Source organism: Colletes latitarsis, unplaced genomic scaffold (assembly GCF_051014445.1).
Source record: "Colletes latitarsis isolate SP2378_abdomen unplaced genomic scaffold, iyColLati1 scaffold0007, whole genome shotgun sequence".
Classification (NCBI taxonomy): Eukaryota; Metazoa; Arthropoda; class Insecta; order Hymenoptera; family Colletidae; genus Colletes; species Colletes latitarsis.
Window position 1 is genome coordinate 18,560,085 of NW_027488367.1, and position 144,179 is coordinate 18,704,263.

Sequence of the window (144,179 nt, forward strand, 5' to 3'; positions counted from 1 at the left end):
ATCAATATTTTAAAGAATAATTCATGTTAGGTCTGAGATAGGCCTGGGATTCGCCCTCATCAGGCTCATACTATCGCGTTTTCCACATACTTGTTGAACTGATCCTGGGTTTTTTCTGGTTTGGATCACGTAGTAATGTGGTACCACACTGAAACAGTCTATTAAACCTGGTTTCGATCAATATTTTAGAGGATAACGCAAGTTAGGTCTGGGATAGGTCTGGGATTTGCCCTCATCAGGCTCATACTTTCGCGTTTTTCACATACTTGTTGAACAGATCCTGGGTTTTTTTCTGGTTTGGATCACGTAGTAGTGTGGTACCACACTGAAACAGTCCATTAAACCTGGTTTCGATCAATATTTTAGAGGATAACGCATGTTAGGTCTGGGTTAGGTCTAGGCTTTGCCCTCATCAGGCTCATACTTCCGCATATTTCTTATACTTCATGGATAGATCCTGGGCTACTTCTGGATTGGATCACGTAGTAATGTGGTACCACACTGAAACAGTCAATTAAACCTGGTTTCGATCAATATTTTAGAGGATAACGCATGTTAGGTCTAGGTTAGGTCTGGGATTTTCACTCATCAGACTCATACTTTCGCATTCTTCACATACTTGTTGAACGGATCCTGGGTTTTTTCTGGTTTGGATCACGTAGTAATGTGGGACCACACTGAAACAATCAATTAAACCTGGTCTTGATAAATATTTTAGAGGATAGCGCATGTTAGGTCTGGGTAAGGTCTAGGATTTGCCCTCGTCAGGCTCATACTTTCGCATATTTCTCATACTTCATGGCTAGATCATGGGCTGTTTCTGGATTGGATCACGTAGTAATGTGGTACCACACCGAAACACTCAATTAAACCTGGTTTCGATCAATATTTTAGTGGATAACGCAAGTTAGGTCTGGGATAGGTCTGGGATTTGCCCTCATCAGGCTCATACTTTCGCGTTTTTCACATACTTGTTGAACAGATCCTGGGTTTTTTTCTGGTTTGGATCACGTAGTAGTGTGGTACCACACTGAAGCAGTCCATTAAACCTGGTTTCGATCAATATTTTAGAGGATAACGCATGTTAGGTCTGGGTTAGGTCTAGGATTTGCCCTCATCAGGCTCATACTTTCGCATATTTCTCATACTTCATGGCTGGATCCTGGGCTATTTCTGGATTGGATCACGTAGTAATGTGGTACCACACTGAAACAGTCAATTAAACCTGGTTCTGATCAATATTTTAAAGAATAATTCATGTTAGGTCTAGGTTAGGTCTGGGATTTGCTCTCATCAGGCTCATTCTTTCGCATATTTCTCATACTTGATGGCTAGATCCTGGGCTTTTTCTGGATTGCATCACGTAGTAATGAAGTACAACACTGAAACGGTCAATTAAACCTGGTTTCCATCAATATTTTAGAGAATAATTCATGTTAGGTCTAGGTTAGGTCTGGGATTTGCTCTCATCAGGCTCATTCTTTCGCATGTTTCTCATACTTGATGGCTAGATCCTGGGCTTTTTCTGGATTGCATCACGTAGTAATGAAGTACAACACCGAAACAGCCAATTAAACCTGGTTTCCATCCATATCTTAGAGGACAACGCAAGTTAGGTCTGGGATAGGTCTGGGATTTGCCCACATCAGGCTCATACTTTCGCGTTTTTCACATACTTGTTGAACAGATGGTGGGTTTTTTCTGGTATGGATCACGTAGTAGTGTGGTACCACACTGAAACAGCCCATTAAACCTGGTTTGGATCAACATTTTACAGGATAACGCATGTTAGGTCTACGTTAGGTCTAGGATTTGCCCTCATCAGGCTCATACTTACGCATATTTCTCATACTTCATGGCTGGATCCTGGGCTCTTTCTGGATTGGATCACGTATTAATGTGGTACCACACTGAAACAGTCAATTAAACCTGGTTTTGATCAATATTTTAGAGAATAATTCATGTTAGGTCCAGGTTAGGTCTGGGATTTGCCCTCATCAGGCTCATACTTTCGCATATTTCTCATACTTCATGGCTGGATCCTGGGCTATTTCTGGATTGGATCACGTAGTAATGTGGTACCACACTGAAACAGTCAATTAAACCTGGTTTTGATCAATATTTTAGAGAATAATTCATGTTAGGTCTTGGTTAGGTCTGGGATTTGCTCCCATCAGGCTCATTCTTTCGTATATTTCTCGTACTTCATGGCTGGATCCTGGGCTATTTCTGGATTGGATCACGTAGTAATGTGGTACCACACTGAAACAGTCAATTAAACCTGGTTTTGATCAATATTTTAGAGAATAATTCATGTTAGGTCTAACATAGGTCTGGGATTTGCTCTCATCAGGCTCATTCTTTCGCATATTTCTCATACTTAACGGCTAGATCCTGGGCTTTTTCTGGATTGCATCACGTAGTAATGAAGTACAACACCGAAACCGTCAATTAAACCTGGTTTCGGTCAATATTATTGAGGATAACGCACGTTAGGTCTAGGTTAGGCCTGGGATTTTCACTCATCAGACTCATACTTTCGCATTCTTCACATACTTGTTGAACAGATCCTGGGTTTTTTCTGGTTTGGATCGCGCAGTAATGTGGTACCACACTGAAACAGCCCACTAAACCTGGTTTCGATCAATATTTTAGAGGATAACGAAAGTTATGTCTAGGTTAGGCCTGGGATTTGCCCTCACCAGGCTCATACTTTCGCGTTTTTCACATACTTGTTGAACAGATCCTGGGTTTTTTCTGGTTTGGATCACGTAGTAATGTGGTACCACACTGAAACAGTCAATGAAACCTGGTTTCCATCAATATTTTAGAGGACAACGCTAGTTAGGTCTGGGATAGATCTGGGATTTGCCCTCATCAGTGTCATACTTTTTTTTTTTTTTTTTTTTTTTTTTTTTTTTTGTCGTGGGGAAAATCTTCGAAAGACTCCCTCCCACCTCCTTGGGGAGAGGTGGGAGGCGTGTGTGGGATTCCCCGCGCCCGTACAACGACAGGCGCGGGACCTACCCACTAAAAACCCTTCGGCACGCTTTGGGAGGATACCGGGAATCGCTCGAAGCATTCTTCCGGTATCCTCCCCGTGCCCGCGCTTTCGCGCCCATCCCCCGGGGGGACAATCGGTCCCCCCAGTAGACACACTGCCTCATAGCGGCGGGACGGGGCCATTCCATCCCGCCGCTATCCGTCCCGGGGCCGCGTTTAGTGGCGGCTGCGAGCCCCAACTCGCAACCGCCAGCGTCCCCGTTTCCATCCCTCGGCGGCCGGGCGTTCATGGCCGCACCAGACCGCCGAGGGTGCCTCCCCTTGCGTCGGAGCGGTAGGGGAAGGCACTCCTACCCCCAACTGGTCCGACCCGGCGCCGCCTGGCGGGAGGAGGGTCCCCTCAGGACCCCCCTCCCAGCCTAGGTCATCCGCCACGCCGAGGCGGCCGCCCGCGACGCCTCGCGACCGGGCGACGACCTCGGGCCACCGCACGAGCGCGCGCTTCAGCACGCCGCTGAAGCTCGCGCTCCCTCCCCGCGGCCTCCTTCTGCAACATTACGTTCTCGCAGAAGGAGGCCACGGCCCTCCACTTCTCCTCGCTGCCGAGCATGGCGCGCACCACGCCCGGCAGCGAGACATCCCGCCCGACGACGCCGACCAGGACACGGCGCTCCCCCTCCCACGCGGGGCATACCTCCAGGGTATGATCCGCCGTGTCCTGCTCAGCGTCGCAGTGGCAGCAACGCGCCGTCGGCTCCTTCCCTATCCGGCACAGGTATCTTCCGAAGCTGCCATGCCCGGAAAATACCTGTGCCAGCCGGTAGGTGAGGCTGCCATGGCCTCTGTCCAGCCACTCCTTCAGGAGTGGCCGAACAGCCCCGACAGTCCGGTGCCCCGCGGTTGGCAGAGCCAGCCGCTCCTGCCACGCGAGCAACACGGACTGCCGGGCCTGGCGCTTCAAATCGCCCCAAGCAGGTTCCTGCCCGCCCGGGACCGCCCCCACCCCCGCGCGACGGTCGACGCGGTGCCGGTACATCACCGCGTGCGACCGCGCGAGCAGGTCCATGGGCGGCATCCCCGCTAGAACCGTCGCCGCCTCATGTGACATGGTCCGATACCCGCGGACGACCCTGAGCGCCATGCGCCTCTGCACCCGACGCAGCATAGTCATGCTGCGCCGGGAGGCAGCCAGGTCGTCCGCCCAGACGGGGGCCCCGTATAGGGCCACCGACTGGACCATTGCCACATAGAGGCGACGAACTCGGCCCGCCGGGCCCCCCAGGTTGGGCAGGATCCGGCCCAGAGCCGCAACCATCCTTTCCAACCGGGGGACCAGGCAGCGGAAATGCTTCTCGAAACGCCAGTGGCTATCGAGGATCAGCCCTAGATACCTGATCTGGGGCTTCACCGCGATGTCAGCCCCACCCACCCGAATCAGAGGGGGTGGCGGAACCTGCCGAGGTGAATGAAACGCAATCACCTCGGTCTTATGGACCGCCACCGTCATCCCCATCCCCCTGATCCGGTCGACGACGCGTTGCGACCCCTCCTCCGCGCGACGCATGGCCCTCCCCCAGTGCGCCCCGACGGCCAGCACCAGTGTGTCATCCGCATAACACACCGTGCTGACGCCGTCGGGGAGGCCGGCCCGCAACACCGAGTCGTACGCGATGTTCCACAGGAGTGGCCCGAGGACCGACCCCTGCAGAACACCGCAGTACACCCCCCTCCGCATATCACCATCCCGGCCCGGATACTCGATCCACCTGCCGCGGAGATAATCCCCGACGACCGCCCTGAGACAAGGGGGGACTCGATGATATTCGAGTCCCCTCCTTATCTCTTCCCAGGGGAGGGTGTTAAAGGCATTGGCAATATCCAAGGATATTGCCAATGCCACCCCTCCCCGGGAGACGGCCGCCTCCGAGAGGGCCCTCACACGACCTATCGCGTCGATAGGCGATCGGCCCCCCCGGAAACCGAACTGGCAGTCGGCCAGACCGGGATCACCCCGCGACAGGTGCTCGACGAGGCGGGCAGCAATCACACGCTCGAAGAGCTTGCCCACCTCGTCGAGGAGACAAATGGGCCGGTATGCGGAGGGAGACTCCGCGGGCCGACCCTCCTTCCGGAGGAGGACCATCCTCGCCACCTTCCAACTGGGGGGGAATCGCCCGTCCCTCAGGCAGCGGTCGAACAACCGCCTGAGGTCGGCCCCAAGGAATCAGTGTCATACTTTCGCATTTTTCACATACTTGTTGAACGGATCCTGGATTTTTTCTGGTTTGGATCACGTAGTAATGTGGTACCACACTGAAACATTGAATTAAACCTGGTCTTGATAAATATTTTAGAGGATAACGCATGTTAGGTCTGGGTTAGGTCAAGGATTTGCCCTCATCAGGCTCATACTCTCGCAGATTTCTCATACTTCATGGCTGGATCCTGGGTTATTTCTGGATTGGATTACGTAGTAAAGTGGTACCACACTGAAACATTCATTAAAACCTGGTCTGGATAAATATTTTAGAGGATAACGCATCTTAGGTCTGGGTTAGGTCTAAGATTTGCCCTCATCAGGCTCACAGTTTCGCGTTTTTCACATTCTTGTTGAACAGATCCTGGGTTTGTTCTGGTTTGGCTCACGAAGTAGTGTGGTACCACACTGAAACAGTCCACGAAACCTGGTTTCGCTCAATATTTTAGAAGATAACGCATGTTAGGTCTAGGTTAGGCCTGGGATTTGCCCTCATCAGACTCATAATTTCGCACACTTCACACACTCTTTGAACAGATCCTGGGTTTTTTTCTGGTTTGGATCACGTAGTAAAGTGGTACCACACTGAAACAGTCGATTAAACCTGGTTTCGATCAATATAATTGAGGATAACGCATGTTAGGTCTTGGTTAGGCCTGGGATTTTCACTCATCAGACTCATACTTTCGCATACTTCACATTCTTGTTGAACGGATCTTGGGATTTTTCTGGTGTGGATCACGTAGTAATGTGGTACCACACTGAAACAATCAATTAAACCTGATCTTGATGAATATTTTAGAGGATAACGCATGTTAGGTCTGGGTTAGGTCTAGGATTTGCCCTCATCAGGCTCATACTTTCGCATATTTCTCATACTTCATGGCTGGATCCTGGTCTATTTCTGGATTGGATCACATAGTAATGTGGTACCACACTGAAACAGTCAATTAAACCAGGTTTCGATCAATATTTTAGAGAATAATTCATGTTAGGTCTGGGTTAGGTCTGGGACTTGTCCTCATCAGGGTCATTCTTTCGCATATTTCTCATACTTGATGGCTAGATCCTGGGCTTTTTCTGGATTGCATCACGTAGTAATGAAGTACAACACTGAAACAGTCAATTAAACCTGGTTTCCATCAATATTTTAGAGGACAACGCATGTTAAGTCTAGGTTAGGTCTGGGACTTGTCCTCATCAGGGTCATACTTTCGCAGTTTTAACATACATGTTGACCTGATCGAGGGTTTTTTCTGCTTTGGATCACGTAGTAATGTGGTACCACACTGAAACAGTTGTTACGAGCCAGGGCCGTGCAGCGCGCGTGGCCTGCGAGTGCGAGAAAGAATATGGAATATGGTATCAATTTGTTAGTTAGGTACACGGACGAACCCGATGCGAAATCGGGGAGCCGCTAGGATAGTTGATAACGAGGACGAACCTGATGCGAAATCAGGGAGCCTCTGGGATGGAGTCACGTACGGACGAACCTGGTGCGAAACCAGGGAGCCGTAGAAGGGTGAAACGTCGTGAACGAACCCGATGCGAAATCGGGGAGTCACTAGGATTGTTGATAACGACGCAGACGAACCCAATGCGAAATTGGGGAGCTGCTAGGAGGTTGGAAGAAACGCAGACGAACTCAATGCGAAATCGAGGAGCTGCTGGGAGGTTGGATAAATCACAGACGAACCTGATGCGAAATCAGGGAGCTGTAGGATGCGGACGAACCTGATGCGAAATCAGGGAGCCGCTAGGATGGTAATAGATTGCGTGGACGAACTCGATGCGTAATCGAGGAGCCACTAGGTTGTAAGAGGTTGTATTTGGATTTGGGGATGTGTTAATTGACCTCGTAACTGTGAATTATTAAATATAATATAACCCGAGCGGTAAGGTTATATTATTATGGGAACGTTTAACTAATAATAATCGCTTTATATAATTGTGGGTTAAAGAAGTTGGGTAACTCTGATTTGATAATAAAAGTAGATATATTCTTATATCAACAAATAAAATACAATTGTTTCGTGTATCTTGTGTCGCGATCAAAGAATGAGTATATTTACCTAAAAAGATCTTGCACGGTGTTGACGCACTGGCGATGCGGGGGTATGTCAGTTGGAAATAAAGGCCGCAATAGAATTTATGCCGGTTCACGGATTCTATATGGTTTGATACTAAAGGGTACGGTAGCCCGATCTCGCAAGATACAACTGACTATCAAATCGTATACGCGTGACAAGAGACGTGACGTTGACTCTAACGTGACGGTACGATTATGATCCCCTGAGTAATGAAATCACAGGGTTTATATACCAAAAAATCTGTGTGGGGCGGATTCAAAAGTACGTTAGAAATCACTGTGTGCACTATTCTCCGAATTGTATTAATTAACGGGCTGCTCTATTCTCCGAATTGTATTAATTAACGGGCTGCTGCATCGCGACGGAAGTGACCCCCATTTCAAAGGTTAGATAAGTAGCAGGGCGATTTCATAATGCACGCAAGTGGCAAGAAAAATTTGAGGAACGAAACGTTCGACATACGTAACATCTCCCCCCCCCAAGATGAAACATCGCGTTATGCGTGATGCTTTCATATTAGACGGAAAGCGCCCTGTTACTTATTTACAAAAGAAAATAATAAAAGTCGCGAAAAGTAGAATAATTGAAAGCTAAATGTGTCGGGGTGTGTAGTATCATGTTGTGTTCTGTGTTTAAACCTTGGGCACTCCAACTTCCCTGCGTGTAGGTGGAGGGGAGCCGCTAAGGGTGCAGGCGTCTCTAGAAAATTGTTGCGCTCGGCCTTTCGATTTTTTTATCTGTTTCCAGGGTATTAGGTATATTTATTGTAATTTTATTCGGTTCCTCTGGAGGATTTGTATTTTTGGATAGTTTGTTGACCCAGATTTTTCCAATTATTATTATGCCTGCCACAGTTAATGTTATGATTACGGTTCCGATGAACGTGAAATTAATGATATTCTGGTTGCGAAAACTGGTTCGATGATTTGCTAGTTCTCTTGCTCGTTGTTCTATTTCGGTAAGTGACACTGCTGCAGGTAGCTTATCCCAGGTAGAAGTAGTATGGTTTGCGTCAAAGGTGTCTCTCTCCAAAACTTCTAGGTGATGCGTTGCGGGTTCTGGTAATATTATTGACAAATTATACACGTTTGAAGGGTAGTAAATGATGTTCTCAGTTGTTTTCATTGTTTCTACGGCTTCGAATTGTATGGAATTAATCGTTGCACGGCATCCAGGTTTGAGTTCAAAAATTCCTGTGTTTGACATATTTTTGATTACTCCTTTGTCTCCCTGGCAGTAGATCCGCGCCTTTTGTTGTTCGGGCATGAAGTACAACCATGTAGACGGTCTGTTTAGAGTTTGCCAATATGGTTTTATAGAAGAGGTTATTCTTATGTCGCAGGTCGACCATTTTATTGCAGAAGGGTTCAGTAACGCCGTAGATTCGCAGATAGCGTGGCGGTCCGTTTGGTATATTGGTAGTGTTGATGGTCCCACAAATTGTCCGCGATGGAAATGACAGTGGTTCAGGTAGTCCTCAGTTGGAATAATATATTGTTGTTCGTCTGATGATACAGCAAGGAATTGAATTTTTGATTTGATGTATGAAACTACAGATTTTTTCCCAATTTTATGTATGGATGGGCAAGGATATATCTTATATAAACTGTAGGCTCTTGTTTCAAGTAAGGGTATCGAGAGTTCAAAAAGTATTCTTCCCCTTTTAAAAATGACGTTTAACTTCGTAATTCTTTCAATTTGCTCCGTAAGTAGTTCTTCCGGCGTCAGAGGAAATTCATGCTTCGATGTTTGTTTGATTCTCTGGGCAGATCGTAATAACTGCTGCAGTGAAAAAATTGCCGGATGCAGAATTCCCTGTTTTGCCAAAAGTATGGAATCTATTAATAATAACAGATTGGCATTGTAGTCATCCAGTCCTTTTTCAATCTCAAATACCGCGTCCCTTGCTGCTGCTTCGAAACGTAATTTGCTTATGTTGGATTCTGTTTCACGGAACATTAATGAGTGTTCAGCCATAGTTTTCATTAATTGAGTAGTGAATTTTGTTAGGTTAACAATTCTGTCATGAGTGGAAGAAAATTCGGCTCTAATTATATGGGTTTGTTTTTCTATGATCTCTGTTATTTCATGTTGGTCATTATAAATTTTATTTAACTCTTGATTATAATATTCCGCATCTTCTTGTGTCAAGGTTCCAAATAATGTTTTGCTTAGGCTGCCGATGAATCCAAAAGGTACACTGCGACGCGATGATTTAGTAATTGGAATATCACCCATTGCAGTTTTTATTAACTTGATGTACTGGAACGTGTTTTCTTCTTTCTTGATTAATCGGGGTCCCCATTCTTTGCTGATGCAATGAAGAGAATCGTGACGGTCACAGAGTTGATTGATAGCTTTAATAAATTCCTTTACAGGTGGAGCATGATTGAGGTATCGGTTAACGTCTAATGATGTGACTAAGCGCCATTGTCTGCGGAAAATCCTAATTTCTGGCAGTCTCTCGTAGAACAATCCGGCATCGTTCACCAGCGGCGTTATTGTTGAACCGTTCTTAGTTATTTCCTGGCCAGTGGTCAGTGGTATCAGAAGCATCCAGATGAACATCATGATCCACTGAGTGATTTGATTCCACTGAAGATGGGAAATAAGCAGGTTTTAATTTGTCTTGGTGCTTTGTAATTATTTTACTGTCGGTTTGAATGACAACGTTGTTTCGGTCTGTTACGTCTAGAATTTTGTATGGTCCAATGTAGTGTGGGTCGAATTTATTTATACGAGGTTCGAGAAGTACGTAAACAAAATCGCCTACGTTGAAATTTACTGGGTTTGACCGTCTATCGTAATAATCTTTTGAACGAATTTTCGCTTTATTTAAATTCTCTGAAGTAATGTTACGGATTTTAGTTATGTGTGAAATCAAGTCCTGTAAATAATCTCCATATGATTTTAATTTCTCTTTATCTGGGAAGGAACTGGGTTCTCGAGCTACTTTTCCAAAAATTAACTCGTATGGTGTGAAATTTGTTGCTTCGTGAACGGATGTGTTATATGAGAACATTGCAAAAGGAATTAATAAATCCCAATCTTCGTAATTATCCATGTAATGTTTGAGGTATTCAGTGAGCACGATGTGACTTCTTTCCAATGATCCATTAGTTTGTGGTCTGTATCCGGAAGTTGTTATTTGTTTGATTTTAAATATTTCTGCCAAATTCGTCATTAAATTTCCAATGAAACTAGTTCCTTTATCTGTTAATATTGCGCGAGGTGTACCGTAGATTGCGATAAAGTGTCGTGCGAAGGCATCTGCAATGGTCGCGGCTCGGATATTAGGTATTGCAACTGCCACGCAGTATTTCGTCAGATTGTCCTGTATGGTAAGAATATGTCTATTTCCATTAGGCGTGATTGGAAGAGGTCCCACGGTGTCCAGTGATATTTTGTCAAATGCATCCAGCGGTGTGTCGGTGATCAACATGGGTTGGCGAGTCTTTGCTAGAACTAATTTTTGTTCTTGGCAACTTTGGCATGTCCTGATGTACTCTTGAATTTCGTTGCGCATTTTTGGCCAATGGAATTTTGATCGAATGCGTTTGTACGTTTTTGTTATCCCTTTATGCCCTCCAATTAAACTATCATGGGCTTCGCGAATTATATCCAATCTATCCGATTCAGACGGTGTGGTGATAGCACAGCTGCATAGAGTAATTTGTTGATCTGTTTCGGTAAAAACTTCTTCTAATATTTTGTAAAATTTGTTAGCTGGTAATTTGTGTAAATCTCCTGTTACAGAGATTCGAAAGGAATTTATTTGATTTTGGTCCAGGGTATGTCTGAGAGTCTTTAACCCATGGGATACATCTTTTGCCGTAATATTGTCGTAAAAATTGTCAGAAATTACTATACTGAAGGTTTTAAACAATCCATTGTCTGAAGTCAATACGTGTCCCTTTTTCGGTTGCGCTGCCAAAAGATCCGGTTTATTAATTATTTCGGTGTCCAGTAATACTTTTCCTACGGTGGATATTAGGTTGCAATCTGCTGATATGAAGTGCGCGTAATGTCCGTTTTCCGCAGCGAGGGTGTTCGAAGAAACAGTTATTTTATAAGATTGTTTTGACGCAGTGTATCGGTGCTCGTTTTCGTCGGTTAAAACATCTGTGTCGGACGCGTATGGTAGGTAAGGGTCAGGCGTGCGGTCAAAGGCGTCAGGTAGCCGTTCTGCACTTGCTTCGGTTGCAACCCTTGCAGGTGGATAAATTATGGCTGGTTGTAAAATTTCGTCTGTAACATGCGGTGTTACCTGTGGAGTACTGAATACATTTTTACGAGGATTTTCCATAATTGTATTTTCATTATTGGTAATTTCAAGTGGTTCTTCAAAGGACATTAGGTCATCGGGTAAATTGTTATCTTCCTCCGGTAGTGTGTTCCTTGTGGAGTTTACTGCTGGCAGTAAGTTGTTTATGATTTCCTGAGATTCGTCTGGCAATGTTACTTCGTGCGATAAGCTGGGTAGAGTTCGGTGTCTAGCTATTATCGGCGAGTGTTGAATTTTTCCATAAGAGGGGCCTTGTTCTTCGTCCGAGCTACTACTAGCCTCCCGGTATTTGGGTCGGTTTTCCCTATCTCGACGTAACTGTTGTATACGGTGACCTATGAATTGCTTATCGGTAGTCGGTGGTACTTGAGCCCGGAAGTCGGGATCGTCCTTTGACTCCCGCGGAATGAGCGGTAGACAGACTGATGGAGGGTTGCGCGATAACGCGTCCGCGTTCATGTTCGTTTTTCCACACTTGTGGATAACCTGATACTCGTATTCCGAAAGTCGTAATTTCCATTTTATTAGCCTGGAGGTCGGGTCCTTAACTGAATGTAGCCAGACTAAGGGACGGTGATCTGTGACAAGGGTGAATTTTGTTCCATAAATATAGGGTCGGAAATACTTTACTGCGTAAACCATTGCGAGACATTCCTTCTCTGTTGCCGAATAATTCTTTTCAGGTTTATTAAGGCTTCGAGATGCATATGCTATCGGTAAATCCTTTCCTATTTCCCCCTGGCTAAGTACAGCTCCTATGGCGTATTCGGATGCGTCTGTAGTCACGATGAAGGGTTTGGTGAAATCCGGATACTGCAATATAGGTTGTTGACAAAGTTCTTTACGTAGTTGATTAAAACTTTGATCTTGTTCTTCTGTCCATTTAAATTTAATGCCCTTTCCTAGTAAATTGATCAATGGTTTTGACTTCACGGTGAAATCTGGTATAAATCTTCTGTAATATCCTGCTAAGCCCAAAAATTGTTGAATATTCTTCTGCGTTTTCGGTGTGGGAAAGTCTTGCACAGCTTTTAATTTTCTTGGATCCGGTCTTACCCCCTTTTCGGAAATTATATGTCCTAAATATGCAACTTCTTTGCGTAGAAATTCGCATTTGTCAGTTTGAAGGGTTAAGCCCTGTTCCCGAAGGCGGTTCAATAATTTTTTAACTTTGATATTATGTTCTTGCAATGATGAAGCGTAAACGACAATGTCGTCCAGGTAAACGAAGAGGTCTGTTCCTTGTAATCCGGTGAGAACTTGATCCATGAGGCGTTGAAATGTAGGTGGAGCGTTCTTTAAGCCAAAAGGCATTCTTGAAAATTCGTAATGTCCATGCGGTGTGGTGAATGCTGTTTTTTGCTTATCCCTTGGATTCATTTCTATCTGGTGAAATCCACTGGCGAGATCAAAAACGGAAAAATATTTTGCTCCTCCTAATCGGTCCAAAATTTCTGTGATTTGTGGTAATGGATATTTGTCGGAGATTGTCTTTTCGTTTAATGCGCGAAAGTCTATTACCATGCGCCAACGTTTGTTTCCCTGTGAGTCAGCTTTCTTCGGTACGATCCATAAAGGTGAGTTGTAGGGTGATTTTGACGGAGTAATTATGCCTTGTGATAATAATGCGCTAACCTGTTTTTGTATTTCGTCCTGATGCACAGGCGGATATCGATATTGTCTTGTGTTTACTGGTATTTCGTCTATGGTGTGAATCGAATGATTAAAATCGGCTGCTTTTCCTAATTTGTCTCCAAGCAGAAAAAATCGGTCTGGAAATTCTTTTATTAAATCAGTGACGGATGCTCGTTCTTCCCTGTTTAAATGATTGGTATTTAGTGTATTTACGAGTTTTTCTATCCTATCTTCGGTGGTCCTGAATTTTGTTGGCTGTTCTGCATATGAGCAAAGGTCTTCGTCCGATGTGCTTAGAAAATCGTACGGTTCTATTATCTGTGGTTCTATCTCTACGTCGAGGTCTTCGCTGCTGGTGTTCGTTGCTAAGACGTGACATTTTCCGTTGTTATTTGTTACAGCTGCTTCCCCTACGTACAGTTGATCGTGAGTTTTAATACGTGGTAAATATCCTTCCTTTACTGTCGGGTTTGCTATTTTTACCGCGATTTGTTGTATCGTACGAGCTTCGAGCCTGTGTTTAGTCGGAGTTTGTGAGTTTAAAGATGAAAACAAATCATTGCGGTTTGAAAAACGTAATGGTCTAATAGGTTTGTCCCTTAATACCATGGTCCCATGATAATAAGAAATTTCGGCACCCTCTTGCATTAAAAATGGGCTTCCGATGAGTCCATCAGCGTCTATTGCAAGAGTTCTTACTATATAGAAAAATGCGGGTGTATCGTGAATATGGAGAATTGTGGTTCCTAACGTGTAAATTGGAGTTGTGGTTAATCCTGTTATTTCTATTTCTTCGCGAGAATTTATTATTGCTTTTGTTCCTAAAACATCGAGACGTACTAAGTTGATGGCTGCACCGCAATCGATTAAAAATGTTCCCTTTCCTAATTCCAGTTCTGGGACTTTGGTTTCGAGACGTGGGGCAGGTGTTTCTTTGATAAGGAGTCGTTTTCGAAGTGTACTGTTCTTTGACGACGGGTTTCGTTGCCGCTCATCGTGTCGCCGGTACGGTGAGCGCGATTGAAGTTTAAAGACCCGTTCGATTCGGCTGACGAGTCCCGCGAGTCGCGTCGGTTTTTTGGATTACGCGGATTTTTCCTACAGGATTTCCCGTCGTGTCCCGTAGTTTCACAATACCAACAATATAATTTCGGTTCGCGATATCTTTCGGAATTTTTTAATATGGAATAATGATTTCCTTCATCCTTAGGAAAATCGTAAGAACGCCTCGAAGGGGAAATCGAGGGGCTCCTTTGTCGCACGGGCCATGCCGACGCATGTGGTTGTTCCTCTCGATCCTCTTGACCTTCGTATGTTCTAGCATGCCGCCCTCGGTCATAACGACTCGGCGAGCCAGGGTACGACACTTGATTGTCGCGGTGGCGATAATCTTCGGTTCCACGATCCTTTCGTGACCACCGTGCAGATGATTCGTTCCGGGGCATTTGTCTTCGATTCCTTAGTTTCCTGTCTATATGCAGCACGGCGTCGTAAGCATCTTCAAGAGTCCGTATGTCTCTAAATTGTGCCGACACCTTCCAAGAAATACGATCCGGTAAGCCTTCGATGAAATTTTCCAAAACATCTCGTTCCATCTCCTTGATGAAATCTTCGGCGTTGTCCCGGTATCTTTCTCGAATGGCTCCGCGCGCGCAATAAACAAGGTGACTAGTCCTGTCGACGTACTGTCGCAAACTTTCACCCTCGCGAATACGTAAACTCGCGATGTCTACTTGGAAATACGACAAACTTTTTCCCGGCGCGAATCTCTTTTTTAAATGTTTAATCAATTCGCTAACACTCACGAATTTATGCTCTAAGGTGCACCTTCGTGCGGGACCTATGAGTTTAGTCTGAACAATCGCCAGATAATCGGCTTCCGAACCCTCAGGTATCAATGTTAACCCATCCTCCACACTTTGTGCAAAACGCGATAAAGATGGAGTTTCTCCGTCGAAAGTCGGTATCGTCGATGTAACGTTTTGTATGCATGTCTTTTGTGTCAAAAGTGACATTGAATTTGCAAGCGATAATGTCAAGTTCATAATATCGTTCGACGAAATATTTGCTTGTGAACTTGTCATTTTTAATAATTTATTTTAATTCAACTAGAGAAAACTAGTATATTTAAATCCAATTAACAATGTGTATTAACTAGCGAAAACTAGTATATTCTTAACAAGAGTTAACTGGTTGACTTAACTAGCGAAAACTAGTATATCGTCTAAATTCAAGAAGAGAAATTTCAACTTCTCAAGAAACCCAAAAATTACGTAGCGATTCTAAAATAGTTAAATCCCATCGCTGTCACCAGTTTCTGTTACGAGCCAGGGCCGTGCAGCGCGCGTGGCCTGCGAGTGCGAGAAAGAATATGGAATATGGTATCAATTTGTTAGTTAGGTACACGGACGAACCCGATGCGAAATCGGGGAGCCGCTAGGATAGTTGATAACGAGGACGAACCTGATGCGAAATCAGGGAGCCTCTGGGATGGAGTCACGTACGGACGAACCTGGTGCGAAACCAGGGAGCCGTAGGAGGGTGAAACGTCGTGAACGAACCCGATGCGAAATCGGGGAGTCACTAGGATTGTTGATAACGACGCAGACGAACCCAATGCGAAATTGGGGAGCTGCTAGGAGGTTGGAAGAAACGCAGACGAACTCAATGCGAAATCGAGGAGCTGCTGGGAGGTTGGATAAATCACAGACGAACCTGATGCGAAATCAGGGAGCTGTAGGATGCGGACGAACCTGATGCGAAATCAGGGAGCCGCTAGGATGGTAATAGATTGCGTGGACGAACTCGATGCGTAATCGAGGAACCACTAGGTTGTAAGAGGTTGTATTTGGATTTGGGGATGTGTTAATTGACCTCGTAACTGTGAATTATTAAATATAATATAACCCGAGCGGTAAGGTTATATTATTATGGGAACGTTTAACTAATAATAATCGCTTTATATAATTGTGGGTTAAAGAAGTTGGGTAACTCTGATTTGATAATAAAAGTAGATATATTCTTATATCAACAAATAAAATACAATTCTTTCGTGTATCTTGTGTCGCGATCAAAGAATGAGTATATTTACCTAAAAAGATCTTGCACGGTGTTGACGCACTGGCGATGCGGGGGTATGTCAGTTGGAAATAAAGGCCGCAATAGAATTTATGCCGGTTCACGGATTCTATATGGTTTGATACTAAAGGGTACGGTAGCCCGATCTCGCAAGATACAACTGACTATCAAATCGTATACGCGTGACAAGAGACGTGACGTTGACTCTAACGTGACGGTACGATTATGATCCCCTGAGTAATGAAATCACAGGGTTTATATACCAAAAAATCTGTGTGGGGCGGATTCAAAAGTACGTTAGAAATCACCGTGTGCACTATTCTCCGAATTGTATTAATTAACGGGCTGCTCTATTCTCCGAATTGTATTAATTAACGGGCTGCTGCATCGCGACGGAAGTGACCCCCATTTCAAAGGTTAGATAAGTAGCAGGGCGATTTCATAATGCACGCAAGTGGCAAGAAAAATTTGAGGAACGAAACGTTCGACATACGTAACACAGTCGATTAAACCTGGTTTCGATCAATATTTTAGAGGATAACGCAAGTTAGGTCTGGGATAGGTCTGGGTTCGCCATCACCAGGCTCATACTTTCGCGTTTTTCACATACTTGTTGAACTGATCCTGGGTTTTTTCTGGTTTGGATCACGTAGTAATGTGGTACCACACTGAAACAGTCGATTAAACCTGGTTTCGATCAATATTTTAGAGGATAACGCAAGTTAGGTCTGGGATAGGTCTAGGATTTGACCTCATCAGACTCATACTTTCGCACACTTCACATACTCGTTGAACAGATCCTGGGTTATTTTCTGGTTTGGATCACATAGTAATGTGGTACCACACTGAAACAGTCGATTAAACCAGGCTTCGATCAATATTTTAGAGGATAACGCATGATAGGTCTAGGTTAGGCCTGGGATTTTCACTCATCAGACTCATACTTTCGCATTCTTCACATACTTGTTGAACGGATCCTGTGTTTTTTCTGGTTTGGATCACGTAGTAATGTGGGACCACACTGAAACAGTCAATTAATCCTGGTTTCGATCAATATATTAGAGAATAATTCATGTTAGGTCTAGGTTAGGTCTGGGATATGCTCTCATCTGGCTCATTCTTTCGCATATTTCTCATACATGATGGCTAGATCCTGTGCTTTTGCTGGATTGCTTCACGTAGTAATGAAGTACAACACTGAAACAGTCAATTAAACCTGGTTTCCATCAATATCTTAGAGGACAACACAAGTTAGGTCTGGGATAGGTCTGGGATTTGCCCACATCAGGCTCATACTTTCGCGTTTTTCACATACTTGTTGAACAGATCCTGGGTTTTTTCTGGTTTGCATCACGCAGTAGTGTGGTACCACACTGAAACAGTCCATTAAACCTGGTTTGGATCAACATTTTAGAGGTTAACGCATGTTAGGCCTAGGTTAGGTCTGGGATTTTCACTCATCAGACTCATACATTCGCATTCTTCACATACTTGTTGAACGGATCCTGGGTTTTTTCTGGTTTGGATCACGTAGTAATGTGGGACCACACAGAAACAATCAATTAAACCTGGTTTGGATCAATATTTTAGAGGATAACGCATGTTAGGTCTAGGTTAGCCCTGGGATTTTCACTCATCAGACTCATACTTTCGCATTCTTCACATTCTTGTTGGACAGATCCTTGGTTTTTTCTGGTTTGGATCAGGTGGTACTGTGGTACCACACTGAAACAGTCGATTAAACCTGGTTTCGATCTATATTTTAGAGGATAACGCATGTTAGGTCTGGGATAGGTCTGGGATTTGCCCTCATCAGACTCATTCTTTCGCATATTTCTCATACTTGATGGCTAGATCCTGGGCTGTTTCTGGAGTGTATCACGTAGTAATGTGGTACCACGCTGAAACAGTCAATTAAACCTCGTTTCGATCAATATTTTACAGAATAATTCATGTTAGGTCTAGGTTAGGTCAGGGATTTGCTCTCATCAGGCCCATTCTTTCGCAGTTTTAACATACATGTTGACCTGATCGAGGGTTTTTTCTGCTTTGGATCACGTAGTAAAGTGGTACCACACTGAAACAGTCCATTAAACCTGGTTTGGATCAATATTATTGAGGATAACGCATGTTAGGTCTAGGTTAGGCCGGGGATTTTCACTCATCACGCTCCTACTTTCGCATATTTCTCATACTTCATGGCTGGATCCTGGGCTATTTCTGGATTGGATCACATAGTAATGTGGTACCACACTGAAAAAGTCAATTAAACCTGGTTTTGATCAATATTTTAGAGAATAATTCATGTTAGGTCTAGGCTAGGTCAGGGATTTGCTCTCATCAGGCTCATTCTTTCGCATATTTCTCATACTTGATTGCTAGATCCTGGGCTTTTTCTGGATTGCATCACGTAGTAATGAAGTACAACACTGAAACAGTCAATTAAACCTGGTTTCCATCAATATTTTAGAGGACAACGCATGTCAGGTCTAGGTTAGGTCTGGGATTTTCACTCATCAGGCTCATACTTTCGCGTTTTTCACATACTTGTTGAACAGATCCTGGGTTTTTTCTGGTTTGGGTCACGTAGTAGTGTGGTACCACACTGAAACAGTCGATTAAACCTGGTTTCGATCAATATTTTTGAGGATACGCATGTTAGGTCTGGGTTAGGTCTAGGATTTGCCCTCATCAGGCTCCTACTTTCGCATATTTCTCATACTTCATGGCTGGATCCTGGGCTATTTCTGGATTGGATCACATAGTAATGTGGTACCACACTGACACATTCGATTAAACCTGGTTTCCATCAATATTTTAGAGGACAACGCATGTTAGGTCTAGGTTAGGTCAGGGATTTGCTCTCATCAGGCTCATTCTTTCGCATATTTCTCATACTAGATGGCTAGTTCCTGGGCTTTTTCTGGATTGCATCACGTAGTAATGAAGTACAACACTGAAACACTCAATTAAACCTGGTTTCGATCAATATTATTGAGGATAACGCATGTTAGGTCTAGGTTAGCCCTGGGATTTTCACTCATCAGACTCATACTTTCGCATTCTTCACATTCTTGTTGGACAGATCCTTGGTTTTTTCTGGTTTGGATCAGGTGGTACTGTGGTACCACACCGAAACAGTCGATTATACCTGGTTTTGATGTATATTTTAGAGAATAATTCAAGTTAGGTCTAGGTTAGGTCAGGGATTTGCTCTCATCAGGCTCATTCTTTCGCATATTTCTCATACTAGATGGCTAGATCCTGGGCTTTTTCTGGATTGCATCACGTAGTAATGAAGTACCACACTGAAACAGTCAATTAAACCTGGTTTTGATCAATATTTTAGAGAATAATTCATGTTAGGTCTAGGTTAGGTCTGGGATTTGCTCTCATCAGGCTCATTCTTTCGCTTATTTCTCATACTTGACGGCTAGATCCTGGGCTTTTTCTGGATTGCATCACGCAGTAATGAAGTACAACACTGAAACACTCAATTAAACCTGGTTTCGATCAATATTATTGAGGATAACGCATGTTAGGTCTAGGTTAGGCCTGGGATTTTCACTCATCAGACTCATACTTTCGCATTCTTCACATACCTGTTGAACGGATCTTGGGTTTTTTCTGGTGTGAATCACGTAGTAATGTGGTACCACACTGAAAACATCAATTAAACCTGATCTTGATAAATATTTTAGAGGATAACGCATGTTAGGTCTGGGTTAGTTCTAGGATTTGCCATCATCAGGCTCATACTATCGCATATTTCTCATACTTCATGGCTGGATCCTGGGCTATTTCTGGATTGGATCACGTAGTAATGTGGTACCACACTGAAACAGTCAATTAAACCTGGTTTCGATCAATATTTTGGAGAATAATTCATGTTAGGTCTAGGTTAGGTCTGGGATTTGCACTCATCAGGCTCATTCTTTAGCATATTTCTCATACTTGATGGCTAGATCCTGGGCTGTTTCTGGATTGTATCACGTAGTAATGTGGTACCACGCTGAAACAGTCAATTAAACCTCGTTTCGATCAATATCTTAGAGGATAACGCATGTTAGGTCTAGGTTAGGCCGGGTATTTTCACTCTCATCAGGGTCAAACTTTCGCAGTTTTAACATACATGTTGACCTGATCGAGGGTTTTTTCTGGTTTGGTTCACGTAGTAATGTGGTAGCACACTGAAACATTCAATTAAACCTGGTCTTGATAAATATTTTAGAGGATAACGCATGTTAGGTCTAGGTTAGGTCTGGAATTTGCACTCATCAGGCTCATTCTTTCGCATATTTCTCATACTTGATGGCTAGATCCTGGGCTGTTTCTGGATTGTATCACATAGTAATGTGGTACCACGCTGCAACAGTCGATTAAACCTGGTTTCGATCAATATTTTAAAGGATAACGCAAGTTAAGTCTGGGATAGGTCTGGTATTTGACCTCATCAGACTCATACTTTCGCGTTTTTCACATACTTGTTGAACAAATCCTGGGTTTTTTCTGGTTTGGATCACGTGGTAGTGTGGTACCACACTGAAACAGTCAATTAAACCTGGTTTTGATCAATATTTTAGAGAATAATTCATGTTAGGTCTAGGTTAGGTGTGGGATTTGCTCTCATCAGGCTCATTCTTTCGCATATTTCTCATACTTGATGGCTAGATCCTGGGCTTTTTCTGGATTGCATCACGTAGTAATGAAGTACAACACTGAAACACTCAATTAAACCTGGTTTCGATCAATATTATTGAGGATAACGCATGTTGGGTCTAGGTTAGGCCTGGGATTTTCACTCATCAGACTCATACTTTCGCATTCTTCACATACTTGTTGAACGGATCCTGGGTTTTTTCTGGTTTGGTTCACGTAGGAATGTGGTACCACGCTGAAACATTCGATTAAACCTGATCTTTATAAATATTTTAGAGGATAACGCATGTTAGGTTTGGGTTAAGTCTAAGATTTGCCCTCGTCAGGCTCATAATTTCGCACACTTCACATACTCGTTTGACAGATCCTGTGTTATTTTCTGGTTTGGATCGCATAGTAATGTGGTACCACACTGAAACAGTCGATTAAACCAGGTTTCGATCAATATTTTTGAGGATAACGCATGTTAGGTCTAGGTTAGGCCTGGGATTTTCACTCATCAGACTCATACTTTCGCATTCTTCACATACTTGTTGAACGGATCCTGGGTTTTTTCTGGTTTGGATCACGTAGTAATGTGGGACCACACTGAAACAGTCAATTAAACCTGGTTTCGATCAATATATTAGAGAATAATTCATGTTAGGTCTAGGTTAGGTCTGGGATTTGCTCTCATCAGGCTCATTCTTTCGCATATTTCTCATACTTGATGGCTAGATCCTGGGCTTTTTCTGGATTGCATCACGTAGTAATGAAGTACAACGCTGAAACAGTCAATTAAACCTGGTTTCCATCAATACCTTAGAGGACAACGCAAGCTAGGTCTGGGATAGGTCTGGGATTTGCCCTCATCGGACTCATACTTTCGCACACTTCACATACTCGTAAAACAGATGCTGGGTTATTTTCTGGTTTGGATCGCATAGTAATGTGCTACCACACTGAAACAGTCGATTAAACCAGGCTTCGAACGATACTTTTGAGGATAACGCATGTTTGGTCTGGGTTAGGTCTAGGATTTGCCCTCATCAGGCTCATACTTACGCATATTTCTCATACTTCATGGCTGGATCCTGGGCTATTTCTGGATTGGATCACGTATTAATGTGGTACCACACTGAAACAGTCAATTAAACCTGGTTTTGATCAATATTTTAGAGAATAATTCATGTTAGGTCCAGGTTAGGTCTGGGATTTGCCCTCATCAGGCTCATACTTTCGCATATTTCTCATACCTCATGGCTGGATCCTGGGCTATTTCTGGATTGGATCACGTAGTAATGTGGTACCACACCGAAACAGTCAATTAAACCTGGTTTTGATCAATATTTTAGAGAATAATTCATGTTAGGTCTTGGTTAGGTCTGGGATTTGCTCCCATCAGGCTCATTCTTTCGTATATTTCTCGTACTTCATGGCTGGATCCTGGGCTATTTCTGGATTGGATCACGTAGTAATGTGGTACCAGACTGAAACAGTCAATTAAACCTGGTTTTGATCAATATTTTAGAGAATAATTCATGTTGGGTCTAACTTAGGTCTGGGATTTGCTCTCATCAGGCTCATTCTTTCGCATATTTCTCATACTTAACGGCTAGATCCTGGGCTTTTTCTGGATTGCATCACGTAGTAATTAAGTACAACACCGAAACCGTCAATTAAACCTGGTTTCGATCAATATTATTGAGGATAACGCACGTTAGGTCTAGGTTAGGCCTGGGATTTTCACTCATCAGACTCATACTTTCGCATTCTTCACATACTTGTTGACCGGATCCTGGGTTTTTTCTGGTTTGGATCACGTAGTAATGTGGGACCACACTGAAACAGTCAATTAAACCTGGTTACGATCAATATTTTAGAGAATAATTCATGTTAGGTCTAGGTTAGGTCTGGGATTTGCTCTCATCAGGCTCATTCTTTCGCATATTTCTCATACTTGATGGCTAGATCCTGGGCTTTTTCTGGATTGCATCACGTAGTAATGAAGTGCAACACTGAAACAGTCAATTAAACCTGGTTTCCATCAATATCTTAGAGGACAACGCAAGTTAGGTCTGGGATAGGTCTGGGACTTGCCCTCACCAGGCTCATACTTTCGCATATTTCTCATACTTGATGGCTAGATGCTGGGCTGTTTCTGGATTGTATCACATAGTAATGTGGTACCACGCTGAAACAGTCGATTAAACCTGGTTTCGATCAATATTTTAGAGGATAACGCATGTTAGGTCTGGGATAGGTCTGGGATTTGACCTCATCAGACTCATACTTTCGCGTTTTTCACATACTTGTTGAACAGATCCTGGGTTTTTGCTGGTTTGGATCACGAAGTAGTGTGGTACCACACTGAAACAGTCCATTAAACCTGGTTTCGCTCAATATTTTAGAGGATAACGCATGTTAGGTCTAGGTTAGCTCTGGGATTTGCTCTCATCAGGCTCATTCTTTCGCATATTTCTCATACTTGACGGCTAGATCCTGGGCTTTTTCTGGATTGCATCGCGTAGTAATGTAGTACCACACTGAAACAGTCAATGAAACCTGGTTTCCATCAATATTTTAGAGGACAACGCAAGTTAGGTCTAGGTATGGCCTGAGATTTTCACTGATCAGACTCATACTTTCGCATCCTTCACATACTTGTTGAAAGGATCCTGGGTTTTTTCTGGTTTGGATCACGTAGTAATGTGGTACCACTCTGAAACGGTCTATAAAACCTGGTTTCGATCAATATTTTGGAGGATAACGCAAGTTAGGTCTGTGATAGGTCTGGGATTTGCCGTCATCAGGCTCATACCTTCGCGTTTTTCACATACTTGTTGAACAGATCCTGCGTTTTTTTCTGGTTTGGATCACGTCGTAGTAGTGTGGTACCACACTGAAACTGTCCATTAAACCTGGTTCGATCACTATTTTTGAGGATAACGCATGTTAGGTCTAGGTTAGGCCGCGGATTTTCTCTCATCAGACTCATACTTTCGCATTCTTCACATACTTGTTGAACTGATCCTGGGTTTTTTCTGGTTTGGATCACGTAGTAATGTGGGACCACACTGAAACAGTCAATTAAACCTGGTTTCGATCAATATTTTAGAGAATAATTCATGTTAGGTCTAGGTTAGGTCTGGGATTTGCTCTCATCAGGCTCATTCTTTCGCATATTTCTCATACTTGATGGCTAGATCCTGGGCTTTTTCTGGATTGCATCACGTAGTAATGAAGTGCAACACTGAAACAGTCAATTAAACCTGGTTTCCATCAATATCTTAGAGGACAACGCAAGTTAGGTCTGGGATAGGTCTGGGACTTGCCCTCACCAGGCTCATACTTTCGCGTTTTTCACATACTTGTTGAACAGATCCTGGGGTTTTTCTGGTTTGGATCACGAAGTAGTGTGGTACCACACTGAAACAGTCCATTAAACCTGGTTTGGATCAATATTTTAGAGGATAACGCATGTTAGGTCTAGGTTAGGTCGGGGATTTTCACTCATCAGACTCATACTTTCGCATTCTTCACATACTTGTTGAACGGATCCTGGGTTTTTTGTGGTTTGGATCACGTAGTAATGTGGTACCACACTGAAACAGTCGATTAAACCTGGTTTCGATCAGTATTTTAGAGGATAACGCAACATAAGTCTGGGATAGGTCTGGGATTTGACCTCATCAGACTCATACTTTCGCGTTTTTCACATACTTGTTGAACAGATCCTGGGTTTTTGCTGGTTTGGATCACGAAGTAGTGTGGTACCACACTGAAACAGTCCATTAAACCTGGTTTCGCTCAATATTTTAGAGGATAACGCATGTTAGGTCTAGGTTAGCTCTGGGATTTGCTCTCATCAGGCTCATTCTTTCGCATATTTCTCATACTTGACGGCTAGATCCTGGGCTTTTTCTGGATTGCATCGCGTAGTAATGTAGTACCACACTGAAACAGTCAATGAAACCTGGTTTCCATCAATATTTTAGGGGACAACGCAAGTTAGGTCTAGGTAAGGCCTGAGATTTTCACTGATCAGACTCATACTTTCGCATCCTTCACATACTTGTTGAAAGGATCCTGGGTTTTTTCTGGTTTGGATCACGTAGTAATGTTGTACCACTCTGAAACGGTCTATAAAACCTGGTTTCGATCAATATTTTGGAGGATAACGCAAGTTAGGTCTGTGATAGGTCTGGGATTTGCCGTCATCAGGCTCATACCTTCGCGTTTTTCACATACTTGTTGAACAGATCCTGCGTTTTTTTCTGGTTTGGATCACGTCGTAGTAGTGTGGTACCACACTGAAACTGTCCATTAAACCTGGTTCGATCACTATTTTTGAGGATAACGCATGTTAGGTCTAGGTTAGGCCGCGGATTTTCTCTCATCAGACTCATACTTTCGCATTCTTCACATACTTGTTGAACTGATCCTGGGTTTTTTCTGGTTTGGATCACGTAGTAATGTGGGACCACACAGAAACAATCAATTAAACCTGGTCTTGATAAATATTTTAGAGGATAACGCATGTTAGGTCTGGGTTAGGTCTAGGATTTGCCCTCGTCAGGCTCATACATTCGCATATTTCTCATACTTCATGGATAGATCCTGGGCTATTTCTGGACTGTATCACGTACTAATGTGGTACCACACAGAAACAGTCAATTAAACCTGGTTTCGATCAATATTTTAGAGGATAACGCAAGTTAGGTCTGGGATAGGTCTGGGATTTGCCCTCATCAGGCTCATACTTTCGCGTTTTTCACATACTTGTTGAACAGATCCTGGGTTTTTTCTGGATTGCGTCACGTAGTAGTGTGGTACCACACTGAAACAGTCCATTAAACCTGGTTTGGATCAATATTTTAGAGGATAACGCATGTTAGGTCTAGGTTATCCCTGGGATTTCCGCTCATCAGACTCATACTTTTTTTTTTTTTTTTTTTTTTTTTTTTTTTGTCGTGGGGAAAATCTTCGAAAGACTCCCTCCCACCTCCTTGGGGAGAGGTGGGAGGGGTGTGTGGGATTCCCCGCGCCCGTACAACGACAGGCGCGGGACCTACCCACTAAAAACCCCACGGTGACCCTTCGGCACGCTTTGGGAGGATACCGGGAATCGCTCGAAGCATTCTTCCGGTATCCTCCCCGTGCCCGCGCTTTCGCGCCCATCCCCCGGGGGGACAATCGGTCCCCCCAGTAGACACACTGCCTCATAGCGGCGGGTCGGGGCCACTCCATCCGGCCGCTATCCGTCCCGGGGCCGCGTTTAGTGGCGGCTGCAAGCCCCAACTCGCAACCGCCCGCGACCCCGTTTCCACCCCTCGGCGGCCGGGCGTTCATGGCCGCACCAGACCGCCGAGGGTGCCTCCCCTTGCGTCGGACCGGTAGGGGGAGGCACTCCTACCCCCAACCGATCCGACCCGGCGCCGCCTGGCGGGAGGAGGGTCCCCTCAGGACCCCCCTCCCAGCCTAGGTCATCCGCCACGCCGAGGCGGCCGCCCGCGACGCCTGGCGACCGGGCGACGACCTCGGGCCACCGCACGAGCGCGCGCTTCAGCACGCCGCTGAAGCTCGCGCTCCCTCCCCGCGGCCTCCTTCTGCAACATTACGTTCTCGCAGAAGGAGGCCACGGCCCTCCACTTCTCCTCGCTGCCGAGCATGGCGCGCACCACGCCCGGCAGCGAGACATCCCGCCCGACGACGCCGACCAGGACACGGCGCTCCCCCTCCCACGCGGGGCATACCTCCAGGGTATGATCCGCCGTGTCCTGCTCAGCGTCGCAGTGGCAGCAACGCGCCGTCGGCTCCTTCCCTATCCGGCACAGGTATCTTCCGAAGCTGCCATGCCCGGAAAATACCTGTGCCAGCCGGTAGGTGAGGCTGCCATGGCCTCTGTCCAGCCACTCCTTCAGGAGTGGCCGAACAGCCCCGACAGTCCGGTGCCCCGCGGTTGGCAGAGCCAGCCGCTCCTGCCACGCGAGCAACACGGACTGCCGGGCCTGGCGCTTCAAATCGCCCCAAGCAGGTTCCTGCCCGCCCGGGACCGCCCCCACCCCCGCGCGTCGGTCGACGCGGTGCCATCAGACTCATACTTTCGCATTCTTCACATACTTGTTGAACGGATCGTGGGTATTTTCTGGTTTGGATCACGTAGTAATGTGGTACCACACTGAAACAGTCGATTAAACCTGGTTTCTATCAGTATTTTAGAGGATAACGCAACATAAGTCTGGGATAGGTCTGGGATTTGACCTCATCAGACTCATACTTTCGCGTTTTTCACATACCTGTTGAACAGATCCTGGGTTTTTTCTGGTTTGGATCACGTAGTAGTGTGGTACCACACTGAAACAGTCAATTAAACCAGCTTGCGATCAATATTTTAGAGGATAACGCATGTTAGGACTGGGTTAGGTCTAGGATTTGCCCTCATCAGGCTCATTCTTTCGCATATTTCTCAAACTTGATGGCTAGATCCTGGGCTTTTTCTGGATTGCATCACGTAGTAATGTGGGTCCACTCTGAAACAATCAATTAAACCTGGTCTTGATAAATATTTTAGAGGATAACGCATGTTAGGTCTGGGATAGGTCTGGGATTTGCCCTCATCAGACCCATACTTTCGCACGCTTCACATATTCGTTGAACTGATCCTGGGTTTTTTCTGGTTTGGATCACGTAGTAATGTGGTACCACACTGAAACAGTCAACTAAACCTGGTTTCGATCAATATTTTAGAGAATAATTCATGTTAGGTCTAGGTTAGGTCTGGGATTTGCTCTAATCAGGCTTATTCTTTCGCATATTTCTCATACTTGATGGCTAGATCCTGGGCTTTTTCTGGATTGCATCACGTAGTAATGAAGTACAACACTGAAACAGTCAATTAAACCTGGTATCCATCAATATCTTAGAGGACAACGCATGTTAGGTCTAGGTTAGGCCTGGGATTTGCTCTCATCAGGGTCATACTTTCGCAGTTTTAACATACATGTTGACCTGATCGAGTGTTTTTTCTGCTTTGGATCACGTAGTAAAGTGGTACCACGCTGAAACAGTCAATTAAACCTGGTTTCGATCAATATTTTAGAGGATAACGCATGTTAGGTCTGTGTTAGGTCTAGGATTTGCCCTCATCAGGCTCATACTTTTGCATATTTCTCATACTTCATGGCTGGATCCTGAGCTATTTCTGGAATGGATCACGTAGTAATGTGGTACCACACTGAAACAGTCAATTAAACCTGGTTTTGATCAATATTTTAGAGAATAATTCATGTTAGGTCTAGGTTAGGTCTGGGATTTGCTCTCATGAGGCTCATTCTTTCGCATATTTCTCATACCTGATGGCTAGATCCTGGGCTTTTTCTGGATTGCATCACGTAGTAATGAAGTACAACACTGAAACAGTCAATTAAACCTGGTTTCCATCAATATCTTAGAGGACAACGCAAGTTAGGTCTGGGATAGGTCTGGGATTTGCCCACATCAGGCTCATACTTTCGCGTTTTTCACATACTTGTTGAACAGTTCCTCGGTTTTTTCTGGTTTGGGTCACGTAGTAGTGTGGAACCACACTGAAAGAGTCCATTAAAACTGGTTGCGATCAATATTTTAGAGGATAACGCATGTTAGGTCTGGGTTAGGTCTAGGATTTGCCCACATCAGGCTCATACTTTCGCATATTTCTCATACTTGATGGCTAGATCCTGGGCTTTTTCTGGATTGCATCACGTAGTAATGAAGTACAACACTGAAACGGTCAATTAAACCTGGTTTCCATCAATATTTTAGAGGACAACGCATGTTAGGTCTAGGTTAGGCCTGGGATTTGCCCTCATCAGGGTCATACTTTCGCAGTGTTAACATACATGTTGACCTGATCGAGGGTTTTTTCTGCTTTGGATGACGTAGTAAAGTGGTACCACACTGAATCCGTCCATTAAACCTGGTTTGGATCAATATTTTAGAGAATAATTCATGTTAGGTCTAGGTTAGGTCTGGGATTTGCTCTCATGAGGCTCATTCTTTCGCATATTTCTCATACTTGATGGCTAGATCCTGGGCTGTTTCTGGATTGTATCACATAGTAATGTGGTACCACGCTGAAACAGTCGATTAAACCTGGTTTCGATCAATATTTTAGAGGATAACGCAAGTTAGGTCTGGGATAGGTCTGGGACTTGCCCTCATCAGGCTCATACTTTCGCGTTTTTCACATACTTGTTGAACAGATCCTGGGTTTTTTCTGGTTTGGATCACGTAGTAGTGTGGTACCACACTGAAACAGTCGATTAAACCTGGTTTCGATCAGTATTTTAGAGGATAACGCAACATAAGTCTGGGATAGGTCTGGGATTTGACCTCATCAGACTCATACTTTCGCGTTTTTCACATACCTGTTGAACAGATCCTGGGTTTTTTCTGGTTTGGATCACGTAGTAGTGTGGTACCACACTGAAACAGTCCATTAAACCAGCTTGCGATCAATATTTTAGAGGATAACGCATGTTAGGACTGGGTTAGGTCTAGGATTTGCCCTTATCAGGCTCATTCTTTCGCATATTTCTCAAACTTGATGGCTAGATCCTGGGCTTTTTCTGGATTGCATCACGTAGTAATGTGGGTCCACACTGAAACAATCAATTAAACCTGGTCTTGATAAATATTTTAGAGGATAACGCATGTTAGGTCTGGGATAGGTCTGGGATTTGCCCTCATCAGACCCATACTTTCGCACACTTCACATACTCGTTGAACTGATCCTGGGTTTTTTCTGGTTTGGATCGCATAGTAATGTGGTACCACACTGGATCAGTCGATTAAACCAGGTTTCGATCAATATTTTTGAGGATAACGCATGTTAGGTCTAGGTTAGGCCTGGGATTTTCACTCATCAGGCTCATACTTTCGCATTCTTCACATACTTGTTGAACGGATCCTGGGTTTTTTCTGGTTTGGATCACGTAGTAACGTGGGACCACACTGAAACAGTCAATTAAACCTGGTTTCCATCAATATCCTAGAGGACAACGCAAGTTAGGTCTAGGTTAGCCCTGGGATTTTCACTCATGAGACTCATACTTTCGCATTCTTCACATACTTGTTGAACTGATCCTGGGCTTTTTCTGGATTGCATCACGTAGTAATGTGGGTCCACACTGAAACAATCAATTAAACCTGGTCTTGATAAATATTTTAGAGGATAACGCATGTTAGGTCTGGGATAGGTCTGGGATTTGCCCTCATCAGACCCATACTTTCGCACACTTCACATACTCGTTGAACTGATCCTGGGTTTTTTCTGGTTTGGATCACGTAGTAATGTGGTACCACACTGAAACTGTCGCTTACACCTGGTTTCGATCAATATTTTAGAGGATAACGCATGTTAGGTCTAGGTTAGCCCTGGGATTTTCACTCATGAGACTCATACTTTCGCATTCTTCACATACTTGTTGAACTGATCCTGGGTTTTTTCTGGTTCGGATCACGTAGTAATGTGGTACCACACTGAAACAGTCAATTAAAACTGGTTTCGATCAATATTTTAGAAAATAATTCATGTTAGGTCTAGGTTAGGTCTGGGGTTTGCTCTCATCAGGCTCATACTTTCGCACACTTCACATACTCGTTGGACAGATCCTGGGTTATTTTCTGGTTTGGATCGCATAGTAATGTGGTACCACACTGGATCAGTCGATTAAACCAGGTTTCGATCAATATTTTTGAGGATAACGCATGTTAGGTCTAGGTTAGGCCTGGGATTTTCACTCATCAGGCTCATACTTTCGCATTCTTCACATACTTGTTGAACGGATCCTGGGTTTTTTCTGGTTTGGATCACGTAGTAATGTGGGACCACACTGAAACAGTCAATTAAACCTGGTTTCGATCAATATTTTAGAGAATAATTCATGTTAGGTCTAGGTTAGGTCTGGGATTTGCTCTCATCAGGCTCATTCTTTCGCATATTTCTCATACTTGATGGCTAGATCCTGGGCTCTTTCTGGATTGTATCACGTAGTAATGAAGTACAACACTGAAACAGTCAATTAAACCTGGTATCCATCAATATCTTAGAGGACAACGCAAGTTTGGTCTGGGATAGGTCTGGGATTTGCCCTCATCAGGCTCATACTTTCGCACACTTCACATACTCGTTGAACAGATCCTGGGTTTTTTCTGGTTTGGATCACGTAGTAGTGTGGGACCACACTGAAACAATCAATTAAACCTGGTCTTGATAAATATTTTAGAGGATAGCGCATGTTAGGTCTGGGATAGGTCTGGGATTTACCCTCATCAGACTCATACTTTCGCACACTTCACATACTCGTTGAACAGATCCTGGGTTATTTTCTGGTTTGGATCACATAGTAATGTGGTACCACACCGAAACAGTCGATTAAACCAGGTTTCGATCAATATTTTTGAGGATAACGCATGTTAGGTCTTGGTTAGGTCTGGGATTTTCACTCATCAGACTCATACTTTCGCATTCTTCAGATACTTGTTGAACGGATCATGGGTTTTTTCTGGTTTGGATCACGTAGTAACGTGGGACCACACTAGAACAATCAATTAAACCTGGTCTTGATAAATATTTTAGAGGATAACGCATGCTAGGTCTGGGATAGGTCTGGTATTTGCCCTCATCAGACTCATACTTTCGCACACTTCACATACTCGTTGAACACATCCTGGGTTTTTTCTGGTTTGGATCACGTAGTAATGTGGGACCACACTGAAACAGTCATTAAACCTGGTTTCGATCAATATTTTAGAGAATAATTCATGTTAGGTCTAGGTTAGGTCTGGGATTTGCTCTCATCAGGCTCATTCTTTCGCATATTTCTCATACTTCATGGCTAGATCCTGGGCTGTTTCTGGTTTGTATCACGTAGTAGTGTGGCACCACACTGAAACAGTCCATTAAACCTGGTTTGGATCAATATTTTAGAGGATAACGCATGTTAGGTCTGGGTTAGGTCTAGGATTTGCCCTTGTCAGGCCCCATACTTTCGCATATTTCTCATACTTGATGGCTAGATCCTGGGCTTTTCCTGGATTGCATCACGTAGTAATGAAGTACAACACTGAAACAGTCAATTAAATCTGGTTTCCATCAATTTTTTAGAGGACAACGCATGTTAGGTCTAGGTTAGGTCTGGGATTTTCACTCATCAGACTCATACTTTCGCATTCTTCACATACTTGTTGAACAGATCCTGGGTTTATTCTGGTTTGGGTCAGGTAGTAATGTGGTACCACACTGAAACAGTCGATTAAACCTGGTTTCCATCAATATCCTAGAGGACAACGCAAGTTAGGTCTGGGATAGGTCTGGGATTCGCCCTTTTCAGGCTCATATTTTCGCATTCTTCACATACTTGTTGAACAGATCCTGGGTTTTTTCTGATTTGGGTCAGGTAGTAATGTGGTACCACACTGAAACAGTCGATTAAACCCGGTTTCGATCAATATTTTAGAAGATGACGCATGTTAGGTCTAGGTTAGGCCTGGGATTTGCCCTCATCAGGGCCATACTTTTGCAGTTTTAACATGCATGTTGACCTGATCGAGGGTTCTTTCTGCTTTGGATCACGTAGTAAAGTGGTACCACAACTAAAACAGTCAATTAAACCTGGTTTCGATCACTATTTTAGAGGATAACGCAAGTTAGGTCTGGGATAGGTCTCGGATTATCCCTCATCAGACTCATACTTTCGCACACTTCACGTACTCCTTGACAAGATCCTGGGTTTTTTTCTGGTTTGGATCACGTAGTAATGTGGTACCACACTGAAACAGTCGATTAAACCTGGTTTCGATTAATATTTTTGAGGATAACGCATGTTAGGTCTGGGATAGGTCTGGGATTTTCACTCATCAAGCTCATTCTTTCGCATATTTCTGATACTTGATGGCTAGATCCTGGGCTTTTCCTGGATTGCATCACGTGGTAATGAAGTACAACACTGAAACAGTCAATTAAATCTGGTTTCCATCAATATATTAGAGGACAACGCATGTAAGGTCTAGGTTAGGCCAGGGATTTGCCCTCATTAGGGTCATACTTTCGCGTTTTTCACATACTTGTTGAACTGATCCTGGGTTTTTTCTGGTTTGGATCACGTAGCAATTAGGTACCACACTGAAACAGTCGATTAAACCTGGTTTCGATCAATATTTTAGAGGATAACGCCAGTTTGGTCTGGGTTAGGTCTGGGATTTTCACTCATCAGACTCATACTTTCGCATTCTTCACATACTTGTTGAACAGATCCTGGGTTTATTCTGGTTTGGGTCAGGTAGTAATGTGGTACCACACTGAAACAGTCGATTAAACCCGGTTTCGATCAATATTTTTGAGGATAACGCATGTTAGGTCTAGGTTAGGCCTGGGATTTGCCCTCATCAGGGTCATACTTTCGCAGTTTTAACATACATGTTGGCCTGATCGAGGGTTTTTACTGCTTTGGATCACGCAGTAAAGTGGTACCACACTGAAGCAGTCAATTAAACCTGGTTTCGATCAATATTTTAGAGAGTAATTCATGTTAGGTCTAGGTTAGGTCTGGGATTTGCTCTCATCAGGCTCATTCTTTCGCATATTTCTCGTACTTGATGGCTAGATCCTGGGCTTTTTCTGGATTGCATCACGTAGTAATGAAGTACAACACTGAAACAGTCAATTAAACCTGGTTTCCATCAATATCTTAGAGGACAACGCAAGTTAGGTCTGGGATAGGTCTGGGATTCGGCCTCATCAGGCTCATACTTTCGCGTTTTTCACATACTTGTTGAACTGATCCTGGGTTTTTTCTGGTTTGGATCACGTAGCAATGTGGTACCACACAGAAACAGTCGATTAAACTTGGTTTCGATCAATAATTTTGAGGATAACGCATGTTAGGTCTAGGTTAGGCCTGGGATTTTCACTCATCAGACTCATACTTTCGCATTCTTCACATACTTGATGAACGGATCCTGGGTTTTTTCTGGTTTGGATCACGTAGTAATGTGGTGCCACACTGAAACAGTCAATTAAACCTGGTTTCGATCAATAATTTAGAGAAGAATTCATGTTAGGTCTAGGTTAGGTCTAGGCTTTGCCCTCGTCAGGCTCATACTTTCGCATGTTTCTCATACTTCATGGCTAGATCCTGGGCTATTTCTGGATTGGATCACGTAGTAATGTGGTACCACACTGAAACAGTCAATTAAACCTGGTTTCGATCAATATTTTAGAGGATAACGCAAGTTAGGTCTGGGATAGGTCTAGGATTTGCCCTCATCAGGCTCATACTTTCGCGTTTTTCACATACTTGTCGAACAGATCCTGGGTTTTTTCAGGTTTGGGTCACGTAGTAATGTGGTACCACACTGAAACAGTCGATTAAACCAGGTTTCGATCAATATTTTACCGGATAACGCATGTTAGGTCTAGGTTAGGCCTGGGATTTTCACTCATCAGACACATACTTTCGTATTCTTCACATACTTGTTGAACGGATCCTGGGTTTTTTCTGGTTTGGATCACGTAGTAATGTGGGACCACTCTGAAACAGTCAATTAAACCTGGTTTCGACCAATATTTAAGAGAATAACTCATGTTAGGTCTAGGTTAGGTCTGGGATTTGCTCTCATCAAGCTCATTCTTTCGCATATTTCTCATACTCGATGGCTAGATCCTGGGCTTTTCCTGGATTGCATCACGTAGTAATGAAGTACAACACTGAAACAGTCAGTTAAATCTGGTTTCCATCAATATTTTAGAGGACAACGCATGTTAGGTCTAGGTTAGGCCAGGGACTTGCCCTCATCAGGGTCATACATTCGCAGTTTTAACATACATGTTGGCCTGATCGAGGGTTTGTTCTGCTTTGGATCACGTAGTAAAGTGGTACCACACTGAAGCAGTCCATTAAACCTGGTTTGGATCAATATTTTAGAGGATAACGCATGTTAGGTTTGGGTTAGGTCTAGGATTTGCCCTCATCAGGCTCATACTTTCGCATATTTCTCATACTTCATGGCTAGATCCTGGGCTGTTTCTGGATTGTATCACGTAGTAATGTGGTACCACGCTGAAACAGTCAATTAAACCTGGTTTCGATCAATATTTTAGAGGATAACGCAAGTTAGGTCTGGGATAGGTCTGTGATTCGCCCTCATCAGGCTCATACTTTCGCGTTTTTCACATACTTGTTGAACTGATCCTGGGTTTTTTCTGGTTTGGATCACGCAGCAATGTGGTACCACACTGAAACAGTCGATTAAACCTGGTTTCGATCAATATTTTAGAGGATAACGCAAGTTTGGTCTGGGATAGGTCTGGGATTTGCCCTCATCAGGCTCATACTTTCGCACACTTCACATACTCGTTGAACAGATCCTGGGTTTTTTCTGGTTTGGATCACGTAGTAATGTGGGACCACACTGAAACAGTCATTAAACCTGGTTTCGATCAATATTTTAGAGAATAATTCATGTTAGGTCTAGGTTATGTCTGGGATTTGCTCTCATCAGGCTCATTCTTTCGCATATTTCTCATACTTGATGGCTAGATCCTGGGCTTTTTCTGGATTGCATCACGTAGTAATGAAGTACAACACTGAAACAGTCAATTAAACCTGGTTTCCATCAATATCTTAGAGGACAACGCAAGTTGGGTCTGGGATAGGTCTTGGACTTGCCCTCATCAGGCTCACACTTTCGCGTTTTTCACATACTTGTTGAACAGATCCTGGGTTTTTTCTGGTTTGGATCACGAAGCAGTGTGGTACCACACTGAAACAGTCTATTAAACCTGGTTTCGCTCAATATTTTAGAGGATAACGCATGTTAGGTCTGGGTTAGGTCTGGGATTTGCTCTCATCAGGCTCATTCTTTCGCATACTTCTCATACTTGATGGCTAGATCCTGGGCTTTTTCTGGATTGCATCACGTAGTAATGAAGTACAACACTGAAACAGTCATTTAAACCTGGTTTCCATCAATATCTTAGAGGACAACGCAAGTTAGGTCTAGGTTAGCCCTGGGATTTTCACTCATCAGACTCATACTTTCGCATTCTTCACATACTTGTTGAACTGATCCTGGGTTTTTTCTGGTTTGGATCACGTAGTAATGTGGTACCACACTGAAACAGTCGATTAAACCTGGTTTCGATCAATATTTTAGAGGATAACGCAAGTTAGGTCTGGGATAGGTCTGGGATTTGCCCTCATCAGGCTCATACTTTCGCGTTTTTCACATACTTGTTGAACAGATCCTGGGTTTTTTCTGGTTTGGATCACGAAGTAGTGTAGTACCACACTGAAACAGTCTATTAAACCTGGTTTCGCTCAATATTTTAGAGGATAACGCATGTTAGGTCTGGGTTAGGTCTAGGATTTGCCCTCATCAGGCTCATACTTTCGCATATTTCTCATACTTCATGGCTAGATCCTGGGCTGTTTCTGGTTTGTATCACGTAGTAGTGTGGCACCACACTGAAACAGTCCATTAAACCTGGTTTGGATCAATATTTTAGAGGATAACGCATGTTAGGTCTAGGTTAGCCCTGAGATTTTCACTCATCAGACTCATACTTTCGCATTCTTCACATACTTGTTGAACTGATCCTGGGTTTTTTCTGCTTTGGATCACGTAGCAGTGTGGTACCACACTGAAACAGTCCATTAAACCTGGTTTCGATCAATATTTTAGAGAGTAATTCATGTTAGGTCTAGGTTAGGTCTGGGATTTGCTCTCATCAGGCTCATTCTTTCGCATATTTCTCATACTTGATGGTTAGATCCTGGGCTTTTTCTGGATTGCATCACGTAGTAATGAAGTACAACACTGAAACAGACAATTAAACCTGGTTTCCATCAATATCTTAGAGGACAACGCAAGTTAGGTCTGAGATAGGTCTGGGATTTGCCTTCATCAGGCTCATACTTTCGCGTTTTTCACATACTTGTTGAACAGATCCTGGGTTTTTTCTGGTTTGGATCACGTATCAGTGTGGTACCACACTGAAACAGTCCATTAAACCCGGTTTGGATCAATATTTTAGAGGATAACGTATGTTATGTCTAGGTGAGTTCTGGGATTTTCACTCATCGGACTCATACTTTCGTATTCTTCACATACTTGTTGAACGGATCCTGGGTTTTTTCTGGTTTGGATCACGTAGTAATGGGGGACCACACTGCAACAGTCAATTAAACCTGGTTTCGACCAATATTTAAGAGAATAATTCATGTTAGGTCTAGGTTAGGTCTGGGATTTGCTCTCATCAAGCTCATTCTTTCGCATATTTCTCATACTTGATGGCTAGATCCTGGGCTTTTCCTGGATTGCATCACGTAGTAATGAAGTACAACACTGAAACAGTCAATTAAATCTGGTTTCCATCAATATTTTAGAGGACAACGCATGTTAGGTCTAGGTTAGGCCAGGGATTTGCCCTCATCAGGGTCATACTTTCGCGTTTTTCACATACTTGTTGAACTGATCCTGGGTTTTTTCTGGTTTGGATCACGTAGCAATGTGGTACCACACTGAAACAATCAATTAAACCTGGTCTTGATAAATATTTTAGAGGATAACGCATGTTAGGTCTGGGTTAGGTCTAGGATTTGCCCTTGTCAGGCGCCATACTTTTGCATATTTCTCATACTTCATGGCTAGATCCTGGGCTATTTCTGGATTGGATCACGTAGTAATGTAGTACCACACTGAAACAGTCCATTAAACCTGGTTTGGATCAATATTTTTGAGGATAACGCATGTTAGGTCTGGGTTAGGCCGGGGATTTTCACTCATCAGGCTCATACTTTCGCATATTTCTCATACTTCATGGCTAGATCCTGGGTTTTTTCTGGTGTGGGTCAGGTAGTAATGTGGTACCACACTGAAACAGTCGATTAAACCCGGTTTCGATCAATATTTTAGAAGATGACGCATGTTAGGTCTAGGTTAGGCCTGGGATTTGCCCTCATCAGGGCCATACTTTTGCAGTTTTAACATGCATGTTGACCTGATCGAGGGTTCTTTCTGCTTTGGATCACGTAGTAAAGTGGTACCACAACTAAAACAGTCAATTAAACCTGGTTTCGATCACTATTTTAGAGGATAACGCAAGTTAGGTCTGGGATAGGTCTCGGATTATCCCTCATCAGACTCATACCTTCGCACACTTCACGTACTCCTTGACAAGATCCTGGGTTTTTTTCTGGTTTGGATCACGTAGTAATGTGGTACCACACTGAAACAGTCGATTAAACCTGGTTTCGATTAATATTTTTGAGGATAACGCATGTTAGGTCTGGGATAGGTCTGGGATTTTCACTCATCAAGCTCATTCTTTCGCATATTTCTGATACTTGATGGCTAGATCCTGGGCTTTTCCTGGATTGCATCACGTAGTAATGAAGTACAACACTGAAACAGTCAATTAAATCTGGTTTCCATCAATATATTAGAGGACAACGCATGTAAGGTCTAGGTTAGGCCAGGGATTTGCCCTCATTAGGGTCATACTTTCGCGTTTTTCACATACTTGTTGAACTGATCCTGGGTTTTTTCTGGTTTGGATCACGTAGCAATTAGGTACCACACTGAAACAGTCGATTAAACCTGGTTTCGATCAATATTTTAGAGGATAACGCCAGTTTGGTCTGGGTTAGGTCTGGGATTTTCACTCATCAGACTCATACTTTCGCATTCTTCACATACTTGTTGAACAGATCCTGGGTTTATTCTGGTTTGGGTCAGGTAGTAATGTGGTACCACACTGAAACAGTCGATTAAACCCGGTTTCGATCAATATTTTTGAGGATAACGCATGTTAGGTCTAGGTTAGGCCTGGGATTTGCCCTCATCAGGGTCATACTTTCGCAGTTTTAACATACATGTTGGCCTGATCGAGGGTTTTTACTGCTTTGGATCACGCAGTAAAGTGGTACCACACTGAAGCAGTCAATTAAACCTGGTTTCGATCAATATTTTAGAGAGTAATTCATGTTAGGTCTAGGTTAGGTCTGAGATTTGCTCTCATCAGGCTCATTCTTTCGCATATTTCTCGTACTTGATGGCTAGATCCTGGGCTTTTTCTGGATTGCATCACGTAGTAATGAAGTACAACACTGAAACAGTCAATTAAACCTGGTTTCCATCAATATCTTAGAGGACAACGCAAGTTAGGTCTGGGATAGGTCTGGGATTCGGCCTCATCAGGCTCATACTTTCGCGTTTTTCACATACTTGTTGAACTGATCCTGGGTTTTTTCTGGTTTGGATCACGTAGCAATGTGGTACCACACAGAAACAGTCGATTAAACTTGGTTTCGATCAATAATTTTGAGGATAACGCATGTTAGGTCTAGGTTAGGCCTGGGATTTTCACTCATCAGACTCATACTTTCGCATTCTTCACATACTTGATGAACGGATCCTGGGTTTTTTCTGGTTTGGATCACGTAGTAATGTGGTGCCACACTGAAACAGTCAATTAAACCTGGTTTCGATCAATAATTTAGAGAAGAATTCATGTTAGGTCTAGGTTAGGTCTAGGCTTTGCCCTCGTCAGGCTCATACTTTCGCATGTTTCTCATACTTCATGGCTAGATCCTGGGCTATTTCTGGATTGGATCACGTAGTAATGTGGTACCACACTGAAACAGTCAATTAAACCTGGTTTCGATCAATATTTTAGAGGATAACGCAAGTTAGGTCTGGGATAGGTCTGGGATTCGGCCTCATCAGGCTCATACTTTCGCGTTTTTCACATACTTGTTGAACTGATCCTGGGTTTTCTCTGGTTTGGATCACGCAGCAATGTGGTACCACACTGAAACAGTCGATTAAACCTGGTTTCGATCAATATTTTAGAGGATAACGCAAGTTTGGTCTGGGATAGGTCTGGGATTTTCACTCATCAGACTCATACTTTCACATTCTTCACATACTTGTTGAACAGATCCTGGGTTTTTTCTGGTTTGAGTCAGGTAGTAATGTGGTACCACACTGAAACAGTCGATTAAACCCGGTTTCGATCAATATTTTAGAAGATGACGCATGTTAGGTCTAGGTTAGGCCTGGGATTTGCCCTCATCAGGGTCATACTTTCGCAGTTTTAACATGCATGTTGACCTGATCGAGGGTTTTTTCTGCTTTGGATCACGTAGTAAAGTGGTACCACAACTAAAACAGTCAATTAAACCTGGTTTCGATCACTATTTTAGAGGATAACGCAAGTTAGGTCTGGGATAGGTCTCGGATTATCCCTCATCAGACTCATACTTTCGCACACTTCACGTACTCCTTGACAAGATCCTGGGGTTTTTTCTGGTTTGGATCACGCAGTAATGTGGTACCACACTGAAACAGTCGATTAAACCTGGTTTCGATTAATATTTTTGAGGATAACGCATGTTAGGTCTGGGATAGGTCTGGGATTTTCACTCATCAGACTCATACTTTCGCATTCTTCACATACTTGTTGAACAGATCCTGGGTTTTTTCTGGTTTGGGTCAGGTAGTAATGTGGTACCACACTGAAACAGTCGATTAAACCCGGTTTCGATCAATATTTTTGAGGATAACGCATGTTAGGTCTAGGTTAGGTCTGGGATTTGCTCTCATCAGGCTCATTCTTTCGCATATTTCTCATACTTGATGGCTAGATCCTGGGCTTTTTCTGGATTGCATCACGTAGTAATGAAGTACAACACTGAAACAGTCAATTAAACCTGGTTTCCATCAATATCTTAGAGGACAACGCAAGTTAGGTCTGGGATAGGTCTGGGATTCGCCCTCATCAGGCTCATACTTTCGCGTTTTTCACATACTTGTTGAACTGATCCTGGGTTTTTTCTGGTTTGGATCACGTAGCAATTAGGTACCACACTGAAACAGTCGACTAAGCCTGGTTTCGATTAATATTTTTGAGGATAACGCATGTTAGGTCTGGGATAGGTCTGGGATTTGCCCTCATCAGGCTCATACTTTCGCAGTTTTAACATGCATGTTGACCTGATCGAGGGTTTTTTCTGCTTTGGATCACGTAGTAAAGTTGTACCACACTAAAACTGTCAATTGAACCTGGTTTCGATCAATATTTTAGAGGATAACGAAAGTTATGTCTAGTTTAGGTCTGGGATTTGCCCTCATCAGACTCATACTTTCGCATACTTCACATACTTGTTGAACAGATCCTGGGTTTTTTTCTGGTTTGGATCACGTAGTAATGTGGTACCACACTGAAACAGTCAATTGAACCTGGTTTCGATCAATATTTTAGAGAATAATTCACGTTAGGTCAAGTTTAGGTCTGGGATTTGCTCTCATCAGGCTCATTCTTTCGCATATTTCTCATACTTGATGGCTAGATCCTGGGCTTTTTCTGGATTGGATCACGTAGTAATGTGGTACCACACTGAAACAGTCAATTAAACCTGGCTTCGCTCAATATTATAGAAGATAACGCATGTTAGGTCTAGGTTAGGCCTGGGATTTGCCCTCATCAGGGTCATACTTTCGCAGTTTTAACATACATGTTGGCCTGATCGAAGGTTTTTACTGCTTTGGATCACGTAGTAAAGTGGTACCACACTGAAGCAGTCCATTAAACCTGGTTTGGATCAATATTTTAGAGGATAACGCATGTTAGGTTTGGGTTAGGTCTAGGATTTGCCCTCATCAGGCTCATACTTTCGCATATTTCTCATACTTCATGGCTAGATCCTGGGCTGTTTCTGGATTGTATCACGTAGTAATGTGGTACCACGCTGAAACACCCAATTAAACCTGGTTTCGATCAATATTTTAGAGGATAACGCAAGTTAGGTCTGGGATAGGTCTGGGATTCGCCCTCATCAGGCTCATACTTCCGCGTTTTTCACATACTTGTTGAACTGATCCTGGGCTATTTCTGGATTGGATCACATAGTAATGTGGTACCATACTGAAACAGTCGATTAAACCAGGTTTCGATCAATATTTTTGAGGATAACGCATGTTAGGTCTAGGTTAGACCTGGGATTTTCACTCATCAGACTCATACTTTCGCATTCTTCACATACTTGCTGAACGGATCCTGGGTTTTTTCTGGTTTGAATCGCGTAGTAATGTGGGACCACACTGAAACAATCAATTAAACCTGGTCTAGATAAATATTTTAGAGGATAACGCAAGTTAGGTCTGGGATAGGTCTGGGATTTGCTCTCATCAGGCTCATTCTTTCGCATATTTCTCATACTTGATGGCTAGATCCTGGGCTTTTTCTGGATTGCATCACGTAGTAATGAAGTACAACACTGAAACAGTCAATTAAACCTGGTTTCCATCAATATCTTAGAGGACAACGCAAGTTAGGTCTGGGATAGGTCTGGGATTCGCCCTCATCAGGCTCATACTTTCGCGTTTTTCACATACTTGTTGAACTGATCCTGGGTTTTTTCTGGGTTGGATCACGTAGCAATGTGGTACCACACTGAAACGGTCGATTAAACCTGGTCTCGATCAATAATTTTGAGGATAACGCATGTTAGGTCTAGGTTAGGCCTGGGATTTTCACTCATCAGACTCATACTTTCGCATTCTTCACATACTTGATGAACGGATCCTGGGTTTTTTCTGGTTTGGATCACGTAGTAATGTGGTGCCACACTGAAACAGTCAATTAAACCTGGTTTCGATCAATAATTTAGAGAAGAATTCATGTTAGGTCTAGGTTAGGTCTGGGATTTGCCCTCATCAGGCTCATACTTTCGCGTTTTTCACATACTTGTCGAACAGATCCTGGGTTTTTTCTGGTTTGGATCACGTAGTAAAGTGGTACCACACTGAAGCAGTCCATTAAACCTGGTTTGGATCAATATTTTAGAGGATAACGCATGTTAGGTTTGGGTTAGGTCTAGGATTTGCCCTCATCAGGCTCATACTTTCGCATATTTCTCATACTTCATGGCTAGATCCTGGGCTGTTTCTGGATTGTATCACGTAGTAATGTGGTACCACGCTGAAACAGTCAATTAAACCTGGTTTCGATCAATATTTTAGAGGATAACGCAAGTTAGGTCTGGGATAGGTCTGTGATTCGCCCTCATCAGGCTCATACTTTCGCGTTTTTCACATACTTGTTGAACTGATCCTGGGTTTTTTCTGGTTTGGATCACGCAGCAATGTGGTACCACACTGAAACAGTCGATTAAACCTGGTTTCGATCAATATTTTAGAGGATAACGCAAGTTTGGTCTGGGATAGGTCTGGGATTTGCCCTCATCAGGCTCATACTTTCGCACACTTCACATACTCGTTGAACAGATCCTGGGTTTTTTCTGGTTTGGATCACGTAGTAATGTGGGACCACACTGAAACAGTCATTAAACCTGGTTTCGATCAATATTTTAGAGAATAATTCATGTTAGGTCTAGGTTAGGTCTGGGATTTGCTCTCATCAGGCTCATTCTTTCGCATATTTCTCATACTTGATGGCTAGATCCTGGGCTTTTTCTGGATTGCATCACGTAGTAATGAAGTACAACACTGAAACAGTCAATTAAACCTGGTTTCCATCAATATCTTAGAGGACAACGCAAGTTGGGTCTGGGATAGGTCTTGGACTTGCCCTCATCAGGCTCACACTTTCGCGTTTTTCACATACTTGTTGAACAGATCCTGGGTTTTTTCTGGTTTGGATCACGAAGTAGTGTGGTACCACACTGAAACAGTCTATTAAACCTGGTTTCGCTCAATATTTTAGAGGATAACGCATGTTAGGTCTGGGTTAGGTCTGGGATTTGCTCTCATCAGGCTCATTCTTTCGCATACTTCTCATACTTGATGGCTAGATCCTGGGCTTTTTCTGGATTGCATCACGTAGTAATGAAGTACAACACTGAAACAGTCATTTAAACCTGGTTTCCATCAATATCTTAGAGGACAACGCAAGTTAGGTCTAGGTTAGCCCTGGGATTTTCACTCATCAGACTCATACTTTCGCATTCTTCACATACTTGTTGAACTGATCCTGGGTTTTTTCTGGTTTGGATCACGTAGTAATGTGGTACCACACTGAAACAGTCGATTAAACCTGGTTTCGATCAATATTTTAGAGGATAACGCAAGTTAGGTCTGGGATAGGTCTGGGATTTGCCCTCATCAGGCTCATACTTTCGCGTTTTTCACATACTTGTTGAACAGATCCTGGGTTTTTTCTGGTTTGGATCACGAAGTAGTGTAGTACCACACTGAAACAGTCTATTAAACCTGGTTTCGCTCAATATTTTAGAGGATAACGCATGTTAGGTCTGGGTTAGGTCTAGGATTTGCCCTCATCAGGCTCATACTTTCGCATATTTCTCATACTTCATGGCTAGATCCTGGGCTGTTTCTGGTTTGTATCACGTAGTAGTGTGGCACCACACTGAAACAGTCCATTAAACCTGGTTTGGATCAATATTTTAGAGGATAACGCATGTTAGGTCTAGGTTAGCCCTGAGATTTTCACTCATCAGACTCATACTTTCGCATTCTTCACATACTTGTTGAACTGATCCTGGGTTTTTTCTGCTTTGGATCACGTAGCAGTGTGGTACCACACTGAAACAGTCGATTAAACCTGGTTTCGATCAATATTTTAGAGAATAATTCATGTTAGGTCTAGGTTAGCTCTGGGATTTGCTCTCATCAGGCTCATTCTTTCGCATTCTTCACATACTTGATGAACGGATCCTGGGTTTTTTCTGGTTTGGATCACGTTGTAATGTGGTGCCACACTGAAACAGTCCATTAAACCTGGTTTCGATCAATATTTTAGAGAGTAATTCATGTTAGGTCTAGGTTAGGTCTGGGATTTGCTCTCATCAGGCTCATTCTTTCGCATATTTCTCATACTTGATGGTTAGATCCTGGGCTTTTTCTGGATTGCATCACGTAGTAATGAAGTACAACACTGAAACAGACAATTAAACCTGGTTTCCATCAATATCTTAGAGGACAACGCAAGTTAGGTCTGAGATAGGTCTGGGATTTGCCTTCATCAGGCTCATACTTTCGCGTTTTTCACATACTTGTTGAACAGATCCTGGGTTTTTTCTGGTTTGGATCACGTATCAGTGTGGTACCACACTGAAACAGTCCATTAAACCCGGTTTGGATCAATATTTTAGAGGATAACGTATGTTATGTCTAGGTGAGTTCTGGGATTTTCACTCATCGGACTCATACTTTCGTATTCTTCACATACTTGTTGAACGGATCCTGGGTTTTTTCTGGTTTGGATCACGTAGTAATGGGGGACCACACTGCAACAGTCAATTAAACCTGGTTTCGACCAATATTTAAGAGAATAATTCATGTTAGGTCTAGGTTAGGTCTGGGATTTGCTCTCATCAAGCTCATTCTTTCGCATATTTCTCATACTTGATGGCTAGATCCTGGGCTTTTCCTGGATTGCATCACGTAGTAATGAAGTACAACACTGAAACAGTCAATTAAATCTGGTTTCCATCAATATTTTAGAGGACAACGCATGTTAGGTCTAGGTTAGGCCAGGGATTTGCCCTCATCAGGGTCATACTTTCGCGTTTTTCACATACTTGTTGAACTGATCCTGGGTTTTTTCTGGTTTGGATCACGTAGCAATGTGGTACCACACTGAAACAATCAATTAAACCTGGTCTTGATAAATATTTTAGAGGATAACGCATGTTAGGTCTGGGTTAGGTCTAGGATTTGCCCTTGTCAGGCGCCATACTTTTGCATATTTCTCATACTTCATGGCTAGACCCTGGGCTATTTCTGGATTGGATCACGTAGTAATGTAGTACCACACTGAAACAGTCCATTAAACCTGGTTTGGATCAATATTTTTGAGGATAACGCATGTTAGGTCTGGGTTAGGCCGGGGATTTTCACTCATCAGGCTCATACTTTCGCATATTTCTCATACTTCATGGCTAGATCCTGGGTTTTTTCTGGTGTGGGTCAGGTAGTAATGTGGTACCACACTGAAACAGTCGATTAAACCCGGTTTCGATCAATATTTTAGAAGATGACGCATGTTAGGTCTAGGTTAGGCCTGGGATTTGCCCTCATCAGGGCCATACTTTTGCAGTTTTAACATGCATGTTGACCTGATCGAGGGTTCTTTCTGCTTTGGATCACGTAGTAAAGTGGTACCACAACTAAAACAGTCAATTAAACCTGGTTTCGATCACTATTTTAGAGGATAACGCAAGTTAGGTCTGGGATAGGTCTCGGATTATCCCTCATCAGACTCATACCTTCGCACACTTCACGTACTCCTTGACAAGATCCTGGGTTTTTTTCTGGTTTGGATCACGTAGTAATGTGGTACCACACTGAAACAGTCGATTAAACCTGGTTTCGATTAATATTTTTGAGGATAACGCATGTTAGGTCTGGGATAGGTCTGGGATTTTCACTCATCAAGCTCATTCTTTCGCATATTTCTGATACTTGATGGCTAGATCCTGGGCTTTTCCTGGATTGCATCACGTAGTAATGAAGTACAACACTGAAACAGTCAATTAAATCTGGTTTCCATCAATATATTAGAGGACAACGCATGTAAGGTCTAGGTTAGGCCAGGGATTTGCCCTCATTAGGGTCATACTTTCGCGTTTTTCACATACTTGTTGAACTGATCCTGGGTTTTTTCTGGTTTGGATCACGTAGCAATTAGGTACCACACTGAAACAGTCGATTAAACCTGGTTTCGATCAATATTTTAGAGGATAACGCCAGTTTGGTCTGGGTTAGGTCTGGGATTTTCACTCATCAGACTCATACTTTCGCATTCTTCACATACTTGTTGAACAGATCCTGGGTTTATTCTGGTTTGGGTCAGGTAGTAATGTGGTACCACACTGAAACAGTCGATTAAACCCGGTTTCGATCAATATTTTTGAGGATAACGCATGTTAGGTCTAGGTTAGGCCTGGGATTTGCCCTCATCAGGGTCATACTTTCGCAGTTTTAACATACATGTTGGCCTGATCGAGGGTTTTTACTGCTTTGGATCACGCAGTAAAGTGGTACCACACTGAAGCAGTCAATTAAACCTGGTTTCGATCAATATTTTAGAGAGTAATTCATGTTAGGTCTAGGTTAGGTCTGGGATTTGCTCTCATCAGGCTCATTCTTTCGCATATTTCTCGTACTTGATGGCTAGATCCTGGGCTTTTTCTGGATTGCATCACGTAGTAATGAAGTACAACACTGAAACAGTCAATTAAACCTGGTTTCCATCAATATCTTAGAGGACAACGCAAGTTAGGTCTGGGATAGGTCTGGGATTCGGCCTCATCAGGCTCATACTTTCGCGTTTTTCACATACTTGTTGAACTGATCCTGGGTTTTTTCTGGTTTGGATCACGTAGCAATGTGGTACCACACAGAAACAGTCGATTAAACTTGGTTTCGATCAATAATTTTGAGGATAACGCATGTTAGGTCTAGGTTAGGCCTGGGATTTTCACTCATCAGACTCATACTTTCGCATTCTTCACATACTTGATGAACGGATCCTGGGTTTTTTCTGGTTTGGATCACGTAGTAATGTGGTGCCACACTGAAACAGTCAATTAAACCTGGTTTCGATCAATAATTTAGAGAAGAATTCATGTTAGGTCTAGGTTAGGTCTAGGCTTTGCCCTCGTCAGGCTCATACTTTCGCATGTTTCTCATACTTCATGGCTAGATCCTGGGCTATTTCTGGATTGGATCACGTAGTAATGTGGTACCACACTGAAACAGTCAATTAAACCTGGTTTCGATCAATATTTTAGAGGATAACGCAAGTTAGGTCTGGGATAGGTCTGGGATTTGCCCTCATCAGGCTCATACTTTCGCGTTTTTCACATACTTGTCGAACAGATCCTGGGTTTTTTCTGGTTTGGATCACGTAGTAGTGTGGTACCACACTGAAACAGTCAATTAAACCTGGTTTCGATCAATATTTTAGAGGATAACGCAAGTTAGGTCTGGGATAGGTCTGTGATTCGCCCTCATCAGGCTCATACTTTCGCGTTTTTCACATACTTGTTGAACTGATCCTGGGTTTTCTCTGGTTTGGATCACGCAGCAATGTGGTACCACACTGAAACAGTCGATTAAACCTGGTTTCGATCAATATTTTAGAGGATAACGCAAGTTTGGTCTGGGATAGGTCTGGGATTTTCACTCATCAGACTCATACTTTCGCATTCTTCACATACTTGTTGAACAGATCCTGGGTTTTTTCTGGTTTGGGTCAGGTAGTAATGTGGTACCACACTGAAACAAGTCGATTAAACCCGGTTTCGATCAATATTTTTGAGGATAACGCATGTTAGGTCTAGGTTTGGTCTGGGATTTTCACTCATCAGACTCATACTTTCACATTCTTCACATACTTGTTGAACAGATCCTGGGTTTTTTCTGGTTTGAGTCAGGTAGTAATGTGGTACCACACTGAAACAGTCGATTAAACCCGGTTTCGATCAATATTTTAGAAGATGACGCATGTTAGGTCTAGGTTAGGCCTGGGATTTGCCCTCATCAGGGTCATACTTTCGCAGTTTTAACATGCATGTTGACCTGATCGAGGGTTTTTTCTGCTTTGGATCACGTAGTAAAGTGGTACCACAACTAAAACAGTCAATTAAACCTGGTTTCGATCACTATTTTAGAGGATAACGCAAGTTAGGTCTGGGATAGGTCTCGGATTATCCCTCATCAGACTCATACTTTCGCACACTTCACGTACTCCTTGACAAGATCCTGGGGTTTTTTCTGGTTTGGATCACGCAGTAATGTGGTACCACACTGAAACAGTCGATTAAACCTGGTTTCGATTAATATTTTTGAGGATAACGCATGTTAGGTCTGGGATAGGTCTGGGATTTTCACTCATCAGACTCATACTTTCGCATTCTTCACATACTTGTTGAACAGATCCTGGGTTTTTTCTGGTTTGGGTCAGGTAGTAATGTGGTACCACACTGAAACAGTCGATTAAACCCGGTTTCGATCAATATTTTTGAGGATAACGCATGTTAGGTCTAGGTTAGGTCTGGGATTTGCTCTCATCAGGCTCATTCTTTCGCATATTTCTCATACTTGATGGCTAGATCCTGGGCTTTTTCTGGATTGCATCACGTAGTAATGAAGTACAACACTGAAACAGTCAATTAAACCTGGTTTCCATCAATATCTTAGAGGACAACGCAAGTTAGGTCTGGGATAGGTCTGGGATTCGCCCTCATCAGGCTCATACTTTCGCGTTTTTCACATACTTGTTGAACTGATCCTGGGTTTTTTCTGGTTTGGATCACGTAGCAATTAGGTACCACACTGAAACAGTCGACTAAGCCTGGTTTCGATTAATATTTTTGAGGATAACGCATGTTAGGTCTGGGATAGGTCTGGGATTTGCCCTCATCAGGCTCATACTTTCGCAGTTTTAACATGCATGTTGACCTGATCGAGGGTTTTTTCTGCTTTGGATCACGTAGTAAAGTTGTACCACACTAAAACTGTCAATTGAACCTGGTTTCGATCAATATTTTAGAGGATAACGAAAGTTATGTCTAGTTTAGGTCTGGGATTTGCCCTCATCAGACTCATACTTTCGCATACTTCACATACTTGTTGAACAGATCCTGGGTTTTTTTCTGGTTTGGATCACGTAGTAATGTGGTACCACACTGAAACAGTCAATTGAACCTGGTTTCGATCAATATTTTAGAGAATAATTCACGTTAGGTCAAGTTTAGGTCTGGGATTTGCTCTCATCAGGCTCATTCTTTCGCATATTTCTCATACTTGATGGCTAGATCCTGGGCTTTTTCTGGATTGGATCACGTAGTAATGTGGTACCACACTGAAACAGTCAATTAAACCTGGCTTCGCTCAATATTTTAGAAGATAACGCATGTTAGGTCTAGGTTAGGCCTGGGATTTGCCCTCATCAGGGTCATACTTTCGCAGTTTTAACATACATGTTGGCCTGATCGAAGGTTTTTACTGCTTTGGATCACGTAGTAAAGTGGTACCACACTGAAGCAGTCCATTAAACCTGGTTTGGATCAATATTTTAGAGGATAACGCATGTTAGGTTTGGGTTAGGTCTAGGATTTGCCCTCATCAGGCTCATACTTTCGCATATTTCTCATACTTCATGGCTAGATCCTGGGCTGTTTCTGGATTGTATCACGTAGTAATGTGGTACCACGCTGAAACACCCAATTAAACCTGGTTTCGATCAATATTTTAGAGGATAACGCAAGTTAGGTCTGGGATAGGTCTGGGATTCGCCCTCATCAGGCTCATACTTCCGCGTTTTTCACATACTTGTTGAACTGATCCTGGGCTATTTCTGGATTGGATCACATAGTAATGTGGTACCATACTGAAACAGTCGATTAAACCAGGTTTCGATCAATATTTTTGAGGATAACGCATGTTAGGTCTAGGTTAGACCTGGGATTTTCACTCATCAGACTCATACTTTCGCATTCTTCACATACTTGCTGAACGGATCCTGGGTTTTTTCTGGTTTGAATCGCGTAGTAATGTGGGACCACACTGAAACAATCAATTAAACCTGGTCTAGATAAATATTTTAGAGGATAACGCAAGTTAGGTCTGGGATAGGTCTGGGATTTGCTCTCATCAGGCTCATTCTTTCGCATATTTCTCATACTTGATGGCTAGATCCTGGGCTTTTTCTGGATTGCATCACGTAGTAATGAAGTACAACACTGAAACAGTCAATTAAACCTGGTTTCCATCAATATCTTAGAGGACAACGCAAGTTAGGTCTAGGTTAGGCCTGGGATTTTCACTCATCAGACTCATACTTTCGCATTCTTCACATACTTGATGAACGGATCCTGGGTTTTTTCTGGTTTGGATCACGTAGTAATGTGGTGCCACACTGAAACAGTCAATTAAACCTGGTTTCGATCAATAATTTAGAGAAGAATTCATGTTAGGTCTAGGTTAGGTCTGGGATTTGCCCTCATCAGGCTCATACTTTCGCGTTTTTCACATACTTGTCGAACAGATCCTGGGTTTTTTCTGGTTTGGATCACGTAGTAGTGTGGTACCACACTGAAACAGTCCATTAAACCTGGTTTGGATCAATATTTTAGAGGATAACGCAAGTTAGGTCTGGGATAGGTCTGGGATTTGCCTTCATCAGGCTCATACTTTCGCGTTTTTCACATACTTGTTGAACAGATCCTGGGTTTTTTCAGGTTTGGGTCACGTAGTAATGTGGTACCACACTGAAACAGTCGATTAAACCAGGTTTCGATCAATATTTTACCGGATAACGCATGTTAGGTCTAGGTTAGGCCTGGGATTTTCACTCATCAGACACATACTTTCGTATTCTTCACATACTTGTTGAACGGATCCTGGGTTTTTTCTGGTTTGGATCACGTAGTAATGTGGGACCACTCTGAAACAGTCAATTAAACCTGGTTTCGACCAATATTTAAGAGAATAACTCATGTTAGGTCTAGGTTAGGTCTGGGATTTGCTCTCATCAAGCTCATTCTTTCGCATATTTCTCATACTCGATGGCTAGATCCTGGGCTTTTCCTGGATTGCATCACGTAGTAATGAAGTACAACACTGAAACAGTCAGTTAAATCTGGTTTCCATCAATATTTTAGAGGACAACGCATGTTAGGTCTAGGTTAGGCCAGGGACTTGCCCTCATCAGGGTCATACATTCGCAGTTTTAACATACATGTTGGCCTGATCGAGGGTTTTTTCTGCTTTGGATCACGTAGTAAAGTGGTACCACACTGAAGCAGTCCATTAAACCTGGTTTGGATCAATATTTTAGAGGATAACGCATGTTAGGTTTGGGTTAGGTCTAGGATTTGCCCTCATCAGGCTCATACTTTCGCATATTTCTCATACTTCATGGCTAGATCCTGGGCTGTTTCTGGATTGTATCACGTAGTAATGTGGTACCACGCTGAAACAGTCAATTAAACCTGGTTTCGATCAATATTTTAGAGGATAACGCAAGTTAGGTCTGGGATAGGTCTGTGATTCGCCCTCATCAGGCTCATACTTTCGCGTTTTTCACATACTTGTTGAACTGATCCTGGGTTTTTTCTGGTTTGGATCACGCAGCAATGTGGTACCACACTGAAACAGTCGATTAAACCTGGTTTCGATCAATATTTTAGAGGATAACGCAAGTTTGGTCTGGGATAGGTCTGGGATTTTCACTCATCAGACTCATACTTTCGCATTCTTCACATACTTGTTGAACAGATCCTGGGTTTTTTCTGGTTTGGGTCAGGTAGTAATGTGGTACCACACTGAAACAAGTCGTTTAAACCCGGTTTCGATCAATATTTTTGAGGATAACGCATGTTAGGTCTAGGTTTGGTCTGGGATTTTCACTCATCAGACTCATACTTTCACATTCTTCACATACTTGTTGAACAGATCCTGGGTTTTTTCTGGTTTGGGTCAGGTAGTAATGTGGTACCACACTGAAACAGTCGATTAAACCCGGTTTCGATCAATATTTTAGAAGATGACGCATGTTAGGTCTAGGTTAGGCCTGGGATTTGCCCTCATCAGGGTCATACTTTCGCAGTTTTAACATGCATGTTGACCTGATCGAGGGTTTTTTCTGCTTTGGATCACGTAGTAAAGTGGTACCACAACTAAAACAGTCAATTAAACCTGGTTTCGATCACTATTTTAGAGGATAACGCAAGTTAGGTCTGGGATAGGTCTCGGATTATCCCTCATCAGACTCATACTTTCGCACACTTCACGTACTCCTTGACAAGATCCTGGGTTTTTTTCTGGTTTGGATCACGCAGTAATGTGGTACCACACTGAAACAGTCGATTAAACCTGGTTTCGATTAATATTTTTGAGGATAACGCATGTTAGGTCTGGGATAGGTCTGGGATTTTCACTCATCAGACTCATACTTTCGCATTCTTCACATACTTGTTGAACAGATCCTGGGTTTTTTCTGGTTTGGGTCAGGTAGTAATGTGGTACCACACTGAAACAGTCGATTAAACCCGGTTTCGATCAATATTTTTGAGGATAACGCATGTTAGGTCTAGGTTAGGTCTGGGATTTGCTCTCATCAGGCTCATTCTTTCGCATATTTCTCATACTTGATGGCTAGATCCTGGGCTTTTTCTGGATTGCATCACGTAGTAATGAAGTACAACACTGAAACAGTCAATTAAACCTGGTTTCCATCAATATCTTAGAGGACAACGCAAGTTGGGTCTGGGATAGGTCTTGGACTTGCCCTCATCAGGCTCACACTTTCGCGTTTTTCACATACTTGTTGAACAGATCCTGGGTTTTTTCTGGTTTGGATCACGAAGTAGTGTGGTACCACACTGAAGCAGTCTATTAAACCTGGTTTCGCTCAATATTTTAGAGGATAACGCATGTTAGGTCTGGGTTAGGTCTGGGATTTGCTCTCATCAGGCTCATTCTTTCGCATACTTCTCATACTTGATGGCTAGATCCTGGGCTTTTTCTGGATTGCATCACGTAGTAATGAAGTACAACACTGAAACAGTCAATTAAACCTGGTTTCCATCAATATCTTAGAGGACAACGCAAGTTAGGTCTAGGTTAGCCCTGGGATTTTCACTCATCAGACTCATACTTTCGCATTCTTCACATACTTGTTGAACTGATCCTGGGTTTTTTCTGGTTTGGATCACGTAGTAATGTGGTACCACACTGAAACAGTCGATTAAACCTGGTTTCGATCAATATTTTAGAGGATAACGCAAGTTAGGTCTGGGATAGTTCTGGGATTTGCCCTCATCAGGCTCATACTTTCGCGTTTTTCACATACTTGTTGAACAGATCCTGGGTTTTTTCTGGTTTGGATCACAAAGTAGTGTAGTACCACACTGAAACAGTCTATTAAACCTGGTTTCGCTCAATATTTTAGAGGATAACGCATGTTAGGTCTGGGTTAGGTCTAGGATTTGCCCTCATCAGGCTCATACTTTCGCATATTTCTCATACTTCATGGCTAGATCCTGGGCTGTTTCTGGTTTGTATCACGTAGTAGTGTGGCACCACACTGAAACAGTCCATTAAACCTGGTTTGGATCAATATTTTAGAGGATAACGCATGTTAGGTCTAGGTTAGCCCTGAGATTTTCACTCATCAGACTCATACTTTCGCATTCTTCACATACTTGTTGAACTGATCCTGGGTTTTTTCTGCTTTGGATCACGTAGCAGTGTGGTACCACACTGAAACAGTCGATTAAACCTGGTTTCGATCAATATTTTAGAGAATAATTCATGTTAGGTCTAGGTTAGGTCTGGGATTTGCTCTCATCAGGCTCATTCTTTCGCATTCTTCACATACTTGATGAACGGATCCTGGGTTTTTTCTGGTTTGGATCACGTTGTAATGTGGTGCCACACTGAAACAGTCCATTAAACCTGGTTTCGATCAATATTTTAGAGAGTAATTCATGTTAGGTCTAGGTTAGGTCTGGGATTTGCTCTCATCAGGCTCATTCTTTCGCATATTTCTCATACTTGATGGTTAGATCCTGGGCTTTTTCTGGATTGCATCACGTAGTAATGAAGTACAACACTGAAACAGACAATTAAACCTGGTTTCCATCAATATCTTAGAGGACAACGCATGTTAGGTCTAGGTTAGGCCAGGGATTTGCCCTCATCAGGGTCATACTTTCGCGTTTTTCACATACTTGTTGAACTGATCCTGGGTTTTTTCTGGTTTGGATCACGTAGCAATGTGGTACCACACTGAAACAATCAATTAAACCTGGTCTTGATAAATATTTTAGAGGATAACGCATGTTAGGTCTGGGTTAGGTCTAGGATTTGCCCTTGTCAGGCGCCATACTTTCGCATATTTCTCATACTTGATGGCTAGATCCTGGGCTTTTCCTGGATTGCATCACGTAGTAATGAAGTACAACACTGAAACAGTCAATTAAATCTGGTTTCCATCAATATATTAGAGGACAACGCATGTAAGGTCTAGGTTAGGCCAGGGATTTGCCCTCATTAGGGTCATACTTTCGCGTTTTTCACATACTTGTTGAACTGATCCTGGGTTTTTTCTGGTTTGGATCACGTAGCAATTAGGTACCACACTGAAACAGTCGATTAAACCTGGTTTCGATCAATATTTTAGAGGATAACGCCAGTTTGGTCTGGGTTAGGTCTGGGATTTTCACTCATCAGACTCATACTTTCGCATTCTTCACATACTTGTTGAACAGATCCTGGGTTTATTCTGGTTTGGGTCAGGTAGTAATGTGGTACCACACTGAAACAGTCGATTAAACCCGGTTTCGAACAATATTTTTGAGGATAACGCATGTTAGGTCTAGGTTAGGCCTGGGATTTGCCCTCATCAGGGTCATACTTTCGCAGTTTTAACATACATGTTGGCCTGATCGAGGGTTTTTACTGCTTTGGATCACGTAGTAAAGTGGTACCACACTGAAGCAGTCAATTAAACCTGGTTTCGATCAATATTTTAGAGAGTAATTCATGTTAGGTCTAGGTTAGGTCTGGGATTTGCTCTCATCAGGCTCATTCTTTCGCATATTTCTCGTACTTGATGGCTAGATCCTGGGCTTTTTCTGGATTGCATCACGTAGTAATGAAGTACAACACTGAAACAGTCAATTAAACCTGGTTTCCATCAATATCTTAGTGGACAACGCAAGTTAGGTCTGGGATAGGTCTGGGATTCGGCCTCATCAGGCTCATACTTTCGCGTTTTTCACATACTTGTTGAACTGATCCTGGGTTTTTTCTGGTTTGGATCACGTAGCAATGTGGTACCACACAGAAACAGTCGATTAAACTTGGTTTCGATCAATAATTTTGAGGATAACGCATGTTAGGTCTAGGTTAGGCCTGGGATTTTCACTCATCAGACTCATACTTTCGCATTCTTCACATACTTGATGAACGGATCCTGGGTTTTTTCTGGTTTGGATCACGTAGTAATGTGGTGCCACACTGAAACAGTCAATTAAACCTGGTTTCGATCAATAATTTAGAGAAGAATTCATGTTAGGTCTAGGTTAGGTCTAGGCTTTGCCCTCGTCAGGCTCATACTTTCGCATGTTTCTCATACTTCATGGCTAGATCCTGGGCTATTTCTGGATTGGATCACGTAGTAATGTGGTACCACACTGAAACAGTCAATTAAACCTTGTTTCGATCAATATTTTAGAGGATAACGCAAGTTAGGTCTGGGATAGGTCTGGGATTTGCCCTCATCAGGCTCATACTTTCGCGTTTTTCACATACTTGTTGAACAGATCCTGGGTTTTTTCTGGTTTGGATCACGTAGTAGTGTGGTACCACACTGAAACAGTCCATTAAACCTGGTTTGGATCAATATTTTAGAGGATAACGCAAGTTAGGTCTGGGATAGGTCTGGGATTTGCCTTCATCAGGCTCATACTTTCGCGTTTTTCACATACTTGTTGAACAGATCCTGGGTTTTTTCAGGTTTGGGTCACGTAGTAATGTGGTACCACACTGAAACAGTCGATTAAACCAGGTTTCGATCAATATTTTACCGGATAACGCATGTTAGGTCTAGGTTAGGCCTGGGATTTTCACTCATCAGACACATACTTTCGTATTCTTCACATACTTGTTGAACGGATCCTGGGTTTTTTCTGGTTTGGATCACGTAGTAATGTGGGACCACTCTGAAACAGTCAATTAAACCTGGTTTCGACCAATATTTAAGAGAATAACTCTTGTTAGGTCTAGGTTAGGTCTGGGATTTGCTCTCATCAAGCTCATTCTTTCGCATATTTCTCATACTCGATGGCTAGATCCTGGGCTTTTCCTGGATTGCATCAGGTAGTAATGAAGTACAGCACTGAAACAGTCAGTTAAATCTGGTTTCCATCAATATTTTAGAGGACAACGCATGTTAGGTCTAGGTTAGGCCAGGGACTTGCCCTCATCAGGGTCATACATTCGCAGTTTTAACATACATGTTGGCCTGATCGAGGGTTTTTTCTGCTTTGGATCACGTAGTAAAGTGGTACCACACTGAAGCAGTCCATTAAACCTGGTTTGGATCAATATTTTAGAGGATAACGCATGTTAGGTTTGGGTTAGGTCTAGGATTTGCCCTCATCAGGCTCATACTTTCGCATATTTCTCATACTTCATGGCTAGATCCTGGGCTGTTTCTGGATTGTATCACGTAGTAATGTGGTACCACGCTGAAACAGTCAATTAAACCTGGTTTCGATCAATATTTTAGAGGATAACGCAAGTTAGGTCTGGGATAGGTCTGTGATTCGCCCTCATCAGGCTCATACTTTCGCGTCTTTCACATACTTGTTGAACTGATCCTGGGTTTTTTCTGGTTTGGATCACGCAGCAATGTGGTACCACACTGAAACAGTCGATTAAACCTGGTTTCGATCAATATTTTAGAGGATAACGCAAGTTTGGTCTGGGATAGGTCTGGGATTTTCACTCATCAGACTCATACTTTCGCATTCTTCACATACTTGTTGAACAGATCCTGGGTTTTTTCTGGTTTGGGTCAGGTAGTAATGTGGTACCACACTGAAACAGTCGATTAAACCCGGTTTCGATCAATATTTTAGAAGATGACGCATGTTAGGTCTAGGTTAGGCCTGGGATTTGCCCTCATCAGGGTCATACTTTCGCAGTTTTAACATGCATGTTGACCTGATCGAGGGTTTTTTCTGCTTTGGATCACGTAGTAAAGTGGTACCACAACTAAAACAGTCAATTAAACCTGGTTTCGATCACTATTTTAGAGGATAACGCAAGTTAGGTCTGGGATAGGTCTCGGATTATCCCTCATCAGACTCATACTTTCGCACACTTCACGTACTCCTTGACAAGATCCTGGGGTTTTTTCTGGTTTGGATCACGCAGTAATGTGGTACCACACTGAAACAGTCGATTAAACCTGGTTTCGATTAATATTTTTGAGGATAACGCATGTTAGGTCTGGGATAGGTCTGGGATTTTCACTCATCAGACTCATACTTTCGCATTCTTCACATACTTGTTGAACAGATCCTGGGTTTTTTCTGGTTTGGGTCAGGTAGTAATGTGGTACCACACTGAAACAGTCGATTAAACCCGGTTTCGATCAATATTCTTGAGGATAACGCATGTTAGGTCTAGGTTAGGTCTGGGATTTGCTCTCATCAGGCTCATTCTTTCGCATATTTCTCATACTTGATGGCTAGATCCTGGGCTTTTTCTGGATTGCATCACGTAGTAATGAAGTACAACACTGAAACAGTCAATTAAACCTGGTTTCCATCAATATCTTAGAGGACAACGCAAGTTAGGTCTGGGATAGGTCTGGGATTCGCCCTCATCAGGCTCATACTTTCGCGTTTTTCACATACTTGTTGAACTGATCCTGGGTTTTTTCTGGTTTGGATCACGTAGCAATTAGGTACCACACTGAAACAGTCGACTAAGCCTGGTTTCGATTAATATTTTTGAGGATAACGCATGTTAGGTCTGGGATAGGTCTGGGATTTGCCCTCATCAGGCTCATACTTTCGCAGTTTTAACATGCATGTTGACCTGATCGAGGGTTTTTTCTGCTTTGGATCACGTAGTAAAGTTGTACCACACTAAAACTGTCAATTGAACCTGGTTTCGATCAATATTTTAGAGGATAACGAAAGTTATGTCTAGTTTAGGTCTGGGATTTGCCCTCATCAGACTCATACTTTCGCATACTTCACATACTTGTTGAACAGATCCTGGGTTTTTTTCTGGTTTGGATCACGTAGTAATGTGGTACCACACTGAAACAGTCAATTGAACCTGGTTTCGATCAATATTTTAGAGAATAATTCACGTTAGGTCAAGTTTAGGTCTGGGATTTGCTCTCATCAGGCTCATTCTTTCGCATATTTCTCATACTTGATGGCTAGATCCTGGGCTTTTTCTGGATTGGATCACGTAGTAATGTGGTACCACACTGAAACAGTCAATTAAACCTGGTTTCGCTCAATATTTTAGAGGATAACGCATGTTAGGTTTGGGTTAGGTCTAGGATTTGCCCTCATCAGGCTCATACTTTCGCATATTTCTCATACTTGATGGCTAGATCCTGGGCTTTTTCTGGATTGCATCACGTAGTAATGAAGTACAACACTGAAACAGTCAATTAAACCTGGTTTCCATCAATATCTTAGAGGACAACGCAAGTTGGGTCTGGGATAGGTCTTGGACTTGCCCTCATCAGGCTCACACTTTCGCGTTTTTCACATACTTGTTGAACAGATCCTGGGTTTTTTCTGGTTTGGATCACGAAGTAGTGTGGTACCACACTGAAACAGTCTATTAAACCTGGTTTCGCTCAATATTTTAGAGGATAACGCATGTTAGGTCTGCGTTAGGTTTAGGATTTGCCCTCATCAGGCTCATACTTTCGCATATTTCTCATACTTCATGGCTAGATCCAGGGCTGTTTCTGGTTTGGATCACGTAGTAGTGTGGTACCACACTGAAACAGTCCATTAAACCTGGTTTCGATCAATATTTTAGAGGATAACGCAAGTTAAGTCTGGGATAGGTCTGGGATTTGCCCTCATCAGACTCATACTTTCGCACACTTCACATACTCGTTGAACAGATCCTGGGTTATTTTCTGGCTTGGATCACATAGTAATGTGGTACCACACTGAAACATTCGATTAAACCAGGTTACGATCAATATTTTTGAGGATAACGCATGTTAGGTCTAGGTTAGGTCTGGGATTTGAACTCATCAGGCTCATTCTTTCGCATACTTCTCATACTTGATGGCTAGATCCTGGGCTTTTTCTGGATTGCATCACGTAGTAATGAAGTACAACACTGAAACAGTCAATTGAACCTGGTTTCCATCAATATCTTAGAGGACAACGCAAGTTAGGTCTAGGTTAGCCCTGGGATTTTCACTCATCAGACTCATACTTTCGCATTCTTCACATACTTGTTGAACTGATCCTGGGTTTTTTCTGCTTTGGATCACGTAGCAGTGTGGTACCACACTGAAACAGTCGATTAAACCTGGTTTCGATCAATATTTTAGAGAATAATTCATGTTAGGTCTAGGTTAGGTCTGGGATTTGCTCTCATCAGGCTCATTCTTTCGCATTCTTCACATACTTGACGAACGGATCCTGGGTTTTTTCTGGTTTGGATCACGTTGTAATGTGGTACCACACCGAAACAGTCAATTAAACCTGGTTTCCATCAATATTTTAGAGGACAACGCATGTTAGGTCTGGGATAGGCCTGGGATTTGCCCTCATCAGGATCATACTTTCGCAGTTTTAACATACATGTTGACCTGATCGAGGGTTTTTTCTGGTTTGCATCAAGTAGTAAAGTGGTACCACACTGAAGCAGTCCATTAAACCTGGTTTGGATCAATATTTTAGAGGATAACGCATGTTAGGTTTAGGTTAGGTCTAGGATTTGCCCTCATCAGGCTCATTCTTTCGCATATTTCTCATACTTCATGGCTAGATCCTGGGCTGTTTCTGGATTGTATCACGTAGTAATGCGGAACCACGCTGAAACAGTCAATTAAACCTGGGTTCGATCAATATTTTAGAGGATAACGCAAGTTAGGTCTGGGTTAGGTCTGGGATTCGCCCTCATCAGGCTCATACTTTCGCGTTTTTCACGTACTTGTTAAACTGATCCTGGGTATTTTCTGGTTTGGATCACGTAGGAATGTGGTACCACACTGAAACAGTCGATTAAACCTGGTTCGATCAATAATTTTGAGGATAACGCATGTTAGGTCTAGGTTAGGCCTGGGATTTTCACTCATCAGACTCATACTTTCGCATGTTTCTCATACTTCATGGCTAGATCCTGGGCTATTTCTGGATTGGATCACGTAGTAATGTGGTACCACACTGAAACAGTCAATTAAACCTGGTTTCGATCAATATTTTAGAGGACAACGCATGTTAGGTCTGGGATAGGCCTGGGATTTGCCCTCATCAGGCTCATACTTTCGCGTTTTTCACATACTTGTTGAACAGATCCTGGGTTTTTTCTGGTTTGGATCACGTAGTAGTGTGGTACCACACTGAAACAGTCCATTAAACCTGGTTTGGATCAATATTTTAGAGGATAACGCAAGTTAGGTCTGGGATAGGTCTGGGATTTGCCTTCATCAGGCTCATACTTTCGCGTTTTTCACATACTTGTTGAACAGATCCTGGGTTTTTTCAGGTTTGGGTCACGTAGTAATGTGGTACCACACTGAAACAGTCGATTAAACCAGGTTTCGATCAATATTTATGGGGATAACGCATGTTAGGTCTAGGTTAGGCCTGGGATTTTCACTCATCAGACACATACTTTCGTATTCTTCTCATACTTGTTGAACGGATCCTGGGTTTTTTCTGGTTTGGATCACGTAGTAATGGGGGACCACACTGCAACAGTCAATTAAACCTGGTTTCGACCAATATTTAAGAGAATAATTCATGTTAGGTCTAGGTTAGGTCTGGGATTTGCTCTCATCAAGCTCATTCTTTCGCATATTTCTCATACTTGATGGCTAGATCCTGGGCTTTTCCTGGATTGCATCACGTAGTAATGAAGTACAACACTGAAACAGTCAATTAAATCTGGTTTCCATCAATATTTTAGAGGACAACGCATGTTAGGTCTAGGTTAGGCCAGGGATTTGCCCTCATCAGGGTCATACTTTCGCGTTTTTCACATACTTGTTGAACTGATCCTGGGTTTTTTCTGGTTTGGATCACGTAGCAATGTGGTACCACACTGAAACAATCAATTAAACCTGGTCTTGATAAATATTTTAGAGGATAACGCATGTTAGGTCTGGGATAGGTCTGGGATTTTCACACATCAGACTCATACTGTCGCATTCTTCACATACTTGTTGAACAGATCCTGGGTTTTTTCTGGTTTGGGTCCGGTAGTAATGTGGTACAACACAGAAACAGTCGATTAAACCAGGTTTCGATCAATATTTTTGAGGATAACGCATGTTAGGTCTAGGTTAGGCCTGGGACTTTCACTCATCAGACTCATACTTTCGCATTCTTCACATACTTGTTGAACAGATCCTGGGTTTTTTCTGATTTGGGTCAGGTAGTAATGTGGTACCACACTGAAACAGTCGATTAAACCCGGTTTCGATCAATATTTTAGAAGATGACGCATGTTAGGTCTAGGTTAGGCCTGGGATTTGCCCTCATCAGGGCCATACTTTCGCAGTTTTAACATGCATGTTGACCTGATCGAGGTTTCTTTCTGCTTTGGATCACGTAGTAAAGTGGTACCACAACTAAAACAGTCAATTAAACCTGGTTTCGATCACTATTTTAGAGGATAACGCAAGTTAGGTCTGGGATAGGTCTCGGACTATCCCTCATCAGACTCATACTTTCGCACACTTCACGTACTCCTTGACAAGATCCTGGGTTTTTTTCTGGTTTGGATCACGTAGTAATGTGGTACCACACTGAAACAGTCGATTAAACCTGGTTTCGATTAATATTTTTGAGGATAACGCATGTTAGGTCTGGGATAGGTCTGGGATTTTCACTCATCAAGCTCATTCTTTCGCATATTTCTCATACTTGATGGCTAGATCCTGGGCTTTTCCTGGATTGCATCACGTAGTAATGAAGTACAACACTGAAACAGTCAATTAAATCTGGTTTCCATCAATATATTAGAGGACAACGCATGTAAGGTCTAGGTTAGGCCAGGGATTTGCCCTCATTAGGGTCATACTTTCGCGTTTTTCACATACTTGTTGAACTGATCCTGGGTTTTTTCTGGTTTGGATCACGTAGCAATTAGGTACCACACTGAAACAGTCGATTAAACCAGGTTTCGATCAATATTTTAGAGGATAACGCAAGTTTGGTCTGGGTTAGGTCTGGGATTTTCACTCATCAGACTCATACTTTCGCATTCTTCACATACTTGTTGAACAGATCCTGGGTTTATTCTGGTTTGGGTCAGGTAGTAATGTGGTACCACACTGAAACAGTCGATTAAACCCGGTTTCGATCAATATTTTTGAGGATAACGCATGTTAGGTCTAGGTTAGGCCTGGGATTTGCCCTCATCAGGGTCATACTTTCGCAGTTTTAACATACATGTTGGCCTGATCGAGGGTTTTTACTGCTTTGGATCACGTAGTAAAGTGGTACCACACTGAAGCAGTCAATTAAACCTGGTTTCGATCAATATTTTAGAGAGTAATTCATGTTAGGTCTAGGTTAGGTCTGGGATTTGCTCTCATCAGGCTCATTCTTTCGCATATTTCTCGTACTTGATGGCTAGATCCTGGGCTTTTTCTGGATTGCATCACGTAGTAATGAAGTACAACACTGAAACAGTCAATTAAACCTGGTTTCCATCAATATCTTAGAGGACAACGCAAGTTAGGTCTGGGATAGGTCTGGGATACGCCCTCATCAGGCTCATACTTTCGCGTTTTTCACATACTTGTTGAACTGATCCTGGGTTTTTTCTGGTTTGGATCACGTAGCAATGTGGTACCACACAGAAACAGTCGATTAAACTTGGTTTCGATCAATAATTTTGAGGATAACGCATGTTAGGTCTAGGTTAGGCCTGGGATTTTCACTCATCAGACTCATACTTTCGCATTCTTCACATACTTGATGAACGGATCCTGGGTTTTTTCTGGTTTGGATCACGTAGTAATGTGGTGCCACACTGAAACAGTCAATTAAACCCGGTTTCGATCAATAATTTAGAGAATAATTCATGTTAGGTCTAGGTTAGGTCTAGGCTTTGCCCTCGTCAGGCTCATACTTTCGCATGTTTCTCATACTTCATGGCTACATCCTGGGCTATTTCTGGATTGGATCACGTAGTAATGTGGTACCACACTGAAACAGTCAATTAAACCTGGTTTCGATCAATATTTTAGAGGATAACGCAAGTTAGGTCTGGGATAGGTCTGGGATTTGCCCTCATCAGGCTCATACTTTCGCGTTTTTCACATACTTGTTGAACAGATCCTGGGTTTTTTCTGGTTTGGATCACGTAGTAGTGTGGTACCACACTGAAACAGTCCATTAAACCTGGTTTGAATCAATATTTTAGAGGATAACGCAAGTTAGGTCTGGGATAGGTCTGGGATTTGCCTTCATCAGGCACATACTTTTGCGTTTTTCACATACTTGTTGAACTGATCCTGGGTTTTTTCTGGTTTGGATCACGTAGCAATGTGGTACCACACTGAAACAGTCTGTTAAACCTGGTTTCGATCAATATTATAGAGGATAACGCAAGTTTGGTCTGGGATAGGTCTGGGATTTTCACACATCAGACTCATACTGTCGCATTCTTCACATACTTGTTGAACAGATCCTGGGTTTTTTCCGGTTTGGATCCGGTAGTAATGTGGTACAACACTGAAACAGTCGATTAAACCAGGTTTCGATCAATATTTTTGAGGATAACGCATGTTAGGTCTAGGTTAGGCCTGGGACTTTCACTCATCAGACTCATACTTTCGCATTCTTCACATACTTGTTGAACGGATCCTGGGTTTTTTCTGGTTTGGATCACATAGTGATGTGGTACCACACTGAAACAGTCGATTAAATCAGGTTTCGATCAATATTTTTGAGGATAACGCATGTTAGGTCTGGGTTAGGTCTGGGATTCGCCCTCATCAGGCTCATACTTTCGCGTTTTTCACATACTTGTTGAACTGATCCTGGGTTTTTTCTGGTTTGGATCACGTAGCAATTAGGTACCACACTGAAACAGTCGATTAAACCTGGTTTCGATCAATATTTTAGAGGATAACGCAAGTTTGGTCTGGGATAGGTCTGGGATTTTCACTCATCAGACTCATACTTTCGCATTCTTCACATACTTGTTGAACAGATCCTGGGTTTTTTCTGGTTTGGGTCAGGTAGTAATGTGGTACCACACTGAAACAGTCGATTAAACCCGGCTTCGTTCAATATTATTGAGGATAACGCATGTTAGGTCTAGGTTTAGTCTGGGATTTTCACTCATCAGACACATACTTTCGCATTCTTCACATACTTGTTGAACGGATCCTGGGTTGTTTCTGGTTTGGATCACGTAGTAATGTGGTACCACACTGAAACAGTCGACTAAGCCTGGTTTCGATTAATATTTTTGAGGATAACGCATGTTAGGTCTGGGATTGGTCTGGGATTTGCCCTCATCAGGCTCATACTTTCGCAGTTTTAACATGCATGTTGACCTGATCGTGGGTTTTTTCTGCTTTGGATCACGTAGTAAAGTGGTACCACACTAAGACTGTCAATTGAACCTGGTTTCGATCAATATTTTAGAGGATAACGAAAGTTATGTCTAGTTTAGGTCTGGGATTTGCCCTCATCAGACTCATACTTTCGCATACTTCACATACTTGTTGAACAGATCCTGGGTTTTTTTCTGGTTTGGATCACGTAGTAATGTGGTACCACACTGAAACAGTCGATTAAACCTGGTTTCGATCAATATTTTTGAGGATAACGCATGTTAGGTCTACGTTGGGCCGAGGATTTTCACTCATCAGACTCATACTTTCGTATTCTTCACATACTTGTTGAACAGATCCTGGGTTTTTACTGGTTTGGATCAGGTAGTAATGTGGTACCACACTGAAACAGTCAATTGAACCTGGTTTCGATCAATATTTTAGAGAATAATTCACGTTAGGTCAAGGTTAGGTCTGGGATTTGCTCTCATCAGGCTCATTCTTTCGCATATTTCTCATACTTGATGGCTAGATCCTGGGCTTTTTCTGGATTGGATCACGTAGTAATGTGGTACCACACTGAAACAGTCAATTGAACCTGGTTTCGCTCAATATTTTAGAAGATAACGCATGTTAGGTCTAGGTTAGGCCTGGGATTTGCCCTCATCAGGGTCATACTTTCGCAGTTTTAACATACATGTTGGCCTGATCGAGGGTTTTTACTGCTTTGGATCACGTAGTAAAGTGGTACCACACTGAAGCAGTCCATTAAACCTGGTTTGGATCAATATTTTAGAGGATAACGCATGTTAGGTTTGGGTTAGGTCTAGGATTTGCCCTCATCAGGCTCATACTTTCGCATATTTCTCATACTTCATGGCTAGATCCTGGGCTGTTTCTGGATTGTATCACGTAGTAATGTGGTACCACGCTGAAACACCCAATTAAACCTGGTTTCGATCAATATTTTAGAGGATAACGCAAGTTAGGTCTGGGATAGGTCTGGGATTCGCCCTCATCAGGCTCATACTTCCGCGTTTTTCACATACTTGTTGAACTGATCCTGGGCTATTTCTGGATTGGATCACATAGTAATGTGGTACCATACTGAAACAGTCGATTAAACCAGTTTTCGATCAATATTTTTGAGGATAACGCATGTTAGGTCTAGGTTAGACCTGGGATTTTCACTCATCAGGCTCATACTTTCGCATTCTTCACATACTTGCTGAACGGATCCTGGGTTTTTTCTGGTTTGAATCGCGTAGTAATGTGGGACCACACTGAAACAATCAATTTAACCTGGTCTAGATAAATATTTTAGAGGATAACGCAAGTTAGGTCTGGGATAGGTCTGGGATTTGCTCTCATCAGGCTCATTCTTTCGCATATTTCTCATACTTGATGGCTAGATCCTGGGCTTTTTCTGGATTGCATCACGTAGTAATGAAGTACAACACTGAAACAGTCAATTAAACCTGGTTTCCATCAATATCTTAGAGGACAACGCAAGTTAGGTCTGGGATAGGTCTGGGATTCGCCCTCATCAGGCTCATACTTCCGCGTTTTTCACATACTTGTTGAACTGATCCTGGGTTTTTTCTGGTTTGGATCACGTAGCAATGTGGTACCACACTGAAACGGTCGATTAAACCTGGTCTCGATCAATAATTTTGAGGATAACGCATGTTAGGTCTAGGTTAGGCCTGGGATTTTCACTCATCAGACTCATACTTTCGCATTCTTCACATACTTGATGAACGGATCCTGGGTTTTTTCTGGTTTGGATCACGTAGTAATGTGGTGCCACACTGAAACAGTCAATTAAACCTGGTTTCGATCAATAATTTAGAGAAGAATTCATGTTAGGTCTAGGTTAGGTCTAGGCTTTGCCCTCGTCAGGCTCATACTTTCGCATGTTTCTCATACTTCATGGCTAGATCCTGGGCTATTTCTGGATTGGATCACGTAGTAATGTGGTACCACACTGAAACAGTCAATTAAACCTGGTTTCGATCAATATTTTAGAGGATAACGCAAGTTAGGTCTGGGATAGGTCTGGGATTTGCCCTCATCAGGTTCATACTTTCGCGTTTTTCACATACTTGTTGAACAGATCCTGGGTTTTTTCTGGTTTGGATCACGTAGTAGTGTGGTACCACACTGAAACAGTCCATTAAACCTGGCTTGGATCAATATTTTAGAGGGTAACGCAAGTTAGGCCTGGGATAGGTCTCGGATTTGCCTTCATCAGGCTCATACTTTCGCGTTTTTCACATACTTGTTGAACAGATCCTGGGTTTTTTCAGGTTTGGGTCATGTAGTAATGTGGTACCACACTGAAACAGTCGATTAAACCAGGTTTCGAGCAATATTTATGAGGATAACGCATGTTAGGTCTAGGTTAGGCCTGGGATTTTCACTCATCAGACACATACTTTCGTATTCTTCACATACTTGTTGAACGGATCCTGGGTTTTTTCTGGTTTGGATCACGTAGTAATGTGGGGCCACACTGAAACAGTCAATTAAACCTGGTTTCGACCAATATTTAAGAGAATAATTCATGTTAGGTCTAGGTTAGGTCTGGGATTTGATCTCATCAAGCTCATTCTTTCGCATATTTCTCATACTTGATGGCTAGATCCTGGGCTTTTCCTGGATTGCATCACGTAGTAATGAAGTACAACACTGAAACAGTCAATTAAACCTGGTTTCGATCAATATTTTAGAGGATAACGCAAGTTAGGTCTGGGATAGGTCTGGGATTCGCCCTCATCAGGCTCATACTTTCGCGTTTTTCACATACTTGTTGAACTGATCCTGGGTTTTTTCTGGTTTGGATCACGTAGTAATGTGTGACCACACTGAAACAATCAATTAAACCTGGTCTTGATAAATATTTTAGAGGATAACGCATGTTAGGTCTGGGTTAGGTCTAGGATTTGCCGTTGTCAGGCGCCATACTTTCGCATATTTCTCATACTTCATGGCTCGATCCTGGGCTAGTTCTGGATTGGATCACGTAGTAATGTGGGACCACACTGAAACAGTCGATTAAACCTGGTTTCGATCAATATTTTTGAGGATAACGCATGTTAGGTCTAGGTTGGGCCGAGGATTTTCACTCATCAGACTCATACTTTCGTATTCTTCACATACTTGTTGAACAGATCCTGGGTTTTTACTGGTTTGGATCATGTAGTAATGTGGTACCACACTGAAACAGTCAATTGAACCTGGTTTCGATCAATATTTTAGAGAATAATTCACGTTAGGTCAAGGTTAGGTCTGGGATTTGCTCTCATCAGGCTCATTCTTTCGCATATTTCTCATACTTGATGGCTAGATCCTGGGCTTTTTCTGGATTGGATCACGTAGTAATGTGGTACCACACTGAAACAGTCAATAAAACCTGGTTTCGCTCAATATTTTAGAAGATAACGCATGTTAGGTCTAGGTTAGGCCTGGGATTTGCCCTCATCAGGGTCATACTTTCGCAGTTTTAACATGCATGTTGACCTGATCGAGGGTTTTTCCTGCTTTGGATCACGTAGTAAAGTGGTACCACAACTAAAACAGTCAATTAAACCTGGTTTCCAACAATATCTTAGAGGACAACGCAAGTTAGGTCTGGGATAGGTCTGGGATTCGCCCTCATCAGGCTCATACTTTCGCGTTTTTCACATACTTGTTGAACTGATCCTGGGTTTTTACTGGTTTGGATCATGTAGTAATGTGGTACCACACTGAAACAGTCAATTGAACCTGGTTTCGATCAATATTTTAGAGAATAATTCACGTTAGGTCAAGGTTAGGTCTGGGATTTGCTCTCATCAGGCTCATTCTTTCGCATATTTCTCATACTTGATGGCTAGATCCTGGGCTTTTTCCGGATTGGATCACGTAGTAATGTGGTACCACACTGAAACAGTCAATAAAACCTGGTTTCGCTCAATATTTTAGAAGATAACGCATGTTAGGTCTAGGTTAGGACTGGGATTTGCCCTCATCAGGGTCATACTTTCGCAGTTTTAACATGCATGTTGACCTGATCGAGGGTTTTTTCTGCTTTGGATCACGTAGTAAAGTGGTACCACAACTAAAACAGTCAATTAAACCTGGTTTCCATCAATATCTTAGAGGACAACGCAAGTTAGGTCTGGGATAGGTCTGGGATTCGCCCTCATCAGGCTCATACTTTCGCGTTTTTCACATACTTGTTGAACTGATCCTGGGTTTTTTCTGGTTTGGATCACGTAGCAATGTGGTACCACACTGAAACAGTCGATTAAACCTGGTTTGGATCAATATTTTAGAGGATAACGTATGTTATGACTAGGTGAGGTCTGGGATTTTCACTCATCAGACTCATACTTTCGCATTCTTCACATACTTGTTGAACGGATCCTGGGTTTTTTCTGGTTTGGATCACGTAGTAATGTGGGACCACACTGAAACAATCAATTAAACCTGGTCCTGATAAATATTTTAGAGGATAACGCAAGTTTGGTCTGGGATAGTTCTGGGATTTGCCCCCATCCGACTCATACTTTCGCATATTTCTTATACTTCATGGCTATATCCTGGGATATTTCTGGATTGCATCACGTGGTAATGTGGTACCACACTGAAACAGTCAATTAAACCAGGTTTCGATCAATATTTTAGAGGATAACGCAAGTTAGGTCTGGGATAGGTCTGGGATTTGCCCTCATCAGGCTCATACTTTCGCGTTTTTCACATACTTGTTGAACAGATCCTGGGTTTTTTTCTGGTTTGGATCACGTAGTAATGTGGTACCACACTGAAGCAGTCCATTAAACCTGGTTTGGATCAATATTTTAGAGGATAACGCAAGTTAGGTCTGGGATAGGTCTGGGATTTGCCCTCATCAGACTCATACTTTCGCATACTTCACATACTTATTGAACAGATCCTGGGTTTTTTTCTGCTTTGGATCACGTAGTAAAGAGGTACCACACTGAAGCAGTCCATTAAACCTGGTTTGGATCAATATTTTAGAGGATAATGCAAGTTAGGTCTGGGATAGGTCTGGGATTCGCCCTCATCAGGCTCATACTTTCGCGTTTTTCACATACTTGTTGAACTGATCCTGGGTTTTTTCTGGTTTGGATCACGTAGCAATGTGGTACCACACTGAAACAGTCGGTTAAACCTGGTTTCGATCAATATTATAGAGGATAACGCAAGTTTGGTCTGGGATAGGTCTGGGATTTTCACACATCAGACTCATACTGTCGCATTCTTCACATACTTGTTGAACAGATCCTGGGTTTTTTCTGGTTTGGGTCCGGTAGTAATGTGGTACAACACTGAAACAGTCGATTAAACCAGGTTTCGATCAATATTTTTGAGGATAACGCATGTTAGGTCTAGGTTAGGCCTGGGACTTTCACTCATCAGACTCATACTTTCGCATTCTTCACATACTTGTTGAACGGATCCTGGGTTTTTTCTGGTTTGGATCACATAGTAATGTGGTACCACACTGAAACAGTCGATTAAATCAGGTTTCGATCAATATTTTTGAGGATAACGCATGTTAGGTCTGGGTTAGGTCTAGGATTTGCCCTCGTCAGGCTCATACTTTCGCATATTTCTCATACTTCATGGCTAGATCCTGGGCTATTTCTGGATTGGATCACGTAGTAATGTGGTACCACACTGAAACAGTCAATTAAACCTGGTTTCGATCAATATTATAGAGGATAACGCAAGTTAGGTCTGGGATAGGTCTCGGATTTGCCCCCATCAGGCTCATACTTTCGTGTTTTTCACATACTTGTTGAACAGATCCTGGGTTTTTTCTGGTTTGGGTTACGTAGTAATGTGGTACCACACTGAAACAGTGGATTAAACCAGGTTTTGATCAATATTTTTGAGGATAACGCATGTTAGGTCTGGGATAGGTCTGGGATTTGCCCTCATCAGACTCATACTTTCGCACACTTCACATACTCGTTGAACAGATCCTGGGTTCTTTCTGGTTTGGATCACGTAGTAATGTGGGACCACACCGAAACAATCAATTAAACCTGGTCATGATAAATATTTTAGAGGATAACGCATGTTAGGTCTAGGTTAGGCCTGGGATTTTCACTCATCAGACACATACTTTCGTATTCTTCACATACTTGTTGAACGGATCCTGGGTTTTTTCTGGTTTGGATCACGTAGTAATGTGGGGCCACACTGAAACAGTCAATTAAACCTGGTTTCGACCAATATTTAAGAGAATAATTCATGTTAGGTCTAGGTTAGGTCTGGGATTTGATCTCATCAAGCTCATTCTTTCGCATATTTCTCATACTTGATGGCTAGATCCTGGGCTTTTCCTGGATTGCATCACGTAGTAATGAAGTACAACACTGAAACAGTCAATTAAACCTGGTTTCGATCAATATTTTAGAGGATAACGCAAGTTAGGTCTGGGATAGGTCTGGGATTCGCCCTCATCAGGCTCATACTTTCGCGTTTTTCACATACTTGTTGAACTGATCCTGGGTTTTTTCTGGTTTGGATCACGTAGTAATGTGTGACCACACTGAAACAATCAATTAAACCTGGTCTTGATAAATATTTTAGAGGATAACGCATGTTAGGTCTGGGTTAGGTCTAGGATTTGCCCTTGTCAGGCGCCATACTTTCGCATATTTCTCATACTTCATGGCTCGATCCTGGGCTACTTCTGGATTGGATCACGTAGTAATGTGGGACCACACTGAAACAGTCGATTAAACCTGGTTTCGATCAATATTTTTGAGGATAACGCATGTTAGGTCTAGGTTGGGCCGAGGATTTTCACTCATCAGACTCATACTTTCGCATTCTCCACATACTTGTTGAACGGATCCTGGGTTTTTTCTGGTTTGGATCACGTAGTAATGTGGGACCACACTGAAACAATCAATTATACCTGGTCATGATAAATATTTTAGAGGATGACGCATGTTAGGTCCGAGTTAGGTCTAGGATTTGCCCTCATCAGGCTCATACATTCGCATATTTCTCATACTTCATGGCTAGATCCTGGGCTGTTTCTGGATTGTATCACGTAGTAATGTGGTACCACGCTGAAACAGTCAATTAAACCTGGTTTCGATCAATATTTTAGAGGATAACGCAAGTTAGGTCTGGGATAGGTCTGGGATTCGCCCTCATCAGGCTCATACTTTCGCGTTTTTCACATACTTGTTGAACTGATCCTGGGTTTTTTCTGGTTTGGATCACGTAGTAATGTGGTACCACACTGAAACAGTCGATTAAACCCGGTTTCGATCAATATTTTAGAGGATAACGCAAGTTAAGTCTGGGATAGGTCTGGGGTTTGACCTCATCAGACTCATACTTTCGCACACTTCACATACTCGTTGAACAGATCCTGGGTTATTTTCTGGTTTGGATCACATAGTAATGTGGTACCACACTGAAACAGTAGATTAAACCAGGTTTCGATCTATATTTTAGAGAATAATTCATGTTAGGTCTAGGTTAGGCCTGGGATTTTCACTCATCAGACTCATACTTTCGCATTCTTCACATACTTGTTGGACGGATCCTGGGTTTTTTCTGGTTTGGATCACGTAGTAATGTGGGACCACACTGAGACGGTCAATTAAACCTGGTTTCGATCAATATTTTAGAGAATAATTCATGTTAGGTCTAGGTTAGGTCTGGGATTTGCTCTCATCAGGCTCATTCTTTCCCATATTTCTCATACTTGATGGCTAGATCCTGGGCTTTTTCTGGATTGCATCACGTAGTAATGAAGTACAACACTGAAACAGTCAATTAAACCTGGTTTCCATCTATATCTTAGAGGACAACGCAAGTTAGGTCTGGGATAGGTCTGGGATTTGCCCTCATCAGGGTCATACTTTCGCAGTTCTAACATACATGTTGACCTGATCGAGTGTTTTTTCTGCTTTGGATCACGTAGCAATGTGGTACCACAAGGAAACAGTCGATTAAACCTGGTTTGGATCAATATTTTGGAGGATAACGCATGTTAGGTCTATGTTAGGTCTGGGGTTTTCACTCATCAGACTCATACTTTCGCATTCTTCACATACTTGTTGAACGGATCCTGGGTTTTTTCTGGTTCGGATCACGTAGTAATGTGGGACCACACCGAAACAACCAATTAAACCTGGTCTTGATAAATATTTTAGAGGATAACGCATGTCAGGTCTGGGATAGGTCTGGGATTTGACCTCATCAGGGTCATACTTTCGCAGTTTTAACATGCATGTTGAACTGATCGAGGGTTTTTTCTGCTTTGGATCATGTAGTAAAGTGGAACCACAACTAAAACAGTCAATTAAACCTGGTTTCGATCATTATTTTAGAGGATAACGCAAGTTAGGTCTGGGATAGGTCTAGGATTTTCACTCATCAGACTCATACTTTCGCATTCTTCACATACTTGTTGAACGGATCCTGGGTTTTTTCTGGTTTGGTTCACGTAGTAATGTCGTACCACACTGAAACATTCAATTAAACCTGGTCTTGATAAATATTTTAGAGGATAACGCATGTTAGGTTTGGGTTAGGTCTAGGATTTGTCCTCATCAGGCTCATACATTCGCATATTTCTCATACTTCATGGCTAGATCCTGGGCTGTTTCTGGATTGTATCACGTAGTAATGTGGTACCACACTGAAACAGTCAATTAAACCTGGTCTTGATAAATATTTTAGAGGATATCGCATGTCAGGTCTGGGATAGGTCTGGGATTTGACCTCATCAGGTTCATACCTTCGCTGTTTTAACATGCATGTTGACCTGATCGAGGGTTTTTTCTGCTTTGGATCACGTAGTAAAGTGGTACCACAACTAAAACAGTCGATTAAACCCGGTTTCGATCAATATTTTAGAGGATAACGCAAGTTAAGTCTGGGATAGGTCTGGGATTTGAGCTCATCAGACTCATTCTTTCGCATATTTCTCATACTTGATGGCTAGATCCTGGGCTTTTTCTGGATTGCATCACGTAGTAATGAAGTACAACACTGAAACAGTCAATTAAACCTGGTTTCCATCAATATCATAGAGGACAACGCGAGTTAGGTCTGGGATAGGTCTGGGATTTGCCCTCATCAGGGTCATACTTTCGCAGTTCTAACATACATGTTGACCTGATCGAGTGTTTTTTCTGCTTTGGATCACGTAGTAAAGTGGTACCACACTGCAACAGTCCATTCAACCTGGTTTGGATCAATATTTTAGAGGATAACGCAAGTCAGGCCTAGGTTAGGTCTGGGATTTTCACTCATCAGTCTCATACTTTCGCATTCTTCACATACTTGTTGAACGGATCCTGCGTTTTTTCTGGTTTGGATCACGTAGTAATGTGGGACCACACTGAAACAGTCGATTAAACCTGGTCTTGATAAATATTTTAGTGGACAACGCATGTTAGGTCTGGGTTAGGTCTAGGATTTGCCCTCATCAGGCTCATACTTTCGCATATTTCTCATACTTCATGGCTAGATCCTGGGCTATTTCTGGATTGGATCACGTAGTAATGTGGTACCACACTGAAACAGTCAATTAAACCTGGTTTCGCTCAATATTTTAGAAGATAACGCATGTTAGGTCTAGGTTTGGCCTGGGATTTGCCCTCATCAGGGTCATACCTTCGCAGTTTTAACATGCATGTTGACCTGATCGAGGGTTTTTTCTGCTTTGGATAACGTAGTAATGTGGTACCACACTGAAAAAGTCCATTAAACCTGGTTTCGCTCAATATTTTAGAAGACAACGCATGTTAGGTCTAGGTTAGGCCTGGGATTTGCCCTCATCAGGGTCATACTTTCGCAGTTTTAACATGCATGTTGACCTGATCGAGGGTTTTTTCTGCTTTGGATCACGTAGTAAAGTGGTACCACACTAAAACAGTCAATTAAACCTTGTTTCGATCAATATTTTAGAGGATAACGCAAGTTAGGTCTGGGATAGTTCTAGGATTTGCCCTCGTCTGGCTCATTCTTTCGCATATTTCTCATACTTGCTGGCTAGATCCTGGGCTTTTTCTGGATTGCATCACGTAGTATTGTGGTACCACACTGAAACAGTCGATTAAACCAGGTTTCGATGAATATTTTAGAGGATAACGAACGTTATGTCTAGTTTAGGCCTGGGATTTGCCCTCATCAGACTCATACTTTCGCATACTTCACATACTTGTTGAACAGATCCTGGGTTTTTTCTGCTTTGGATCACGTAGTAAAGTGGTACCACAACTAAAACAGCCAATTAAACCCGGTTTCGATCAATATTTTTGAGGATAACGCATGTTAGGTCTAGGTTAGGCCTGGGATTTTCACGCATCAGACTCATACTTTCGCATTCTTCACATACTTGTTGAACGGATCCCGGGTTTTTTCTGGTTTGGATCACGTAGTAATGTGGGACCACACTGAAACAGTCGATTAAACCTGGTCTTGATAAATATTTTAGTGGACAACGCATGTTAGATCTGGGTTAGGTCTAGGATTTGCCCTCATCAGGCTCATACTTTCGCATAATTCTCATACTTCATGGCTAGATCCTGGGCTATTTCTGGATTGGATCACGTAGTAATGTGGTACCACACTGAAACAGTCAATTAAACCTGGTTTCGCTCAATATTTTAGAAGATAACTCATGTTAGGTCTAGGTTAGGCCTGGGATTTGCCCTCATCAGGGTCATACTTTCGCAGTTTTAACATGCATGTTGACCTGATCGAGGGTTTTTTCTGCTTTGGATCACGTAGTAAAGTAGTGCCATAACTAAAACAATCAATTAAACCTGGTTTCGATCATTATTTTAGTGGATAACGCATGTTAGGTTTGGGTTAGGTCAAGGATTTGCCCTCATCAGGCTCATACTTTCGCGTTTTTCACATACTTGTTGAACAGATCCTGGGTTTTTTCTGGTATGAGTCACGTAGTAATGTGGTACCACACTGAAACAGTCGATTAAACCTGGTTTCGATCAATATTTTAGAGGATAACGCAAGTTTGTTCTGGGATAGGTCTGGGATTTGCCCTCATCAGGCTCATACTTTCGCGTTTTTCACATACTTGTTGAACAGATCATGGGTTTTTTCTGGTTTGGATCACGTAGTAATGTGGTACCACACTGAAACAGTGAATTAAACCTGGTTTCGATAAATATTTTAGAGAATAATCCATGTTAGGTCTAGGTCAGGTCTGGGATTTGCTCTCATCAGGCTCATTCTTTCGCATATTTCTCATACTTGATGGCTAGATCCTGGGGTTTTTCTGGATTCCACCACGTAGTAATGAAGTACAACACTGAAACAGTCAATTAAACCTGGTTTCCATCAATATTTTTGAGGACAACGCATGTTAGGTCTAGGTTAGGCCTGGGATTTGCCCTCATCAGGGTCATACTTTCGCAGTTTTAACATACATGTTGACCTGATCGAGGGTTTTTCTGCTTTGGATCACGTAGTAAAGTGGTATCACACTGGAGCTGTCCATTAAACCTGGTTTGGATCAATATTTTAGAGGATAACGCATGTTAGGTTTGGGTTAGGCCTAGGATTTGCCCTCGTCAGGCTCATACTTTCGCATATTTCTCATACTCCATGGCTAGATCCTGGGCTGTTTCAGGATTGTATCACGTAGTAACGTGGTACCACGCTGAAACAGTGAATTAAACCTGGTTTCGATCAATATTTTAGAGGATAACGCAAGTTAGGTCTGGGATAGGTCTGGGATTCGCCCTCATCAGGCTCATACTTTCGCGTTTTTCACATACTTGTTGAACTGATCCTGGGTTTTTTCTGGTTTGGTTCACGTAGTAATGTGGTACCACACTGAAAAAGTCCATTAAACCTGGTTTCGCTCAATATTTTAGAAGACAACGCATGTTAGGTCTAGGTTAGGCCTGGGATTTGCCCTCATCAGGGTCATACTTTCGCAGTTTTAACATGCATGTTGACCTGATCGAGGGTTTTTTCTGCTTTGGATCACGTAGTAAAGTGGTACCACACTTAAACAGTCAATTAAACCTTGTTTCGATCAATATTTTAGAGGATAACGCAAGTTAGGTCTGGGATAGTTCTAGGATTTGCCATCGTCTGGCTCATTCTTTCGCATATTTCTCATACTTGCTGGCTAGATCCTGGGCTTTTTCTGGATTGCATCACGTAGTATTGTGGTACCACACTGAAACAGTCGATTAAACCAGGTTTTGATGAATATTTTAGAGGATAACGAACGTTATGTCTAGTTTAGGCCTGGGATTTGCCCTCATCAGACTCATACTTTCGCATACTTCACATACTTGTTGAACAGATCCTGGGTTTTTTCTGGTTTGGTTCACGTAGTAATGTGGTACCACACTGGAACATTCAATTAAACCTGGTCTTGATAAATATTTTAGAGGACAACGCATGTTAGGTCTGGGTTAGGCCTAGGATTTGCCCTCATCAGGCTCATACTTTCGCATAATTCTCATACTTCATGGCTAGATCCTGGGCTGTTTCTGGATTGTATCACGTAGTAATGAAGTACAACACTGAAACAGTCGATTAAACCTGGTTTCGATCAATATTTTTGAGGATAACGCATGTTAGGTCTAGGTTAGGCCGGGGATTTTCACTCATCAGACTCATACTTTCGCGTTTTTCACATACTTGTTGAACAGATCCTGGGTTTTTTCCGGTTTGGGTCACGTAGTAGTGTGGTACCACACTGAAACATTCAATTAAACCTGGTCTTGATAAATATTTTAGAGGATAACGCATGTTAGGTTTGGGATAGGTCTAGGATTTGTCCTCATCAGGCTCATACATTCGCATATTTCTCATACTTCATGGCTAGATCCTGGGCTGTTTCTTGATTGTATCACGTAGTAATGTGGTACCACGCTGAAACAGTCGATTAAACCTGGTTTCGATCAATATTTTTGAGGATAACGCATGTTAGGTCTAGGTTAGGCCGGGGATTTTCACTCATCAGACTCATACTTTCGCATTCTTCACATACTTGTTGAACGGATCCTGGGTTTTTTCTGGTTTGGATCACGTAGTAATGTGGGACCACACTGAAACAATCAATCAAACCTGGTCATGATAAATATTTTAGAGGATAACGCATGTTAGGTCCGAGTTAGGTCTAGGATTTGCCCTCGTCAGGCTCATACTTTCGCATATTTCTCATACTTCACGGCTAGATCCTGGGCTATTTCTGGATTGGATCACGTAGTAAAGTGGTACCACACTGAAACAGTCCATTAAACCTGGTTTGGATCAATATTTTAGAGGATAACGCATGTTAGGTCTAAGTTAGCCCTGGGATTTTCACTCCTCAGACTCATACTTTCGCATTCTTCACATACTTGTTGAACGGATCCTGGGTCTTTTCTGGTTTGGTTCACGTAGTAATGTGGTACCACACTGAAACATTCAATTAAACCTGGTCTTGATAAATATTTTAGAGGATAACGCATGTTAGGTTTGGGTTAGGTCTAGGATTTGTCCTCATCAGGCTCATACATTCGCATATTTCTCATACTTCATGGCTAGATCCTGGGCTGTTTCTGGATTGTACCACGTAGTAATGTGGTACCACGCTGAAACAGTCAATTAAACCTGGTTTCGATCAATATTTTGGAGGATAACGCAAGTTAGGTCTGGGATAGGTCTGGGATTCGCCCTCATCAGGCTCATACTTTCGCATAATTCTCATACTTCATGGCTAGATCCTGGGCTGTTTCTGGATTGTATCACGTAGTAATGAAGTACAACACTGAAACAGTCGATTAAACCTGGTTTCGATCAATATTTTTGAGGACAACGCAAGTTAGGTCTGGGATAGGTCTGGGATTTGCCCTCATCAGGGTCATACTTTCGCAGTTCTAACATACATGTTGACCTGATCGAGTGTTTTTTCTGCTTTGGATCACGTAGCAAAGTGGTACCACACTGAAACAGTCGATTAAACCTGGTTTGGATCAATATTTTAGAGGATAACGCATGTTAGGTCTAGGTTAGGTCTGGGGTTTTCACTCATCAGACTCATACTTTCGCATTCTTCACATACTTGATGGACGGATCCTGGGTTTTTTCTGGTTCGGATCACGTAGTAATGTGGGACCACACCGTAACAATCAATTAAACCTGGTCTTGATAAATATTTTAGAGGATAACGCATGTCAGGTCTGGGATAGGTCTGGGATTTGACCTCATCAGGGTCATACTTTCGCAGTTTTAACATGCATGTTGAACTGATCGAGGGTTTTTTCTGCTTTGGATCACGTAGTAAAGTGGTACCACAACTAAAACAGTCAATTAAACCTGGTTTCGATCTTTATTTTAGAGGATAACGCAAGTTAGGTCTGGGATAGGTCTGGGATTTTCACTCATCAGACTCATACATTCGCATATTTCTCATACTTCATGGCTAGATCCTGGGCTGTTTCTGGATTGTATCACGTAGTAATGTGGGACCACACCGAAACAATCAATTAAACCTGGTCTTGATAAATATTTTAGAGAATAACGCATGTCAGGTCTGGGATAGGTCTGGGATTTGACCTCATCAGGGTCATACTTTCGCAGTTTTAACATGCATGTTGACCTGATCGAGGGTTTCTTCTGCTTTGGATCACGTAGTAAAGTGGTACCACAACTAAAACAGTCAATTAAACCAGGTTTCGATCAATATTTTTGAGGATAACGCATGTTAGGTCTAGGTTAGGCCTGGGATTTTCATGCATCAGACTCATACTTTCGCATTCTTCACATACTTGTTGAACGGATCCCGGGTTTTTTCTGGTTTGGATCACGTAGTAATGTGGGACCACACTGAAACAGTCGATTAAACCTGGTCTTGATAAATATTTTAGAGGACAACGTTAGTTAGGTCTAGGTTAGGTCTAGGATTTACCCTCATCAGGCTCATACTTTCGCATATTTCTCATACTTCATGGCTAGATCCTGGGCTATTTCTGGATTGGATCACGTAGTAATGTGGTACCACACTGAAACAGTCGATTAAACCTGGTCTTGATAAATATTTTAGAGGACAACGCATGTTAGGTCTGGGTTAGGCCTAGGATTTGCCCTCATCAGGCTCATACTTTCGCATAATTCTCATACTTCATGGCTAGATCCTGGGCTGTTTCTGGATTGTATCACGTAGTAATGAAGTACAACACTGAAACAGTCGATTAAACCTGGTTTCGATCAATATTTTTGAGGACAACGCAAGTTAGGTCTGGGATAGGTCTGGGATTTGCCCTCATCAGGGTCATACTTTCGCAGTTCTAACATACATGTTGACCTGATCGAGGGTTTTTTCTGCTTTGGATCACGTAGTAAAGTAGTGCCACAACTAAAACAATCAATTAAACCTGGTTTCGATCATTATTTTAGAGGATAACGCATGTTAGGTTTGGGTTAGGTCTAGGATTTGCCCTCATCAGGCTCATACTTTCGCATTTTTTCTCATACTTCATGGCTAGATCCCGGGCTGTTTCTGGATTGTATCACGTAGTAATGTGGTACCACGCTGAAACAGACAATTAAACCTCGTTTCGATCAATATTTTAGAGGATAACGCAAGTTAGGTCTGGGATAGGTCTGGGATTCGCCCTCATCAGGCTCATACTTTCGCGTTTTTCACATACTTGTTGAACTCATCCTGGGGTTTTTCTGGTTTGGATCACGTAGCAACGTGGTACCACACTGAAACAGTCGATTAAACCTGGTTTCGATCAATATTTTAGAGGATAACGCAAGTTTGTTCTGGGATAGGTCTGGGATTTGCCCTCATCAGGCTCATACTTTCGCGTTTTTTACATACTTGTTGAACAGATCCTGGGTTTTTTCTGGTTTGAGTCACGTAGTAATGTGGTACCACACTGAAACAGTCGATTAAACCAGGTTTCGATCAATATTTTTGAGGATAACGCATGTTAGGTCTAGGTTAGGCCTGGGATTTTCACTCATCAGACTCATACTTTTGCATTCTTCACATACTTGTTGAACGGATCCTGGGTTTTTTCTGGTTTGGATCACGTAGTAATGTGGGACCACACTGAAACAGTCGATTAAACCTGGTTACGATTAATATTTTTGAGGATAACGCATGTTAGGTCTGGGATTGGTCTGGGATTTGCCCTCATCAGGCTCATACTTTCGCAGTTTTAACATGCATGTTGACCTGATCGAGGGTTTTTTCTGCATTGGATCACGTAGTAAACTGGTACCACACTAAAACAGTCAATTAAACCTGGTTTCAATCAACATTTTAGAGGATAACGAAAGTTATGTCTATTTTAGGCCTGGGATTTGCCCTCATCAGACTCACACTTTCGCATACTTCACATAGTTCTTGAACAGATCCTGGGTTTTTTTCTGGTTTGGATCACGTAGTAATGTGGTACCACACTGAAACAGTCAATTAAACCTGGTTTCGATCAATATTTTAGAGAATAATCCATGTTAGGTCTAGGTCAGGTCTGGGATTTGCTCTCATCAGGCTCATACTTTCGCAGTTTTAACATGCATGTTGACCTGATCGAGGGTTTTTTCTGCATTGGATCACGTAGTAAAGTGGTACCACACTAAAACAGTCAATTAAACCTGGTTTCGATCAACATTTTAGAGGATAACGCAAGTTAGGTCTGGGATCGGTCTGGGATTTGCCCTCATCAGGCTCATACTTTCGCGATTTTCACATACTGGTTGAACAGATCCTGGGTTTTTCTTCGGGTTTGGATCACGTAGTAGTGTGGTACCACACTGAAACAGTCCACTAAACCTGGTTTGGATCAATATTTTAGAGGATAACGCATGTTAGGTCTAGGGTAGGTCGGGGATTTTCACTCATCAGACTCATACTTTCGCATTCTTCACATACTTGTTGAACGGATCTTGGGTTTTTTCTGGTGTGGATCACGTAGTAAAGTGGTACCACACTGAAACAATCAATTAACCCAGGTCTTGATAAATATTTTAGAGGATAACGCATGTTAGGTCTGGGTTAGGTCTAGGATTTGCTCTCGTCAGGCTCATACTTTCGCATATTTCTCATACCTCATGGCTAGATCCTGGGCTATTTCTGGATTGGATCACGTAGTAACGTGGTACCACACTGAAACAGTCAATTAAACCTGGTTTCGATCAATATTTTTGAGGATAACGCAAGTTAGGTCTGGGATCGGTCTGGGATTTGCCCTCATCAGGCTCATACTTTCGCGATTTTCACATACTGGTTGAACAGATCCTGGGTTTTTCTTCTGGTTTGGATCACGTAGTAGTGTGGTACCACACTGAAACAGTCCACTAAACCTGGTTTGGATCAATATTTTAGAGGATAACGCATGTTAGGTCTAGGTTAGGCCTGGGATTTACACTCATCAGACTCATACTTTCGCATTCTTCACATACTTGTTGAACGGATCCTGGGGTTTTACTGGTTTGGATCACGTAGTAATGTGGTACCACACTGAAACAGTCAATTAAACCTGGTTTCGATCAATATTTTAGAGAATAATTCGTGTTAGGTTTAGGTTAGGTCTGGGATTTGCTATCATCAGGCTCATTCTTTCGCAAATTTCTCATACTTCATGGATAGATCCTGGGCTTTTTCTGGATTGCATCTCGTAGTAATGAAGTACAACACTGAAACAGTCAATTAAACCAGGTTTCGACCAATATTTTTGACGATAACGCATGTTAGGTCTAGGTTAGGCCTGGGATTTACACTCATCAGACTCATACTTTCGCATTCTGCACATACTTGTTGAACGGATCCTGGGTTTTTTCTGGTTTGGATCACGTAGTAATGTGGGACCACACTGAAACAGTCGATTAAACCTGGTTTCGATAAATATTTTTGAGGATAACGCATGTTAGGTCTGGGATAGGTCTGGGATTTGCCCTCATCAGGCTCATACTTTCGCAGTTTAAACATGCATGTTGACCTGATCGAGGGTTTTTTCTACATTGGATCACGTAGTAAAGTGGTACCACACTAAAACAGTCAATTAAACCTGGTTTCGATCAACATTTTAGAGGATAACGAAAGCTATGTCTAGTTTAGGCCTGGGATTTGCCCTCATCAGACTCATACTTTCGCATACCTCACATACTTGTTGAACAGATCATGGGTTTTTTTCTGGTTTGGATCACGTAGTAATGTGGTACCACACTGAAATAGTCAATTAAACCTGGTTTCGATCAATATTTTAGAGAATAATTCATGTTAGGTCTGGGTTAGGTCTAGGATTTGCCCTCATCCGGCTCATACTTTCGCATATTCCTCATACTTCATGGCTGGATCCTGGGCTATTACTGGATTGGAACACGTAATAATGCGGTACCACACTGAAACAGTCAATTAAACCTGGTTTCGATCAATATTTTAGAGAATAATTCATGTTAGGTCTGGGTTAGGTCTGGGATTTGCTCTCATCAGGCTCATTCTTTCGCATATTTCTCATACTTGATGGCTAGATCCGGGGCTTTTTCTGGATTGCGTCACGTAGTAATGAAGTACAACACTGAAACAGTCAATTAAACCTGGTTTCGATCAATATTTTAGAGAATAATTCATGTTAGGTCTGGGTTAGGCCTGGGATTTGCCCACATCAGGCTCATACTTTCGCGTTTTTCACATACTGGTTGAACAGATCCTGGGTTTTTCTTCGGGTTTGGATCACGTAGTAGTGTGGTACCACACTGAAACAGTCCACTAAACCTGGTTTGGATCAATATTTTAGAGGATAACGCATGTTAGGTCTAGGGTAGGTCGGGGATTTTCACTCATCAGACTCATACTTTCGCATTCTTCACATACTTGTTGAACGGATCTTGGGTTTTTTCTGGTGTGGATCACGTAGTAAAGTGGTACCACACTGAAACAATCAATTAACCCAGGTCTTGATAAATATTTTAGAGGATAACGCATGTTAGGTCTGGGTTAGGTCTAGGATTTGCTCTCGTCAGGCTCATACTTTCGCATATTTCTCATACCTCATGGCTAGATCCTGGGCTATTTCTGGATTGGATCACGTAGTAACGTGGTACCACACTGAAACAGTCAATTAAACCTGGTTTCGATCAATATTTTTGAGGATAACGCAAGTTAGGTCTGGGATCGGTCTGGGATTTGCCCTCATCAGACTCATACTTTCGCGTATTTCACATACTTGTTGAACAGATCCTGGGTTTTTTTCTGGTTTGGATCACGTAGTAGTGTGGTACCACATGAAACTGTCCATTAAACCTGGTTTCGATCAATATTTTTTAGGATAATCCATGTTAGGTCTAGGTCAGGTCTGGGATTTGCTCTCATCAGGCTCATACTTTCGCAGTTTTAACATGCATGTTGACCTGATCGAGGGTTTTTTCTGCATTGGATCACGTAGTAAAGTGGTACCACACTAAAACAGTCAATTAAACCTGGTTTCGATCAACATTTTAGAGGATAACGAAAGCTATGTGTTGTTTAGGCCTGGGATTTGCCCTCATCAGACTCATACTTTCGCATACTTCACATACTTGTTGAACAGATCATGGGTTTTTTTCTGGTTTGGATCACGTAGTAATGTGGTACCACACTGAAACAGTCAATTAAACCTGGTTTCGTTCAATATTTTAGAGGATAACGCAAGTTAGGTCTGGGATTTGCCCCCATCAGGCTCATACTTTCGCGTATTTCACATAATTGTTGAACAGATCCTGGGATTTTTTCTGGTTTGGATCACGTAGTAGTGTGGTACCACACTGAAACTGTCCATTAAACCTGGTTTCGATCAATATTTTTGAGGATAACGCATGTTAGGTGTAGGTTAGGGCGAGGATTTTCACTCATCAGACTCATACTTTCGCATTCTTCACATACTTGTTGAACGGATCCTGGGGTTTTACTGGTTTGGATCACGTAGTAATGTGGTACCACACTGAAATAGTCAATTAAACCTGGCTTCGATCAATATTTTAGAGAATAATTCATGTTAGGTCTGGGTTAGGTCTAGGATTTGCCCTCATCAGGCTCATACTTTCGCGTTTTTCACATACTTGTTGAACTGATCCTGGGTTGTTTCTGGTTTGGTTCACGTAGTAATGTGGTACCACACTGAAACAGTCCATTAAACCTGGTTTCGCTCAATATTTAAGAACACAACGCATGTTAGGTCTAGGTTAGGCCTGGGATTTGCCCTCATCAGGGTCATACTTTCGCAGTTTTAACATGCATGTTGACCTGATCGAGGGTTTTTTCTGCTTTGGATCACGTAGTAAAGTGGTACCATACTAAAACAGTCAATTAAACCTTGTTTCGATCAATATTTTAGAGGATAACGCAAGTTAGGTCTGGGATAGGTCTAGGATTTGCCCTCATCAGGCTCATTCTTTCGCATATTTCTCATACTTGATGGCTAGATCCTGGGCTTTTTCTGGATTGTATCACGTAGTATTGTGGTACCACACTGAAACAGTCGATTAAACCAGGTTTCGATCAATATTTTTGAGGATAACGCATGTTAGGTCTAGGTTAGGCCTGGGATTTTCACTCATCAGACTCATACTTTCGCATTGTTCACATACTTGTTGAACGGATCTTGGGTTTTTTCTGGTGTGGATCACGTAGTAATGTAGTGCCACACTGAAACAATCAGTTAAACCTGGTCTTGATAAATATTTTTGAGGACAACGCATGTTAGGTCTGGGTTAGGACTAGGATTTGCCCTTATCAGGCTCATACTTTCGCATATTTCTTATACTTCATGGATAGATCCTGGGCTATTTTCTGGTTTGGATCACATAGTAATGTGGTACCACACTGAAACAGTCGATTAAACCAGGTTTCGATCAATATTTTTGAGGATAACGCATGTTAGGTCTAGGTTAGGCCTGGGATTTTCACTCATCAGGCTCATACTTTCGCGTATTTCACATACTTGTTGAACAGATCCTGGGTTTTTTTCTGGTTTGGATCACGTATTAGTGTGGTACCGCACTGAAACTGTCCATTAAACCTGGTTTCGACCAATATTTTTGAGGATAACGCATGTTAGGTCTAGGTTAGGCCGAGGATTTTCACTCATCGGACTCATACTTTCGCATTCTTCACATACTTGTTGAACGGATCCTGGGGTTTTACTGGTTTGGATCACATAGTAAAGTGGTATCACACTGAAGCTGTCCATTAAACCTGGTTTGGATCAATATTTTAGAGTATAACGCTTGTTAGGACTGGGATAGGTCTAGGATTTGCCCTCATCAGGCTCATACTTTCGCGTTTTTCACATACTTGTTGACCTGATCCTGGGTTTTTTCTGGTGTGGATCACGTAGTAATGTGGTACCACACTGAAACAATCAATTAAACCTGGTCTTGATAAACATTTTAGAGGATAACGCATGTTAGGTCTGGGTTAGGTCTAGGATTTGCCCTCATCAGGCTCATACTTTCGCGTTTTTCACATACTTGTTGAACTGATCCTGGGGTTTTACTGGTTTGGATCACGTAGTAATGTGGTACCACACTGAAACAGTCAATTAAACCTGGTTTCGATCAATATTTTAGAGAATAATTCGTGTTAGGTTTAGGTTAGGTCTGGGATTTGCTCTCATCAGGCTCATTCTTTCGCAAATTTCTCATACTTCATGGATAGATCCTGGGCTTTTTCTGGATTGCATCTCGTAGTAATGAAGTACAACACTGAAACAGTCAATTAAACCAGGTTTCGACCAATATTTTTGACGATAACGCATGTTAGGTCTAGGTTAGGCCTGGGATTTACACTCATCAGACTCATACTTTCGCATTCTGCACATACTTGTTGAACGGATCCAGGGTTTTTTCTGGTTTGGATCACGTAGTAATGTGGGACCACACTGAAACAGTCGATTAAACCTGGTTTCGATAAATATTTTTGAGGATAACGCATGTTAGGTCTGGGATAGGTCTGGGATTTGCCCTCATCAGGCACATACTTTCGCAGTTTAAACATGCATGTTGACCTGATCGAGGGTTTTTTCTACATTGGATCACGTAGTAAAGTGGTACCACACTAAAACAGTCAATTAAACCTGGTTTCGATCAACATTTTAGAGGATAACGAAAGCTATGTCTAGTTTAGGCCTGGGATTTGCCCTCATCAGACTCATACTTTCGCATACCTCACATACTTGTTGAACAGATCATGGGTTTTTTTCTGGTTTGGATCACGTAGTAATGTGGTACCACACTGAAATAGTCAATTAAACCTGGTTTCGATCAATATTTTAGAGAATAATTCATGTTAGGTCTGGGTTAGGTCTAGGATTTGCCCTCATCCGGCTCATACTTTCGCATATTCCTCATACTTCATGGCTGGATCCTGGGCTATTACTGGATTGGAACACGTAATAATGCGGTACCACACTGAAACAGTCAATTAAACCTGGTTTCGATCAATATTTTAGAGAATAATTCATGTTAGGTCTGGGTTAGGTCTGGGATTTGCTCTCATCAGGCTCATTCTTTCGCATATTTCTCATACTTGATGGCTAGATCCGGGGCTTTTTCTGGATTGCGTCACGTAGTAATGAAGTACAACACTGAAACAGTCAATTAAACCTGGTTTCGATCAATATTTTAGAGAATAATTCATGTTAGGTCTGGGTTAGGCCTGGGATTTGCCCTCATCAGGGTCATACTTTCGCAGTTCTAACATACATGTTGACCTGATCGAGGGTTCTTTCTGCCTTGTATCACGTAGTAAAGTGGTACCACACTGAAACAGTCCACTAAACCTGGTTTGGATCAATATTTTAGAGGATAATGCATGTTATGTCTAGGTTAGCCCTGAGATTTTCGCTCATCAGACTCATACTTTCGCATTCTTCAGATACTTGTTGAACGGATCCTGGGTTTTTTCTGGTATGGTTCACGTAGTAATGTGGTACCACACTGAAACAATCAGTTAAACCTGGTCTTGATAAATATTTTTGAGGATAACGCATGTTAGGTCTGGGTTAGGACTAGGATTTGCCCTCTTCAGGCTCATACTTTCGCATATTTCTTATACTTCATGGATAGATCCTGGGCTATTTTCTGGTTTGGATCACGCAGCAATGTGGTACCACACTGAAACAGTCGATTAAACCTGGTTTCGATCAATATTTTAGAGGATAACGCAAGTTTGTTCTGGGATAGGTCTGGGATTTGCCCACATCAGGCTCATACTTTCGCGTTTTTCACATACTTGTTGAACAGATCCTGGGTTTTTTCTGGTTTGAGTCACGTAGTAATGTGGTACCATACTGAAACAGTCGATTAAACCAGGTTTCGATCAATATTTTTGAGGATAACGCATGTTAGGTCTAGGTTAGGCCTGGGATTTTCACTCATCAGACTCATACTTTTGCATTCTTCACATACTTGTTGAACGGATCCTGGGTTTTTTCTGGTTTGGATCACGTAGTAATGTGGGACCACACTGAAACAGTCGATTAAACCTGGTTACGATTAATATTTTTGAGGATAACGCATGTTAGGTCTGGGATTGGTCTGGGATTTGCCATCATCAGGCTCATACTTTCGCAGTTTTAACATGCATGTTGGCCTGATCGAGGGTTTTTTCTGCATTGGATCACGTAGTAAACTGGTACCACACTAAAACAGTCAATTAAACCTGGTTTCGATCAACATTTTAGAGGATAACGAAAGTTATGTCTAGTTTAGGCCTGGGATTTGCCCTCATCAGACTCACACTTTCGCATACTTCACATACTTGTTGGACAGATCCTGGGTTTTTTTCTGGTTCGGATCACGTAGTAATGTGGTACCACACTGAAACAGTCAATTAAACCTGGTTTCGATCAATATTTTAGAGAATAATCCATGTTAGGTCTAGGTCAGGTCTGGGATTTGCTCTCATCAGGCTCATACTTTCGCAGTTATAACATGCATGTTGACCTGATCGAGGGTTTTTTCTGCATTGGATCACGTAGTAAAGTGGTACCACACTAAAACAGTCAATTAAACCTGGTTTCGATCAACATTTTAGAGGATAACGAAAGCTATGTGTTGTTTAGGCCTGGGATTTGCCCTCATCAGACTCATACTTTCGCATACTTCACATACTTGTTGAACAGATCATGGGTTTTTTTCTGGTTTGGATCACGTAGTAATGTGGTACCACACTGAAACAGTCAATTAAACCTGGTTTCGTTCAATATTTTAGAGGATAACGCAAGTTAGGTCTGGGATTTGCCCCCATCAGGCTCATACTTTCGCGTATTTCACATAATTGTTGAACAGATCCTGGGATTTTTTCTGGTTTGGATCACGTAGTAGTGTGGTACCACACTGAAACTGTCCATTAAACCTGGTTTCGATCAATATTTTTGAGGATAACGCATGTTAGGTGTAGGTTAGGGCGAGGATTTTCACTCATCAGACTCATACTTTCGCATTCTTCACATACTTGTTGAACGGATCCTGGGGTTTTACTGGTTTGGATCACGTAGTAATGTGGTACCACACTGAAATAGTCAATTAAACCTGGCTTCGATCAATATTTTAGAGAATAATTCATGTTAGGTCTGGGTTAGGTCTAGGATTTGCCCTCATCAGGCTCATACTTTCGCGTTTTTCACATACTTGTTGAACTGATCCTGGGTTGTTTCTGGTTTGGTTCACGTAGTAATGTGGTACCACACTGAAACAGTCCATTAAACCTGGTTTCGCTCAATATTTAAGAACACAACGCATGTTAGGTCTAGGTTAGGCCTGGGATTTGCCCTCATCAGGGTCATACTTTCGCAGTTTTAACATGCATGTTGACCTGATCGAGGGTTTTTTCTGCTTTGGATCACGTAGTAAAGTGGTACCATACTAAAACAGTCAATTAAACCTTGTTTCGATCAATATTTTAGAGGATAACGCAAGTTAGGTCTGGGATAGGTCTAGGATTTGCCCTCATCAGGCTCATTCTTTCGCATATTTCTCATACTTGATGGCTAGATCCTGGGCTTTTTCTGGATTGTATCACGTAGTATTGTGGTACCACACTGAAGCAGTCGATTAAACCAGGTTTCGATCAATATTTTTGAGGATAACGCATGTTAGGTCTAGGTTAGGCCTGGGATTTTCACTCATCAGACTCATACTTTCGCATTGTTCACATACTTGTTGAACGGATCTTGGGTTTTTTCTGGTTTGGATCACGTAGTAATGTAGTGCCACACTGAAACAATCAATTAAACCTGGTCTTGGTAAATATTTTAGAGGATAACGCATGTTAGGTCTGGGTTAGGTCTAGGATTTGCCCTCATCCGGCTCATACTTTCGCATATTTCTCATACTTCATGGCTGGATCCTGGGCTATTACTGGATTGGAACACGTAATAATGCGGTACCACACTGAAACAGTCAATTAAACCTGGTTTCGATCAATATTTTAGAGAGTAATTCATGTTAGGTCTGGGTTAGGTCTGGGATTTGCTCTCATCAGGCTCATTCTTTCGCATATTTCTCATACTTGATGGCTAGATCCGGGGCTTTTTCTGGATTGCGTCACGTAGTAATGAAGTACAACACTGAAACAGTCAATTAAACCTGGTTTCGATCAATATTTTAGAGAATAATTCATGTTAGGTCTAGGTTAGGCCTGGGATTTGCCCTCATCAGGGTCATACTTTCGCAGTTCTAACATACATGTTGACCTGATCGAGGGTTTTTTCTGCTTTGTATCACGTAGTAAAGTGGTACCACACTGAAACAGTCCACTAAACCTGGTTTGGATCAATATTTTAGAGGATAATGCATGTTATGTCTAGGTTAGCCCTGAGATTTTCGCTCATCAGACTCATACTTTCGCATTCTTCAGATACTTGTTGAACGGATCCTGGGTTTTTTCTGGTATGGTTCACGTAGTAATGTGGTACCACACTGAAACAATCAGTTAAACCTGGTCTTGATAAATATTTTACAGGACAACGCATGTTAGGTCTGGGTTAGGACTAGGATTTGCCCTCATCAGGCTCATACTTTCGCATATTTCTTATACTTCATGGATAGATCCTGGGCTATTTTCTGGTTTGGATCACATAGTAATGTGGTACCACACTGAAACAGTCGATTAAACCAGGTTTCGATCAATATTTTTGAGGATAACGCATGTTAGGTCTAGGTTAGGCCTGGGATTTTCACTCATCAGGCTCATACTTTCGCGTATTTCACATACTTGTTGAACAGATCCTGGGTTTTTTTCTGGTTTGGATCACGTATTAGTGTGGTACCGCACTGAAACTGTCCATTAAACCTGGTTTCGACCAATATTTTTGAGGATAACGCATGTTAGGTCTAGGTTAGGCCGAGGATTTTCACTCATCGGACTCATACTTTCGCATTCTTCACATACTTGTTGAACGGATCCTGGGGTTTTACTGGTTTGGATCACATAGTAAAGTGGTATCACACTGAAGCTGTCCATTAAACCTGGTTTCGCTCAATATTTAAGAAGACAACGCATGTTAGGTCTAGGTTAGGCCTGGGATTTGCCCTCTTCAGGGTCATACTTTCCCAGTTTTAACATGCATGTTGACCTGATCGAGGGTTTTTTCTGCTTTGGATCACGTAGTAAAGTGGTACCACACTAAATTAAACCTTGTTTCGATCAATATTTTAGAGGATAACGCAAGTTAGGTCTGGGATATGTCTAGGATTTGCCCTCATCAGGCTCATTCTTTCGCATATTTCTCATACTTGATGGCTAGATCCTGGGCTTTTTCTGGATTGCATCACGTAGTATTGTGGTACCACACTGAAACAGTCGATTAAACCAGGTTTCGATCAATATTTTTGAGGATAACGCATGCTAGGTCTAGGTTAGGCCTGGGATTTGCCCTCATCAGGCTCATTCTTTCGCATATTTCTCATACTTGATGGCTAGATCCTGGGCTTTTTCTGGATTGCATCACGTAGTATTGTGGTACCACACTGAAACAGTCGATTAAACCAGGTTTCGATCAATATTTTTGAGGATAACGCATGTTAGGTCCAGGTTAGGCCTGGGATTTTCACTCACCAGACTCATACTTTCGCATTGTTCACATACTTGTTGAACGGATCTTGGGTTTTTTCTGGTGTGGATCACGTAGTAATGTGGTACCACACTGAAACAATCAATTAAACCTGGTCTTGATAAATATTTTAGAGGATAACGCATGTTAGGTCTGGGTCAGGCATAGGATTTGCCCTCATCCGGCTCATACTTTCGCATATTTCTCATCCTTCATGGCTGGATCCTGGGCTATTACTGGATTGGATCACGTAGTAATGTGGTACCACACTGAAACAGTCGATTTAACCTGGTTTCGATCAATATTTTAGAGGATAACGCATGTAAGGTCTAGGTTAGGCCTGGGATTTTCACTCATCAGACTCATACTTTCGCATTCTTCACATACTTGTTGAACGGATCCTGGGTTTTTTCTGGTTTGGATCACGTAGTAATGTGGGACCACACTGAAACAGTCAATTAAACCTGGTTTCGATCAATATATTAGAGAATAATTCATGTTAGGTGTAGGTTAGGTCTGGGATTTGCTCTCATCAGGCTCATTCTTTCGCATATTTCTCATACTTGATGGCTAGATCCTGGGCTTTTTCTGGATTGCATCTCGTAGTAATGAAGTACAACACTGAAACAGTCAATTAAACCTGGTTTCCATCAATATCTTAGAGGACAACGCAAGTTAGGTCTGGGATAGGTCTGGGATTTGCCCACATCAGGCTCATACTTTCGCGTTTTTCACATACTTGTTGAACGGATCCTGGGGTTTTACTGGTTTGGATCACGTAGTAAAGTGGTATCACACTGAAGCTGTCCATTAAACCTGGTTTGGATCAATATTTTAGAGGATAACGCATGTTAGGACTGGGTTAGGTCAAGGATTTGCCCTCATCAGGCTCATACTTTCGCGTTTTTCACATACTTGTTGAACTGATCCTGGGTTTTTTCTGGTTTGGTTCACGTAGTAATGTGGTACCACACCGAAACAGTCGATTAAACCAGGTTTCGATCAATATTTTTGAGGATAACGCATGTTAGGTCTACGCTAGGCCTGGGATTTTCACTCATCAGACTCATACTTTCGCATTCTTCACATACTTGTTGAACGGATCTTGGGTTTTTTCTCGTGTGGATCACGTAGTAATGTGGTACCACACTGAAACAATCAATTAAACCTGGTCTTGATAAACATTTTAGAGGATAACGCATGTTAGGTCTGGGTTAGGTCTAGGATTTGCCCTCATCCGGCTCATACTTTCGCATATTTCTCATACTTCATGGCTGGATCCTGGGCTATTACTGGATTGGATCACGTAATAATGTGGTACCACACTGAAACAGTCAATTAAACCTGGTTTCGATGAATATTTTAGAGAATAATTCATGTTAGGTCTGGGTTAGGTCTGGGATTTGCTCCCATCAGGCTCATTCTTTCGCATATTTCTCATACTTGATGGCTAGATCCGCGACTTTTTCTGGATTGCGTCACGTAGTAATGAAGTACAACACTGAAACAGTCAATTAAACCTGGTTTCGATCAATATTTTAGAGAATAATTCATGTTAGGTCTCGGTTAGGCCTGGGATTTGCCCCCATCAGGGTCATACTTTCGCAGTTCTAACATACATGTTGACCTGATCGAGGGTTTTTTCTGCTTTGTATCACGAAGTAAAGTGGTACCACACTGAAACAGCCCACTGAACCTGGTTTCGATCAATATTTTAGAAGATAATGCATGTTATGTCTAGGTTAGCCCTGAGATTTTCGCTCATCAGACTCATACTTTCGCATTCCTCAGATACTTGTTGAACGGATCCTGGGTTCTTTCTGGTATGGATCACGTAGTAATGTGGTACCACACTGAAACATTCAGTTAAAGCTGGTCTTGATAAATATTTTTGAGGATAACGCATGTTAGGTCTGGGTTAGGTATAGGATTTGCCCTCATCAGGCTCATACTTTCGCATATTTCTCATACTTCATGGCTAGATCCTGGGCTATTTCTGGATTGGATCACGTAGTAATGTGGTACCACACTGGAACAGTCAATTAAACCTGGTTTCGATCAATATTTTAGAGGATAACGCAAGTTAGGTCTGGGATCGGTATGGGATTTGCCCTCATCAGGCTCATACTTTCGCGTTTTTCACATACTGGTTGAACAGATCCTGGGTTTTTTTCTGGTTTGGATCAGGTAGTAGTGTGGTACCACACTGAAACAGTCCATTAAACCTGGTTTGGATCAATATTTTAGAGGATAACGCATGTTAGGTCTAGGTTCGGTCTGGGATTTTCACTCATCAGACTCATACTATCGCGTATTTCACATACTTGTTGTACAGATCCTGGGTTTTTTTCTGGTTTGGATCACGTAGTAGTGTGGTACCACACTGAAACTGTCCATTAAACCTGGTTTCGATCAATATTTTTGAGGATAACGCATGTTAGGTCTAGGTTAGGCCGAGGATTTTCACTCATCGGACTCATACTTTCGCATTCTTCACATACTTGTTGAATGGATCCCGGGGTTTTACTGGTTTGGATCACGTAGTAATGTGGTACGACACTGAAACAGTCAATTAAACCTGGTTTCGATCAATATTTTACAGAATAATTCATGCTAGGTCTAGGTTAGGTCTGGGATTTGCTCTCATCACGCTCATTCTTTCGCATATTTCTCATACTTGATGGCTAGATCCTGGGCTTTTTCTGGATTGCATCACGTAGTAAAGAAGTACAACAATGAAACAGTCAATTAAACCAGGTTTCGATCAATATTTTAGAGGATAACGCATGTTAGGTCTAGGTTAGGCCGAGGATTTTCACTCATCAGACTCATACTTTCGCATTCTTCACATACTTGTTGAACGGATCCTTGGGTTTTACTGGTTTGGATCACGTAGTAATGTGGTACCACACTGAAACAGTCAATTAAACCTGGTTTCGATCAATATTTTAGAGAATAATTCATTTTAGGTCTAGGTTAGGTCTGGGATTTGCTCTTATCAGGCTCATTCTTTCGCATATTTCTCATACTTGATGGCTAGATCCTGGGCTTTTTCTGGATTGCATCACGTAGTAATGATGTACAAAACTGAAACAGTCAATTAAACCTGGTTTCCATCAATATTTTAGAGGACAACGCATGTTAGGTCTAGGTTAGGCCTGGGATTTGCCCTCATCAGGGTCATTCTGTCGCAGTTTTAACATACATGTTGACCTGATCGAGGGTTTTTTCTGCTTTGGATCACGTAGTAAAGTGGTAACACACTGTAGCAGTCCATTAAACCTGGTTTGGATCAATATTTTAGAGGATAACGCATGTTAGGTTTGGGATAGGTCTAGGATTTGCCCTCGTCAGGCTCATACTTTCGCATATTTCTCATACTTCATGGCTAGATCCTGGGCTGTTTCAGGATTGTATCACGTAGTAACGTGGTACCACGCAGAAACAGTCAATTAAACCTGGTTTCGATCAATATTTTAGAGGAAAGCGCAAGTTAGGTCTGGGATAGGTCTGGGATTCGCCCTTATCAGGCTCATACTTTCGCGTTGTTCACATACTTGTTGAACGGATCCTGGGTTTTTTGTGGTTTGGATCACGTAGTAATGTGGGACCACACTTAAACAATCAATTAAACCTGGTTTCGATCAACATTTTAGAGGATAACGCAAGTTAGGTCTGAGATAGGTCTGGGATTTGCCCCCATCAGGCTCATACTTTCGCGTATTTCACATACTTGTTGAACAGATCCTGGTTTATTTTCTGGTTTGGATCACGTAGTAGTGTGGTACCACAGTGAAACTGTCCATTAAACCTGGTTTTGATCAATATTTTTGAGGATAACGCATGTTAGGTCTAGGTTAGGCCGAGGATTTTCACTCATCAGACTCATACTTTCGCATTCTTCACATACTTGTTGAACGGATCCAGGGGGTTTTACTGGTTTGGATCACGTAGTAATGTGGTACCACACTGAAACAGACAATTAAACCTGGTTTCGATCTATATTTTAGAGGATAACGCATGTTAGGTCTGGGTTAGGTCTAGGATTTGCTCTCGTCAGGCTCATACTTTCGCATATTTCTCATACCACATGGCTAGATCCTGGGGCTATTTCTGGATTGTATCACGTAGTAATGTGGTACCACATTGAAACAGTCAATTAAACCTGGTTTCGATCAATATTTTAGAGGACAATGCAAGTTAGGTCTGGGATAGGTCTGGGATTTGCCCACATCAGGCTCATACTTTCGCATATTTCTCATACTTCATGGCTAGATCCTGGGCTGTTTCTGGATTGTATCACGTAGTAATGTGGTACCACGCTGAAACAGTCAATTAAACCTTGTTTCGATCAATATTTTAGAGGATAACGCAAGTTAGGTCTGGGATAGGTCTGGGATTCGCCCTCATCAGGCTCATACTTTCGCAGTTCTAACATACATGTTGACCTGATCGAGGGTTTTTTCTGCTTTGGATCACGTAGTAAAGTGGTACCACACTGAAACAGTCCACTAAACCTGGTCTGGATCAATACTTTAGAGGATAGCGCATGTTAGGTCTGGGTTAGGTCTAGGATTTGCCCTCATCAGGCTCATACTTTCGCATATTTCTCATACTTCATGGCTAGATCCTGGGCTATTTCTGGATTGGATCACGTAGTAATGTGGTACCACACTGAAACAGTCAATTAAACCTGGTTTCGATCAATGTTTTAGAGGACAATGCAAGTTAGGTCTGGGATAGGTCTGGGATTTGCCCACATCAGGGTCATACTTTCGCATTTTTCACATACTTGTTAAACAGATCCTGGGTTATTTCTGGTTTGGATCGCGCAGTAATGTGGTACCACACTGAAACAGCCCGCTAAACCTGGTTTCGATCAATATTTTAGAGGATAACGAAAGTTATGTCTAGGTTAGGCCTGGGATTTGCCCTCATCGGACTCATGCTTTCGCATTTTTCACATACTTGTTGAACAGGTCCTGGGTTTTTTCTGGTATGGATCACGTAGTAATATGGTACCACACTGAAACATTCAGTTAAACCTGGACCTGATAAATATTTTTGAGGATAACGCATGCTAGGTCTGGGTTAGGTCTAGGATTTGCCCTCATCAGGCTCATACTTTCGCATATTTCTTATACTTCATGGATAGATCCTGGGCTATTTTCTGGTTTGGATCACATAGTAATGTGGTACCACACTGAAACAGTCGATTAAACCAGGTTTCGATCAATATTTTTGAGGATAACGCATGTAAGGTCTAGGTTAGGCCTGGGATTTGCTCTCATCAGGCTCATTCTTTCGCATATTTCTCATACTTGATGGCTAGATCCGGGGCTTTTTCTGGATTGCATCACGTAGTAATGAAGTACGACACTGAAACAGTCAATTAAACCTGGTATCGATCAATATTTTAGAGGATAACGCATGTTAGGTCTAGGTTAGGCCTGGAATTTTCACTCATCAGACTCATACTTTCGCACACTTCACATACTCCTTGAACAGATCCTGGGTTGTTCTCTGGTTTGGATCACGTAGTAATGTGGTACCACACCGAAACAGTCAATTAAACCAGGTTTTGATCAATATTTTAGAGAACAATTCATGTTAGGTCTAGGTTAGGTCTGGGATTTGCCCTCATCAGGCTCTTTCTTTCGCATATTTCTCATACATGTTGAACAGATCCTGGGCTGTTTCTGGATTGTATCACGTAGTAAAGTGGTACCACACTGAAACAGTCAATTAAACCTGGTTTCGATCAATATTTTAGAGGATAACGCAAGTTAGGTCTGGGATAGGTCTGGGATTTGCCCTCATCAGACTCAAACTTTCGCACACTTCACATACTCGTTGAACAGATCCTGGGTTATTTTCTGGTTTGGATCACGTAGTAATGTGGGACCACACTGAAGCAAATAATTAAACCTGGTCTTGATAAATATTTTAGAGGATAACGCATGTTAGGTCTGGATTAGGTCTAGGATTTGCTCTCATCAGGCTCATACTTCCGCATATTGCTTATACTTCATGGATAGATCCTGGGCTATTTCTGGATTGGATCACGTAGTATTGTGGTACCACACTGAAACAGTCAATTAAACCTGGTTTCGATCAATATTTTAGAGGATAACGCAAGTTAGGTCTGGGATAGGTCTGGCATTTGCCCTCATCAGGCTCATACTTTCGCGTTTTTCACATACTTGATGAACAGATCCTGGGTTTTTTTCTGGTTTGGATCACGTAGTAGTGTGGTACCACACTGATACAGTCCATTAAACCTGGTTTCGCTCAATATTTTAGAGGATAACGCATGTTAGGTCTAGGTTAGGTCTGGGATTTGCTCTCATCAGGCTCATTCTTTCGCATATTTCTCATACTTGTTGAACGGATCATGGGTTTTTTCTGGTTTGGATCACGTAGTAATGTGGTACCACACTGAAACAGTCGATTAAACCTGGTCTCGATCAATATTTTAGAGGATAACGCAAGTTAAGTCTGGGATTGGTCTGAGATTTGACCTCATCAGACTCATACTTTCGCACACTTCACATACTCGTTGAACAGATCCTGGGTTATTTTCTGGTTTGGATCACATTGTAATGTGGTACCACACTGAAACTGTCGATTAAACCAGGTTTCAATCAATATTTTTGAGGATAACGCATGCTAGGTCTAGGTTAGGTCTGGGATTTTCACTCATCAGGCTCATACTTTCGCGTTTTTCACATACTTGTTGAACAGATCCTGGGCTTTTTCTGGATTGCATCACGTAGTAATGAAGTACAACACTGAAACACTCAATTAAACCTGGTTTCCATCAATATTATTGAGGATAACGCATGTTAGGTCTAGGTTAGGTCTGGGATTTGCTCTCATCAGGGTCATTCTTTCGCATTCTTCACATACTTGTTAAACGGATCTTGGGTTTTTTCTGGTGTGGATCACATAGTAGTGTGGTACCACACTGAAACTGTCCATTAAACCTGGTTTGGATCAATATTTTAGAGGATAACGCATGTTAGGTCTAGGTTAGGTCTGGGATTTTCACTCATCAGACTCATACTTTCGCATTCTTCACATACTTGTTGAACGGATCCTGGGCTATTTCTGGATTGGATTACGTAGTAATGTGGTACCACACTGAAACAGTCAATTAAACCTGGTTTTGATCAATATTTTAGAGAATAATTCATGTTAGGTCTAGGTTAGGTCTGGGATTTGCTCTCATGAGGCTCATTCTTTCGCATATTTCTCATACTTGACGGCTAGATCCTGGGCTTTTTCGGGATTGCATCACGTAGTAATGAAGTACAACACTGAAACAGTCAATTAAACCTGGTTTCGATCAATATTTTAGAGAATAATTCATGTTAGGTCTAGGTTAGTTCTGGGATTTGCTCACATCAGGCTCATTCTTTCGCATTCTTCACATACTTGTTGAACGGATCCTGGGCTATTTCTGGATTGGATCACGTAGTAATGTGGTACCACACTGAAACAGTCAATTAAACCTGGTTTTGATCAATATTTTAGAGAATAATTCATGTTAGGTCTAGGTTAGGTCTGGGATTTGCTCTCATGAGGCTCATTCTTTCGAATATTTCTCATACTTGACGGCTAGATCCTGGGCTTTTTCTGGATTGCATCACGTAGTAATGAAGTACAACACTGAAACAGTCAATTAAACCTGGTTTCCATCAATATCTTAGAGGACAACGCAAGTTAGGTCTGGGATAGGTCTGGGACTTGCCCTCATCAGGCTCATTCTTTCGCATATTTCTCATACTTGATGGATAGATCCTGGGCTTTCTCTGGATTGCATCACGTAGTAATGAAGTACAGCACTGAAACAGTCAATTAAACCTGGTTTCCATCAATATTTTAGAGGACAACACATGTTAGGTCTAGGTTAGGCCTGGGATTTGCTCTCAACAGGGTCATACTTTCGCAGTTTTAACATACATGTTGACCTGATCGAGGGTTTTTTCTGCTTTGGATCACGTAGTAAAGTGGTACCACACTGAAACAGTCCATTAAACCTGGTTTGGATCAATATTTTAGAGGATAACGCACGTTAGGTCTAGGTTAGCCCTGGGATTATCACTCATAAGACTCATACTTTCGCATTCTTCACATACTTGTTGAACGGATCCTGTGTTTTTTCTGGTTTGGTTCGCGTAGTATTGTGGTAACACACTGAAACATTCAATTAAACCTGATCTTGATAAATATTTGAGAGGATAACGCATGTTAGGTTTGGGTTAAGTCTAGGATTTGCCCTCATCAGGCTCATACTTTCGCATATTTCTCATACTTGATGGCTAGATCCTGGGCTGTTTCTGGATTGTATCACGTAGTAATGTGGTACCACGCTGAAACAGTCACTTAAACCTGGTTTCGATCAATATTTTAGAGGATAACGCAAGTTAGGTCTGGCATAGGTCTGGGATTCGCCCTCATCAGACTCATACTCTCGCGTTTTTCACATACTTGTTGACCTGATCGAGGGTTTTTTCTGCTTTGGATCACGTAGTAGTGTGGTACCACACTGAAGCAGTCCATTAAACCTGGTTTGCATCAATATTTTAGAGGATAACGCATGTTAGGTCTAGGTTAGGTCTGGGATTTTCACTCATAAGACTCATACTTTCGCATTCTTCACATACTTGTTGAACGGATCCTGGGTTTTTTCTGGTTTGGATCACGTAGTAATGTGGTACCACACTGCAACAGTCGATCAAACCTGGTCTCGATTAATATTTTAGAGGATAACGCAAGTTAAGTCTGGGATTGGTCTGGGATTTGACCTCATCAGACTCATACTTTCGCACACTTCACATACTCGTTGAACAGATCCTGGGTTATTTTCTGGTTTGGATCACATTGTAATGTGGTACCACACTGAAACAGTCGATTAAACCAGGTGTCGATCAATATTTTAGAGGATAACGCATGTTAGGTCTAGGTTAGGTCTGGGATTTTCACTCATCAGACTCATACTTTCGCATTCTTCACATACTTGTTGAACGGATCCTGGGTTTTTTATGGTTTGAATCACGTAGTAATGTGGTACCACACTGAAACAGTCGATTAAACCAGGTTTCGATCAATATTTTACAGGATAACGCATGTTAGGTCTAGGTTAGGCCTGGGATTTTCACTCATCAGGCTCATACTTTCGCATTCTTCACATACTTGTTGAACGGATCCTGGGTTTTTTCTGGTTTGGATCACGAAGTAATTTGGGACCACAATGAAACAGTCAATTAAACCTGGTTTCGATCAATATTTTAGAGAATAATTCATGTTAGGTCTGGGTTAGGTGTTGGATTCGCCCTCATCAGGCTCATACTTTCGCGTTTTTCACATACTTGTTGAACAGATCCTTGGTTTTTTCTGGTTTGGATCACGTAGTAGTGTGGTACCACACTGAAACATTCCATTAAACCTGGTTTGGATCAATATTTTATAGGATAACGCATGTTAGGTCTAGGTTAGGTCGGGGATTTTCACTCATCAGACTGATACTTTCGCATTCTTCACATACTTGTTGAACGGATCCTGGGTTTTTTCTGGTTTGGATCACGTAGTAATGTGGTACCACACTGAAACAGTCGATTAAACCTGGTCTCTATCAATATTTTAGAGAATAATTCATGTTAGGTCTAGGTTAGGTCTGGGATTTGCTCTCATTAGGCTCATTCTTTCGCATATTTCTCATACTTGATGGCTAGATCCTGGGCTTTTTCTGGATAGCATCACGTAGTAATGAAGTACAACACTGAAACAGTCAATTAAACCTGGTTTCCATCAATATCTTAGAGGACAACGCAAGTTAGGTCTGGGATATGTCTGGGATTTGCCCTCATCAGGCTCATACTTTCGCGTTTTTCACATACTTGTTGAACAGATCCCGGGTTTATTCAGGTTTGGATCACGTTGTAGTGTGGTACCACACTGAAACAGTCCATTAAACCAGGTTTTGATCAATATTTTAGAGGATGACGCATGTTAGGTCTAGGTTAGGCCTGGGATTTTCACTCATCAGACTCATACTTTCGCATTCTTCACATACTTGTTGAACGGATCCTGGGTTTTTTCTGGTTTGGATCACGTAGTAATGTGGTACCACACTGAAACAGTCGATTAAACCTGGTCTCTATCAATATTTTAGAGAATAATTCATGTTAGGTCTAGGTTAGGTCTGGGATTTGCCCTCATCAGGCTCTTACTTTCGCATATATCTCATACTTCATGGCTAGATCCTGGGCTATTTCTGGATTGGATCACGTAGTAAAGTGGTACCACACTGAAACATTCAATGAAACCTGGTCTGGATAAATATTTTAGAGGATAACGCATCTTAGGTCTGGGTTAGGTCTAAGATTTGCCCTCATCAGACTCATACTTTCGCACACTTCACATACTCGTTGAACAGATCCTGGGTTATTTTCTGGTTTGGATCACGTAGTAATGTGGTACCACACTGAAACGGTCAATTAAACCTGGTTTCGATAAATATTTTAGAGGATAACGCATGTTAGGTCTGGGTTAGGTCTAGGATTTGCCCTCATCAGGCTCATACTTTCGCATATTTCTCATGCTTCATGGCTAGATCCTGGGCTGTTTCTGGATTGTATCACGTAGTAATGTGGTACCACGCTGAAACAGTCAATTAAACCTGGTTTCGATCAATATTTTAGAGGATAACGCAACTTACGTCTGGGATAGGTCTAGGATTTGCCCTCACCAGGCTCTTACTTTCGCATATTTCTCATACTTCATGGCTAGATCCTGGGCTATTTCTGGATTGGATCACGTAGTAAAGTGTTACCACACTGATACATTCAATGAAACCTGGTCTGGATAAATATTTTAGAGGATAACGCATCTTAGGTCTGGGTTAGGTCTAAGATTTGCCCTCATCAGGCTCACAGTTTCGCGTTTTTCACATACTTGTTGAACAGATCCTGGGTTTTTTCTGGTTTGGATCACGAAGTAGTGTGGTACCACACTGAAACAGTCCATTAAACCTGGTTTCGCTCAATATTTTAGAGGATAACACATGTTAGGTCTAGGTTAGGTCTGGGATTTGCTCTCATCAGGCTCATTCTTTCGCATATTTCTCATACTTGATGGCTAGATCCTGGGCTTTTTCTGGATTGCATCACGTAGTAATGTAGTACCACACTGAAACAGTCAATGAAACCTGGTTTCCATCAATATTTTAGAGGACAACGCAAGTTAGGTCTAGGTAAGGCCTGTGATTTTCACTGATCAGACTCATACTTTCGCATGCTTCACATACTTGTTGAACGGATCCTGGGTTTTTTCAGGTTTGGATCACGTAGTAATGTGGTACCACACTGAAACGGTCAATTAAACCTGGTTTCGATCAATATTTTAGAGGATAACGCAAGTTACGTCTGGGATAGGTCTAGGATTTGCCCTCATCAGGCTCTTACTTTCGCATATTTCTCATACTTCATGGCTAGATCCTGGGCTATTTCTGGATTGGATCACGTAGTAAAGTGGTACCACACTGAAACATTCAATGAAACCTGGTCTGGATAAATATTTTAGAGGATAACGCATCTTAGGTCTGGGTTAGGTCTAAGATTTGCCCTCATCAGGCTCACAGTTTCGCGTTTTTCACATACTTGTTGAACAGATCATGGGTTTTTTCTGGTTTGGGTAGCTAGTAGTGTGATACCACACTGAAACAGTCGATTAAACCTGGCTTCGATCAATATTTTAGTGTATAACGCATGTTAGGTCTAGTTTAGGTCTGGGATTTGCTCTTATCAGGCTCATTCTTTCGCATATTTCTCATACTTGATGGCTAGATCCTGCGCTTTTTCTGGATTGCATCACGTAGTAATGAAGTACAACACTGAAACAGTCAATTAAACCTGGTTTCCATCAATATCTTAGAGGACAACGCTAGTTAGGTCTGGGATATGTCTGGGATTTGCCCTCATCAGGCTCATACCTTCGCGTTTTTCACATACTCGTTGAACAGATCCTGGGTTATTTTCTGGTTTGGATCACATAGTAATGTGGTACCACACTGAAACAGTCGATGAAACCAAGTTTCGATCAATATTTTTGAGGATAACGCATGCTAGGTCTAGGTTAGGCCCGGGATTTTCACTCATCAGACTCATACTATCGCATTCTTCACATACTTGCTGAAGGGATCCTGAGGTTTTTCTGGTTTGGATCACGTAGTAATGTGCGACCACACTGAAACAGTCAATTAAACCTGGTTTCGATCAATATTTTAGAGAATAATTCATGTTAGGTCTAGGTTAGGTCTGGGATTTGCTCTCATCAGGCTCATTCTTTCGCATATTTCTCATACTTGATGGCTAGATCCCGGGTTATTTTCTGGTTTGGATCATATAGTAATGTGGTACCACACTGAAACAGTCGATTAAACCTGGTCTCTATCAATATTTTAGAGAATAATTCATGTTAGGTCTAGGTTAGGTCTGGGATTTGCCCTCATCAGGCTCTTACTTTCGCATATTTCTCATACTTCATGGCTAGATCCTGGGCTATTTCTGGATTGGATCACGTAGTAAAGTGGTACCACACTGAAACATTCAATGAAACCTGGTCTGGATAAATATTTTAGAGGATAACGCATCTTAGGTCTGGGTTAGGTCTAAGATTTGCCCTCATCAGACTCATACTTTCGCACACTTCACATACTCGTTGAACAGATCCTGGGTTATTTTCTGGTTTGGATCACGTAGTAATGTGGTACCACACTGAAACGGTCAATTATACCTGGTTTCGATAAATATTTTAGAGGATAACGCATGTTAGGTCTGGGTTAGGTCTAGGATTTGCCCTCATCAGGCTCATACTTTCGCATATTTCTCATGCTTCATGGCTAGATCCTGGGCTGTTTCTGGATTGTATCACGTAGTAATGTGATACCACGCTGAACCAGTCAATTAAACCTGGTTTCGATCAATATTTTAGAGGATAACGCAACTTACGTCTGGGATAGGTCTAGGATTTGCCCTCACCAGGCTCTTACTTTCGCATATTTCTCATACTTCATGGCTAGATCCTGGGCTATTTCTGGATTGGATCACGTAGTAAAGTGGTACCACACTGATACATTCAATGAAACCTGGTCTGGATAAATATTTTAGAGGATAACGCATCTTAGGTCTGGGTTAGGTCTAAGATTTGCCCTCATCAGGCTCACAGTTTCGCGTTTTTCACATACTTGTTGAACAGATCCTGGGTTTTTTCTGGTTTGGATCACGAAGTAGTGTGGTACCACACTGAAACAGTCAATTAAACCTGGTTTCGCTCAATATTTTAGAGGATAACACATGTTAGGTCTAGGTTAGGTCTGGGATTTGCTCTCATCAGGCTCATTCTTTCGCATATTTCTCATACTTGGTGGCTAGATCCTGGGCTTTTTCTGGATTGCATCACGTAGTAATGTAGTACCACACTGAAACAGTCAATGAAACCTGGTTTCCATCAATATTTTAGAGGACAACGCAAGTTAGGTCTAGGTAAGGCCTGTGATTTTCACTGATCAGACTCATACTTTCGCATGCTTCACATACTTGTTGAACGGATCCTGGGTTTTTTCAGGTTTGGATCACGTAGTAATGTGGTACCACACTGAAACGGTCAATTAAACCTGGTTTCGATCAATATTTTAGAGGATAACGCATGTTACGTCTGGGATAGGTCTAGGATTTGCCCTCATCAGGCTCTTACTTTCCCATATTTCTCATACTTCATGGCTAGATCCTGGGCTATTTCTGGATTGGATCACGTAGTAAAGTGGTACCACACTGAAACATTCAATGAAACCTGGTCTGGATAAATATTTTAGAGGATAACGCATCTTAGGTCTGGGTTAGGTCTAAGATTTGCCCTCATCAGGCTCACAGTTTCGCGTTTTTCACATACTTGTTGAACTGATCATGGGTTTTTTCTGGTTTGGGTACGTAGTAGTGTGATACCACACTGAAACAGTCGATTAAACCTGGCTTCGATCAATATTTTAGTGTATAACGCATGTTAGGTCTAGGTTAGGTCTGGGATTTGCTCTCATCAGGCTCATTCTTTCGCATATTTCTCATACTTGATGGCTAGATCCCGGGTTATTTTCTGGTTTGGATCACATAGTAATGTGGTACCACACTGAAACAGTCGATTAAACCTGGTCTCTATCAATATTTTAGAGAATAATTCATGTTAGGTCTAGGTTAGGTCTGGGATTTGCCCTCATCAGGCTCTTACTTTCGCATATATCTCATACTTCATGGCTAGATCCTGGGCTATTTCTGGATTGGATCACGTAGTAAAGTGGTACCACACTGAAACATTCAATGAAACCTGGTCTGGATAAATATTTTAGAGGATAACGCATCTTAGGTCTGGGTTAGGTCTAAGATTTGCCCTCATCAGACTCATACTTTCGCACACTTCACATACTCGTTGAACAGATCCTGGGTTATTTTCTGGTTTGGATCACGTAGTAATGTGGTACCACACTGAAACGGTCAATTAAACCTGGTTTCGATAAATATTTTAGAGGATAACGCATGTTAGGTCTGGGTTAGGTCTAGGATTTGCCCTCATCAGGCTCATACTTTCGCATATTTCTCATGCTTCATGGCTAGATCCTGGGCTGTTTCTGGATTGTATCACGTAGTAATGTGGTACCACGCTGAAACAGTCAATTAAACCTGTTTTCGATCAATATTTTAGAGGATAACGCAACTTACGTCTGGGATAGGTCTAGGATTTGCCCTCACCAGGCTCTTACTTTCGCATATTTCTCATACTTCATGGCTAGATCCTGGGCTATTTCTGGATTGGATCACGTAGTAAAGTGGTACCACACTGATACATTCAATGAAACCTGGTCTGGATAAATATTTTAGAGGATAACGCATCTTAGGCCTGGGTTAGGTCTAAGATTTGCCCTCATCAGGCTCACAGTTTCGCGTTTTTCACATACTTGTTGAACAGATCCTGGGTTTTTTCTGGTTTGGATCACGAAGTAGTGTGGTACCACACTGAAACAGTCCATTAAACCTGGTTTCGCTCAATATTTTAGAGGATAACACATGTTAGGTCTAGGTTAGGTCTGGGATTTGCTCTCATCAGGCTCATTCTTTCGCATATTTCTCATACTTGATGGCTAGATCCTGGGCTTTTTCTAGATTGCATCACGTAGTAATGAAGTACAACACTGAAACAGTCAATTAAACCTGGTTTCCATCAATATTTTAGAGGACAACGCAAGTTAGGTCTGGGATATGTCTGGGATTTGCCCTCATCAGGCTCATACCTTCGCGTTTTTCACATACTCGTTGAACAGATCCTGGGTTATTTTCTGGTTTGGATCACATAGTAATGTGGTACCACACTGAAACAGTCGATGAAACCAAGTTTCGATCAATATTTTTGAGGATAACGCATGCTAGGTCTAGGTTAGGTCTGGGATTTTCACTCATCAGACTCATACTATCGCATTCTTCACATACTTGCTGAAGGGATCCTGAGGTTTTTCTGGTTTGGATCACATAGTAATGTGGTACCACACTGAAACAGTCGATGAAACCAAGTTTCGATCAATATTTTTGAGGATAACTCATGTTAGGTCTAGGTTAGGCCTGGGATTTTCACTGATCAGACTCATACTTTCGCATTCTTCACATACTTGTTGATCGGATCCTGGGTTTTTTCTGGTTTGGATCACGTAGTAATGTGGTACCACACTGAAACGGTCAATTAAACCTGGTTTCGATAGATATTTTAGAGGATAACGCAAGTTAGGTCTGGGATAGGTCTGGGATTTGCCCTCATCAGACTCATACTTTCGCATTCTTCACATACTTGTTGAACAGATCCTGGGTTTTTTCTTGTTTGGATCACGTAGTAATGTGGTACCACACTGAAACAGTCCATTAAACCTGGTTTCGCTCAATATTTTAGAGGATAACGCATGTTAGGTCTAGGTTAGGTCTGGGATTTGATCTCATCAGGCTGATTCTTTCGCATATTTCTCATACTTGATGGCTAGATCCTGGGTTATTTTCTGGTTTGGATCACACAGTAATGTGGTACCACACTGAAACAGTCGATTAAACCAGGTTTCGATCAATATTTTAGAGTATAACTCATGTTAGGTCTAGGTTAGGCCTGGGGTTTTCACTGATCAGACTCATACTTTCGCATTCTTCACATACTTGTAAACGGATCCTGGGTTTTTTCTGGTTTGGATCACGTAGTAATGTGGTACCACACTGAAACAGTCGACTAAACCTGGTTTCGATCAATATTTTAGAGGATAACGCAAGTTAGGTCTGGGATAGGTCTGGGATTTGCCCTCATCAGACTCATACTTTCGCATTCTTCACATACTTGTTAAACAGATCCTGGGTTTTTCTGGTTTGGATCACGTAGTAATGTGGGACCACACTGAAACAATCAATTAAACCTGGTCTTGATAAATATTTTAGAGGATAACGCATGTTAGGTCTGGGTTAGGTCTAGGATTTGCCCTCATCAGGCTCTTACTTTCGCATATTTCTCATACTTCATGGCTAGATCCTGGGCTAGTTCTGGAGTGGATCACGTAGTAAAGTGGTACCACACTGAGACATTCAATGAAACCTGGTCTGGATAAATATTTTAGAGGATAACGCATCTTAGGTCTGGGTTAGGTCTAAGATTTGCCCTCATCAGGCTCACAGTTTCGCGTTTTTCACATACTTGTTGAACAGATCCTGGGTTTTTCTGGTTTGGATCACGCAGTAGTGTGGTACCACACTGAAACAGTCCATTAAACCTGGTTTCGCTCAATATTTTAGAGGATAACGCATGTTAGGTCTAGGTTAGGTCTGGGATTTGCTCTCATCCGGCTCATTCTTTCGCATATTTCTCATACTTGATGGCTAGATCCTGGGCTTTTTCTGGATTGCATCACGTAGTAATGTAGTACCACACTGAAACAGTCAATGAAACCTGGTTTTCATCAATATTTTAGAGGACAACGCAAGTTAGGTCTAGGTATGGCCTGTGATTTTCACTGATCAGACTCATACTTTCGCATGCTTCACATACTTGTTGAACGGATCCTGGGTTTTTTCAGGTTTGGATCACGTAGTAATGTGGTACCACACTGAAACGGTCAATTAAACCTGGTTTCGATCAATATTTTCGAGGATAACGCAAGTTACGTCTGGGATAGGTCTAGGATTTGCCCTCATCAGGCTCTTACTTTCGCATTCTTCACATACTTGTTGAACAGATCCTGGGTTTTTCTGGTTTGGATCACGTAGTAATGTGGGACCACACTGAAACAATCAATTAAACCTGGTCTTGATAAATATTTTAGAGGATAACGCATGTTAGGTCTGGGTTAGGTCTAGGATTTGCCCTCATCAGGCTCATACTTTCGCATATTTCTCATACTTCATTGCTAGATCCTGGGCTGTTTCTGGATTGTATCACGTAGCAATGTGGTACCACGCTGAAACAGTCAATTAAACCTGGTTTCGATCAATATTTTAGAGGATAACGCAAGTTACGTCTGGGATAGGACTAGGATTTGCCCTCATCAGGCTCTTACTTTCGCATATTTCTCATACTTCATGGCTAGATCCTGGGCTAGTTCTGGAGTGGATCACGTAGTAAAGTGGTACCACACTGAAACATTCAATGAAACCTGGTATGGATAAATATTTTAGAGGATAACGCATCTTAGGTCTGGGTTAGGTCTAAGATTTGCCCTCATCAGGCTCACAGTTTCGCGTTTTTCACATACTTGTTGAACAGATCCTGGGTTTTTTCTGGTTTGGATCACGCAGTAGTGTGGTACCACACTGAAACAGTCCATTAAACCTGGTGTCGCTCAATATTTTAGAGGATAACGCATGTTAGGTCTAGGTTAGGTCTGGGATTTGCTCTCATCCGGCTCATTCTTTCGCATATTTCTCATACTTGATGGCTAGATCCTGGGCTTTTTCTGGATTGCATCACGTAGTAAGGTAGTACCACACTGAAACAGTCAATGAAACCTGGTTTTCATCAATATTTTAGAGGACAACGCAAGTTAGGTCTAGGTATGGCCTGTGATTCTCACTGATCAGACTCATACTTTCGCATGCTTCACATACTTGTTGAACGGATCCTGGGTTTTTTCTGGTTTGGATCACATAGTAATGTGGTACCACACTGAAACGGTCAATTAAACCTGGTTTCGATCAATATTTTAGAGGATAACGCAAGTTACGTCTGGGATAGGTCTAGGATTTGCCCTCATCAGGCTCTTACTTTCGCATATTTCTCATACTTCATGGCTAGATCCTGCGCTATTTCTGGATTGGATCACGTAGTAAAGTGGTACCACACTGAAACATTCAATGAAACCTGGTCTGGATAAATATTTTAGAGGATAACGCATCTTAGGACTGGGTTAGGTCTAAGATTTGCCCTCATCAGGCTCACAGTTTCGCGTTTTTCACATACTTGTTGAACAGATCATGGGTTTTTTCTGGTTTGGGTCACGTAGTAGTGTGATACCACACTGAAACAGTCGATTAAACCTGGCTTCGATCAATATTTTAGTGGATAACGCATGTTAGGTCTAGGTTAGCACTGGGATTTTCACTCATCAGACTCATACTTTCGCATTCTTCACATACTTGTTGAACTGATCCTGGGTTTTTTCTGGTTTGGATCACGTAGTAATGCGGTACCACACTGAAACAGTCGATTAAACCTGGTTTCGATCAATATTTTAGAGGATAACGCATGTTAGGTCTAGGTTAGCCCTGGGATTTTCACTCATCAGACTCATACTTTCGCATTCTTCACATACTTGTTGAACTGATCCTGGGTTTTTTCTGGTTTGGATCACGTAGTAATGCGGTCACACACTGAAACAGTCGATTAAACCTGGTCTCGATCAATATTTTAGAGAATAATTCATGTTAGGTCTATGTTAGGTCTGGGATTTGACCTCATCAGACTCATACTTTCGCACACTTCAGATACTCGTTGAACAGATCGTGGGTTATTTTCTGGTTTGGATCACATAGTAATGTGGTACCACACTGAAACAGTCGATTAAACCAGGTTTCGATCAATATTTTTGAAGATAACGCATGTTAGGTCTAGGTTAGGCCTGGGATTTTCACTGATCAGACTCATACTTTCGCATTCTTCACATACTTGTTGAACGGATCCTGTGTTTTTTCTGGTTTGGATCACGTAGTAATGTGGTACCACACTGAAACAGTCGATTAAACCTGGTTTCGATCAATATTTTAGAGGACAACGCAAGTTAGGTCTAGGTATGGCCTGTGATTTTCACTGATCAGACTCATACTTTCGCATGCTTCACATACTTGTTGAACAGATCCTGGGTTTTTTTCTGGTTTGGATCACGCAGTAGTGTGGTACCACACTGAAACAGTCCATTAAACCTGGTTTCGCTCAATATTTTAGAGGATAACGCATGTTAGGTCTAGGTTAGGTCTGGGATTTGCTCTCATCCGGCTCATTCTTTCGCATATTTCTCATACTTGATGGCTAGATCCTGGGCTTTTTCTGGACTGCATCACGTAGTAATGTAGTACCACACTGAAACAGTCAATGAAACCTGGTTTCCATCAATATTTTAGAGGACAACGCAAGTTAGGTCTAGGTATGGCCTGTGATTTTCACTGATCAGGCTCATACTTTCGCATGCTTCACATACTCGTTGGACGGATCCTGGGTTTTTTCTGGTTTGGATCACGTAGTAATGCGGTACCACACTGAAACGGTCAATTAAACCTGGTTTCGATCAGTATTTTAGAGGATAACGCAAGTTAGGTCTGGGATAGGTCTGGGATTTGCCCTCATCAGGCTCATACTTTCGCGTTTTTCACATACTTGTTGAACAGATCATGGGTTTTTTCTGGTTTGGGTCACGTAGTAATGTGGTACCACACTGAAACAGTCGATTCAACCTGGTTTCGATCAATATTTTAGAGGATAACGCAAGCTAGGTCTAGGTTAGGCCTGGGATTTTCACTGATCAGACTCATACTTTCGCACACTTCACATACTCGTTGAACAGATCCTGGGTTATTTTCTGGTTTGGATCACATAGTAATGCGGTACCACACTGAAACAGTCGATTAAACCAGGTTTCGATCAATATTTTAGAGTATAACTCATGTTAGGTCTAGGTTAGGCTTGGGATTTTCACTCATCAGACTCATACTTTCGCATTCTTCACATACTTGTTGAACGGATCCTGGGTTTTTTCTGGTTTGGATCACGTAATAGTGTGGTACCACACTGAAACAGTCGATTAAACCTGGTTTCGATCAAAATTTTAGAGGATAACTCATGTTAGGTCTAGGTTAGGCCTGGGATTTTCACTCATCAGACTCATACTTTCGCATTCTTCACATACTTGTTGGACAGATCCTGGGTTTTTTCTGGTTTGGATCACGTAGTAATGTGGTACCACACTGAAACAGTCGATTAAACCTGGTTTCCATCAATATCTTAGAGGACAACGCAAGTTAGGTCTGGGATATGTCTGGGATTTGCCCTCATCAGGCTCATACTTTCGCGTTTTTCACATACTTGTTGAACAGATCCTGGGTTTTTTCTGGTTTGGATCACGTAGTAGTGTGGTACCACACTGAACCAGTCGATTAAACCTGGTTTCGATCAAAATTTTAGAGGATAACGCAAGTTAGGTCTGGGATAGTTCTGGGATTTTACCTCATCAGACTCATACTTTCGCACACTTCACATACTCCTTGAACAGATCCTGGGTTATTTTCTGGTTTGGATCACATAGTAATGCGGTACCACACTGAAACAGTCGGTTAAACCAGGTTTCGATCAATATTTTAGAGTATAACTCATGTTAGGTCTAGGTTAGGCCTGGGATTTTCACTCATCAGACTCATACTTTCGCATTCTTCACATACTTGTTGAACGGATCCTGGGTTTTTTCTGGTTTGGATCACGTAGTAATGTGGGACCACACTGAAGCAGTCAATTAAACTTGGTTTCGATCAATATTTTAGAGAATAATTCATGTTAGGTCTAGGTTAGGTCTGGGATTTGCTCTCATCAGGCTCATTCTTTCGCATATTTCTCATACTTGATGGCTAGATCCTGGGCTTTTTCTGGATTGCATCACGTAGTTATGAAGTACAACACTGAAACATTCAATTAAACCTGGTTTCCATGAATATCTTAGAGGACAACGCAAGTTAGGTCTGGGATATGTCTGGGATTTGCCCTCATCAGGCTCATACTTTCGCGTTTTTCACATACTTGTTGAACAGATCCTGGGTTTTTCCTGGTTTGGATTACGTAGTAGTGTGGTACCACACTGAAACAGTCCATTACACCTGGTTTGGATCAATATTTTAGGGGATAGCGCATGTTAGGTCTAGGTTAGGTCTGGGATTTTCACTCATCAGACTCATACTTTCGCACACTTCACGTACTCCTTGAACAGATCCTGGGTTATTTTCTGGTTTGGATCACATAGTAATGTGGTACCACACTGAAACAGTCGATTAAACCTGGTTTCGATCAAAATTTTAGAGGATAACGCAAGTAAGGTCTGGGATAGTTCTGCGATTTGACCTCATCAGACTCATACTTTCGCACACTTCACATACTCCTTGCACAGATCCTGGGTTATTTTCTGGTTTGGATCACATAGTAATGCGGTACCACACTGAAACAGTCGGTTAAACCAGGTTTCGATCAATATTTTAGAGTATAACTCATGTTAGGTCTAGGTTAGGCCTGGGATTTTCACTCATCAGACTCATACTTTCGCATTCTTCACATACTTGTTGAACGGATCCTGGGTTTTTTCTAGTTTGGATCACGTAGTAATGTGGGACCACACTGAAGCAGTCAATTAAACCAAGTTTCGATCAATATTTTAGAGAATAATTCATGTTAGGTCTAGGTTAGGTCTGGGATTTGCTCTCATCAGGCTCATTCTTTCGCATATTTCTCATACTTGATGGCTAGATCCTGGGCTTTTTCTGGATTGCATCACGTAGTAATGAAGTACAACACTGAAACATTCAATTAAACCTGGTTTCCATCAATATCTTAGAGGACAACGCAAGTTAGGTCTGGGATATGTCTGGGATTTGCCCTCATCAGGCTCATACTTTCGCGTTTTTCACATACTTGTTGAACAGATCCTGGGTTTTTTCTGGTTTGGATTACGTAGTAGTGTGGTACCACACTGAAACAGTCCATTAAACCTGGTTTGGATCAATATTTTAGTGGATAACGCATGTTAGGTCTAGGTTAGCACTGGGATTTTCACTCATCAGACTCATACTTTCGCATTCTTCACATACTTGTTGAACTGATCCTGGGTTTTTTCTGGTTTGGATCACGTAGTAATGCGGTACCACACTGAAACAGTCGATTAAACCTGGTTTCGATCAATATTTTAGAGGATAACGCATGTTAGGTCTAGGTTAGCCCTGGGATTTTCACTCATCAGACTCATACTTTCGCATTCTTCACATACTTGTTGAACTGATCCTGGGTTTTTTCTGGTTTGGATCACGTAGTAATGCGGTCACACACTGAAACAGTCGATTAAACCTGGTCTCGATCAATATTTTAGAGAATAATTCATGTTAGGTCTATGTTAGGTCTGGGATTTGACCTCATCAGACTCATACTTTCGCACACTTCAGATACTCGTTGAACAGATCGTGGGTTATTTTCTGGTTTGGATCACATAGTAATGTGGTACCACACTGAAACAGTCGATTAAACCAGGTTTCGATCAATATTTTTGAAGATAACGCATGTTAGGTCTAGGTTAGGCCTGGGATTTTCACTGATCAGACTCATACTTTCGCATTCTTCACATACTTGTTGAACGGATCCTGTGTTTTTTCTGGTTTGGATCACGTAGTAATGTGGTACCACACTGAAACAGTCGATTAAACCTGGTTTCGATCAATATTTTAGAGGACAACGCAAGTTAGGTCTAGGTATGGCCTGTGATTTTCACTGATCAGACTCATACTTTCGCATGCTTCACATACTTGTTGAACAGATCCTGGGTTTTTTTCTGGTTTGGATCACGCAGTAGTGTGGTACCACACTGAAACAGTCCATTAAACCTGGTTTCGCTCAATATTTTAGAGGATAACGCATGTTAGGTCTAGGTTAGGTCTGGGATTTGCTCTCATCCGGCTCATTCTTTCGCATATTTCTCATACTTGATGGCTAGATCCTGGGCTTTTTCTGGACTGCATCACGTAGTAATGTAGTACCACACTGAAACAGTCAATGAAACCTGGTTTCCATCAATATTTTAGAGGACAACGCAAGTTAGGTCTAGGTATGGCCTGTGATTTTCACTGATCAGGCTCATACTTTCGCATGCTTCACATACTCGTTGGACGGATCCTGGGTTTTTTCTGGTTTGGATCACGTAGTAATGCGGTACCACACTGAAACGGTCAATTAAACCTGGTTTCGATCAGTATTTTAGAGGATAACGCAAGTTAGGTCTGGGATAGGTCTGGGATTTGCCCTCATCAGGCTCATACTTTCGCGTTTTTCACATACTTGTTGAACAGATCATGGGTTTTTTCTGGTTTGGGTCACGTAGTAATGTGGTACCACACTGAAACAGTCGATTCAACCTGGTTTCGATCAATATTTTAGAGGATAACGCAAGCTAGGTCTAGGTTAGGCCTGGGATTTTCACTGATCAGACTCATACTTTCGCACACTTCACATACTCGTTGAACAGATCCTGGGTTATTTTCTGGTTTGGATCACATAGTAATGCGGTACCACACTGAAACAGTCGATTAAACCAGGTTTCGATCAATATTTTAGAGTATAACTCATGTTAGGTCTAGGTTAGGCTTGGGATTTTCACTCATCAGACTCATACTTTCGCATTCTTCACATACTTGTTGAACGGATCCTGGGTTTTTTCTGGTTTGGATCACGTAATAGTGTGGTACCACACTGAAACAGTCGATTAAACCTGGTTTCGATCAAAATTTTAGAGGATAACTCATGTTAGGTCTAGGTTAGGCCTGGGATTTTCACTCATCAGACTCATACTTTCGCATTCTTCACATACTTGTTGGACAGATCCTGGGTTTTTTCTGGTTTGGATCACGTAGTAATGTGGTACCACACTGAAACAGTCGATTAAACCTGGTTTCCATCAATATCTTAGAGGACAACGCAAGTTAGGTCTGGGATATGTCTGGGATTTGCCCTCATCAGGCTCATACTTTCGCGTTTTTCACATACTTGTTGAACAGATCCTGGGTTTTTTCTGGTTTGGATCACGTAGTAGTGTGGTACCACACTGAACCAGTCGATTAAACCTGGTTTCGATCAAAATTTTAGAGGATAACGCAAGTTAGGTCTGGGATAGTTCTGGGATTTTACCTCATCAGACTCATACTTTCGCACACTTCACATACTCCTTGAACAGATCCTGGGTTATTTTCTGGTTTGGATCACATAGTAATGCGGTACCACACTGAAACAGTCGGTTAAACCAGGTTTCGATCAATATTTTAGAGTATAACTCATGTTAGGTCTAGGTTAGGCCTGGGATTTTCACTCATCAGACTCATACTTTCGCATTCTTCACATACTTGTTGAACGGATCCTGGGTTTTTTCTGGTTTGGATCACGTAGTAATGTGGGACCACACTGAAGCAGTCAATTAAACTTGGTTTCGATCAATATTTTAGAGAATAATTCATGTTAGGTCTAGGTTAGGTCTGGGATTTGCTCTCATCAGGCTCATTCTTTCGCATATTTCTCATACTTGATGGCTAGATCCTGGGCTTTTTCTGGATTGCATCACGTAGTTATGAAGTACAACACTGAAACATTCAATTAAACCTGGTTTCCATGAATATCTTAGAGGACAACGCAAGTTAGGTCTGGGATATGTCTGGGATTTGCCCTCATCAGGCTCATACTTTCGCGTTTTTCACATACTTGTTGAACAGATCCTGGGTTTTTCCTGGTTTGGATTACGTAGTAGTGTGGTACCACACTGAAACAGTCCATTACACCTGGTTTGGATCAATATTTTAGGGGATAGCGCATGTTAGGTCTAGGTTAGGTCTGGGATTTTCACTCATCAGACTCATACTTTCGCACACTTCACGTACTCCTTGAACAGATCCTGGGTTATTTTCTTGTTTGGATCACGTAGTAATGTGGTACCACACTGAAACAGTCGATTAAACCTGGTTTCGATCAATATTTTAGAGGATAACGCAAGTTAGGTCTGGGATAGGTCTAAGATTTGCCCTCATTAGGCTCTTACTTTCGCATATTTCTCACACTTCATGGCTAGATCCTGGGCCATCTCTGGATTGGATCACGTAGTAAAGTGGTACCACACTGAAACATTCAATGAAACCTGGTCTGGATAAATATTTTAGAGGATAACGCATCTTAGGTCTGGGTTAGGTCTAAGATTTGCCCTCATCAGGCTCACAGTTTCGCGTTTTTCACATTCTTGTTGAACAGATCCTGGGTTTTGTCTGGTTTGGATCACGAAGTAGTGTGGTACCACACTGAAACAATCCATTAAACCTGGTTTCGCTCAATATTTTAGAGGATAACGCATGTTAGGCCTAGGTTAGGTCTGGGATTTGCTCTCATCAGGCTCATTCTTTCGCATATTTCTCATACTTGATGGCTAGATCCTGGGCTTTTTCTGGATTGCATCACGTAGTTATGAAGTACAACACTGAAACATTCAATTAAACCTGGTTTCCATGAATATCTTAGAGGACAACGCAAGTTAGGTCTGGGATATGTCTGGGATTTGCCCTCATCAGGCTCATACTTTCGCGTTTTTCACGTACTTGTTGAACATATCCTGGGTTTTTTCTGGTTTGGATTACGTAGTAGTGTGGTACCACACTGAAACAGTCCATTACACCTGGTTTGGATCAATATTTTAGGGGATAGCGCATGTTAGGTCTAGGTTAGGTCTGGGATTTTCACTCATCAGACTCATACTTTCGCACACTTCACATACTCCTTGAACAGATCCTGGGTTATTTTCTGGTTTGGATCACATAGTAATGTGGTACCACACTGAAACAGTCGATTAAACCTGGTTTCGATCAAAATTTTAGAGGATAACGCAAGTAAGGTCTGGGATAGTTCTGGGATTTGACCTCATCATACTCATACTTTCGCACACTTCACATACTCCTTGCACAGATCCTGGGTTATTTTCTGGTTTGGATCACATAGTAATGCGGTACCACACTGAAACAGTCGGTTAAACCAGGTTTCGATCAATATTTTAGAGTATAACTCATGTTAGGTCTAGGTTAGGCCTGGGATTTTCACTCATCAGACTCATACTTTCGCCTTCTTCACATACTTGTTGAACGGATCCTGGGTTTTTTCTGGTTTGGATCACGTAGTAATATGGGACCACACTGAAGCAGTCAATTAAACCTGGTTTCGATCAATATTTTAGAGAATAATTCATGTTAGGTCTAGGTTAGGTCTGGGATTTGCTCTCATCAGGCTCATTCTTTCGCATATTTCTCATACTTGATGGCTAGATCCTGGGCTTTTTCTGGATTGCATCACGTAGTAATGAAGTACAACACTGAAACATTCAATTAAACCTGGTTTCCATCAATATCTTAGAGGACAACGCAAGTGAGGTCTGGGATATGGCTGGGATTTGCCCTCATCAGGCTCATACTTTCACGTTTTTCACATACTTGTTTAACAGATCCTGGGTTTTTTCTGGTTTGGATTACGTAGTAGTGTGGTACCACACAGAAACAGTCCATTAAACCTGGTTTGGATCAATATTTTAGGGGATAACGCATGTTAGGTCTAGGTTAGGTCTGGGATATTCACTCATCAGACTCATACTTTCGCATTCTTCACATACTTGTTGAACGGATCCTGGGTTTTTTCTGGTTTGGATCACGTAGTAATGTGGGACCACACCGAAACAGTCGATTAAACCTGGTTTCGATCAAAATGTTAGAGGATAACGCAAGTTAGGTCTGGGATAGGTCTGGGATTTGACCTCATCAGAATCATACTTTCGCACACTTCACATACTCCTTGAACAGATCCTGGGTTATTTTCTAGTTTGGATCACATAGTAATGTGGTACCACACTGAAACAATCCATTAAACCTGGTTTCGCTCAATATTTTAGAGGATAACGCATGTTAGGCCTAGGTTAGGTCTGGGATTTGCTCTCATCAGGCTCATTCTTTCGCATATTTCTCATACTTGATGGCTAGATCCTGGGCTTTTTCTGGATTGCATCACGTAGTAATGAAGTACAACACTGAAACATTCAATTAAACCTGGTTTCCATCAATATCTTAGAGGACAACGCAAGTTAGGTCTGGGATATGTCTGGGATTTGCCCTCATCAGGCTCATACTTTCGCGTTTTTCACATACTTGTTGAACAGATCCTGGGTTTTTTCTGGTTTGGATTACGTAGTAGTGTGGTACCACACTGAAACAGTCCATTAAACCTGGTTTGGATCAATATTTTAGGGGATAACGCATGTTAGGTCTAGGTTAGGTCTGGGATTTTCACTCATCAGACTCATACTTTCGCATTCTTCACATACTTGTTGAACGGATCCTGGGTTTTTTCTGGTTTGGATCACGTAGTAATGTGGGACCACACCGAAACAGTCGATTAAACCTGGTTTCGATCAAAATGTTAGAGGATAACGCAAGTTAGGTCTGGGATAGGTCTGGGATTTGACCTCATCAGAATCATACTTTCGCACACTTCACATACTCCTTGAACAGATCCTGGGTTATTTTCTGGTTTGGATCACATAGTAATGTGGTACCACACAGAAACAGTAGATTAAACCTGGTTTCGATCAATATTTTAGAGGATAACGCGTGTTAGGTCTAGGTTAGGCCTGGGATTTTCACTCATCAGACTCATACTTTCGCACACTTCACATACTCCTTGAACAGATCCTGCGTTATTTTCTGGTTTGGATCACGTAGTAATGTGGTACCACACTGAAACAGTCGATTAAACCTGGTTTCGATCAATATTTTAGAGGATAACGCAAGTTAGGTCTGGGATAGGTCTAAGATTTGCCCTCATCAGGCTCTTACTTTCGCATATTTCTCATACTTCATGGCTAGATCCTGGGCCATCTCTGGATTGGATCACGTAGTAAAGTGGTACCACACTGAAACATTCAATGAAACCTGGTCTGGATAAATATTTTAGAGGATAACGCATCTTAGGTCTGGGTTAGGTCTAAGATATGCCCTCATCAGGCTCACAGTTTCGCGTTTTTCACATTCTTGTTGAACAGATCCTGGGTTTTGTCTGGTTTGGATCACGAAGTAGTGTGGTACCACACTGAAACAATCCATTAAACCTGGTTTCGCTCAATATTTTAGAGGATAACGCATGTTAGGCCTAGGTTAGGTCTGGGATTTGCTCTCATCAGGCTCATTCTTTCGCATATTTCTCATACTTGATGGCTAGATCCTGGGCTTTTTCTGGATTGCATCACGTAGTAATGAAGTACAACACTGAAACATTCAATTAAACCTGGTTTCCATGAATATCTTAGAGGACAACGCAAGTTAGGTCTGGGATATGTCTGGGATTAGCCCTCATCAGGCTCATACTTTCGCGTTTTTCACGTACTTGTTGAACAGATCCAGGGTTTTTTCTGGTTTGGATTACGTAGTAGTGTGGTACCACACTGAAACAGTCCATTACACCTGGTTTGGATCAATATTTTAGGGGATAGCGCATGTTAGGTCTAGGTTAGGTCTGGGATTTTCACTCATCAGACTCATACTTTCGCACACTTCACATACTCCTTGAACAGATCCTGGGTTATTTTCTGGTTTGGATCACATAGTAATGTGGTACCACACTGAAACAGTCGATTAAACCTGGTTTCGATCAAAATTTTAGAGGATAACGCAAGTAAGGTCTGGGATAGTTCTGGGATTTGACCTCATCAGACTCATACTTTCGCACACTTCACATACTCCTTGCACAGATCCTGGGTTATTTTCTGGTTTGGATCACATAGTAATGCGGTACCACACTGAAACAGTCGGTTAAACCAGGTTTCGATCAATATTTTAGAGTATAACTCATGTTAGGTCTAGGTTAGGCCTGGGATTTTCACTCATCAGACTCATACTTTCGCCTTCTTCACATACTTGTTGAACGGATCCTGGGTTTTTTCTGGTTTGGATCACGTAGTAATATGGGACCACACTGAAGCAGTCAATTAAACCTGGTTTCGATCAATATTTTAGAGAATAATTCATGTTAGGTCTAGGTTAGGTCTGGGATTTGCTCTCATCAGGCTCATTCTTTCGCATATTTCTCATACTTGATGGCTAGATCCTGGGCTTTTTCTGGATTGCATCACGTAGTAATGAAGTACAACACTGAAACATTCAATTAAACCTGGTTTCCATCAATATCTTAGAGGACAACGCAAGTTAGGTCTGGGATATGGCTGGGATTTGCCCTCATCAGGCTCATACTTTCGCGTTTTTCACGTACTTGTTGAACAGATCCTGGGTTTTTTCTGGTTTGGATTACGTAGTAGTGTGGTACCACACTGAAACAGTCCATTACACCTGGTTTGGATCAATATTTTAGGGGATAGCGCATGTTAGGTCTAGGTTAGGTCTGGGATTTTCACTCATCAGACTCATACTTTCGCACACTTCACATACTCCTTGAACAGATCCTGGGTTATTTTCTGGTTTGGATCACATAGTAATGTGGTACCACACTGAAACAGTCGATTAAACCTGGTTTCGATCAAAATTTTAGAGGATAACGCAAGTAAGGTCTGGGATAGTTCTGGGATTTGACCTCATCAGACTCATACTTTCGCACACTTCACATACTCCTTGCACAGATCCTGGGTTATTTTCTGGTTTGGATCACATAGTAATGCGGTACCACACTGAAACAGTCGGTTAAACCAGGTTTCGATCAATATTTTAGAGTATAACTCATGTTAGGTCTAGGTTAGGCCTGGGATTTTCACTCATCAGACTCATACTTTCGCCTTCTTCACATACTTGTTGAACGGATCCTGGGTTTTTTCTGGTTTGGATCACGTAGTAATATGGGACCACACTGAAGCAGTCAATTAAACCTGGTTTCGATCAATATTTTAGAGAATAATTCATGTTAGGTCTAGGTTAGGTCTGGGATTTGCTCTCATCAGGCTCATTCTTTCGCATATTTCTCATACTTGATGGCTAGATCCTGGGCTTTTTCTGGATTGCATCACGTAGTAATGAAGTACAACACTGAAACATTCAATTAAACCTGGTTTCCATCAATATCTTAGAGGACAACGCAAGTTAGGTCTGGGATATGGCTGGGATTTGCCCTCATCAGGCTCATACTTTCGCGTTTTTCACATACTTGTTGAACAGATCCTGGGTTTTTTCTGGTTTGGATTACGTAGTAGTGTGGTACCACACAGAAACAGTCCATTAAACCTGGTTTGGATCAATATTTTAGGGGATAACGCATGTTAGGTCTAGGTTAGGTCTAGGATATTCACTCATCAGACTCATACTTTCGCATTCTTCACATACTTGTTGAACGGATCCTGGGTTTTTTCTGGTTTGGATCACGTAGTAATGTGGGACCACACCGAAACAGTCGATTAAACCTGGTTTCGATCAAAATGTTAGAGGATAACGCAAGTTAGGTCTGGGATAGGTCTGGGATTTGACCTCATCAGAATCATACTTTCGCACACTTCACATACTCCTTGAACAGATCCTGGGTTATTTTCTAGTTTGGATCACATAGTAATGTGGTACCACACTGAAACAGTAGATTAAACCTGGTTTCGATCAATATTATAGAGGATAACGCATGTTAGGTCTAGGTTAGGCCTGGGATTTTCACTCATCAGACTCATACTTTCGCATTCTTCAAATACTTGTTGAACGGATCCTGAGCTGTTTCTCGATTGTATCACGTAGTAATGTGGTACCACGCTGAAACAGTCAATTAAACCTGGTTTCGATCAAAATTTTAGTGGATAACGCAAGTTAGGTCTGGGATAGGTCTGGGATTTGACCTCATCAGACTCATACTTTCGCGTTTTTCACATACTTGGTGAACAGATCCTGGGTTTTGTCTGGTTTGGATCACGAAGTAGTGTGGTACCACGCTGAAACAGTCAATTAAACCTGGTTTCGATCAATATTTTAGAGGATAACGCAAGTTAGGTCTGGGACAGGTCTAGGATTTGCCCTCATCAGGCTCTTACTGTCGCATATTTCTCATACTTCATGGCTAGATCCTGGGCTATTTCTGGATTGGATCACGTAGTAAAGTGGTACCACACTGAAAGATTCAATGAAACCTGGTCTGCATAAATATTTTAGAGGATAATGCATCTTAGGTCTGGGTTAGGTGTAAGATTTGCCCTCATCAGGCTCACAGTTTCGCGTTTTTCACATTCTTGATGAACAGATCCTGGGTTTTGTCTGGTTTAGATCACGAAGTAGTGTGGTACCACACTGAAACAGTCCATTAAACCTGGTTTCGCTGAATATTTTAGAGGATAACGCATGTTAGGTCTAGGTTAGGTCTGGGATTTGCTCTCATCAGGCTCATTCTTTCGCATATTTCTCATACTTGATGGCTAGATCCTGGGCTTTTTCTGGATTGCATCACGTAGTAATGTAGTACCACACTGAAACAGTCAATGAAACCTGGTTTCCAACACTATTTTAGAGGACAACGCAAGTTAGGTGTAGGTAAGGCCTGAGATTTTCACTGATCAGACTCGTACTTTCGCATTCTTCACATACTTGTTGAACGGATCCTGGGTTTTTTCTGGTTTGGATCACATAGTAATGCGGTACCACACTGAAACAGTCGATTAAACCAGGTTTCGATCAATATTTTAGAGTATAACTCATGTTAGGTCTAGGTTAGGCCTGGGATTTTCACTCATCAGACTCATACTTTCGCATTCTTCACATACTTGTTGAGCAGATCCTGGGTTTTTTCTGGTTTGGATCACGTAGTAGTGTGGTACCACACTGAAACAGTCGATTAAACCTGGTTTCGATCAAAATTTTAGAGGATAACGCAAGTTAGGTCTGGGATAGGTCTGGGATTTGCCCTCATCAGGCTCATACTTTCGCATTCTTCACATACTTGTTGAGCAGATCCTGGGTTTTTTCTGGTTTGGATCACGTAGTAGTGTGGTACCACACTGAAACAGTCGATTAAACCTGGTTTCGATCAAAATTTTAGAGGATAACGCAAGTTATGGTCTGGGATAGGTCTGGGAGTTGCCCTCATCAGGCTCATACTTTCGCGTTTTTCACATACTTGTTGAGCAGATCCTGGGTTTTTTCTGGTTTGGATCACGTAGTAGTGTGGTACCACACTGAAACAGTCGATTAAACCTGGTTTCGATCAAAATTTTAGAGGATAACGCAAGTTAGGTCTGGGATAGGTCTGGGATTTGCCCTCATCAGGCTCATACTTTCGCGTTTTTCACATACTTGTTGAACAGATCCTGGGTTTTTTCTGGTTTGGATCACGTAGTAGTGTGGTACCACACTGAAACAGTCCATTAAACCTGGTTTGGATCAATATTTTAGGGGATAACGCATGTTAGGTCTAGGTTAGGTCTGGGATTTTCACTCATCAGACTCATACTTTCGCATTCTTCACATACTTGTTGAACGGATCCTAGGTTTTTTCTGGTTTGGATCACGTAGTAATGTGGTACCACACTGAAACAGTCGATTAAACCTGGTTTCGATCAAAATTTTAGAGGATAACGCAAGTTAGGTCTGGGATAGGTCTGGGATTTTCACTCATCAGACTCATACTTTCGCACACTTCACATACTCCTTGAACAGATCCTGGCTTATTTTCTGGTTTGGATCACGTAGTAACGTGGTACCACACTGAAACAGTCGATTAAACCTGGTTTCGATAAATATTTTAGAGAATAATTCATGTTAGGTCTAGGTTAGGCCTGGGATTTTCACTCATCAGACTCATACTTTCGCATTCTTCACATACTTGTTGAACGGATCCTGGGTTTTTTCTGGTTTGGATCACGAAGTAATGTGGGAGCACACTGAAACAGTCAATTAAACCTGGTTTCGATCAATATTTTAGAGAATAATTCATGTTAGGTCTAGGTTAGGTCTGGGATTTGCTCTCATCAGGCTCATTCTTTCGCATATTTCTCATACTTGATGGCTAGATCCTGGGCTTTTTCTGGATTGCATCACGTAGTAATGAAGTACAGCACTGAAACAGTCAATTAAACCTGGTTTCGATCAGTATTTTAGAGAATAATTCATGTTAGGTCTAGGTTAGGTCTGGGATTTGCTCTCATCGGCTCATTCTTTCGCATATTTCTCATACATCATGGCTAGATCCTGGGCTGTTTCAGGATTGTATCACGTAGTAATGTGGTACCACACTGAAACATTCAGTTAAACCTGGTCTTGATAAATATTTTTGAGGATAACGCATGTTAGGTCTGGGTTAGGTCTAGGATTTGCCGTCATCAGGCTCATACTTTCGCATATTTCTTATACTTCATGGATAGATCCTGGGCTATTTTCTGGTTTGGATCACATAGTAATGTGGTACCACACTGAAACAGTCGATTAAACCAGGTTTCGATCAATATTGTTGAGGATAACGCATGTTAGGTCTAAGTTAGGCCTGGGATTTTCACTCATCAGACTCAATCTTTTGCATTCTTCACATACTTGTTGAACGGATCCTGGGTTTTTTGTGGTTTGGATCACGTAGTAATGTGGGACCACACTGAAACAATCAATTAAACCTGGTCTTGATAAATATTTTAGAGGATAACGCATGTTAGGTCTGGGTTAGGTCTAGGATTTGCTCTCGTCAGGCTCATACTTTCGCATATTTCTCATACCTCATGGCTAGATCCTGGGCTATTTCTGGATTGGATCGCGTAGTAATGTGGTACCACACTGAAACAGTCAATTAAACCTGGTTTCGATCAATATTTTAGAGGATAACGCAAGTTAGGTCTTGGGTAGGTATAGGATTTGCCCTCATCAAGCTCATACTTTCGCATATTTCTCATACTTGATGGCTAGATCCTAGGCTTTTTCTGGATTGCATCACGTAGTATTGTGGTACCACACTGAAACAGTCGATTAAACCAGGTTTCGATCATTATTTTTGAGGATAACGCATGTTAGGTCTACGCTAGGCCTGGGATTTTCACTCATCAGACTCATACTTTCGCATTCTTCACATACTTGTTGAACGGATCTTGGGTTTTTTCTGGTGTGGATCACGCAGTAATGTGGTACCACACTGAAACAATCAATTAAACCTGGTCTTGATAAACATTTTAGAGGATAACGCATGTTAGGTCTGGGTTAGGTCTAGGATTTGCCCTCATCAGGCTCATACTTTCGCATATTTCTCATACTTCATGGCTGGATCCTGGGCTATTACTGGATCGGATCACGTAGTAATGTGGTACCACACTGAAACAGTCGATTAAACCAGGTTTCGATCAATATTTTTGAGGATAACGCATGTTAGGTCTATGCTAGGCCTGGGATTTTCACTCATCAGACTCATACTTTCGCATTCTTCACATACTTGTTGAACGGATCTTGGGTTTTTTCTGGTTTGGATCACATAGTAATGTGGTACCACACTGAAACAGTCCATTAAACCTGGTTTGGATCAATATTTTAGGGGATAATGCATGTTAGGTCTAGGTTAGGTCTGGGATTTTCACTCACCAGACTCATACCTTCGCATTCTTCACATACTTGTTGAACGGATCCTGGGTTTTTTCTGGTTTGGATCACGTAGTAATGTGGTACCACACTGAAACAGTCGATTAAACCTGGTTTCGATCAAAATTTTAGAGGATAACGCAAGTTAGGTCTGGGATAGGTCTGGGATTTGACCTCATCGGCTCATTCTTTCGCATATTTCTCATACATCATGGCTAGATCCTGGGCTGTTTCAGGATTGTATCACGTAGTAATGTGGTACCACACTGAAACATTCAGTTAAACCTGGTCTTGATAAATATTTTTGAGGATAACGCATGTTAGGTCTGGGTTAGGTCTAGGATTTGCCGTCATCAAGCTCATACTTTCGCATATTTCTTATACTTCATGGATAGATCCTGGGCTATTTTCTGGTTTGGATCACATAGTAATGTGGTACCACACTGAAACAGTCGATTAAACCAGGTTTCGATCAATATTGTTGAGGATAACGCATGTTAGGTCTAAGTTAGGCCTGGGATTTTCACTCATCAGACTCAATCTTTTGCATTCTTCACATACTTGTTGAACGGATCCTGGGTTTTTTGTGGTTTGGATCACGTAGTAATGTGGGACCACACTGAAACAATCAATTAAACCTGGTCTTGATAAATATTTTAGAGGATAACGCATTTTAGGTCTGGGTTAGGTCTAGGATTTGCTCTCGTCAGGCTCATACTTTCGCATATTTCTCATACCTCATGGCTAGTTCCTGGGCTATTTCTGGATTGCATCGCGTAGTAATGTGGTACCACACTGAAACAGTCAATTAAACCTGGTTTCGATCAATATTTTAGAGGATAACGCAAGTTAGGTCTTGGGTAGGTATAGGATTTGCCCTCATCAAGCTCATACTTTCGCATATTTCTCATACTTGATGGCTAGATCCTAGGCTTTTTCTGGATTGCATCACGTAGTATTGTGGTACCACACTGAAACAGTCGATTAAACCAGGTTTCGATCATTATTTTTGAGGATAACGCATGTTAGGTCTACGCTAGGCCTGGGATTTTCACTCATCAGACTCATACTTTCGCATTCTTCACATACTTGTTGAACGGATCTTGGGTTTTTTCTGGTGTGGATCACGCAGTAATGTGGTACCACACTGAAACAATCAATTAAACCTGGTCTTGATAAACATTTTAGAGGATAACGCATGTTAGGTCTGGGTTAGGTCTAGGATTTGCCCTCATCAGGCTCATACTTTCGCATATTTCTCATACTTCATGGCTGGATCCTGGGCTATTACTGGATCGGATCACGTAGTAATGTGGTACCACACTGAAACAGTCGATTAAACCAGGTTTCGATCAATATTTTTGAGGATAACGCATGTTAGGTCTATGCTAGGCCTGGGATTTTCACTCATCAGACTCATACTTTCGCATTCTTCACATACTTGTTGAACGGATCTTGGGTTTTTTCTGGTTTGGATCACATAGTAATGTGGTACCACACTGAAACAGTCCATTAAACCTGGTTTGGATCAATATTTTAGGGGATAACGCATGTTAGGTCTAGGTTAGGTCTGGGATTTTCACTCATCAGACTCATACCTTCGCATTCTTCACATACTTGTTGAACGGATCCTGGGTTTTTTCTGGTTTGGATCACGTAGTAATGTGGTACCACACTGAAACAGTCGATTAAACCTGGTTTCGATCAAAATTTTAGAGGATAACGCAAGTTAGGTCTGGGATAGGCCTGGGATTTTCACTCATCAGACTCATACTTTCGCATTCTTCACATACTTGTTGAACAGATCCTGGGTTTTTTCTGGTTTGGATCACGTAGTAATGTGGGACCACACTGAAACAGTCAATTAAACCTGGTTTCGATCAATATCTTAGAGAATAATTCATGTTAGGTCTAGGTTAGGTCTGGGATTTGCTCTCATCAGGCTCTTTCTTTCGCATATTTCTCATACATGTTGAACAGATCCTGGGCTGTTTCTGGATTGTATCACGTAGTAATGTGGGACCACACTGAAACAATCAATTAAACCTGGTCTTGATAAATATTTTAGAGGATAACGCATGTTAGGTCTGGGTTAGGTCTAGGATTTGCTCTCGTCAGGCTCATACTTTCGCATATTTCTCATACCTCATGGCTAGATCCTGGGCTATTTCTGGATTGGATCGCGTAGTAATGTGGTACCACACTGAAACAGTCAATTAAACCTGGTTTCGATCAAAATTTTAGAGGATAACGCAAGTTAGGTCTGGGATAGGTCTGGGATTTGCCCTCATCAGGCTCATACTTTCGCGTTTTTCACATACTTGTTGAACAGATCCTGGGTTTTTTCTGGTTTGGATCACGTAGTAGTGTGGTACCACACTGAAACAGTCCATTAAACCTGGTTTGGATCAATATTTTAGGGGATAACGCATGTTAGGTCTAGGTTAGGTCTGGGATTTTCACTCATCAGACTCATACTTTCGCATTCTTCACATACTTGTTGAACGGATCCTGGGTTTTTTCTGGTTTGAATCACGTAGTAATGTGGTACCACACTGAAACAGTCGATTAAACCTGGTTTCGATCAAAATTTTAGAGGATAACGCAAGTTAGGTCTGGGATAGGTCTGGGATTTTCACTCATCAGACTCATACTTTCGCACACTTCACATACTCCTTGAACAGATCCTGGGTTATTTTCTGGTTTGGATCACGTAGTAACGTGGTACCACACTGAAACAGTCGATTAAACCTGGTTTCGATCAATATTTTAGAGAATAATTCATGTTAGGTCTAGGTTAGGTCTGGGATTTGCTCTCATCAGGCCCTTTCTTTCGCATATTTCTCATACATTTTGCACAGATCCTGGGCTGTTTCTGGATTGTATCACGTAGTAATGTGGTACCACGCTGAAACAGGCAATAAAACCTGGTTTCGATCAATATTTTATAGGATAACGCAAGTTAGGTCTGGGATAGGTCTAGGATTTGCCCTCATCAGGCTCTTACTTTCGCATATTTCTCATACTTCATGGCTAGATCCTGGGCCATCTCTGGATTGGATCACGTAGTAAAGTGGTACCACACTGAAACATTCAATGAAACCTGGTCTTGATAAATATTTTAGAGGATAACGCATGTTAGGTCTGGGTTAGGTCTAGGATTTGCTCTCGTCAGGCTCATACTTTCGCATATTTCTCATACCTCATGGCTAGATCCTGGGCTATTTCTGGATTGGATCGCGTAGTAATGTGGTACCACACTGAAACAGTCAATTAAACCTGGTTTCGATCAATATTTTAGAGGATAACGCAAGTTAGGTCTTGGGTAGGTATAGGATTTGCCCTCATCAAGCTCATACTTTCGCATATTTCTCATACTTGATGGCTAGATCCTGGGCTTTTTCTGGATTGCATCACGTAGTATTGTGGTACCACACTGAAACAGTCGATTAAACCAGGTTTCGATCATTATTTTTGAGGATAACGCATGTTAGGTCTACGCTAGGCCTGGGATTTTCACTCATCAGACTCATACTTTCGCATTCTTCACATACTTGTTGAACGGATCTTGGGTTTTTTCTGGTGTGGATCACGCAGTAATGTGGTACCACACTGAAACAATCAATTAAACCTGGTCTTGATAAACATTTTAGAGGATAACGCATGTTAGGTCTGGGTTAGGTCTAGGATTTGCCCTCATCAGGCTCATACTTTCGCATATTTCTCATACTTCATGGCTGGATCCTGGGCTATTACTGGATCGGATCACGTAGTAATGTGGTACCACACTGAAACAGTCGATTAAACCAGGTTTCGATCAATATTTTTGAGGATAACGCATGTTAGGTCTATGCTAGGCCTGGGATTTTCACTCATCAGACTCATACTTTCGCATTCTTCACATACTTGTTGAACGGATCTTGGGTTTTTTCTGGTTTGGATCACATAGTAATGTGGTACCACACTGAAACAGTCCATTAAACCTGGTTTGGATCAATATTTTAGGGGATAACGCATGTTAGGTCTAGGTTAGGTCTGGGATTTTCACTCATCAGACTCATACCTTCGCATTCTTCACATACTTGTTGAACGGATCCTGGGTTTTTTCTGGTTTGGATCACGTAGTAATGTGGTACCACACTGAAACAGTCGATTAAACCTGGTTTCGATCAAAATTTTAGAGGATAACGCAAGTTAGGTCTGGGATAGGTCTGGGATTTGACCTCATCAGACTCATACTTTCGCACACTTCACATATTCCTTGAACAGATCCTGGGTTATTTTCTGGTTTGGATCACATAGTAATGTGGTACCACACTGAAACAGTCGATTAAACCAGGTTTCGATCAATATTTTAGAGGATAACGCGTGTTAGGTCTAGGTTAGGCCTGGGATTTTCACTCATCAGACTCATACTTTCGCATTCTTCACATACTTGTTGAACAGATCCTGGGTTTTTTCTGGTTTGGATCACGTAGTAATGTGGGACCACACTGAAACAGTCAATTAAACCTGGTTTCGATCAATATTTTAGAGAATAATTCATGTTAGGTCTAGGTTAGGTCTGGGATTTGCTCTCATCAGGCTCTTTCTTTCGCATATTTCTCATACATGTTGAACAGATCCTGGGCTGTTTCTGGATTGTATCACGTAGTAATGTGGTACCACGCTGAAACAAACAATTAAACCTGGTTTCGATCAATATTTTAGAGGATAACGCAAGTTAGGTCTGGGATAGGTCTAGGATTTGCCCTCATCAGGCTCTTACTTTCGCATATTTCTCATACTTCATGGCTAGATCCTGGGCTATTTCTGGATTGGATCACGTAGTAAAGTGGTACCACACTGAAACATTCAATGAAACCTGGTCTGGATAAATATTTTAGAGGATAACGCATCTTAGGTCTGGGTTAGGTCTAAGATCTGCCCTCATCAGGCTCACATTTTCGCGTTTTTCACATTCTTGTTGAACAGATCCTCGGTTTTGTCTGGTTTGGATCACGAAGTAGTGTGGTACCACACTGAAACAGTCCATTAAACCTGGTTTCCATCACTATTTTAGAGGACAACGCAAGTTAGGTGTAGGTAAGGCCTGAGATTTTCACTGATCAGACTCATACATTCGCATTCTTCGCATACTTATTGAACGGATCCTGGGTTTTTTCTGGTTTGGATCACGTAGTAATGAGGTACCACACTGAAACGGTCAATTAAACCTGGTTTCGCTCAATATTTTAGAGGATAACGCATGTTAGGTCTAGGTTAGATCTGGGATTTGCTCTCATCAGGCTCATTCTTTCGCATATTTCTCATACTTGATGGCTAGATCCTGGGCTTTTCTGGATTGCATCACGTAGTAATGTAGTACCACACTGAAACAGTCAATGAAACCTGGTTTCCATCACTATTTTAGAGGACAACGCAAGTTAGGTGTAGGTAAGGCCTGAGATTTTCACTGATCAGACTCATACTTTTTTTTTTTTTTTTTTTTTTTTTTTTTTTTTTTTTTTGTCGTGGGGAAAATCTTCGAAAGACTCCCTCCCACCTCCTTGGGGAGAGGTGGGAGCGGTGTGTGGGATTCCCCGCGCCCGTACAACGACAGACGCGGGACCTACCCACTAAAAACCCCACGGTGACCCTTCGGCACGCTTTGGGAGGATACCGGGAATCGCTCGAAGCATTCTTCCGGTATCCTCCCCGTGCCCGCGCTTTCGCGCCCATCCCCCCGGGGGGACAATCGGTCCCCCCAGTAGACACACTGCCTCATAGCGGCGGGACGGGGCCACTCCATCCCGCCGCTATCCGTCCCGGGGCCGCGTTTAGTGGCGGCTGCGTGCCCCAACTCGCAACCGCCCGCGACCCCGTTTCCACCCCTCGGCGGCCGGGCGTTCATGGCCGCACCAGACCGTCGAGGGTGCCTCCCCTTGCGTCGGACCGGTAGGGGGAGGCACTCCTACCCCCAACCGGTCCGACCCGGCGCCGCCTGGCGGGAGGAGGGTCCCCTCAGGACCCCCCTCCCAGCCTAGGTCATCCGCCACGCCGAGGCGGCCGCCCGCGACGCCTCGCGACCGGGCGACGACCTCGGGCCACCGCACGAGCGCGCGCTTCTGCACGCCGCTGAAGCTCGCGCTCCCTCCCCGCGGCCTCCTTCTGCAACATTACGTTCTCGCAGAAGGAGGCCACGGCCCTCCACTTCTCCTCGCTGCCGAGCATGGCGCGCACCACGCCCGGCAGCGAGACATCCCGCCCGACGACGCCGACCAGGACACGGCGCTCCCCCTCCCACGCGGGGCATACCTCCAGGGTATGATCCGCCGTGTCCTGCTCAGCGTCGCAGTGGCAGCAACGCGCCGTCGGCTCCTTCCCTATCCGGCACAGGTATCTTCCGAAGCTGCCATGCCCGGAAAATACCTGTGCCATCCGGTAGGTGAGGCTGCCATGGCCTCTGTCCAGCCACTCCTTCAGGAGTGGCCGAACCGCCCCGACAGTCCGGTGCCCCGCGGTTGGCAGAGCCAGCCGCTCCTGCCACGCGAGCAACACGGACTGCCGGGCCTGGCGCTTCAAATCGCCCCAAGCAGGTTCCCGCCCGCCCGGGACCGCCCCCACCCCCGCGCGACGGTCGACGCGGTGCCGGTACATCACCGCGTGCGACCGCGCGAGCAGGTCCATGGGCGGCATCCCCGCTAGAACCGTCGCCGCCTCATGTGACATGGTCCGATACCCGCGGACGACCCTGAGCGCCATGCGCCTCTGCACCCGACGCAGCATAGTCATGCTGCGCCGGGAGGCAGCCAGGTCGTCCGCCCAGACGGGGGCCCCGTATAGGGCCACCGACTGGACCATTGCCACATAGAGGCGACGAACTCGGCCCGCCGGGCCCCCCAGGTTGGGCAGGATCCGGCCCAGAGCCGCAACCATCCTTTCCAACCGGGGGACCAGGCAGCGGAAATGCTCCTCGAAACGCCAGTGGCTATCGAGGATCAGCCCCAGATACCTGATCTGGGGCTTCACCTCGATGTCAGCCCCACCCACCCGGATCAGAGGGGGTGGCGGATCCTGCCGAGGTGAATGAAACGCAATCACCTCGGTCTTATGCACCGCCACCGTCATCCCCATCCCCCTGATCAGGTCGACGACGCGTTGCGACCCCTCCTCCGCGCGACGCATGGCCCTCCCCCAGTGCGCCCCGACGGCCAGCACCAGTGTGTCATCCGCATAACACACCGTGCTGACGCCGTCGGGGAGGCCGGCCCGCAACACCGAGTCGTACGCGATGTTCCACAGGAGTGGCCCGAGGACCGACCCCTGCGGAACACCGCAGTACACCTCCCTCCGCATATCACCATCCCGGCCCGGATACTCGATCCACCTGCCGCGGAGATAATCCCCGACGACCGCCCTGAGACAAGGGGGGACCCGATGATATTCGAGTCCCCTCTTTATCTCTTCCCAGGGGAGGGTGTTAAAGGCATTGGCAATATCCAAGGATATTGCCAATGCCACCCCTCCCCGGGAGACGGCCGCCCCCGAGAGGGCCCTCACACGACCTATCGCGTCGATAGTCGATCGGCCCCCCCGGAAACCGAACTGGCAGTCGGCCAGACCGGGATCACCCCGCGACAGGTGCTCGACGAGGCGGGCAGCAATCACCCGCTCGAAGAGCTTGCCCACCTCGTCGAGGAGACAAATGGGTCGGTATGCGGAGGGAGACTCCGCGGGCCGACCCTCCTTCCGGAGGAGGACCATCCTCGCCACCTTCCAACTGGGGGGGAATCGCCCGTCCCTCAGGCAGCGGTCGAACAACCGCCTGAGGTCGGCCCCAAGGACGCCCTGGGTCAAGACCCAAACCCGGCCGGGCACACCATCCGGACCCGGGGCCGTGTTACGAACCCCGAGCCGTCTGATGGCCGCTGCCAGCTCCTCCTGCGTGACCCCCAGCTCGGCCGTCCACTCCACTGGGACAGCCGCCGCCGCCGGAGGACGCGGTCCCCTCTCCCCAATTGGGAAGAGTGTATTGACCACGTCCTCCAGCAGCCGGGGGTCAAGACCCTCGGTGACGGGGGGCGCCCACGGGCGGAGCTTATTCAGCACCACCTTATATGGGCGCCCCCATGGATCGTCATCAAGGGTCTGGAGGAGCTCCTTCCATGCCCGGGTCTTGGCCCGTTTGATGGCGACCTGCAGAGCAACCCGCGCCACGCGGTATGCTCCATACAGGTCATCAGCTGCCCTCGCTCGCGCCACGCCGTCGCCTGTACGTTGACGACGGCGCGCGCGGGTGTACTGGCGTCGGGCGCGGACAGTCGCGACTCGCAACTCCGCGATCGCGTCCGACCACCAGTACACCGCCCGGCGAGGAGAAGCCCGCCCGACCCGAGGCATCGCCGCGTCGCAAATACCCGCGACCAATGCTCCGAGCCGGGCGACCTCCTCCTCTATGCTCGGCAACTCGGCCGCTCCCTGCGGCCAAGTTGCAGCGAGGGCAGCTGCCATCAGGGCGTCCTTGTCCAGGCGCCGAAGCGCCCAGCGGCGTGGTGGGGTGCCACGCAGGCGGCCGTGTCGGGATACACTCGCGGCGGCAGAGACCTCCATCCGGATGTACCGGTGATCGGAGAGTGTCTCTGCCCCCGCGACCACGTGCCAACCCGACACCATGCGCACGGCGTTGGGGGTCGCGAATCCAACATCCACGATGGACCCCCCATATCGCCGCACGCATGTGTGCTCCGACCCCCGGTTCAATACCCGGAGGTCGAGCCCCGCCGCCCAATCGCCCAGGATCCCGCCGCGAACGGAGGTCCTGGGGGATCCCCAAGCCACCGACTTGGCATTAAAATCCCCCAGGACATCAGACTCATACTTTCGCATTCTTCACATACTTGTTGAACGGATCCTGGGTTTTTTCTGGTTTGGATCACGTAGTAATGAGGTACCACACTGAAACGGTCAATTAAACCTGGTTTCGATCAACATTTTAGAGGATAACGCAAGTTAGGTCTGGGATAGGTCTGGGATTTGCGCTCATCAGGCTCATACTTTCGCGCTTTTCACATACTTGTTGAACAGATCATGGGTTTTTTCTGCTTTGGGTCACGTAGTAATGTGGGACCACACTGAGACAGTCAATTAAACCTGATTTCGATCAATATTTTGGAGGATAACGCATGTTAGGTCTAGGTTAGCCCTGGGATTTTCACTCATCAGACTCATACTTTCACACACTTCACATACTCCTTCAACAGATCCTGGGTTATTTTCTGGTTTGGATCACATAGTAATGTGGTACCACACTGAAACAGTCGATTAAACCAGGTTTCGATCAATATTTTAGAGGATAACGCGTGTTAGGTCTAGGTTAGGCCTGGGATTTTCACTCATCAGACTCATACTTTCGCACACTTCACATACTCCTTGAACAGATCCTGGGTTATTTTCTGGTTTGGATCACGTAGTAATGTGGTACCACACTGAAACAGTCGATTAAACCTGGTTTCGATCAATATTTTAGAGAATAATTCATGTTAGGTCTAGGTTAGGTCTGGGATTTGCTCTCATCAGGCCCATTCTTTCGCATATTTCTCATACATGTTGAACAGATCCTGGGCTGTTTCTGGATTGTATCACGTAGTAATGTGGTACCACGCTGAAACAGGCAATTAAACCTGGTTTCGATCAATATTTTAGAGGATAACGCAAGTTAGGTCTGGGATAGGTCTAGGATTTGCCCTCATCAGGCTCCTACTTTCGCATATTTCTCATACTTCATGGCTAGATCCTGGGCTATCTCTGGATTGGATCACGTAGTAATGTAGTACCACACTGAAACAGTCAATGAAACCTGGTTTCCATCACTATTTTAGAGGACAACGCAAGTTAGGTCTAGGTTAGGCCTGGGATTTGCTCTCATCAGGCCCATTCTTTCGCATATTTCTCATACATTTTGCACAGATCCTGGGCTGTTTCTGGATTGTATCACGTAGTAATGTGGTACCACGCTGAAACAGGCAATTAAACCTGGTTTCGATCAAAATTTTAGAGGATAACGCAAGTTAGGTCTGGGATAGGTCTGGGATTTGACCTCATCAGACTCATACTTTCGCACACTTCACATACTCCTTGAACAGATCCTGGGTTATTTTCTGGTTTGGATCACATAGTAATGTGGTACCACACTGAAACAGTCGATTAAACCAGGTTTCGATCAATATTTTAGAGGATAACGCGTGTTAGGTCTAGGTTAGGCCTGGAATTTTCACTCATCAGACTCATACTTTCGCATTCTTCACATACTTGTTGAACAGATCCTGGGTTTTTCCTGGTTTGGATCACGTAGTAATGTGGTACCACACTGAAACAGTCGATTAAACCTGGTTTCGATCAAAATTTTAGAGGATAACGCAAGTTAGGTCTGGGATAGGTCTGGGATTTGACCTCATCAGACTCATACTTTCGCACACTTCACATACTCCTTGAACAGATCCTGGGTTATTTTCTGATTTGGATCACATAGTAATGTGGAACCACACTGAAACAGTCGATTAAACCAGGTTTCGATCAATATTATAGAGGAAAACGCATGTTAGGTCTAGGTTAGGCCTGGGATTTTCACTCATCAGACTCATACTTTCGCATTCTTCACATACTTGTTGAACAGATCCTGGGTTATTTTCTGGTTTGGATCACGTAGTAATGTGGGACCACACTGAGACAGTCAATTAAACCTGATTTCGATCAATATTTTGGAGGATAACGCATGTTAGGTCTAGGTTAGCCCTGGGATTTTCACTCATCAGACTCATACTTTCACACACTTCACATACTCCTTCAACAGATCCTGGGTTATTTTCTGGTTTGGATCACATAGTAATGTGGTACCACACTGAAACAGTCGATTAAACCAGGTTTCGATCAATATTTTAGAGGATAACGCGTGTTAGGTCTAGGTTAGGCCTGGGATTTTCACTCATCAGACTCATACTTTCGCACACTTCACATACTCCTTGAACAGATCCTGGGTTATTTTCTGGTTTGGATCACGTAGTAATGTGGTACCACACTGAAACAGTCGATTAAACCTGGTTTCGATCAATATTTTAGAGAATAATTCATGTTAGGTCTAGGTTAGGTCTGTGATTTGCTCTCATCAGGCTCTTTCTTTCGCATATTTCTCATACATGTTGAACAGATCCTGGGCTGTTTCTGGATTGTATCACGTAGTAATGTGGTACCACGCTGAAACAAACAATTAAACCTGGTTTCGATCAATATTTTAGAGGATAACTCATCTTAGGTCTGGGTTAGGTCTATGATCTGCCCTCATCAGGCTCACAGTTTCGCGTTTTTCACATTCTTGTTGAACAGATCCTCGGTTTTGTCTGGTTTGGATCACGAAGTAGTGTGGTACCACACTGAAACAGTCCATTAAACCTGGTTTCCATCACTATTTTAGAGGACAACGCAAGTTAGGTGTAGGTAAGGCCTGAGATTTTCACTGATCAGACTCATACATTCGCATTCTTCGCATACTTGTTGAACGGATCCTGGGTTTTTTCTGGTTTGGATCACGTGGTAATGAGGTACCACACTGAAACGGTCAATTAAACCTGGTTTCGCTCAATATTTTAGAGGATAACGCATGTTAGGTCTAGGTTAGGTCTGGGATTTGCTCTCATCAGGCTCATTCTTTCGCATATTTCTCATACTTGATGGCTAGATCCTGGGCTTTTCTGGATTGCATCACGTAGTAATGTAGTACCACACTGAAACAGTCAATGAAACCTGGTTTCCATCACTATTTTAGAGGACAACGCAAGTTAGGTGTAGGTAAGGCCTGAGATTTTCACTGATCAGACTCATACTTTCGCATTCTTCACATACTTGTTGAACGGATCCTGGGTTTTTTCTGGTTTGGATCACGTAGTAATGAGGTACCACACTGAAACAGTCGATTAAACCTGGTTTCGATCAAAATTTTAGAGGATAACGCAAGTTAGGTCTGGGATAGGTCTGGGATTTTCACTCATCAGACTCATACTTTCGCACACTTCACATACTCCTTGAACAGATCCTGGGTTATTTTCTGGTTTGGATCACGTAGTAACGTGGTACCACACTGAAACAGTCGATTAAACCTGGTTTCGATCAATATTTTAGAGAATAATTCATGTTAGGTCTAGGTTAGGTCTGGGATTTGCTCTCATCAGGCCCTTTCTTTCGCATATTTCTCATACATTTTGCACAGATCCTGGGCTGTTTCTGGATTGTATCACGTAGTAATGTGGTACCACGCTGAAACAGGCAATTAAACCTGGTTTCGATCAATATTTTAGAGGATAACGCAAGTTAGGTCTGGGATAGGTCTAGGATTTGCCCTCATCAGGCTCTTACTTTCGCATATTTCTCATACTTCATGGCTAGATCCTGGGCCATCTCTGGATTGGATCACGTAGTAAAGTGGTACCACACTGAAACATTCAATGAAACCTGGTCTGGATAAATATTTTAGAGGATAACGCATCTTAGGTCTGGGTTAGGTCTAAGATTTGCCCTCATCAGGCTCACAGTTTCGCGTTTTTCACATTCTCGTTGAACAGATCCTGGGTTTTGTCTGGTTTCGATCACGAAGTAGTGTGGTACCACACTGAAACAATCCATTAAACCTGGTTTCGCTCAATATTTTAGAGGATAACGCATGTTAGGCCTAGGTTAGGTCTGGGATTTGCTCTCATCAGGCTCATTCTTTCGCATATTTCTCATACTTGATGGCTAGATCCTGGGCTTTTTCTGGTTTGGATCACGTAGTAATGTGGTACCACACTGAAACAGTCGATTAAACCTGGTTTCGATCAAAATTTTAGAGGATAACGCAAGTTAGGTCTGGGATAGGTCTGGGATTTGACCTCATCAGACTCATACTTTCGCACACTTCACATACTCCTTGAACAGATCCTGGGTTATTTTCTGATTTGGATCACATAGTAATGTGGAACCACACTGAAACAGTCGATTAAACCAGGTTTCGATCAATATTATAGAGGAAAACGCATGTTAGGTCTAGGTTAGGCCTGGGATTTTCACTCATCAGACTCATACTTTCGCAGTCTTCAAATACTTGTTGAACGGATCCTGGGCTGTTTCTCGATTGTATCACGTAGTAATGTGGTACCACGCTGAAACAGTCAATTAAACCTGGTTTCGATCAATATTTTAGAGGATAACGCAAGTTAGGTCTGGGATAGGTCTAGGTTTTGCCCTCATCAGGCTCTTACTGTCGCATATTTCTCATACTTCGTGGCTAGATCCTGGGCTATTTCTGGATTGGATCACGTAGTAAAGTGGTACCACACTGAAACATTCAATGAAACCTGGTCTGGATAAATATTTTAGAGGATAATGCATCTTAGGTCTGGGTTAGGTGTTAGATTTGCCCTCATCAGGCTCACAGTTTCGCGTTTTTCATATTCTTGATGAACAGATCCTGGGTTTTGTCTGGTTTAGATCACGAAGTGGTGTGGTACCACACTGAAACAGTCCATTAAACCTGGTTTCGCTCAATATTTTAGAGGATAACGCATGTTAGGTCTAGGTTAGGTCTGGGATTTGCTCTCATCAGGCTCATTCTTTCGCATATTTCTCATACTTGATGGCTAGATCCTGGGCTTTTCTGGATTGCATCACGTAGTAATGTAGTACCACACTGAAACAGTCACTGAAACCTGGTTTCCATCACTATTTTAGAGGACAACGCAAGTTAGGTGTAGGTAAGGCCTGAGATTTTCACTGATCAGACTCATACATTCGCATTCTTCGCATACTTGTTGAACGGATCCTGGGTTTTTTCTGGTTTGGATCACGTAGTAATGAGGTACCACACTGAAACGGTCAATTAAACCTGGTTTCGCTCAATATTTTAGAGGATAACGCATGTTAGGTCTAGGTTAGGTCTGGGATTTGCTCTCATCAGGCTCATTCTTTCGCATATTTCTCATACTTGATGGCTAGATCCTGGGCTTTTCTGGATTGCATCACGTAGTAATGTAGTACCACACTGAAACAGTCAATGAAACCTGGTTTCCATCACTATTTTAGAGGACAACGCAAGTTAGGTGTAGGTAAGGCCTGAGATTTTCACTGATCAGACTCATACTTTCGCATTCTTCACATACTTGTTGAACGGATCCTGGGTTTTTTCTGGTTTGGATCACGTAGTAATGAGGTACCACACTGAAACAGTCGATTAAACCTGGTTTCGATCAAAATTTTAGAGGATAACGCAAGTTAGGTCTGGGATAGGTCTGGGATTTTCACTCATCAGACTCATACTTTCGCACACTTCACATACTCCTTGAACAGATCCTGGGTTATTTTCTGGTTTGGATCACGTAGTAACGTGGTACCACACTGAAACAGTCGATTAAACCTGGTTTCGATCAATATTTTAGAGAATAATTCATGTTAGGTCTAGGTTAGGTCTGGGATTTGCTCTCATCAGGCCCTTTCTTTCGCATATTTCTCATACATTTTGCACAGATCCTGGGCTGTTTCTGGATTGTATCACGTAGTAATGTGGTACCACGCTGAAACAGGCAATTAAACCTGGTTTCGATCAATATTTTAGAGGATAACGCAAGTTAGGTCTGGGATAGGTCTAGGATTTGCCCTCATCAGGCTCTTACTTTCGCATATTTCTCATACTTCATGGCTAGATCCTGGGCCATCTCTGGATTGGATCACGTAGTAAAGTGGTACCACACTGAAACATTCAATGAAACCTGGTCTGGATAAATATTTTAGAGGATAACGCATCTTAGGTCTGGGTTAGGTCTAAGATTTGCCCTCATCAGGCTCACAGTTTCGCGTTTTTCACATTCTCGTTGAACAGATCCTGGGTTTTGTCTGGTTTCGATCACGAAGTAGTGTGGTACCACACTGAAACAATCCATTAAACCTGGTTTCGCTCAATATTTTAGAGGATAACGCATGTTAGGCCTAGGTTAGGTCTGGGATTTGCTCTCATCAGGCTCATTCTTTCGCATATTTCTCATACTTGATGGCTAGATCCTGGGCTTTTTCTGGTTTGGATCACGTAGTAATGTGGTACCACACTGAAACAGTCGATTAAACCTGGTTTCGATCAAAATTTTAGAGGATAACGCAAGTTAGGTCTGGGATAGGTCTGGGATTTGACCTCATCAGACTCATACTTTCGCACACTTCACATACTCCTTGAACAGATCCTGGGTTATTTTCTGATTTGGATCACATAGTAATGTGGAACCACACTGAAACAGTCGATTAAACCAGGTTTCGATCAATATTATAGAGGAAAACGCATGTTAGGTCTAGGTTAGGCCTGGGATTTTCACTCATCAGACTCATACTTTCGCAGTCTTCAAATACTTGTTGAACGGATCCTGGGCTGTTTCTCGATTGTATCACGTAGTAATGTGGTACCACGCTGAAACAGTCAATTAAACCTGGTTTCGATCAATATTTTAGAGGATAACGCAAGTTAGGTCTGGGATAGGTCTAGGTTTTGCCCTCATCAGGCTCTTACTGTCGCATATTTCTCATACTTCGTGGCTAGATCCTGGGCTATTTCTGGATTGGATCACGTAGTAAAGTGGTACCACACTGAAACATTCAATGAAACCTGGTCTGGATAAATATTTTAGAGGATAATGCATCTTAGGTCTGGGTTAGGTGTTAGATTTGCCCTCATCAGGCTCACAGTTTCGCGTTTTTCATATTCTTGATGAACAGATCCTGGGTTTTGTCTGGTTTAGATCACGAAGTGGTGTGGTACCACACTGAAACAGTCCATTAAACCTGGTTTCGCTCAATATTTTAGAGGATAACGCATGTTAGGTCTAGGTTAGGTCTGGGATTTGCTCTCATCAGGCTCATTCTTTCGCATATTTCTCATACTTGATGGCTAGATCCTGGGCTTTTCTGGATTGCATCACGTAGTAATGTAGTACCACACTGAAACAGTCACTGAAACCTGGTTTCCATCACTATTTTAGAGGACAACGCAAGTTAGGTGTAGGTAAGGCCTGAGATTTTCACTGATCAGACTCATACTTTCGCATTCTTCACATACTTGTTGAACTGATCCTGGGCTGTTTCTCGATTGTATCACGTAGTAATGTGGTATCACGCTGAAACAGTCAATTAAACCTGGTTTCGATCAATATTTTAGAGAATAATTCATGTTAGGTCTAGGTTAGGCCTGGGATTTGCTCTCATCAGGCTCATTCTTTCGCATATTTCTCATACTTGATGGCTAGATCCTGGGTTATTTTCTGGTATGGATCACATAGTAATGTGATACCACACTGAAACAGTCGATTAAAGCAGGTTTCGATCAATATTTTAGAGTATAACACATGTTAGGTCTAGGTTAGGCCTGGGATTTTCACTGATCAGACTCATACTTTCGCATTCTTCACATACTTGTTGAACTGATCCTGGGTTTTTTTCTGGTTTGGATCACGTAGTAATGTGGGACCACACTGAAACAGTCAATTAAACCTGGTTTCGCTCAATATTTTAGTGGATAACGCATGTTAGGCCTAGGTTAGGTCTGGGATTTGCTCTCATCAGGCTCATTCTTTCGCATATTTCTCATACTTGATGGCTAGATCCTGGGCTTTTTCTGGACTGCATCACGTAGTAATGTAGTACCACACTGAACCAGTCAATGAAACCTGGTTTCCATCACTATTTTAGAGGACAACGCAAGTTAGGTCTGGAATAGGTCTGGGATTTGCCCTCATCAGGCTCGTACTTTCGCATATTTCTCATACTTCATGGCTAGATCCTGGGCCATCTCTGGATTGGATCACGTAGTAAAGTGGTACCACACTGAAACATTCAATGAAACCTGGTCTGGA